This window comes from Fundulus heteroclitus, chromosome 18 (assembly GCF_011125445.2).
Source record: "Fundulus heteroclitus isolate FHET01 chromosome 18, MU-UCD_Fhet_4.1, whole genome shotgun sequence".
Classification (NCBI taxonomy): domain Eukaryota; kingdom Metazoa; phylum Chordata; class Actinopteri; order Cyprinodontiformes; family Fundulidae; genus Fundulus; species Fundulus heteroclitus.
This window is the reverse complement of record NC_046378.1, coordinates 35,380,761-35,524,939: the sequence shown is the minus strand read 5'-3', so window position 1 is coordinate 35,524,939 and position 144,179 is coordinate 35,380,761. Positions and strand designations below refer to the sequence as shown.

Here is a 144,179-nt window from a genome sequence, read left to right as displayed (position 1 = left end):
AGCGTGTTTCCTGCATCCGTTCCCCACCTGATCTGAATCAATCCTCATCAACATTCAGTCATTCAGCCCTGCAGAGGCCTGGATGGTAACAAGACATTCATTTGACTCAGGTGTCTTAAAACTTGCAGAAAAGTAACTCTGGATAACTGGACTTGGGCACCCCTGAAATGAAACAAGCTGTATCATTTCTGGACCTTTTTGTGCCATTAAATCTCATTTGCTGAATAGATTGTTACTATTCAACTAAAACCCCTTCAATGTTTCATGTTTTCCACCAGGTGAAGAAAAATTATAAAATGAAAATGCACCTTGTGGAGACATAAACTTCTGGGGGTATCACCTTATTATTGGTCGTCCCACATGCCATCACTCTGACGTGCTCACGTAACACCAGTGTGCGTGCTCTTTCCTTGTTAGTTTCTGCTTGCTGGCTGCGCATGCGCACTTCTAGTGTTAATGTATTAATATCCGGTTAGCTTCAATAATTGACGTTCATTGTAGCTCCACTGCTCTCACTGTATATGTTGAAGATGGCTGAGAGTTGCAAGAAGTGACCCACGTTCAAGTTTATGAGAGTGGATTTGGGATTTTGTTTTCACACAATCCCCCTGAGGAGCGGATGAGCAAGACAATACGCATGAACAGTTATTCAAAACAGAGACTTGGGGAAAATCACAGACTCTCTCTTTAATAGGCGAAGATTCTAGAAAAAAAACCTATGTGGACTATGTTTGGACTGGATATCCAGAGATGATTAAGAATGATGACACAAAGGCAGATTTTGCATGTGCTCACTATGGCTTTCTGCGTTAAATTCAATTAAATTTAATTCAGTTCAGCAGCTCATTAAGTTAATTACCAACACCTGTTCATCTGCCTTCATATCCTGGGCTGCCACAGTCTCATGCTGCTACACTATTGAAAACGTTCTGTGAGTAGATGTCCAGTGTTTATCCTTGCCTACCTGCCAAATCACCGACCTGGTTCTTGTTCTTTGGATTTCCTCGCCTTGCCTTGCCTTGCCCTTGTCAGATACATATTTGGCTTTGTAGTTCTTGGACGTATACCTGGGCTTACCTCAAACACGAACCTTGCTAAACCCCTACATTCACCTGTGATTGCCTACACAGAGTCGCCAGCATATTGCATTTTCCTTAAATAAACCTTTTAAATGCTAACATTGTGTCTGGCTTGCATATCGGCTTCTCTGCATATTCGCACACTACATTCAGTGCTAGAAAAATTAAGAGTGAAGTCTTTTCTTATTGTCTGTTCTTGCTTTGTCTTAAGCTTAATTAATAACTGTCAGTGAAAGATGAACATTTTCAAAGAAAACATGAGCTACATGGGTCACAGTTTTAACTATGATTAAGATCATCTTGTTATGAGTTGTAATGTAGTTCATGTTGATATTATCACCACTTGTTGGTGGAGCATATGTATAAAAGTCTTTATGTTTGACAGAGGAAAAATTTTGTCTGCTTTTTAAAAAAAAAATCAGCTTTAATAAATTCAAAGTGACTTTTGCAACTATTCAATACAATTAAATATAATTAACTACAGAGTAATGCTGAATTCAAGCCTTAAACTGCATGAACTGCATTCACTTAGATGAATGCAGTTCACACCCCTGTTACATGCAGTCCTGTCTGCGCTAGTTTCTGTTGGTTATGTAGATCTTAGAATTATATTGCATCCAAGGGACCGTGCTGTGATTACAAGAAAGATTAATATTGTGGAACTAAAGAGCCAGCAACAAAGTATTTTTCTCCATCTCATGCATTGAAACACCAATATATTTTTCAAACGCAGACATTTTATGGCAAAATGTGGCATTTCAGTGCATTCTAGATGTTGGGTAGGGTTACCAGCAGCTAAACATGAGGCTATGACTTCTCCAAATGTTACTCTGATTGGCTCTTCTTGTATTTCCAACTGGAAAGTCAGAAAGTTCTTCTTCCAAGTTCAAAGAAAATGTACTATTATTGCAGTTTAAAGGATATAGCTACAAGTTTAACCCCTCCAGGCCAGCAGGTGGCATATTCTCGCTGACCCGCTATCAATCCAACCTTCAATAGGGGGTTTTCAGCTGACGTCACGCTCACGTGACTACTCAGCGCGTCCGCCATATTGGGTGGCAGTCGTTTCGCACTGTTGACCTGCATTGTATGACGCCTTAGGCAGTATTGGAAGTGAACAATGGGGAAAATGTGTTTAATGGTTGGTTGCACGGCCCGTGGAGGTGGAGAACAACCCTTTTTCTATCGCCTACCAGCCGTAATAGTGAATCAGTGTGAAAAAACAAAACAGCTGTCTGAACAACGCCGTCACCTATGGCCGACACGGATATCCAGGTCCGATTTGGACGGTGTTAAGCTGGAATACGCCAGAGTCTGCGGTGCTCACTTTGTCACAGGTAATTAACTGTTAAGTATTTAAAACATGTAAGAAGAATATATGAATAATAGGGCTTGGGCGTTATGACTTATTACTTTCCGCGGCTGTCATGTTGACTGCGTCCGCCGCCTCTACTGCCTATTACTACTGCATACTGTACTCCCTCTCTCAGCCGTGTTTTAATTTGATTAATTTCACCTTAACTTGATTTCAACCATGGTAAACCGTTGCTGTATTGTGGGCTGTAACAGCGCAACACATGATCGCCATGGGAAAAACATAGAAACGGATTAATTTTCCACCGCTTTCCTGCCTGGAGGCGCAACCACGGAGAACAACTGTTAGCGATAACAAAGAGTCGTCGGCTCGCTTGGATCGCGGCTGTAAGTCGACCGATCATAACTTTCCACAGTATCCCGATGTCAATGAGAGTGTGTTCTAAACGTTTGAAACACATAGCAGCAAGTTAAAAGTACATTACATTCGCGAGTGGTTGTTAGCGCTAACGGTTAGCATGAGCCAGAGCCCGGCTGAGCGCAGCTTACCTTTGAACGAGTTACAGAGATAAAGAGATCGTCGGCTCGCTTGGATCGCGGCTGTAAGTCGACCGAACATAACTTTCCACAGTATCCCGATGTCAATGAGAGTGTGTTCTAAACGTTTGAAACACATAGCAGCTAGTTAAAAGTACATTACATGCGCGAGTGGTTGTTAGCACTGGCGGTTAGCAGCTACTAAACTAGCATGTACCAGAGCCCGTCCGAGCGCAGCTTACCTTTGAACTAGTTGCTGTGTTCCCACTGTTTGCTGGCTTTATGATCTGCAGCTCCTACCGGCGCCAATACGGTAAATACAACTTAATTTTGCACTGGTCATTGTTCTGCTTAAATAATTAAAGCCGCGAGCGGCGTCGATCGGCCTTGCAGCCAAGCGCCTTCGCGCACCGCCCGCCGCCGGCCGCCAGCCACCGCAGAAGCATGCAACACATTTGCGTCGGATTGTTTACATTTTTACCATCTTATTAAAACTCACCCGTCCACGTATGATGGCGATTTCCTTGATGTACATAACCAGATGTGAACTGGTTGTGAGCCTCTAGACCCTTGTAAGCTCTCATTTCCTCAAGAGTGTGCAGAGGGTTTTCACCGAACACCAGGTAATGCACTATGTCGCCGTGCTCTACATTTGGCCAATCATCTGGATTACGGCTAAACAAGGCACCGTGGAGGGCATACGGGTCCATATGGTCGATCACGGAACATTTCCTCAGATATACGTCCTTATCTGGTCGCTCTAGCCCGCTGGCGTACTTATCCATTCGCGATACGATAATACGTGTACGACAACTAGAGATAAGGAAGTGTGCCACCCAATATGGCGGACCGGAAGTTGGCCAGTGACGTCAGTGAAAACCCCCTATTGTACTGTTTGCCAGGTCCACAGGTTAGCATTAGCAGACATTTAACTTATCGGTGCAGAAGGAAAGATTCACCTTCCGTGTGGCACCAAGTCAGCACCAACACTCAACAACAATCTTTTTTGTTTCAGTTTTTGTCTGCTTGAATCGGAGAAGAAGCCATTTCTCAGCAATATTACAGAGCTACTATGTCCTGGTAATGCATGGGCCTCCATCTCACGTGACTTCAACCTACTATTCCTATTGGTGCAGAATCCTTTCATGTCGACGCTGGCGTCATAACCAGAAGTAAGTATTTTATATATTTTGGACCCGTCAAAATGTATAAAATGTATTTATTTTTTAGTAAAATTAATAATTTTATGCTGCACCAATAATGAAAAAGATGAAGCTATGACCTTTAATCCTTTAATCAAATAAGCTCATCTTTAAGTCAATTTAACCATTTAAGTTCAAATAACAGTATTCTATACAACACAATTTACCAAATGTTTGATGGTAAAACAGTTGCCTGATTGAGGAACCCAACAAATCAACATTGCTGCTTTGCTTCTTTTCAGGCTCCTTTAAACGCAGTGATTTCTATCTCACCTTGGACCAGGATCTCAGGTCACATTTAAGCCATTTAACAAGGAATTAAACCCTTGGATAATCTCCCTGCAGGCCTGTACTGTCACTGATTCAGACCTCATCCGTATCAGTCAAGAGCGGTTGATTGACTCGTTAGTTGCTGCCATGCAAGGCACTTAAATGCTCACTCTGTCATTAATCAAAGCAAGGCTTTCCTTAATGGTGATCAACAGAGTGCAGCAAGCAGTTATCAGAGTGCTTTGATCAAACATCTGCCTGTTCTCTATCACCCGTTTGGCCCCAGGTGACCCCAGGTGACCCCGTGTGGCCCTGGGTGGCCTGGTGGTGCTGGCCCAGTCATGTCAGATGGGGACTGTGTTTTTAAAAAGGTGGATATCTCAGATGTTCCTCCCTCCGCCTGCTTCCCCAGCACATGAAAGCCAACAGAGGGCACGCCAGTCTGATCCCGACCACTTACATGAATTTTTGATCAATGGCCGGTGCCTCTGATGGGCCTTTTCCAACACTGCTGCTCTCACCAGCCTCTCCCCCGCTTACTCCTCCCCTTTCCTCTCACTCTAAAGCTCAGGCGACTCCAAATGTCAGCGAAGTTAGTTTAGCCATTGTACACGGCTGACCGCATCTGAATGGGCGACTTGTCCCCAGGCCAGCCCCCTACAATGGCCTCCTTTCTCAGACGGACTTGTTCTCAGCGTTTTTTTCCCCCTTCACGGGGAAAGGTCTCTGCCTTTGCTCTCACAGCTATTTGGCTCCGCCGAAGATCCTGGAGCTAAAGTGGAGGAGAAGAAGCTCAGGATTGGAAAAAAGAACCTAGATAGAGAGGGAGAAAGCGAAACGTAGGCTGGACAGCCAACAGCGAGGCATTGCAGTGTCTTCTGACAATGATCAATCTGGCTTCCACAGGTGGGAAAAAACCCACTGAAGGGCTGAGAGCTTCACACATGAAGATGGACAAGAAAAAGTGATGCTGAGAAGGAAAAAACCTCGCGCTAAGAAGAAAGTATAACCTCTTTGAAAAATAATGAGGTTTACGTATCAGGATACAAAAGAAACGATCTGGTCTTTACCAGGTTGTCAAATTTATACAATTTATTCAAACCTTGAGTGTACAAAAACATTAAGCAGACTCTTCACTAACACTGTTTATTAAACAAAGATGAAGCCAACGGGGGGGGGAAAAGCTGTGTGTGGAAAAACTACCCACCACTTTTGGACCCACCTTCAGTAGCAACAACTTAAAACAGTAATTTTCTGTATGGCTTTCCCTGACTTCTGTGCGGAGGATGTTTGATTCATTGCGTGACCCAGTTTGGGCCAAGCTCCAGCTGTTTGACTCTAAAACCCGTTACCATATAGAGAAGCTCATGATCAGTTATCATGTATGAGGTGTTTATGCTGATATGCTATGTTTGGTGTTCTCCAAACATGGCAGTGTGCGTCATGGTCCAACATCTCTACTCTGGTCTCGTCTCTCTAAAGGACAATACTCCAGGAGTTCTTCCAAGTTTAAAAATTAATACCAACTTGCAGTGATGACTGTTTTCCTTCTCAGGGAGAGAGATGAGCGAGATGGTGAAGTGGTGGATCTTTGATGGAAGGAGGAGTCCAGGCAACTGATCGAGTCAGAAGCGACACTTCTACATTTTCAGTGGTTATAAAACTGATCATGATCGATTTAAGAAGTCCTAAATTTAGCAACACCTGGCCGCTCAGCTACAAGAAGCCAAAATGAGCTTCCTCTGAAGGGTGGCTGGATTCAACCTTAGAGGCAGGATGAGGAGCTCCGTCATTGGTGGGAAGCTCCAAACAGAGCCACTGCTTCTCCACATCGAAAGGAGTCAGTTGAACTGATTCAGGCATTTGGTCAGGATGCTGGAGGGACTATCCCGTCTGGCCTTGGGTTCCTCCAGGATGAGCTGGAGGAAGTCGCTGGGGAGAGATGTCTGAGTTTCCCTCCTGGAGCTGGTGCCCCCCACGAGCTGATCTGAGATAGACCGAGAAACAAGAGATGGAGGGAAGGATGGATGGATGGATGGGGGGATGGATGGAGGGATAGATGGATGGATAGAGGGATAGATGGATGGACGGACGGATGGATGGAGTGATGGAGGGAGGGAGGGATGGACGGACGGATGGATGGAGGGATGGATGGATGGATGGAGGTAGGGGGGGAGGGATGGATGGAGGGAGGGATGGAGAGAAGGCTGGATGGATGGAGGGAGAGATGGATGGAGGTAGGGAGGGATGGAGGGATAGATGGAGGGAGGGATGGACGGAGGGATGGAGGGAAGGCTGGATGGATGGATGGAGGGATAGATGGATGGAGGGAGGGAGGGTGGGATGGATGGAGGGAGGGATGGATGGAGAGAAGGCTGGATGGATGGAGGGAGGGATAGATGGATGGAGGTAGGGAGGGTGGGATGGATGGATGGAGGGAGGGAGGGATGGAGAGAAGGCTGGATGGATGGAGGGAGGGATAGAAGGATGGAGGTAGGGAGGGTGGGATGGATGGAGGGAGGGAGGGATGGAGAGAAGGCTGGATGGATGGAGGGAGAGATGGATGGAGGGAGGGAGGGAGGGATGGAGAGAAGGCTGGATGGATGGAGGGAGGGATAGATGGATGGAGGTAGGGGGGGAGGGATGGATGGAGGGAGGGATAGATGGATGGAGGTAGGGGGGGAGGGATGGATGGAGGGAGGGAGGGATGGAGAGAACGCTGGATGGAGGGAGGGATGGATGGAGGGATGGATGGAGGGATGGAGGGACGAACAGAGTGATGGATGGACTGATGGATGGATGAAGGGATGGATGGACTGATGGATGGATGGATGTCTGCTTCTCTCTTTCCCACACAGCTTCTATTTTGGGAACATCTAAACGTTTCTTATAAATCACTGAAGTTCAGGATCTGATGGTTTAACTGCAGTTCCTGATATAGACCATAATAATTAGTTTAGTCCGACATGTAAAACCGTTGAGACCGGGTGTACTTTCTTTATATTTTGGAAAAGAGTAACTTTTCAAGAACGTTTTTAAAGAATGTAGTTTTGACACCAGTTTTAAAATAAAACATACAATTTATTGTTTGAAATTAGATAAATATTCACAGAAACACCTAATTCACAGTTTATGAGCTGCTTCCGTGCTTCTTCTTTTAAATGTCTGTTAAGTTAAAGTTTATCCAGCAAACAATGTTTTTGCACTTTTTATGCTAAACGGCGCTGTAAATCGTTTAGTTGATCCCTTTCTGTGCAGAATGCCATAGAGCAGGGATGAGGTTTGCAGATGCTGTTGCGTGTCGTAACGAGCAGGGACTTCTGTTCCAGTGACTTTTGCTCTCTGTACTCCCATGACCCGGAAATCCTTCTCCATCATCCCGCAGGAGCAAAAGAGAAACGAGGCGTCTGGAAACAGAGCCGTGCTCTTCCTAGTATCTCTGGATGGTTCTCATTAACGCAACATCATCACAACGTGCCCCTTTGCTTCCTTTTCTCGTCCTTTTCAAGGTTTCATATCTTGAGGGTCTCTAAATTCTGTCTGTCAGCTCCTTTTCAGGTGCATTATGGGATTTGGATGCTGCTTGAATGGATATATTTCACTGCATGCCTAAAATACTAAATTTACTGACTTAAAGATAAAAGCATAGCACAAAGATTTGCTGTATGTGTTGTTTAGTTAGTTGTTAGGATTTAAAGATGAACTTCATCATTTAATGAATCAATGTTTGTTTATAGATTACTTTTCATGTAGGCAGTTGTAACACGAAGTACTTTACAGAAGATAAAAGCAGAAGAACAGACATTTAAACACCTGAGACACGATAAAACGATCAAATCAAGTAAACAGACAGATGACAATTATTTATAATAAACAATGAAGAATTAAAAGTGTCCTATTTAATAGCAGAAACCTAAACTACCGAGAAACTAATTATGAGTATGGGCTGTGGGTCCATCCACCAGTTTGTACCCAACCTTTTATTAAATACACACCGTGTTGTTTTGTCGCTTCCTAATTTTATTATTTTGTACCTAAAAATTAACCATTCTGTCCCGATGTTCTTAAAACTTTGTGTATCAGCTAATTTCCTTTGCTAATTAGATATTTTGGATGTATTATGTTGATAAGTATTGTGAAAAACTGGTAAAAATGTCACATATAACTTAACTTATTCCATGTTACCTTTAATAGATTTTATCCTAAAACGTGGCTCTGATCCAAAAATGTAGGCCAACCGTCTTCAGCGAAACGTGAGAGATTACAATAATTTATCAAGCGGAGAATAACTGAGCAACATCCTGCCGTCAAATATTGTTTTTGTGGGCTGATGCAAATGTTTTTACAGTAAGACATAAGCAGATTCTTTTCAGTGACTGGCTGTCCAAGCAGGTTGGAAATGTCCCACAAAAAAAAAAAAGATATTAAACTGTATTTAGTCTATTTTATTAAATTAATTCTAATCAGATTTAAATGGGCCAAAGTCTTCATTTGAGTAAAAGTCGCCCTAATTACTATGAAATTAAAGCGAAAGTAAAAAGTGTGCTTATTAAAAGACAAATGTTTTGTGTTGTACCAAACATTCAATTAAACATTCAATTGAAAGATTTTAACTTGTCTATAATAGATTTATTCTAATTAAAAAGTTATTAAAAATCAAAAGTTTCCATCTGCAAAAGCCGCCAGCACTGGTTGGCCAAATCTTTCTTGAAATTCAGTTGGAGGGCCACACAAAAACAGCACAGGAGCCACAAATGGCCCCTGGGAAAAAAAAGGAAACATCCCACGTCAGGTAGAAACTGAAGAGTAGTTCGTGGGAAATGTTTTATAGCGGCTCGATCCGTTCGGTACCCGACTTTTCGGGTACAAAACTGCCAAAATTCAAAAAGAAACGAACTGTTCATGGAGCAGCTACTTTCTGTCCGGTTTATCGTTCTACACCCAAAGTTATCGGCTGTTTTTACATTTACTGCGTGGATTCTAAGTAAACATTAATAGGACAGAAATGCCAGCAATAAAGTCAGAATAGTTTAAAGAAAAAAGGGGACATGCTCAGTAGTACTTTGATCAGCGGACACTCATCTGTTTTAAAGGAGCAATGAAAGATTTGTCACCACTAGGTGAAGCGTGAGACTGTAGACTCAAACTCTCTCTATCGCCTCTGCCATTTTGTGCCTGGCTGTGGGGTTTTATGGCCAGGGAGTGGCTAAGCCCTGAGTGGCAGCTGTTCACGTACACGTACATGCGGCTGGCCCGGCTATGTAAACAAGAGACTGGAGAACAACAAAGAGAGATAATGTGTGATGTTTAGCCATAATCCATCTAAAAAGATACAGTTAGTTCTTCACAAAACCATTTTTTAGTTCTTTCTATCTAAAATAATGAATAAATTAGTTTATAGCTCCTTTAAGTTAAAGGTCCTCTCCAAAAACTCCTGACTGTTTTTCTATACAAAGCCAAATTAAAGGAACAGTAACAAATCAAATGAACCCATTTCAAAGGTTAGTGTCTAGTGGACATGGCTTCTAGCTTGTCTAAACCACATTTTTTATAGTAATTTGAGCATGCTGTTGAAAACACACCTTGGTAAATGGTAAATGGTAAATGGCTTGTACTTGTATAGCGCTTTAACTAGTCTTGACGACCTCCAAAGCACTTCACACTACAGTTCAGTCATTCACCCATTCACACCCTGACGGTGGTGAGCTATGTTAGTAGCCACAGCTGCCTTCTCACCATAAATAGAAAATAATGTCATGGCAAAAACACAATGACAAAATGCATGCTGCTAGCGCAGAGAGCTGAATGGAGGTGTTGTGATTTGTTTCGTTCTGACCAATAAAAACACATTTTATGTTTACTTGCTTGCTTAATTTTATGTGATATATGCTAAATATGCGGAGGTTTGTCCTCCTTGATTAAAAAAGTGTGGGGGAAAAAGCATTAAACTGTGGATTTTGAGAATTTAAAATGTGCATATTTTTTTCTAAAAGTGTTTAGCAGTCAAGAATAGAAGATGAAAGCTGCATGTTGTACCTAACATAGTCCGACTTAAGACCACTTAGATTTGTCTGTATCTCGTTTGAAGGTTCTCCCATTAAAGAAAATGTCCAAAAAGGTGTCCGTCTGCATCAACTACCTGTGCTGGTGGGACTCGCGTGTCAATTACCCTAATCTATCATTCCCCACACACCTGGCCCAATTGACGGGCATGTTCTCTTGTGTTTCCCATTTTGACATGTGGCAGAGAGAGACAGACCTCTCTGTCCTATCAGAGTTACGCCCCAGGGAAACAGGAAGTCAAGAATTACAGATTAAAAGTGCCTTGATGGTGTTCATCGATGACTTTGAACATAAAAATTCTGTTTAATTCCATTTAATGTATTTATATAGCGTCGTTTCACTACAATTACATTCCAATTAGATCCTAATTATAGCAAATGCTGCTACTTGTCACTGATCCTGTTGTGGTGTTTCTAGTCAGGAATCCTAGAGAAGCTTTTATGGGCCAGTCCTGGGATCAGCAAAGAAAAAGCTGTCTCGGCATGAAGTCGAGCACGTTGCTAAAACTGTTTTAATTAACAAATCTGATGTTTGCAGGTCGGGCCTGGGGTGCTGCCATCTACTGAGTAGCTGGAGTTTTAGCAGCAGCGGGGTTAGATGCGTCCACATCTGGAAGGCACGTGGTTGGTGAAGACAGATGCGTGAGGGGTGAGGGGTCATTCTGGCTCTTTAATCCAGATTGAAGATGAAAAGTGAAGAACAACAGACACGAACAAACGTCTGGAGTGGCTCCAGGGGAGAAGGAGCGTCTGATCCGCAGCTATCGGGTCAGGATGTGATCTCGTTCTGTGGAAAAAAGACAGAAAGCCAGTCCAGGTAGCTCAGCTGTGCTGCCCTTTTATGCTCAGTGTATGCACAAATGATTTATCCCCTCTTTCTGTGGACTGTCATCTTTATTTAAATGTACACGGCATGCAGCTTGAGTCCGGCCTTTGTTCCCCTCTGCTCCTCGCTCTGCTCAGACATGTTTCCCTCTCCCTCCCTAAAATTCCCTTCTTTCAGGGAGAGGTCAGCAGGTCAGGGACTTCGACCTGCCCTGGGGGCGACTACGGGACCCCCGCCCTCCCCTCACTCATATCCCTCCTTAAGATATGGGAAGTGCCGGCCCATTTCTTTATTTTGTATACACCTGAGTCCCTTGTTCCATCTCGGATGGTCTGACAGAGTGCATAAAAGAGCCGGCGTATCCAGTTTCCGCCTCTGTTTTGGATCGATAAGCTGCATGGATTCATTGTGAAGGTGGATTGTAAAAACTGGGGAAATTGTAGAAATGTTTAAATCAAAGTTCTGATCTTGCGATAAAAATTACACCCTTGTAAAGAGAAAAGTTTCTTAGATTGATCATTTTATCTTTAGAGAAATAAAGTTACTAAAATCTGGTCCTTCCTTCTCTCTCTCTTTGGCACTACACCTTCATTTCTGGGCAAAAATCTTGAGGGATCCCTCATTTAAAAAAAAATAAATAAAAAATCCACTTCCAAATAGACCAGTTCTTTGGGTTCCACGGCTTTTCTTGGCAATTTCACAGCATTATCACCTAATTCTGATCTGTCAGTCATTCAGACATAGGTGTTACCAGCAGTCTGTTTGTCTAAATCTTAATTGATTATTTCAGTTACACTGCAAAAAGGGAACTAAAAGTAAGTAAAATGTTCTTGAAATAAGTGCATTTGTCCTTGATTTGAGCAGGTAAATAAGATGATCTGCCAATGGAATGAGTATTTTGACCCCTAAAATAAGATAATTAGATATACTTCACTTAAAATAAGATGATTGAAATGAGTTGTTCCTATTTTAAGTGCAAAAATCTTATTCCATTGGCAAATCATCTTATTTACCTGCTCAAATAAGGAGCGAACACAGCATTTTCAATACATTTTTACCTACTTTTGTTCTCTTTTTGCAGTGTAATGAAAAATGTAGCAGATCAAAAAGTTTGACAAATAAAAATTTTATTTTCAGCACCCAAAAAGTTGATTACTAAATATTCCTTTAACTTGTTCTCATTTTGTTATATTACCACAACAAAATTCTTCTTTTACTGGGTTTTTATTTGACAGACCAACACAAAGATGGATAAACTGCAACATGCTTGGCTGTATTTCTAATCCCTGTACCTTTGGTAGAAAAGCGTTCCCCACAGCATGATGCTGCCAACACCATGTTTGACTGTGGGGAAGGTGCGTTCAAGACGATGTGCAGTGTTGGTTTTTGGCAACACAAAGCATTTTGTACGTGGGCCGAAACGTTTAATTTTTGCAACAAAAAACTGACACAATGTTTTTTTAAAACCAAAACAATCATGCACATTTTTTACCTGCTCTACCAAATATGATCATTTTAAATAAATACATTTGTCAGATTTTTGGTAGGAAATGAATGTGTAAATCATTGTAGATCCAAATGTCAAAAACAGGGTTTTGCTCATTTGTCGTATTAAAAGACGCTCGTCCAGTTAGCAAATTATTTTGAAAAATTTAATTTGACTCTTTAACAACAATGAACTTTACTCTTTAAGGTCTAGTAATATAAGAGCGGTATTTGGGTCAGTTGTTCTTTAAAAGCTCTTGCTGTAATTGGCCAGTTTTAATAACTTGAAATCAAAGCAGATTTTAATGCATAAATTATAATAAAGCTATTTACAGGTATAAATCAAGCGGAGCTTTATGGTGACGAAAGTAAAATCTGTTGGGCTGTTTTTGGCCTTAAGACAACAATTCTTTATGCCACACTAGACAGGACACTATAATAAAAAAGATGCTTTGTGTCAAATATGAGTGATTGCTGTATTTCTCAAATAGAAATAGGACAAAAAATGCAGGTGTCTTTTACCGTTTTTTACACTATTGTATTTATTGCAGTGGGACTTGATACTTTATGTGGTTTCCTGGGCCCAAAGTAGCAGCGGTGCTGACTCGGTTCCTCTCTCTCTATCCACGCTCCTCTCTTTGCATTCTTAACAAACCGGACCGCCGATGTGTTGGTAATGCCGCTGGCTCCGTGTCAGGTCCGTGTCTCCATGCGCTGCCCGCAGGGACCCATGAGATCTCGTTCTCACCGTCGAAGGACTGAAGAGTTTCTGGGTGAACTCAGGTTTCAAAGGGCGGACGTGATAAGACTGAGCTCTGAGAATCCCTTTAACTTATTACAATGTGTTTTTCATATTTATTCACAGAGCAACAGATTTGTCCAAAGCTTTGAAACTATTCAAGAAACTAATAAGACAAAAAAAAAAACAGACTCTGTCGGAGCGGAGCTAATGTCCCCGTAAACTTCTGACTTTAGGTGGTTTAGCGGGACGTTATGAGTTGGATATGAGATTCCGCCCCTCAGCTGGTGGCATTCCTTTCTTCCTGAAATGCAATTATCTTTTCCCATTTGACTGTTTTTGTTTTCCCTTATACGCTCATTTCCTGTTTTGAGCCACACTAAAGAATCAGCGAACCCCCCCACTTCTCTCCCTCCTGCAAGTATGAGAGTATATGTGCTGTTTACAGCCCCTGGGGGATACCTGTCCTCCTCAGCGCTCCATTGTGATCGCCGCAGTGACACCAGAATTCCTCAGAGCGGAGGTCCCGACCTCCTCCTGCTGCACCATAAAAGCCCTGACCCCTCACCGCTGCACCTGGGGATGAAGGTCACAAAACTTACACCCGTTGATGAGAAAGCGGAGGAGATGTTGAGAAGGCGGACCAGCAGACAAAGGATTTATTTTACTGTCATTATTTCTTTTAGATATCCCTGATGTGGCTCTGGCCCAGGGTGGCACAGCCAGGGGGGCGGAGAGATGGCAGAAGGCACAACAATGCAAAAAAACAAAACAAAAGTTTTCTCACAATTTCCCTTTTTACGTAGACCTACCATACCACGGCAATTTTATTTATAAAAAACACCCACAGGACCAAAGTGCTATACGCAATCATAAGATACCAAATTATAAATCATGAAGCAATCCCCAACGAACCAGTTCAAAGTTGATCAGAGATTCTTTAAATTTCAATTAGATGTTTGTTGCATTTTATTGTGTTTTTAAGAAAGAAAAAAAATAGTTTTCACGGCTTCTTAAGCCTTAGGATCCTGTTGGATTTCAACAAGCGGGTAAATCTCAGTAAACCGATTGAACAAACCCGGACTAAATCATTATAAAGTGATTATGGATGGTTTAAAGAAGAGCTGTAAGTTGGTCCAATAAACCAAACTGGACTGTATTTTATTATAAGTATGTATGTAACTGAATTATTTAGGATTAAAGCAATATAAATAAATTGAACTGAATTGATTTGCAAAAACATTGATTCTTAAATTCTATCCGCCTAATAGGTAAGTTGTTTTTTATCTCTGTGTTTTTGATGAGTTACACAATAAGAGGGTATTTGTTCGGTTCAGGCTCGTCCAGGAAGCCATACATGCCAGAAGCGCCGTTGCAAACAGAGACATAAAAATAATCGCTTTCTGTTCTCCACCTTCTTCATGTCCTCCTCATCCAGGCCTGGAAAAGCACTCAGAGCCGCATCACGCCGCAGCGACCCCGACGAAGCTGCAGAGCCAAAAACAGACGCTCAATCAAACTATATTTGCTCAAGCAAAAAATTTCACGAACCGTGAAGAACATCATCGGAGGACGTCTCGTTAACACGGCAGCAGATTCATCCACAGCTTTCTAAAACCGATCACACGTCTGGCTGTTATTATAGAAATAAAAAACCCCGGCTCCCTCAGGCGCTGTGGAAGCAGACCTGCGGTAATCGAGCTTCCAGCACCTTAAGCTGCTTTAGTCCATAATTACACAGTTTTGTGTTTTTACTCACATTTAGCCTTGTAACGGTCCAGCCGGTGCCGTAGCGTAACTGCAGAAGGTTATATGTGAATGTAGAGGCGAGGCCACCTTTTTATTTGGACTTCTGAGAACAAGACCAAAGAAATTAGATGTCTGAGAGAAACTTGTACCGACAAGAATCAAGAATCTTTATTGTCATTATCTGGATAATGGAATTTATAATGAAAGTTTCACAAGCTCAGAATGCACATGAATAATGATATAATGTTTCCAGACATCACTCCCTGAGAGCCTTAAAGCGTGCAAATAGTCGTTAGCAGCTAAAGTCAAAAAGTCACATAGACGCTTTTTTTTCTGTTATCTCTCATCAAATTCTCCCCTCAGATACCGTTTTCAGTTTCCTGACATATTTACCACAGGAAATTGATTATTAGCAGAACAAACGCACTTCTGGAATCATGTATTTCAGTTTTCCCTTCTTAAAGATGCATAAAGTGCCTTACTAAAGTATTTATACACTGCAAATTGGTTCTCACAATGATAAAAAAAGCTTTATATTATAAACACTTTATAATTTTAAATCAAGAAATTGTGTCAAGTAAAATTATCTTGCTGCACGGACAGATAATTTCACTTGTTTTTAGTACGCTTTCCCGCTGATTTTGTGCCTTCATCTCGATTTTAGACACCCTTTTCTTGTAGTGTGCTCCTTAAATCTTTCAACTTTTTTTGATGCAGGATTCACACATTTCATTGTATTTTATTTGGCTTTTATTTGATAAGACCAGAAAATTGTGCATAGTGGGTACATGAATTGGAATCAAAGATTTTTATTCAGCCTCCTTTTGCTCTGGCACCCGTAAAAAAATTCCCATCCTTGAGAACGTTAAAGAACAAACAGCATCATGAAGACAGAGGGACACCGCGGACGCGTCCAGGAGGGAAAACGTTATAAAATAATATCCTAAGCGTCTCACAGAGCTCTGTTCAGCCCATCATCTGAAAATGGAACGACTGCAAACCTGCCGAGACATCCACCTAAACCAGCAGGCTGTGAGAGAAGAGCTTTAATTAAAGAAGGAACAAATATACCCAGGGCAACGCTGGAGGAGCTGTAGAGATCCACTGCTCAGGTGGGAGAATTTGTAAACTTGTCCTTTATGGAAAGGTGGCAAGAATACAATTTCTGCAGAAACAGTGTTGCCAAAAATCCTGTAGGAGACACAGAGACCAAGTGGAAGAAGGCGCTCTGCTCAGAGGGCACCAGCTTTGAACTTTTTCGCCTACTTTCAAACGCCAAGTTTAAGAAACTCTGCATATTCATGCACATATTCATTTTATAGTAATAGCTACCTGTATATCATGCTCACAATTCTGCCTATAGTAATAGCCACCTGTACATATATTCATAGTACATGTAAACTCTGTTATAATAATCATCTGTATATTATGCTATTGTACATATCTGTAAAACTCTATTCACAGTAATATCCTCCTGCTATTGCACTTCTGGTTAGACCTAAACTGCATTTCGTTGCCTTGTACCTGATCCTGTGTAATAACAATAAAGTTGAATCTAATCTAAAATCTAATATCATCACCCTGTGTGAAGGCATCTCTTCAGCAGACACATGGAAGCTGGCCAGACTTCATGGGAAAATGGGCGGAGCTAATAAAGGGCAGCGCTGGAGGAAAACGCCCCAGAGGCTCCAAAAGGCGAGACTCTGGGGCACATGTTCAGCATCCAGCAGGACTTACAGCCAGTATCACATAAAATCCCAACAAAAAACTGAAGTTTATCGTCCCAAAGTGGCAAATTAACAACGTCGGTGGATACAATTGATTTAGTCATGACTGTTTGTTCATCATAATGAAAGTTAAAGTTATTAAAGTATGTGGAAAAAAAACATATAAAACCGAACAAATGAATCAGCTGTTGTTCCGGTATTTCCTAAGACAGGCATTTCTTCTCGCACAGATGTTAACCTTTTGTAACTGTTGTTGCATTTGCTATCATAGCAGAATTTATGTCAATATTTAAAGCAAAAGAATAAGAAATAATAAAGTCCTGTGCATCAGAACTGAAAGCAGGGCCGATTCTTTTTCCCCCATCATGGAAGGCGCAGATTATTTGTAAATTGGTTGCTTCGTGATTCCTATTGAATCCAGTTTGCCATTAGTGCGGCTGCCGTCTGGGAAAAAGTATTAATAACTTTTCTTTAAATAAAGATTTGTGTTGCTAAAGGATGACAGAGCCGGATTATACCTCTCAGTTTTTAAACCCCTCTGTTGCAATAATAAGCTTTATGGTTCCAAGAGGAAGCGTTTCCAAACCTTTCTCCTCTCTGGGAACAACTGGGCCGCCTTCTGGTTTTCATCTATAGAGGCAGACATTGTTGTTGTTTGCTTTGCACAAGTCTGAGTCCCCGTGCCAAGATGGCAGCTTGGAGCCTCTGCTGCCGCTCTCTGCTGATTGTCTTCCTGGCAGCAGCAGCGGCCCTCCGAGACGCCCACCTGTCAGTCCCTGTTTGTTTGCTTGTCCTCTGGCCCGCCGGCTGTCGGGCTGAACCACACAACCATCTGCCCTCTGCCTGGCCCCCGTGCCGTCGGGCTGTTATTGCAGTGTAAACCACGGGAACCCCGGTGCTCTGCCACACTTCTGCATTGTAACCGAGACGTGAAAGGAGCTCGATCGGACCTGAGATCGTCCTGAAGGCCACCGGAGGGGGGGCAGACCGGGGCAGTCAGGTCGGAGAGGCCAGAATGAAATTTATAATAATGGTTTTACTTCTTACAGGAAAGACAATCTGTTTATTAATCATTCTTTTGGATAAACTACAGAATTAAATGTGTTTTTAACTCACTTCTACCTGAATAACATGAAAACTGTTCCTCTCTTTCTCCTCCGTTCAGGACCTACAAGCTACACCAACGTAGCATCTCCAGACCTTCTGCGTCACATTAACGCACAGTCTACGGTGTACATAGCTATAGATTCTGTATATATATCTATTTTGTCTGCACCATCAACACCAAGTCAAATTCCTTGTAAGTGCAAACCTACTTGGCAATAAACTTGATTGTGATACTGAGTTCTTTGTTCTCAGTTGTGGGACATAGTTCCATGTGTTTAACCCTGTTGCTCTTATGTCGTCTGCAGCCTCTAACCCGTTTTCTTCCAGAAATATCCTGTATTTAGCTTTGTCCATCTTCCCCATCAACTCTGCTCAGGTTCTAAGTCACTGCTGTAGAAGAGCAATCCCCCAGCATGACGCTGCCACCGCTGTTTTTAAAATCCTTTAAAACACCTGTCACACTGTGGAGACTCCGCCTTTTGTTTCAGGACGGTAGGAAGATATGACGCCATAGCAAAATGAAGCCCAGGCGATGCTTTGTGTATTCCTACACGTTTACCACTGCCATTCATTACAGATTATTGTGAAGACTGATTACCGCAGCAGCCAAAGCTGGAAAACTGCAGCAATAAATCGATTAAAACATTACTGAATCTAACGCTACGTTATGCTCTCTGCACGGATGACGAGTCCTTTAGCTTTTCCCAACAACAGGCTTTATACAATATGGAGATTTTATATCAGTTTAAACATTGCTGACAAGTCCATTTAATAACAACAAACAACTGGAACTGAAAACCTTTAATATTTTCCGTATAATGCAATAGAACAAGTGCAAATCCTATCAATGTTGTTTATTTTTGCTTTTTGAAGGTAATATTTTTAATTCTGAGTATTTCTTTTCTGATAAAATAAGGTAAAAGAAGTACAACCGTAGCCCACCTTTGCATGCAACCCGAGAGGATATAGAAGCAACTTTAACAAATAAGGGTTGCAACACTATTGGGATAAAAGTGCATGCCTGAAACCTTTGATCTCAAAGAAAATCACAAAGGTCAGACTCAAGTTTGACACGAAAGATCCCAGGAAATCTGGAAAAAAAACGTTCTTTGGGCAGAGAAAGATAGAATTTAATTAATATTTAACATGAACTAACAGAATACAGCAATAACAGGAACAAAACCTCATAGTGACTGTAAAACACGGAGGTGGAAGTGTCATGGTTTGTGAAAGCTTTGCAGCAGCAGGATCTGGTCACCTCGAACACAACATGAACTTAACTGAGCATCAGAGGAAAATGTGAGACCAGCTGTAGAAAAGTTAAAGCTGAGGCTGAACAGGAACCCTCAACAAAACAATAACCCCAAATATAGTAGATCCACTAAGGACTGGATGAGAACTAAGAAATAGAAAATAATGCAATTGAGTCAAAGCCCAGAACTTGATCTGATTGTGATAGGGTTGTTTCAAACAGGCTGTACACACATTCAGCCCTCTGACATCCCAGATCTGAATGCGAGGAGTGGAGCCTGGAAGGCGGCTACAAAAAGCATCTCACTTAAGTTACTTTGAGGACAATCCTGGAAACGACCCAGTTAGAGGTTCCAAAAAAACCTCGAGACAGCTTTAGTTCAGAGCATGTTTACGTGTTTAATGGCCCAGTTGAAGTCCAGAACTAAGATTTACAAAAATGCATATTCACAGATGCTCCCATCCAGTCGGGTTTAGCTTGAGGTATTCTGCAAAGAAGAATGGGCGTAAACTTCTGTATCCAGGCGTGCAAAGCCTAAAGGATTTGCAGCTGAAGGCGGGTTAAACATAGCTGAATGCCACACTTCTCAGATCAGACATATTCTTTGCACTGCACCATACTTTGCCATACAAATGCCTTTTTGCACAATTATTTTTGCACATAAACTAAGCATTCTTCTGCACACTGTTCCTGCACACTGTTTTTCTCCTGCATTGTTACATGTGATCAATGCTGCACTTTATAATGTAACGTTGTCTTATTCCACCTGCAATCTCATTACACTGTCGAAAGCTGTATGCAACGAAATTTCGTTTGGTATGCACATACCAAATGACAATAAAGTTGTCTAAGTCTAAGTTTAAGTCTAAGTCATTTTTTTAAAATGACTTAGACTTCCTCACTTAATTTAGTGAGGAAATTAAAACACTGAGTTATAATTTTTCTTCCCGCTCACAGTTGGACATCAAACCCCCCCAAAAATTACACAGAAATGGGGAGATGAGATTTTTATTCTATTAAGTCTCCTCCAACAGCTGGGAAAGTTAAGGAAAGTTACGTCCTGAACCCAGAAAATAGTTTTCAAACGGTCCTGTGATTGAATTACTGCTTCTGAGTAAAAACAGTTTCCTAAGCTTTTTTAACAACGTTTATGTCAGGTTTCTGGTGTCTCTTGGATTGACCGAGAAAATTATTTTTCACTCCAGCAGAAGCAACAAGCTAGGTCCGCCATTTTTAACCTTAAAACTTTCCATCGCCTTCCTTTCGCAAACCCCTCAACTTGTCTCTATTTCTTTTGCAGAGCCCCGCGCTCCTCTATCCTCACTTGTCTTTGTTTGGAAACATCTTTCAATTTCCTGGGTAGCGGCCTTCAAAGGCAGCAGGCGGGAGGGCGCTGGGGTCTGAGCGGGATGCCAGAGGCTCGGTGACAGCTGGGAGGCAGGAGACTCCGGGCCGAGATCAGAGGGTTTGGGTTTCTGACCGCTGCAGACACGCTGTCATCCTCTGAGCCTCTGCTGCTGCTCACACACGCACACACACGCACACACACACACACACACACACACACACACACACACACACACACACACACACACACACACACACACACACACACACACACAAACGTGTCCATGTTGAAATTAAAAAGTGAGGACCGTGTCTTCCATAGACTTTCATTCATTTGGAAGCCTTTCTACATCCTAACACTATCACTAAACTAAACATAATGGACACCTTAGTCCTAAACCTAACCAAAAAAGACAAAATACTTGTACAGTGAGGACTGAGCCTTGACTTCCTTTGACTTCCGTTAATTTTGAACCCTCTCTATGGTCTCACCCTGACTCCAACCCTAAGCTTTACCAGCATAGACATTATATACGTAGATGCCTTGTTGGGCGGGGTCTGCCTATGCTGTGGATGCGTCAGAGCGTCCGCCATGTTGAATGTGGCAAATCTGATACACTTAAACAGTAACAGAGGGACTTTAATCCCAGAATATACTTTATATTCGTAATGTTTTTATTTTTGTAATATTACGAGTTTATTTTCATATCCCTTTGGCTTCATTCTCCTGACTTTATTCTCATAAATAATAAAAATGCCCCCTTAATTCTCATAATATGACATATTTCCCATAATATTACTACTTTTGTCTTTTTTTTTTTTTTACACTATCCTCCTATGACTTTTTTCTCATATTAATAATTTTATCTCTTTAATACTCCCCCCAAAAAGTCTGTTCTTAATCTGTCTCTATACCAGATCTTAAAGGCTCACACGGCTATATGAAATAATGAAGACCACAATGTTTAGATTTAGCCAAGTTATCTTTATATTCATAACACATACATATATAATATATATTGCTCTCTCTCTCTCTTTATATATATATATAATATAAATATATATATATATATATATATATATATATATATATATATATATATATATATATATATATATATATATATATATATATATATACTCATCTTTGTCTGTGGGCGTTTGCATGAAGAAGCTGGACTTTTGTGTTCTGGGAGAAACCTAGTTAGAGCCTGTGTGTGTAATCAACATATAGTAAAAAGTTGAAAACTGTCACGTTTATTGCTGATGCTAAAGACTATTGTATGTATGTATTGTGAAAGAGGAAACTTCCTCCTGCAGCATGTGTGCGGAGATTACAGAAGACGAAATCCGTCTAGATGTAGTCAACAGCATCGGCGCAGACAGAATACTACTGGTGCGTTCCTTTTGCCTTTTGAGGTTGGAGTTCATGAGTCGCAGATTACGTCATCTCCTGCTTTTTGCGTTCCATTTTCCCTTCGTTGGACAGCAGGGGAAAAAACACTCGTAACGTTGTTAAAACAATAACAATGACAATAACGCTGTTCTACGCGGTATTTTGTGCAGACAAACAGCTGAAACATCCCATCCGATGAACACTGAAAGGCAGCACCTGAGAGCTTCTACAAACAAAGTATAAGGTTTTACTCAATGTTGCTGAGAGTAGCTGTCATCATGAATGCCGAAGTTGAGTACCATCCTGTTTTACTGACTTTCCGACTCATAATACCGACTTTAGGGGCCGTTCCAGTTAAAATTTCCAACCTGCAGGTCTTGAATCCCGACTACTGAGGACAAATGGGACGCAATGTAAGATGCTGCAAGTGCTTGAAGTTGTAAACATAGACATGGAAGAAAAATCATATAATCTTCCAGACTGTGTGTCAGTAATGCCACCGCCATGTTGCGAGAGGCAGTTTTGTTGAAACACAAATGTAAAGCTGTACAAATGGAACACAGGCATTTTCCTTCCAATTATCTGACCTAAAATCACACAAAGGTTTCCCTGTTTTAGGTCTGTGAGACAAGCCAAGCCAACTTTATTTATAAGCACTTTAAAAACAGAGCAAATTACCAATGTGCTGAACAGACATCACCAACAAGCTTTAAAAACAGAAATACAAGACGCATAAAAGATGCTATAAAGCGACTCGAACAGATTAAAGCCAATGAAAAAAGATCAGATTTCAGAGCAGATTTAAAAGCACGCAGCGAAGAGAACTGTCTGATGTGCACTGGCATTGAATACCATCAGTTTAGACAATTATACACGATTATAAACAGAGAGGGAACGTCGAGCCTTCACATTGTTCAGGAAGGCGATCGGTTCAGTATCCCAGAAATGTGCAAACTAACCCCAGAAGAAGAGCAAGACGCCGGCTGAAGCTGCTAAGAGAGGGTCCTTATCCACAGTAGACCATCTCCTGTACAGACATGGGCTGAAAGGCCACTCAGAGGGGAAGAAGCCATTGTCAAAATCCAACATAAAAAGCCAGATTACTGTTTGCAAACACAGGACGGACACCTTCATCTTCGTAGAAAAAGTCATCGCTACATTTTGACAAAAAAGCCAAATCTGACAATGTTATATCAACAATGGAAACTGACCTTAATCGTTGAGCCAATTTAGTCACAAAGTGGCTTAAAGACATCTGTAGGCAAAGCTGAAAAGGTGCGGTAGCAATGAGGCATGAAACCCAAAGTGTAAATGTCTCTGTTATTCCAGAAAGAAGCCCAAAGCAAATCTCCAACCAAAGCTGACTGACAATGACGACGTGGTCAAAGTGCTGACTGGTCATGTCTACGGGCCCAGACTCCTTCCTCCTAGAACATGGACTCAGGTCAAATGATCTAGAATGACTTGATTGATGCTTTTCAAAGAGTATGTCAGCCAATCGCTTTCCCGTGTGGGATGGTCTGAAGAAGGTCCCGGCGGTTCAATCATCTAAAACGCTGCTGAATTTTCAATGAAAGCCTCCATCGGCACGCCCACGCGGGGCCTAAACCTCCTCAGGAGCACCTGTCCCAGACTCCGCGCCCTTCATCGCGCCGCCAAAAGGTCTTCTGAGGCTGCGGGGGCCACTTGCAACCTCGAGCTGTTATTCCCAGCTGATGATGTAAGTGTTGAGGGAAGAGTGAAAATAATCTTATTCAATTTACATAATGTGTTGACTTTGGAAGCGAAACCGTTCTGCTTGGAAGGACCGCAGAACCTTCTCTCTGGCAGCGCTCTCGCTCAACACATTTTAGTGATTAATGACCTCAAACAGACTTGAAACATCTGTCCCGCGTTCCCATCCAACTGTGTTTGGCCGCTGCATGTGGCTCGCCGGCTTTAAAAGTGGGTTCGGTTCGTCTGCCGTGCCGAGGCTTCAAAGCCGGACCAGGTATCGGCAGAATGCTCCGCGGAGCGTTTGGAGGCTTTGGAACCACATTAAGACAGAATCTCTGCACTGTGTGGCTAAAAATACACACCAGTGGGTACAGGGATGCCCGGCCGTTCTACCACTGCCGTGACGTGACATCACCAAGCTCCTGTTTGCACATGTGCAACTGAGCCAGGATAAACCCAGGATTTGTATGGAGAGGCTCTCCTGGTCTCAGAAACCAGCGCGTTGACTGCCCTCCTGTTCCCAGTGCATCTCACGGTCTCAAGGGAAGATGCGCAGGAGTGGTGCAGGGAAGCCTGAAGTTACGAATGAAAGAGAGAGACGGAGGGGAGTAGAGCTAAAGAGGAAGGAAGGAAGAAAAAAGTAGGTGAGTGAAACGGGGAGAGGGACAGAGAAGGAGAGGGAGGGGGGAATGGTCTTTGTTAAGGCCTCCACATCTGGCTTCTATTAGGTTGTGGGGGCCGCTAAAATAATGTTTTTCACCCGACAAGCCTCTCTGTGCTATAAATTACCCAGCAGCCACTGTGCCTTCCTGACTGAAACCCTTTCAGAGGGCCAGTTTTTGTTTCTCAGGCGGTCCGCTCAGCCCCAGCTCCCCACCCCGCCGTCGTCGCAGCTCCACCGTGCTTCCTGTCTGGTTTCCAAGCTTTACTGTTCTCATATTTTGGATTATTTACGTGCGTGTAGGTCAGAAGGCTGAGTTGCGACAGCAGTAAAGCAGAGAGAGACGCGGCGGCGTGACTGTTTAACAAGGTCCCCCTGGCTTGACTTAGCAAACGAATTATGCTGCAGAATAATCACAAACATCCAACAGGCTCTGATGTACAATTCAAAACAATTCAATTTCATTTATATGGCGCCAATTGACAACACATGTCATCTCAAGGCTCTTTCCAAAGTCAAATTCATCAGATTATACAGGTTGGTCAGAAAGTTTCCTCTCTAAGGAAACCCAGCAGGTTGCATCAAGTCTCTCCAAGCAGCATTCACTCCTCCTGAAAGAGCGTAGAGCCACAGTGGACAGTCGTCTGCATTGTTGATGGCTTTGCAGCAATCCCTCATACTGAGCATGCATGAAGCGACAGTGGAGAGGAAAACTCCCCTTTAACGGGGAGGAGAACCTCCAGCAGAACCAGAACCAGGCTCAGTGTGAACGCTCATCTGCCTCCACCCACTGGGGCTTAGAGAAGACAGAGCAGAGACACAGAAAGCACAGAAGCTCACATTGACCCAGGAGTACTTTCTATGTTAGATGGTAAAAGCGGATGATCTGTCTTCCCTGGATTATGTCACAGCTAACAGAACACCAGACCAGGTGTACCTTCTATGAAGAGAAAAAGAGAGCGAACAAAAAGTTAAAAGCTGAAATAACAAAATCAAAGCTTTTGGCCACAATAACCATGGAGGAAGCTGCAAAGGATGAGATCTTCCTCCCAAGAGAAGTACAGGGTTGGCAGTATCATGTTGCAGGATGGACTGATGCACTTTACAGAAAAGATACGACCACGAGGAAAGACCATGGACTGGATGCATCGAAGAGACATATTGAGACATTAAAACCTGAGGACAAAGGGGTCTTCTAGATGGACAATGAACCTAAGCATGCCACCAAAGTAGTTACAAAGCATCTAAAGGTCAATAAAGTCAGCATTTTGGAGAGACCCTGATCTCAGTCACACAGAACAGGTTTGTTAGCAGAGTTTTAGTTACCTGAAACAGAAAAGGTTTGGGTATTATATATTCAGAGACAGAGAAAATGCATTTGTGAGCTGTTCAGATTTTACTTATTTATTTATCTTACCACCACGCACAGCTAGGAGGACGTTAAAGAAGGCAAACAAATCTGCAAAAAGCCCTTTTGGAGAGCACAGTTGTTAATTTAGTATATTCCTATTTCAGCAAAGGAAAAATCACTTTGACTCCAAGTTTGGACTTATTGCTTTCATCATTTTACATCCACAGGAGGATAAATAAGAAACTGAAGACAAGAGAAACACCTCAGTTAAATCATGCAGCATTAACAGACTTTAAACGTCACCGCTGGCATCAGCTCGTGCTGTTTTTTCACCCCCTTCAGTCTGTTCCTGTTCAGTCTGATCATTACCAGGGGTGAAGCAGAGTTCAGTGTGCAAAAAGCGCATAAAATTAGTGCAGGTATGGAGCTGGAGCCATGAGGTCTAAGGGCCACTGAGAGGGCCAAAGCAGGGCCTTGCAAAGGAGGGGGGGGGACGTTGAGAGGAAGGGGCTGTGGGGTGGCGGGTCAGTGCTTCCTCCCCAGTAAGACCAATTAAATGAATGAGAAGTGACAGCGAGGGGATGAAAGGGAGATGCCTGACTGATGTGCAAATTCAAGAAGTAACATTGACCTTACCAAACTTGATTTTGCAGCCATTAACCAGCTGCTTAATGAAGGCTGGGGGCTCCACATTGAGGCGGAGGCTTCCCCAGGTGATCCCCCTACTAAGGGGCACATCTGCTCTCAAACCAGAGCCCATTAGGCTGCGGTAGCCTTTTTCTGAAACACCAGAAGAGTCAACCACAAACACCTCTGTCCCAAATAAAATAAAATAAAAATAACTATGTTAAAAGGCCTCCTGAGAGACTTTTGGTTGCGGTTATGCTGATTATCTTTGGGTTGTCAGCATCTCACCAGGTGTAGACAGGAGGCAGACGATGAGATGAATTTAAATGACCGCGTGAGGATTAAGAGGAAAAACCATCTGAGATCACATACAATAAGATAAAACTGTACGTTTTAAACATGTTGCTCTGAAGTTTGGGTCCTACGCGAGCCCGCCTCCAGCTCTTGATACATTTCTGGCCATGCAAGGAGTTGGTCCCATGACAGCACTAAGTTCACAATGTCATAATTTATTATAAGTGAGCACTAAACTTTAATGCGGGAACAAGTTTTGTGGAAAACAACCTCAGAAATAAAGTCTTGGAGAATCTCTCAGGGTTTTGTGCAGCATAAGATCAACAGTTTGCTCTCATGTTGCCATTTGAAACGGCATGGTGTTTGTTAGTGAGAGCCTTGTGCAAGAAACAACAGACGATAGTTTAAAGGGGCCCAGTCACATATTTTAACCAAAAGAAGAATACACAGAAACATCTGTATTCATCTGCAAATGAAACAATATGCACCAAAAAGTTCATGCTGATAGTCTTTACTCAGTCCTATCAGAAATAACTAACTTTAAAATGTCCTGTCTGGCAGTGTAGCATTAATAATTGCTTTCTTAATGCCAAAAAGAGTCCAAATAATTTAACTTTCACAAGTGGAGCCTTGCTGCTTTCTCCACAGGGCTCCGCTTGATTTATATGTGCAAGAAGCTTTATTAGATTTTATGCTGGGACTATTTCATCTTCAGTGGACACAAAAAATGGAAAGGTAGAAGAGAAAAGAAAAGAAGAGAAAAAGATGAGACGAAATGCTAAAAGGGAGAAAAGGTGAAAAAAAAAACAGAAGAGGGGAAAAGGACAAGAACAAGATAACATTCTGGGAGTCTGCTCCTACACCTGCAAAGAGAGATACAAAATGGACAGCAAAACAAACCGATAAAGTATTACAGGTACAAACAAACAACACCTTGATACCATCACTGAAGAATACACAGTATTAATTAATATGAAATGTATAAAGTGACAGCTAAGCTAATAATAGGGGTCTTCTGTGTAGAAGAGTCTGTAATCGGGTTTGTGAGAGTGCACTTGTGTATGTAAGGTTTATCCATGAGAAAAATGCTCAATAGTGGTTGTGAGAAGCCAAAGACCACCCCCATCCCCCCCCCCCCCCCCCATCCCCGAGCACTGAGGCAGACACCAGGGGAACCAGAACCCCAGACGCCCAAAAAAGCCCCCCGAGCAAAGGTGCCAAAGTGGGACAAACATAGGGAAGCTGACGATGACGACCATTGATGCTGCTGAGAGCTGTAAGTCCATCCTGCAATGCGTGTGTAATATCGTACTTCTGGACTTGTTGTAAATACACATAAAAGCCTTTGATTTACCAACAAATAGGGAGGAAAATGTAAAACTAACAGGACACGATGATTTAATCAGTCCCAGTAGTTCTGCCGTAGAAATTTGTAATGTCATATATTATGTGACTGGGCCCCTTTAAAAGACTGAAATGACAGAGAAGGAGAAAGTTTCTGCTTGGGATCAGGTGAGGTGAGTGATCATTGCAAGGAAATAATATTTAGATTATGCGATGAGTTTTTGAGTTCTGACGGAGGCTTTCTGTTGACGGCCATGGGTAAGATCCAGGGGAGAAGGTGAGTTTATCCTCAGGAGTTGATGTTGGCAAAGCTGGGTGTGTGTGGAACAAACTCTGACGATGTTTGTTTGCTTGTTCCAGCAGGAAACGAGGAAGCGGGTGGCGGAGCCATGGATTGTTGGAGGGCGGACAGGCAGCTGAGTGATGGTTGGTACGTGGTGGGGTCCCGGCAGCAGATCCAGGAAGGAGCGACGAGAAGACTTTCCAGAAGGACGAGGTGAGACCACCACGGAGTTCCGGGCAGCGAGGAGGCATAGGACGGGAAAGCAGAGAGAGTGACGCAGACAAGAGCCATGCTTCTTTCTGGAAGAGGAACACCTACGAGGTAAGAAAAGCATCATAAGAGCAACAATGTAGTACAGATGCCCAAAGATCACTATCTGAGTGAGAAATATCTGGCTTCTGCCTCAGGGAGACCAATCGTCCTGATAGTCCTCCTAACTGGCCTGAATCAGCAATCAGCTCCAGCTGGGCGGACACACCTGCAATCAGAGGAAGGGAAGCACACACATACACACACACACACACACACACACAAACACACACACACACACACACACACACACACACACACACACACACACACACACACACACACACACACACAGCATCATGCCGCCTCCACCGTGTTTCATAGGAATGGTTGTTTCAGGAAAGTTGCTTTCCCTCTCAAATACAGTTTTCCTTGTTGTGCGAAACACTCAGTTTTGAACTCATCGTGATCTGACTAGCTTCTTCCAATAGTTTGCTGTGTTCCCTGTTTGGTTTGGTGAGAAACTGCAAACAGAACGTGCTATGACTTTCTTTCAACAACGGCCTTCTTGAGGCAAACGTTTCTTTCTTACCATGATGGCATCCTCTGCTGGGTCCAAAATAAGGGCAGTGCCAATGATTAGATTCTCCAACATAGATAGATAGATAGATAGATAGATAGATAGATAGATAGATAGATAGATAGATAGATAGATAGATAGATAGATAGATAGATAGATAGATAGATAGATAGATATCTTTATTGTCAGTTTGTATGCACAAAGTGCGTACAGAACGAAATTTCGTTTGCATACAGTTTGAAAAAAATCACTCTAGAAATCACTCTAAAAATCACAGTAGATTGCACTATTTTCCAGGTTAAAGATGCAGCAGCGATTTAGGTAAACAGTTGAAATGAAAAACAATGTAACAAAGTAGACAATGCAGGGAAAATAGACAGTGTGCTATTCATGTGCGGTACAGAGTCCATTTGTGGCTTCATCAGTTCAGCAGCATGAAGCATAAGTGCAAATGTGTAAATGTGCAGTTATGCGAGTGTGGTGCAGTGTCCATTTTGGGTTTCAGCATTCTGAAGCAACCTGAGCTGGGGATCTCAACAACTCCTCCACAGTCACCATGAGTCTCTTGGCTCCTTAATTAGTTAATTAATGAGCTCCCTGCCTGGCCTCATTTTAGCTGGACAGCCATCTTCACAAGTTGCTTGCTCTTCATGATGCAGTTTGCTCTCTAAAGCTCCCTCAAAAACCTCCAATGCCTCCAGAGAACGGTCTGACTCACACAGAGATTTAATTTTACTCAGTTGGGCTCTATTTGTCCAGCTTCTGAAGGCAGTCAGTGGCAGAGGACTTTTAACGCGGTAATGGATGTTGAAAACAAAATGCACTGCAACGCAATACGATCTGCAAAGAAACTAAAAGCTTGGCATGTGTTTTCTTCTGCTTCACAGTTATGCAGCAGCTTGTGTTGGTCTTTATCTAAAACCTTGGTTAAAAAAACAAACAGACTTTGAAGTTTGTGGTTAACGTTCAACGTAGCTTCGATAAAAACAAAGTAAATGCTTTGACAGGCTAGTCCACCTGAAAGCCGGAAGTCTCCAGATGTTCCACCAGGTCGCTTTGACTTGTTTATTTCTATAGATCCGTTTGTCAAAGTGAACTTCAGATATCCTGAGGTGAGCGGCTCAAAGAAGTGAACCTGTGGACACATTTCAGCACATTGTGTAATCCTAGCTGGTCACGGCCTGTTGTCTGAGCCGAGGGGATGTCGTCCCTCTGCGGGCACCGATGCCCTCTGTCTTTTCTCCCCCGTCTGTCTGTGTCTCTATTACCCCATCCCATAATTACCTTCTGAACTCCTGCCAGATGTTGAAAGAGAGCCGTGTCGTCAGCCTTTTTCAGATGGGCCGACCGGCTCTCCCAGAGCCATCTGCTCCGGTCTGAGAAACTGTTCTCCGACTCTTAACTTTACCAGCAGTGATTTATTACCGTACATATCTGCGGCGTCCTTATCTGGCACTGGAAAAACAGACGTTGCTTTGGCTATCTGCTATCAGGACGCCTGCGTATCCTCAGGCTGCCAGAGTTTATCTCAGCTTACAGCGGGAATGTCTAGATAACGGATGGGGAACGAGATAGACAGTTTGGATTCTGAGCTATCGCCAAAAAATGCCGGCACAGGATCATCCCGTTTTATCCAGTCAAAAACGACACAACCTGTCATAGACAAGCACAGACAGATGTGCCGTTTATGCCCGTAACTCTGGAGCCCGGGTTGCTTTTCTGTCATGACCTATCAGATCATTTGAATGGAGGCTGGGTGTGTGGGTGAACACGAGCAGGGAAAGCTACTCCTCCATGCAGGGGTCTAAGATATCAAAGCCCGAGGGCTGAAGGAGGGTGGAGGCACAGGGAGGTTTCCCTAGGTGGTGTTGGGGGGGGGAGCTTTTGTCTCGAGGCCTCCGCCAGGACGCCATGAAAAGATCACCGAACAGACGGATTCGTCGCGGCTCCGGGCTCTCTCCCCTCTGATTGGCTGTGGCCGGCGGGCAGATGTTGGAGCTACAGCAGGGGGTTCGGACGATCCCAGCTCTCTCTCTCTCTCTCTCTCTCTCTCTCTCTCTCTCTCTCTCTCTCTCTCTCTCTCTCTCTCTCTCTCTCTCTCCCTCCAACACAACCTGCTGGAGCCGGGGACCCGCGGGGCTCCCAAACGGCACGACGCTCGCTCGCTTGAGTGACTCTCAAAGACAGAAGACGAACATTTACCACTTCGTCTTCCCCGCATCAAAGATGAACATAAACGCTTCGCCCCGAAGCGAGGCTGCAGCTGAATTTTTATTATGCGCGTTAACTGACCCTGTGTGGAGCCACTTGAGGGTCCCATTGACGGGCTAAAACATGTTGTCGCGGGGGTCACGGCTCTGCGCCGTCCCTGAAAACAGATTACAACGTCACACGGAGCCGCTGCCTCTAATCTCCGATTTTTCAACATGCATATAGTTTTGATGTAGAAGTAGTTCCAAAATACAGTATCATGAGAAGATTTAAACTACCTGAAATATCATTATAAGATAGGATAAGATAAAATGGCTTTATTGATCTCACATTGGAGAAATTCACATATATATATATATATATATATATATATATATATACAGTGTGTCCTTGTTATACCATTGATCAAAAGGAGTAGGTAAGAAAAAGAAAAAAATTAAATACAAAAAGAAATAAGGCAGAGGATGTCTTATGTACATTCACGGTGACGTATACGCGTGTGTAATGACATATATTTGATTGTAGCACCAGCAGAAGTCACTTCTTTCAGGATTATTGCACAGAGTATTAAATAGAATTGCACATTAGTTATTGCATGTTTGTTCTTACAGTTACAGTTATGTGTATTAAATAGAATTGCACATTCGTTATTGCATGCCGGTTATTACAGTTGCAGTTCTACATTATATTTTCCACGGAACAAAAACTGCTTACAGTCCTTTAAGGGGGTCTTGATCAGTAGTTGTCTAGGTTTTACTGGATGTCCAGATTTATCGTTTTATAGTTGGCCTGTTTTAATTTAGACCAGACAAATATGATAAAAATATTATTTTATTTTTTTAGAACATAGGTGCTGTCCAGGTTTAGCCTAAACAGACATAGGAAATCTGGGTTGATTTGCCCATTTCATGAATCCCAAACACTTTGGTAACATATTTAAGGGGCTTTCCGACTATTCTGGAGGTGAAAACCGTCATTTGGTTTGGTTCCCTTTAACATTGCACTTTGGAAAAACACCAAAGTGACTGGAAAACATCAAACATTTACAACATCTGCTCATTTGGAGCGCTTCGACAAGTAGCTGTCCATTATGAGGTTGGTACATGATGTGGAAACGGCCAGGATCCCCAGGACTTTGATTATTTAGTGCTAGGCTCCTTGGTGTCCTGCAGTTCTGTTTAGGTTTTGCACATTTTGGTATTTGTTAATCTACAGATTCTAGTTCTACTTGTTAACTTTCTGTTCTTGTAGATGTCAGGTTATTCGCGTTCAGTTTTATTTCTATTTTCTGCCTGCCCAGTCCTAGTTCAGTTAGGTTATTCCCTCATGCCTGGTCGTTCGTCATGCTTCCCTGTTAGACTCTGTTTTCCTCCTGACCCTGCCAGTTCATTAGTTCCCCTCTCTCCTCGCCTGTGTTAATTGTCACCTGTTGTGCCTTTTGTCCCCTCCTCCTCCGGCGGTCACACACACGGCGTTTTCAGGCGACACGATTGTCTGTAAATCCTAAGTATGAGACGTTACTTCCTCTTGTTGGTGGGCAGGATAGTTCAGTTTCATTGCCACAGCTGAGGCGTTGAGTCTGTTTAAAACTAACTCAGACTCAGCTCAGTGTGGCTCCAAAAGATCTCCAGAGCGATTTGTTTGACAGGTACACGCTCTAAACGACGCACTCTTTCAGTTTTGTGTTGCATTGTGGGATACTGTGAAGAAAACAAACTAATAAAACAATGTCAACCCTTAAGAAAAAGTAGTTTATTGAGGTGTGCTAGGCGCATGCTTACTTCATACTTAACATGAGGCAGTGTACTTGAAGTTTACTTTTTATAAACTACGTTTCATGTACAATAGTATAGTGGAGTATACTTGACTTATACTGAAAAGTATCAACAGAAATCTAAGACTAAGTACATGAATACTAAGATTTAAGCTTACATTTAAGTATATTTAATAAAATTCAAGTATACTAATGCATCTTTTTCCAAAAACATAACCCGCCCCCATGCAACTTTTGATTCTTGTTCTTAAAATCCTTCTGTATAGTAGATATTTTCCTGAAATGGTACCCAGAAATGCAGCGAATCTGGTGTGTCTGGATTTGGAGACTGGACAGCAGAACCTCTGGTCTGACCTCCATGAAGCAACTGCGCTGCGGCTTTTTTTTTCCAACCAGTGTTTTTCCTGCTAAAAACAGGAACACAAGCAGCATCTTCACGTTAGAGCAAGAATTTCCTTTGCTTTTGTTCTCAACCTCTCCAGCAGAATGCTTCTGAATCCAGCTGTACGTACTAGCGGGCCGCTAACTAACATGATTCCAGCCAGGTGAAGATGTTCTGCTGACACGGTGGATATATGAGTTAAACCCTGATACAGTAATGGAGCTAGTGGAGAACATCACCGTGTAAAGCGCAGTTGGACAACATGGTGGCAGAGTGGAGGACACGTTTGGTGAGTATAGGGTATAAATCAATGCCTTCAAGAGTTTTATTCAGTACAGTACGATCTTTCTGTGAGAATAATTTCAGATTGAATTTTCCCCAACGTATTGCCTTCAATTTAAACGTCAGCTTCCTATCTATACTTTTCCAATGTTTTTTTTTTTAATACGATAGGCCACATATTCAGTTTACACCTGTATAAACAGATCTGTTCGTATTTCCTCTGTATTTTCCTGTTTCTTGAATTTTCCTGACTTAGCAGTTGCATTTTCTTGCAATCTTTAAAAAAGGATCTTTTTGTTGCAAAGGTTTAAACCTCGATAGGGGCATAAAATGTAAAACTCCTTCTGCGAAACGCCCTCGACATCTTTGAAAGGAGAAAGGAACTTCCTGCCTGACCAGATTACTTTTAAGATCCAGGTCCATCACCTGGAATCTCAAGGACTTTGCTTTTATGTTTTATCAAAGCAGCTTTCAGCAGAAAAAAAACTATTTAAACCCGATCAAACTTTACAATTAGTACCAAATTTTCTTTTAGGAGATATAAAACAAACAAAAATATGTTAAAGGTCGATAGCAGCTTTTGGCTGGGTTGTGTTTTATCGCTTGTACGGCTAACTGGCAGAGATTAAAGGAAAAAGGATGTCTCAAGGCTAATGCTCCTGACCTAACCTCTCTTTGAGTGAACTAATTAGTGTGATTAGGGCAGAGATTACTCCTCTGCGTGTCGTGGAGTGGTCCTGTCTCCCGTCTCGGTAGCCCTGTTGCTCTTTATCCCTATCTGTAGCTGGGCTGCGGCGACAGATAAGACTACGGCACGTACATAGTGGTCTCGTGATGCAGACTCGAACCAGGCAGGAATCGTAATGCCTCTGCTTTGCATCAACAGACTGATGCTTGCTGAGGGGTCTGGCCCCCTTTTGCAAGCCCTTTCTGGGTGAGTTCAAGAGGCAGATACGTTATCTGGAAAATCTGCAGGCTCCTGGGTTGGAGAACAGTTCCCATATTGTCCCCTGCATGGCGAAGCCAGAGAATAAACCCTCTTTTCTGTCCAATTAAGCTGCAACAAGTCTAGGACAAACTTTGACAAACCTGCAGATTAAATCGTTCCTTTCAGATCCGCAGTCACAGTTTAGGTCGGAGCTCATGAATAAGAACCCCGATCGTCTGAATGTGCGCCCAGTTATTGCACAACAGAAATCGCAAGGAGTCGGAAAGCCAGCACGGCCTTTTATGAATTAAACATCAAGAGAATCACGGATCAATACACGTCGTTTGCATTTTTCTCTCGCAGAAGCAAAACAGATGTGGGGCTATCGTGATGGGAAAGCTTTTATTGACAGTATGGCTCGCCGAACTGAAATCATTACAGCCTGAACTTGGAGCAACGCCGTCAGAAATGAGGAGCAGCCGTTTGGCTCCCAGCGACTGGAGCCGGAGCGTCCGGCAGAGGTGCCCTCTGAGGTCGATGCCTTCAAGCTCCTCTTTTACATTATGCTGCACATTTTCTCCTGCAGTGATTTAAAGCAGGAGGTGCTCACAAAAAAAAAAAAGAAAAGAAAAGAAAATAAGAACAGGAATTTTAGAGAGTAAAATAAATTGTTGTCAGAGCTGAAGCTGCGGCGGGTCAAAGGGCACCGCTTCACAAAAAAACAGACAGCAGTCGTCTTATCGAGTGAAGATCAGCCTGCTGTGGCTCTGAAGTGTCTTTGAAGCGCGGCGCTCCCAAAGGTTCAGCATGGCGTGACTCGAGCCGAACGGGCTGAGGAGGGCTGTGAAACGGGGCGTTCTGGTTGTGCTTATTAGATGCCGGGTTTGTTATTGGAGAGATAACAAACCCAGGGGAAGGCGAAAGAGTGGAACTGTCCGCCTTCTCTAACTAACGCTCTGCGCACCGGGCCTCCACCCTGCTTACGGACCACTGAGGTCTGAGCCAGTAACGCACATCTGTGCCTTATTTTAATACTGTTCAGTTTTGCTCCGGTATGTGCAGAGGGCAACAAACAAACCCCAGTTCCACCGGGTTCCCACATCCACCCCTTTGCTTTGCACCCGCACCCCCCCCCCCCCCCCACTGTCTGGAAACCCATATGGACTCACATAGGCATGCATCGCGGAGAATGCAAAGGTACTGATCTTATATTGAAGCTGCATTCCTGTCTCGCCCCCACGGGGTACATGACAGGGCTTTACTTAAAAGAAAAAAGGCAGGCGAGGGGAGACTTCAAGTCTGAAGAGGATATTGGAAAAATACATTGGAAGAAGTCGCCTGTGGCAATTTCTTTCACTTTCAGGAACAATTTTGTACCTTTCCTTCAGAGGGGAGCGGGCGTTCAGATGAGAGGGGGAAGGAAAAACAGGAGGGTTAATGTAATGAAAACCAACTGGCAGGCCGTCACTATCTATCTATCCCGGTCCAGGGGTGCATTGACACGGAGTGGAAAAACAGGCCCTCTGCTAATCCAGTCAAGACCGCACTTCTCTGTTCCTTCACTCTCCTCTTGGTCTCTCTCCATCTATTTTTATTCCAACAGAGAAAACGTTTCTAAAACTGAGCCGATGATTTTTACAAAACAAGAGGCATTTGATGTGAGGATTGCTGAGGTTCTCTGTGGGCGACCTCCACAATGTTTTGCCGGTATAGCTTTCTTCAAACATGAGCGATCCCGTTGCTCCCTGCAAAACCGTTCATATCCCTTTGCCTTTTCCACGTTTTGTCACATTACTTCCATAAACATGGACGTGTTTTATTGAGATTTTATGTGTGATTGTTAACAAGAAGGAACATCTTATTACCCCTGAGTCAAAACTGTTTAGGAACACCTTTCCCTGCGGTTACAGCTGCAAGTCGCTCGGGGTGCGTCTCCATCAGCTCTGCAGATCAGTTTTTAGCCCATTTTTCTTTGCAAAATAGCTCAAGCTCAGAAAGAGGCCGTCTGAGAACATCAGTCTTCCGGTATTTCTACAGATGGATCAAATAGGATTTAGGCCTGGACTTTGACTAGGCCATTCTAACGTATGAATATGCGTTGATAATCATCCATTTCCCTGTCAGCTTCATTTCATCTCATCTGACCTTTTTTCGCATGTTTGCTGGGTCCGTTTCATGGCTTGTGGCAAACAGCATTTCTTATGCCATTCTTTAAACAATGCTTTCTTTGAGAGACGAGGTGTGGTGGACTCCATTCCCAGGTGTGACACTGTCTTTTAAGAGCCGTGATTGGTTGATAATATAATAAAATTATACCGATTATACTGGATTAAAAAATCTGTGACATGGTGATGAAACTTAATTAAATTAAATAATTGTCACACAGCATCAAAATGTCTGAAAGCACCTTATTTACATTCCCATCATTGTTTTGATTTACTTACTGTTATGTTTACTCGGCCTGTCAGCATTTTTATTGGGATAGCCTGCTTGTATAAAACAACTGTACATAGTTGTTCTAATGGTCAATAACCCTCAACTAAAACAATTATAGTGTCAGTAAAGAGGACTGTGCATTCTTCAATGTTATAATTTTACAAAAAAACTACTTTTTGTTCCAAATTCACATAAATCATGAACACCCCTGACTGAATGCATTCATGCATAACAATGTTGGAAGTATATGAAGTCAGCGATAAACAAAATAACTATTTCTAACCATTTCTTCTGCTTTGGCGCTTGAAAGGGTGCCAAAACAACCGCGTTGCATTGTGGGATACATGGGCATCAGGAAACATGCTTCTGTTTGTTTACATATCCTTCAACCTCAACACTGTGTTTGTTTTCTGGTTTTAAACAGTTAAAACATGTTTCAAATGTGCTGTGTCATTAACTGTCACACTCGTTCATACGATCGCTTTGGGAAAAATAACGATGGATTGAGATTTTAAAGTCTACCTGCATTGAATCAAAGTCAAGGAGCTCGGATCTCTGAACTAACAAATAGATGCAGAATGAACTCTTGATAACAGCCGTGAGACAACCAAACCTTACTTTTAACGGCATACCTCGATATATCTGCCTTTAGGTCATTATCAGACTTGTAGTTTGAATCAAAGCTTGTTGTGCTGTTTAACACGGAGATTTTAGCTGAGGGCTAGCGTTAGCCTAGCCAGCTGAGGCTAGCATAAAAGGTAGGAGTAAAGGAGAGCCTTTATTTCCTCCACACTTTGTCAGGATTTTGGGTTTTTTGTTTCATGTTTGGACTATTCTGGACTGATTATGTTCCATTGCTCTCAGCCACCTGTCAGCATCCAATCAGCTCAGTCCCCTACCAGCTACCAATCAGCACCAGATCAGCTCCACCTGCTGCAACTAATTAGTACAAACTCTGATCACCTGGGACTTTCTCTACTTTTACCTGCCTCACTCGTTCCACTCCCTGCCAGAACATCTCGTCTTGTTTCTCCATCTCCATGTGGTTGTTTGCTCCAGTGGCTTTCCTTCGTTTTTCCTGGGGCCCGTCCTGCCCCTGCCCTCGCTAGTTTGCTTGTGCACCGCCTGGAAAGAAGGATTCCTGTTGGATACTGCCATTCACCACGCTCACGCTGGGAACACGTTGGCGACTTCACATCAGGTTCTGCCTATAGCTCCTGTACAGTTCAGATTCTGCCTACAGCTTCAAACAAAGTCTGGTTCTGCTTACCACTCTGGGTCAGTCTGGTTCTTCCTGTATTCATCTGTCCAAGTCATCCACTGTCTGCTCACCGATACATATCAGCCTCAGCATCATCTGGTCATTCTTCTGTCATCTGCCACCTTATTAATAAACTTTTGAACGTAACTCTGTGTTTGGCTTTAACACCGGGTTCACCACATATATTAGCATTACACACATATGAGATTAATTTAGACATTACATCATAAATTCACCCATAGGTATAAGGTGATCAGCTAGCTTTCTGTCCGGCACTCTGGGGACATGCAGAACAGAGCGATAACCAGATGCCGCTGCTGGAGCGACACCACAGCGTTGTTTTGGACACATGATTAAGTTTCTATGTTGTTGTAAAGTTTGGTAATGAGAGATAAGGAATTCATTTATGCATCACAAATCAGGATCAGTAAAAATTAGGAAATTATAAAGGTAAATATGGTGTGGATTACTCAAGATAGCACAGGAGGATTGAGGTGATTGAATGCTACACCATGTCTTCATAACTGCTGATCATTGCATAGTTCTTGAAGGAAGAGTGGTTTGTTGTTCCTTGAGCCTCACCATACCGGAGCTTGATTTAGATGTAGGTTAAAGTAGGTTCTGTAGATGTTTGCTGAGGTTTATTTTCAAAACTTGGACTGCTCAAAAATAACGCCTTATTAATATAACCTACTCAATGTATTTTTTGACAGTAGCTGTCAATTTTAGGCTAATGTTCAATTTAGGCTTACTGCTTTTTAGCTTACAGATTGTTTGCCTAAGCACCGTTAAGTTGAACTAACATTGTTATTTTGCTTCTGATACGGCTCTAGTCCATTGATTAAAACTTGAGAATTTCCTTAAAAAGTCGCTCTGTCTACCCATAATAACTGATTTTTGATACTTGCTTGAGATTTACAGAGATGCTGATTTAAACTTCCTGAAGGTCTTGTGGTCCAGTCTGTCAAAGGTACCAAAAGTTGGTTCAATGACCATGGTATTGTTGGGGCTTGATTGACCAGCAAACTGTCCTGACCTGAGCCCCAGAGACAATCTATTAAGAATTGTTGAGATGAAGATGAGAGACACCAGACCCACAACGGTGCAGATTAACTAAAGGCCGCTATTAAAGCCACCTGGGCTTCTGTTACACCTCAGCAGATCCACAGACTGATCACCTCCATGCCACGCCGCATTGATGCAGTAATTCATGCAAAAGGAGCCCCGATCGAGTTCAATATTTTTCAGAAGCCTGGCATCTCCTTTTTATTGATCCTATGTAGTATTCTAATTGCCTGAATGTTTGGTGTTTTTATTATCTGTAAGCCACAATCATCAAAATGACAAGAAAGTTAAATATTTCAGATATTTCACTCTGTTGGTGATGAATCTACGCAACTGTATTTTTAGCAGTATAAGGTTCTTTTTATGTTACTATAAGCTGCTGAAATTCCCATATATAGTCTGCTATTATAGTCAGAAAGTGAAAATCTAGGCTGAAACATGTCTAAATTATAGTAGCAACATTTTTAATTGACGACGCACTGCAAAAGGGGAACCAAAATTTGTTTTTTTCCCCTTGATTTGAGCAGCTAAATAAGACTATTGGCTAATGGAATAAGTATTTTTACCCCAACAATAAGATAAATAAATATCTTGCACTTGAAATGAGATGATGGAGATGAGTTGTTCTTATTTTAAGTGCAAAAATCGTATTCCATTGGCAAATAGTCTTATTTAGCTGCTCAGATCAAGGACAAAACATTAATTTCAAGAACATTTTACTCACTTTTAGTTCCCTTTTTGCAGTGTGCTTTGAGATCAATAGAACCTTTAATGCAACAGTTTCATAAAATGTTGATGTCATCATGGACATTAGGTGATGGTTGCTTCAGCTTAGCTGATTTAAGAGACAACATCTGCACTTTTAATTCAGCTGAATGGAGTTTAGTTCCTATGCTCCACTTATCTGGAACAAACTTCCAGAAAATTGTAAAGGTGCGGAAAGCCTGAGTTCCTTTAAATCAAGATTAAAAACACATTGGTTTAAGATTGCCTTCTACTGTTCTAGTTAACTGAATCACCACTTTTTTGTTCTTTTTTCTACCTACATTTTATTCCTACTTGCTTTTATTCTGTTTTATTTTGCTGTATTTTAATCATGTAAAGCACTTTGCATTGTCTTTGTACTGAATTGTGCTGTATAAATAAATTTGCCTTGCCTTGCCTTGCCTTGCCTTGCCTTGCCTAGCTGTTCCCATGATGTTTTTAGTAAAAAAAATTTAAAGAAAAAGCTGAAAGCACAAAATGGGGTGGAGTAACTGATCTGGCCCTTTGGGTTATGGTTAGCCTTTCTCAGCTTGAAATAGTCAAAATTTAGTTTGCAGCATCTGTTCATTCCCAAACAGAACGATGTTCGGGTTCACCATTATATAATAGTTAACCAGTCTCCTCTGATTAGTTCCTAATCACCGTTTATTTAACAAAGCAGATTTTGTGGCAGTGCTCCTAAATGTTATCCATGAAAGCGTCATTACAAACACAACCCTTTAGTTACCTAAAGCCAACACACTCCTCTCATTAGCCAGTTGAGTCTGACAGCTAGGGAGAGCCTTTCGGTCTCACCACATTTATTATTGGCTGCCTCAATGAGCAGTTTGGACCGTCACCTTCAAGCTGTGATTTACAGCTTTTTTAGCCGAGATCAGAGGCCCTGGCTCGTTGCCACGGCTGTGAAACTGGCAGCCCTTGCTGACACTTTGGGCTGGCCTGGCCAGTCTCGGGACACAGCTGGGCCCAACATGGTGAAAGGTGTGAAGACGTCGGCTTTAATGAGCTGATGGGAGAGGCGGATTACAGAGAGGACTGTGAGCGATGGGGCAGGGGCCTTGAAGGCATCGATGTCCGTTCACCAGATCCAAACGGAAACGGTTACCTCCATTAATTTAGAATCTGAGAAAGTGCATCAAAACTAAAATTGGTCAGTTAAAGAAAAACTGACTAAATTTGACTTAAAATTAGAGCACAACTAGTAAAAAACACATTTGTTTAAAGGGCAGGGTAGTAAAATAATGTGAGAGCTGTTTGTTTGCGAAACATTTACATTATTTAAGATGATTATTTTGCTGTGAAAAAGTATTTGTACCCTTGCAGATTTCGTCTGGGATTGCTTTTTTCCCCCCCACACTAGTTTTCAGATCATCAAACTAATTTTAACAAAGGAGCAAGATAAACTAATTAAACATAAAAAAAGCCGTTTTTATTTCATGATTTAATTTATTTATATATGGAGAGGTTTTATAACGGGGCAAAGTGTGAGCACGGAAGTCTTGAGATGTTCCGATCTTTTTTTTAACCTGTTTTACAGGCTGTGTCCCAGTAAGAGGGACTAGAACACGTTGTTCGTGCTCACACACGAACAACGCATCAAAAAATGCATCAAAAAATGCATCAGATCTCATGTGATGAACACATTATTTGATTGATCTCATCTTTATGAAGGCTGAGTTCAATGGGGTACCGCGCGCGAGCTATTTTTAGAAACACAACGTCACGATGACGTCACATCACGTGGTACGCAGTAGGGCATACTCCGGAAACCCGCCGCTGTTTTGCTGTAAAATAGACGTGCGTTAGCCTAGGTTTTACTCGGTAAACGACTGCTTTTTCCAAATCTAAGACCATGGTTTTTAAACATTGTTGCTATGGAACGTGCAACAGCGACTCGAGTTACGCTGATCGGCCGCATATGAAGGATGTTTTCTTCAAGACTGCCAAGGAGAAATGTGTGCGCTGGGTTCACCGATGTGGTCGGCCTACACAACAGTTCAACCCGGAAAAAGTTACCAAATTCACGTACATATGTAGCAAGCATTTTGTCGGAGGAAAGGGCCCAACCGAAGAACATCCTGACCCAATTCCAGCGACATCAAGTCAAGGTAAGAGTATTTTGGTGGCCGACATGTTAATAAAGTAGCGCCTGCTACCATGACAGCATATAGGCTATCATGGTAGCAGGCGCTAACATGATAGCCTGCTACCAGGATAGCTTACTCAAAAACATTTCAAATGAGACAAACATTAAACATATACCCATTCCTGGACGGTGATTGCAAACAACAACAAAAAAAAAAAAACGGCCGACGCTGCCATGATCGCCGCGCAGGAAAAAAAAAACAAAGCTTACCGTTCATCATCTCGGCCAGTTTTCCAGTCTTTTTAAGCCCTCGAACCTCAAGCCATCGTTTGAGCTGAAGGTTGGTGTGTTCTTCGACAGTTCGACCAGTAAACCGTGCGCCTGGAACATCGTCTTGGGAAAGTTTAACGGCTGTAAAGTCGGTCATATCGCTGGTCCTGTTGCGCTTGTAATAGCTGGGTTATCCGTGCGTTCTCTCCTGTATGCCCTACCTAAGCGGCAAAAGGGGCGTTGCTCTTGAGACGGTGACGTCACGTGCGCGGTACCCCATTCCTCCTGTCCTCGTTCTGACCAGTAGAATGAGAAAAACGCATTTCTAGAACCTGCTTTACAACATGAAGTAGGCTGAAAGATCCCAGAAAGCAAAACACAGTGTCCTGATCTAAAGAAACCATGAAAGAGTACTAATCCTCTTCAGGAGTGACTGTCCACCAACTTTTCATCTGTCTTGACGATCCCGCACGAGTTTTGGGAACATTTTCTGTGGGCCAACTGGTTCTTTGAATGGAAGTGGTTATTTGGCCCAGTTTCATGTATACACTTTGGGTTTGGATGCGCAAAGTGAAAGGCAGCACCGGAATGTTAACTGAGACATCATCCATGAGGTTTTATTGCACTCAAAGATGTTTAAAAGGGACAAGGTCGCTTATTAGCATGAAAAGACATCCAAAAAAAGGTCGGTTTGAATGGAAGAGAACATCTTCCATGACCCTGACCCTTGTTGGGTCAGGGTCATGTTAGCCACGCTCCTCTGCTGCCCCCGACCCTGCAAACAGATCCGCTCTGAGCACCTGGGACGACCCATTAGTCACTATCAAACCACTTTAGAAAGTCAGTAAGATATACACCTGCAGGGGCAGCTGGTGCCCTGATCTGCCTCTCCACCCTTAACTCCCGTAGCGTCAATCCACCCTGAGAGCTGTCGTTCTTTCACTTGATTTATCCCGCCTACTTTGGTTTCCTTCCTTTCTAACAGTCAAAACATATGTCCTGTACCTCAGGTAATCTGAGCTGTTCATAAGTTTTCTTTATTGTCTTCTTTAAAGTCTGAAATGTATTCGCACTGAGATTACTGTGCCTTCGGGAAAGCCGAGACGAGGGTGTTATGATTTTGTGAGCGTCTGATTTTGAGGCATACCTGTGGATGTCTTTTACGGCATCGCCTGAAACACTCTGCTTCCTCATGTGACATCAAAGGAAAATAAAAGAATTCAACTAGTGCTGAGGCTCATTTGGGCCCGTCTCATGCAGCACGGCCCGTCTCATTCATCCGATTCGATGATTTGGAGCCTGTTTTGTTTTGCGAAATGTGCTCATCAGCTCCAGACAAAAAGCAAAAAGATTGCTGGCTGAAGATCTTGTTTTCTCTAAAATAAAAATGGGCTGAAAAGCCACTCTGGGAGAGAAAAACATGCACTTAAAAAAACACCTAAAAAGCCAGATGACAGTTTTCAAATGCACACAGAAACAATGACTTCAGATTTGAGAGAAATAAAAAAAAGAAAAGTAAATTAAAAAAATAAATGTTTGGCCTTGATGATCATTGTCAACAGTGCAGGGATGATGGAAGCATCAGGCTGTAGGTCTTTTGCTGCCCGTCTAAACATAGACAGCATCATGGGGAGAGGATGTTAGCGGAAAATGTTGAAGCAACACATGAAGATAGTAGTTGGGATGTTAAAGCTTCAAAATGGAGAATCACGCTTAGCATAGCCCCAAATTAAACACAAACCGACTGCAGAGCCAGTATGTTGGAACAGAAATCACAAAGCCCTGATCTCAGGCTTATAGAAAACCTTTAACAAATTTCTGTCCATACAGTGTGCATATCTACAGTATATATATATATATATATATATATATATATATATATATATATATATATATATATATATATATATATATATATATATATAGGCATCCACATTCTCAGGATGAATAAATCAATGAATTAATTAAGTTTTCATTTTTGAACATATAAACAACAAATCATGTGGAAATGCAGGATTGTAGCCGACTTTGCTTGAAATTTGAACTAAAATGTTTTTTTTTTACCTGTGAAATTCATTCATTTGTCAAAAAGGAAAATGGTGTTTGATGTTTGTTAATGCCCATTGGTAACCATTAAATCAGAAATAAATTATTACAGAGATACATTTCAAGCATCATACCTACATCATGGTAAGCGTATCTCTAAGAAGTGACCGGAGTTTATTGAGTTCCTCCGACAAAATAATGGAGGATATCAAAAAACTGATGCTGTACTAACCAGAGAAACACACATGCCATTAAGTATAAATATGACTCAAATAAGAAATAAATGTTTTATTCTGCCGTTCTGATTAGCAGACCACAAAGCACTGCCACATACGGTGGCCCTGAGGTGCAAAGCGCTACAACATTTAGGAAAGCGCTACAACATTAACGAAAGCACTCCAACAATAACGAAAGCGCTGCAACATTTAGGAAAGCGCTGCAACATTAACAAACCGGAAGAGGTACGTCCCAGTGGGAGACCTAAGAAATCGCTGATTGGACTACAGCTCGTTTTTACTTTTGAACCGAAAGTTATTCTGGCTTTACTGTGTTTTTAAAAACCATGAATGTTCTCGGTGATCCAAACCGTAAAATGCAGTCTAAAACGCCACTTAGTCTGTTTATAAGTTTCGCTTTTATTAATTATGCTTTTTTTTTTTTTTTACTACGTGCGCTGTGTTTCTGTACCTCAACGCTCTGGTCTGCTCCTCTCCCCTCCCTCCCCTCGGACCCAGGGGCTTTTATCAGCGGCAGCCTTATCACTACGTTTAATGTCTCTCCACTCCTACCAAAATGTGGGGGGGGTTGTTGGGCGTCTTTACGCATGATCCGCAGCTGCTCTATTTTACCCTGGTGCGCTGCGCGCGAGGGATAACAGTGGGGGAAAAGCATAAATAAAGACTGTATAGGGCTCATTTAGAGGGAAGAGAATGAATATTGGGTCTGAACTGAAGCTCCGATGTTACAAGCTTGTTGAAATGACCCTTAAAAGTGCACACCTAAATTATATGTAACGTAATTTTGCGCACCTGAATTCAAGCCAAGGCAGCACGCCCACCGAAGCGCCACTGGTTCTGTGTCGTTAAAAAGAAAATAGCATGAAACACAGCTACGGACTCTCCTATTGATTTTAATTAGGACATATTGGTAGGAGTGGAGAGACATTAAACGTAGTGATAAGGCTGCCGCTGATAAAAGCCCCTGGGTCCGAGGGGAGGGAGGGGAGAGGAGCAGACCAGAGCGTTGAGGTACAGAAACACAGCGCACGTAGTAAAAAAAAAAAAGCATAATTAATAAAAGCGAAACTTATAAACAGACTAAGTGGCGTTTTATACTGCATCTTACGGTTTGGATAACCGAGAACATTCATAGTTTTTAAAAACACATTAAAGCCAGAATAACTTTCGGTTCAAAAGTAAAAACGAGCTGTAGTCCAATCAGCGATTTCTTAGGTCTCCCACTGGGACGTACCTCTTCCGGTTTGTTAATGTTGTAGCGCTTTCCTAAATGTTGCAGCGCTTTCGTTATTGTTGGAGTGCTTTCGTTAATGTTGAAGTGATTTTGTTAATGTTGTAATATTTTTGTTAATGTTGGAGTGCTTTCCTTAAAGTTGGAGTGCTTTCCTTATTGTTGTAGCGCTTTCATTAATGTTGGAGTGCTTTCCTTAAAGTTGTAGCACTTTGCACCTCAGGGCCACCGTAGCCACAGCTTTATCAACCTTAACAAACTCTCATCGACTTTACAAAAGAAGGCACTGAACTATTACATAGTTTCAGCCATGAGTTAAGTTTTGTCCACCAAATGTAACTTGAAACAGGAGACTTTTCAGCTCCCACTGGCGCTGTCTACCCAGCCTTCCCCGAGGGAATCACAGATTTATGAAGCCTGGAGCCATGAGGAGACCTGTGGGATGGAGCAGATTGTTCACGGATCTAGCCTGACACTCTGGCATGATGGGGAGAAAAAACCAGGAGGTGGGTTTCTGGAGATGATATAAGTGAGAGGAAAGGGGGAAAAAAATAGAGATCCTTTTGAACATGTCAGAATCTCCAATCACAATCTCTGGTGAAGAATGTAGGATTTTACTAAACGTAACATATATCTTCTCTTTCCATTCCATCTGACTAGATGCTAGTGATAAAAATGCCACCAAAACATTTGTAATAGCAGACTATAAGCAATCTTTGAGCGCGGCCATTATTAACTGAGCTGGAAGTGATGTACAAACTGCACCAAGGAGAGAGTAAACGGAAATACATACTGCACATGAGCAGCAGGAGTTAAAACAAGGAAGTGGCTAACGGGTATTAGCATCTCCCAGCAAAGCAGTGAAGAAAGATCCAAGATAAAAATATATGATTCCAAGAGAGAAAAGACTGGAATATAACTGGGAATATAGTATCACTGTTGGTGTACACTGAAGCGGACGCTAAACCTGCTGAAGCTCAGATGTGACGCAGAGTTGACTGACGTGAGTAAATGTTCTGATATAAGGCTCTTAAAGTTGCTCTAGATTGGTTTATTTAGTTAATAATGGTTGGTCTTCTATCACGCCGAGCTTCCGCTTTACTGCGAGGCATTGCAGAGGGTCAGGCTCGGTCCCGCATTATTTACAAGTAATTTATTAATTAAGCAAACCGGCATTTTGATAGTTCTACGATACTGCCACTAGATGGCGCCTCTTCTGTTTATATTTGTTAATCAAGCCCGAGAGCAAGTTATCTTCGACTCAAAAAGGACCATCAAAACACTTTCAAGATGGCTTGGTGCAAGTAACCTTATTTTATCATGGTCAAATAGTTTTTGGTCTTTTTTTTATAAGCATATAACGTGGCTATATACCTTTAACGGTAAAGTGGACGATTTTTCCAGAAATGTAAGTAAGAAACGACTAAGTGCCTTTCTGAATAACTGCGCAAGCACACGACTAACCTGCTGCTCTTCCTCTCCTCAAGGGAATCGCATGAAAAAAATCCCAACACACACTCTGGTCTTATTTCTGTTTTCTGAGCCCTTCCTCTTCTTCATCCTGACCCTAGTTTGACCCGCACTTGACAGTCCTGCTTGACATCTAGTCCTGATCTGGGCCGAATTTCAGGTCAAATTCGGATTGGGCTTTGGCTCGAGCATGAAATCTATATTCTATTCCTTGGTCTGATGCGGTTAGTACGTCACGATTACGAACATTCTCAGGTGATTTGAATGACAAAGTTAATTATTTGGATGCCAAGATGGCAGCACCCGTGGAAAGCACAGAAAGGGTAAAAAAAGAAGAAAAAAAGACATGTTTACTCTGCATACGTGCGCATTGGTACAAAATTAGTAGCGATAATACTTCACAGAACTGAAACTTTAAATAACTTTAGCACATTAGGTGATTAGCATTGTTAGCATGGCTAGCATTGCTGAAACAGCTGTCCCTGTGTGCATTCTCTCCAGAATGTAGCCTCCTAGCTTAACTCTTAGGTTTCCAAAAGGCTGTAAAGATTTCTAAAAGCAGCATTTTCTTACATACAGACACTGAAATCTCCGTTCAAGCTTCCTATTATCCACTGAAAGTCTTGCTCTCTCTTGCAGCCTAAATACACCACGGACATGTCTCAATATACTCTGAAATGAGGATAACACAGTTCTTTTTTGTGTAGCTTTTTAAATTTATGTGCTCCATCTGACTTTATTTTTAAACACTACTCACTCGTAACTTAGCTAATTTTGCTTCTTGTTTTTCCATTAACATATTCGCCAATGGACACTGTTGACATCTCGACCTGGTTGCGCTTCACGGATCAGAAAAAGACGAGGGTTTTGAGTTTCCAAGCTAAAGGTTGGCCAAATATATTCAACAGCCGATCTCACAGTGCATCTTAAGAAACAAACAGCTATTACCCATTGATCTATTAAACAGACATAGTGTTCATTGTTTGTCTTCCTTAGTGCATTAAATGTTGCATTTTAAACCTGTTCTGTGTGAATTCAGCCACTCTGGGGTCCTGGCCCACTCCAGCAGGCAGCTCTAAACAGTCACAAAGATTGCTAATACTGTGTAAAAAATGTAAATCAATACTTAAGTCATAAGATAAAGGTGCAGTCAATGTCGGACGAGACAGTAAGAGAACTGAAAGCAGTTGATCCTCTATCCTGTCCTTCTGTTAATACCAGCTTCTTTATCTCCGACCAAATCCCTGAAAACAAACAAGCAGGATGGCATGCTGAAATATGCCGCGGAGATTACGCCCCAAGCCTGGGATGATACAGAACAGCTTTGTTCCTGGATCATTTTAGCACCTGTGGGAATGCCTGTCATTTCCAGAGGCCACAATAAGATAAGTTTAAACATTCAAACATTTTGGGCATGCGCTCAGCTTCAAGCTGACAAATGTGATCTTAAAAATCCGCTCTGAGGAATGCACGCTGACAGCTTTCTGCCCTTGTCTGAGACAGAGGCAACGTGATGGATGGTGTGTTCTTATTGACATTGCCAGCTGGAGGATGTTTGTGTGTTTGAGCATTCCCACGTATTATGATGTGTTCTTGAATACAAATAAGTCGGGGGTTTTTTTGTGTGTAGATGAACGGGATGAGTTCACTGCTTTTTGAGTGTGTTTTGGCAGCCTCTTAGCAGCCTTGTGATGCACAGATTTTGCAACAGATTTTTTACTGGTTATGCCATTTTTCAGTGTGTGAACGAGAAAATAGCAACTCTCAAAGTATACTGTCATAGGTCAAAAAATGGCCTGAGAATAAAGTATTTGGGCCCTTAAACATGTTTGCTTTCAAACTCCAACCAACTGGTAGTATTTCTAAAACCACATCAGTTACAGACAAATGACTTTTCTTAACCTGTTGTCATTGCTCCACCCTCCATAAAATTAGGTTAGAGAAACTCCGTAGCTAAATTTCAATTTCCCCTTAGCGTGATAAAGTATTTTTTCCAATTTGAAAACTCTCTGTTAAAATCCTCACTTCAACCCACAGTGGGGCAATTTTGCATAAAACACCACCCATTTGAAGAGAGTCATCCCTGCTTTATTTAAATACCTTAGATTTGAGACACTTTATCAGGAGGGGTTTTATTTACTGAAAAAGAAATGTCTCATCAATATAATTTGGTCTTGCATGAAATACTCTTTTTTTACCTTTTGACCAGAGGAGAAAACATTGAAGGTGCAGTTGCACAGATGCAGTGGAAGACTTCCTGGATAGCCTGGTTAATTAGCTCTTTGTGTTTTGCTGAATAATCATACTTGCTGTCTGAAAGCCCTGAAAACAAAACATCAGGGAGTGATCACTGCACTCTGCCTGAGAAGAAACGAGCTGTTCGCCGCATTCAGGCTCAGCTTAAGTGTGTGCAGGTTATATGACCAGGCGGGGTGGGAGTGAAAGAGAGTGTGGTGACCTGGAACAGCTTCATGACTCCAGTCTGAGGGCTTTAAAAATCCACACGCCGGGGCTCTTGATTGAACCTCCCAGCTCACCCTGCGTAACTACAGAAAAGGCCGCCCCAATGGGAAAGTGATTGTTTATTTAACAACTGTTATATGGAATACCTAGGGACAGGAAGTCCTTAAAACAGCAGAAGTTTCTATTTATATTGGCCCTTGTGGAAGTAAACATGCTCACGGCCCCTCCTCCTTGCTGCAGACACCCTGCCGTTGAGGAATGCACTCATTCACAAGCTGGTGGCCATCTTGGAAGTTTGCCTCCTGCTTCCTGTTTCCATGGCTACACTCCAGTGCCACGGGAGACGATAAGGACTCGGAGGCTTAATCCTCTTCATCTGGCTCATTTTCTACATCGCTTCATGCCACTTGGAGTGAACTGGAAAAGCCAGTTAGCCGCAACTTCACAGACTGAATCAAACGGGAAGAAACGCAGCTACGGGCTAGAAAACATGTTATCACGGCCGCAGTGACTGTGTAATGACTGAAGTTATGCTCGGGTCCGGTGAAGTTAAGGTGAAGTGGTAATCTGCGGCGTGAATCAAAAGGTCACAACAAGCCTCTGGGAATGAAGGAAACACTGGAGTTAAAGAGAAAAGGATGTTTTTTTTTATCTTACTCCACTTTTCCTCACCACCAAGTCACAAATACTGTATAAGGGTGCCATAACAAATCTGAACAATTTCAAAATGACTTTAAAAGATTTTATAGGTCTGTGACGGGATTTAGTTCATGACTTCTTGACCCCTGCATTGAGCAAGATTATAAAACAATAAAGTGTCATTCAAGATAGTGTAATTAATAATACATGTTGTTCTTGACTTAGATCTACTCTATTAAGGATTTCATTAAACAAAAGAGACACAAAAATAACAAAGATATTGTAATGATTCAACTCTATAATTACAAAACATTGTATGACTATTGAACTGAATAGTAAAAAAAAGGTTCCATGGTCTAATCTATACTTTAGTCTGAGAGGGCAGTTCCACAAAATCAAGATCAAGATTCATCATGATAGAAAATTGTACATTTCCATTTATTGTTTTAGTGATCAACCAAAATGTATTAGAGATGTGAAACTTTACTTGTTGCAAAGAACTATTTGCATGCTCTTTAGCTTTCTAAGGAGCTTCATGATTTGATTATGAATTGTTTACAGTCTCTTAGATCCTAAGGTACGCTTGCACACACCTAAGCTACTTCATAAGGTTGCCGTACTATCATGCAAATTGCATATTATATATCATATAGTTCTGTAAATAGTCTGATGTTCTTCATCCATTGTTAAGATATTATAAATAATTGTGCAATATTTACTCTGGCATTTATTTTTTTACTTTTAATTTTGCCGTTTCTGATCAAGCTTATCTTCAGCTGCTGTAGAACAAAATTTAGATTAGATTATCTTGATTTATCACTACTATAAACCATGTGTAACACTGTGTCTTTGCTAGGGTATTATTTTATCTTTCCTCGGCATGCATTTGGAGGTGGTGCGGCGTAGACATTCAATTCAATTCAATTTTATTTATATAGCACCAATTCCAGAAACGTGTCATCTCAAGGCACTTTGCAAAGTCAAATTCAATCAGATTATACAGACAGAGCGACAGTGGAAAGAGAAACTCCCCATTAACGGGAAGGAAAAAACCTCCAGCAGAACTGGGCCCAGTATGAACGGTCATCTGCATCGACCGACTGTGTCTACATAGCGTAGAGTGTAGACAGCATACATTTTCTGGACATTCACATCTCCTATGACCTCTCCTAGACTGTGAACACCTCTCACTGGGTAAAAAAGGGCCCTTCTTTCTCAGGAAGCTGAAAAGGACTGGACTTTCGACTCAGGTGCTCGTAAACTTTTATAGAGCTACAATAGGAAGCATCTTGTGTCTCATCATAACTGCGTGGTATGGAAGCTGCACAGCACAGGAGTGAATGGACCTAGCACAGGTGGCTCCTGCGCTCCAGACACCGTGAACTACCGGAAATATCACCCCCACCCTCTATGTACACACATACTCTGTGAGAAGGAGACGAAGACGAACAAACTAGGTGTCTTTACTGGGAGGACAGAGTAGTTGTTGGACTAAACTGCCCTGTTTCTTACATAACGGCAAAAAACAATCACTTTTATTTTAAATTAACTTACATGTCCTTCAGAAAGCCTTCAACCTCTGCATCCATTTTGAATCACCGCTCCATCGGGAATTGTCTCCACTCCACCTGGTAATAGCTAGACTCTCATTTTCTCCCGGTTATTACATGTTTTTCTTTTCTTGGTTACTCTCTCTTCCCTTTTGCTGGGCAAAGAGTATGGAAGGTCTTCCATTTCAACAGAAAGTGGCAAACAGAATGATCTACGGTCATCTTTGCTTGTTCATTCTCCTCCACCACCGACAGCCCATCTTCATATAGGAGACAGATAGGGAAAACGCATATGGCTTCCAGGTTTGTCCCCTATGGGCTACTATAATCAAAAACGGCGACGCAAGATGGCATCTTCCATTGGGTACAGCACCACCTATGTATTTATCAGCTACTCATTCTAAGTTATGAGAACGGTTTCATTTGTAATACAATTATTATTAAACTTTGGCATAATATGTATTTATGAAAGCGATACTTGATTTTTGCTAATAAAAAAGCCAAATTAGTTACACACTGTTCCTTCTCTGCCAGCAGGGGGCAATAGCTGTCACAGTTTTGGGACAGCTTCTTTCCCAAAGCTGTAAAGGCAATTGCCCCTTGCAGCGATTCAATAAAGCAACAGCCCAGTCCATGGTCTGTTACATGTTAACAAACACACTGCTGGTAATGCCTATTTGCATACTTTAGTTTCTCAAGGAATGTCTGGTTAGACGTCCACTGATGCAGATTGCACAGTTCTGTACTTCAAAGGTTTAAAATCATTGTATGGTATTTACCATAGGCCTGAGTGTATCAACGATGGAGTGTTTGGGTAATTAATATCATGTAACAGCACAGTAATCTTTATTGATTGTAAAAGGACTGCTATCTGACTTGTTGGCTCGGATATGAGTCTTATTAGACCCTAAAGACTATTTACACGCTATAAGCGTTTCAGGAAGTGTTGTTGGTAAGTGCAATCAATTGATTTCATGGAGAAAAAACATGTGGAAACATGTTGTCTTGTTGTGTCTGCCTGTTATATGTAATCTGTGTGCATCCTGAGCCGGTGTCTGGCTCATCAAAAATGTAATTATGTTAACATATAATGACAATCAGGATTCTTGTTGTCGGTGCATTCAAGTTGAACATTATGTCTTGATTTGTGTCTATAAAAATAAAATGTAGAAAAATTGAAACAAAATAAAACATGGGAAATAGAAACTAAAAGCAAATATTAATTATTTTAAAAACAGTCAGACTACAAACTTAAACTGATGATGTCTTAACCTTGATTTAAAGGAACTCAGACATTCAGCACTTTTACAGTTTTCTGGAAGTTTGTTCTAGATAAGTGGAGCATAGGAACTAAATGCTGCTTCTCCATGTCTGGTTCTGGTTCTGGTTCTAGGTATGCAGAGAAGGCTGCAGCCAGAAGACCTGAGTGGTCTGGAGGGTTGATACACTGATAACAAGTCTGTGATGTATTTAGGTGCTAAGCCATTCATTGATTTATAGACTAACAGAAGTATTTTAAAGTCTATTCTCTGAGATACAAGGAGCCAATGGAAGGACTTTAGTACTGGGGTGATGTGCTCTACGTTCTTAGTCTTAGTGAGGACGCGGGCAGCAGCGTTCTGGATCAGCTGCAGCTGTCTGATCCACTTTTTAGGCAGACCTGTGAAAACACCGTTGCAGTAATCAATTCTACTAAAGATGCTGAGACATTAGTCATTTAATCCTGGAAATGTCCTTCAGGTGATAGAAGGCCAACTTTGTAATTGTCTTTAGATGATTTCGGAGGTTTAGGTCAGAGTCCATCACTACACCCAGATTTCAGGCCTGATTGGTGGTTGCTAGCTGAAGAAACTGAAGCTGTGCGCTAACTTTTGATCTCTCCTTTATTTGTCCAAAAATTATTACTTCAGTTTTGTTTTTATTCAGTTAAAGAAAATTTTGGCACATCCGTGCATATATTTCCTCTAAGCATTTACTCAGCACTTGAATAGGTTCATAGTCACCTGGTGACATGGTGATGTAGAGCTGTGTGTCATCTGCATAGCTATGGTAACTGATTTTGTTGTTTTTTTATTAGCTGAGCTAGAGTGAGCATGTGGATATTGAAAAAGGAGGGGGCCCAAGATGGACCCTTAGGGAACCCCACATGTGATTCTTGTCGACTCTGATGTAAAGTTACTGAGCAGACAGCCATGCACACACCCAGAGCTACTGGCAATTTAGAGAGATTAATTAACCGAACAATCATGTTTGTGGACTCTGGGAGGATGCTGAAATCCTGGGACCAGCACATGCAAAGGGAGAACATGCAGAAAGAACAATAGTCTGGTATTTGAACCAAGGACCTTCTAGCTGCGAGGCAATAGTGCTACTAGCTGTGCCTCTGGGTAAGAGTAACTGGGTAAAAATGAATTATTTTTAGATTGTGACAAGTCTTTGCTCTTAGGATAAACCTGGTTTGGAGTACTTTTTAAATTAAGCACAATTGTGCTGTTTGTTTTTATAAATAAAGTATTTTTCATCAACAAAGTATGTCTCAAGCATTTTCAACAGAGACGCCTTATTGGCTGCGAGACTGATGTGAAGATGGTCAGAGGACGTGCCGGGTCGCCGCGCAGTCAAGACAGACTCGGATTGATCTACTGTATGCGGAAAAGCTCTGGGAGACGTGTGAATAAGTGAGACGTTACAGACTGATGGAATTCCCAGAGAGCCAACAACGGACAACGTGATGCAGAAAACAGATGGAGAGGGGCGCCTTCACCCTTGTCTTTTACACATCCGTGAAGACACACAAATGTTGGCGCACGCTGAAACGTACACAGACTCACACAGGGAGACACACACCTGTCTCAATCAGGAGATATATGAGCCTCTGGGGGGAAATTTGTTTAACCTCTCCTGTAAAATAATGTGATTTTTCTCACCCTCATATATATTTCTTCACCTGAACAAAGTTTTACATCGCCTATGAAAACATACACAGCACCCTTCACATTTATGAGCAGCCCTTGGGAAGATGTAACAAGCCCTAAAATAAATGAATCATTTACTGCGGTGGAATAACTTCACATTGGAAGGAAACTCTCCAAACATCATGTGAACTACAATTACTGACACACATACCAGTAATAAGCAACAACCTGCTTATGCCCGACGGACGGTACAGAACTCTCCGCAATCTCTCAATATTGTCCAGTCCTGGATCCTCACTCATGTCTTCTCCTCAGTTTACCACCGGTTTAGGATTTAGGTCTAAGGAATGTGTCAGGATAGGGAAAAGGTAGATTTTGCATCTGGTGACGGGCTTTTGAGTTGATGTGGATCATTACCCTGTTGAAAGACACAGTGATGACCCAAATTCAGTTTTCTGAAAGATGTCACCAAACGTCTATCAAAAATGTCCTGGTATTTCAAAGAATTCATGCTGCAATGCGCTCTAGCAAGATCCCCAAATCAAACAGGGTTTTTCGTGCTCGTTGAAAAAGAGCTCGGTGTGTATGTCGCAACTCTCAGAATCCTAGGGGTCACACATTTGTCCCAATGCTACAAAATCAATTCAACTACTGGTGAAATGCTGCCTCGAAGGCCCAATAATCATGACACTTACTCTCAGTCAATGCCATGCAGACACTCGGTCTGCACTGATAAAGATTCAGTTATCTTGGGATGCTTTAAAATCAAACCAGTGATGTGACCTTCATCTGATTAATGCAGCTATTGATTATCTGGCCACCAGGGGGCACTAATAAAGCATTGAGCTATCATTGCCAGATAGTTGATTAATCTTAAAATATGGGCGAAATAACCATTGAAGCGATTGACGTCACAGCGAAAGTAGCTTAATCTTACAGATTGTTGGTCCCAATGCATGGACACTATTTAGAATGGGAGCATGTGCGTAACACCAGTGCAATGCCACGTTTCTAACTACGCTTACACACATGACAGGACAACAGCTTTAGTCTCAACTGATCAAAGCACAAGGTTCCAGTTAAAGTTTAGGAAGTGTGAAACTGAACTCAGTTAGGCTTGTGATGGTTGGACATAAGGGGCTTTTTCTCTGAATGCCTTCCAAACCAGTTGGCATGTAAAAAAGGGTCTTATGGTTGTTATAGAGACTTGGCGACCACACCGTCAAACTCTTTGCTACCACTCTGTGACAGTAAGCTATGCAGAGTATTTTACCTCAATGACCGTCCTCTTTCCTGAGCATAGAGGCTAGACGGACGTGGGTTCTGCTCCGGCAAACGTTTTTCACAGTTCCACTTGTGTTAAAGTTTTAAAATATTGCTCTGACTGAGGATTTGAGCAGGTTAAAGTAGGTGGTAAATGTATTGTGGCCATTTTCCAACTTATGAAGTTCCACACACATATTCTATACTTAAGGTAAGATAGGCTTTATCAGAATCAGAATCAGACATAATTTAATTATCCCAGGGGGAAATTACTTAATTACTTATTTACTTGGGTGATTACTTATTGATCTCACATTAGAGAAATTCACATGTCACATCGGCTCAGTAATCAGTTATCAGAAGAAGAAGGTGCCAAAGTAGGACAAGGTGCATCCGTTATATACAGTGTGTCCTCGTTTATACTGTGAATCAAAAAGAAGTAGATAGGAAAATAAGAATAAAAATACAAAAAAAAAAACTTTTGGTATGTTCCTGTGTTTTTCCCATTTTGAAGAGCGGCTGAAACAGAGGGGCTTCTGTGTCATATTACCTTGTTAATTTACATTTATTTATATAATTTTTCTTTGGGAGAAGCAACAAGTATGGCACTTTTCATTTTATTCATTGCTTAGAATGAGAATAAATGCAGTGAAATTTAAGGCTGGATTTTAGCAAATATTTTATTGGGAGAATTTCCTGTTGCCATGAAAATCGAGTTTAACGCATTTTACACACCTTTACCTGGAGGCGTGATTATTGTGGACATCTGTTTGTTTTCATGTTAATCATTCTAAAAGTTCCTTTTTCATCACGATTCACCCTACAAATTTTCAGAATGATTAGAATCTGAGACAATGAGAGTTTAGCTGTGGTATTTTGTCCCATTTGGATGATCAATGGCTCAGAGAGAAGGGTGTTTTTTGTGTTATCTAAAAGTGTCTTTTAATAGCACGGGCGAGTCAAACGTCACTCGGACTCCTGCTGTCAGAGTCAACAGACGGAGCTCTGCCTCTCAGGTCATAAACATTCTGGTGACGGTGGTCACAGGCTTATTATCCTCACACCCGGGGACAACAAGCCGAATGTCCCAACTTCAAACAATCCCACAGAGCACAAATCCCTTGTTAGCACGACTCCTCAATCAGACAGCCAGGTGGAGAAAGTCAGTATTTTAGTGTAAACTGCTTGTGCCTTCCAGCCAGACGTCAACATGTAATCTCATATTGGCTAAATGTGTTGCAATCTGTTTGATCAGGACGGAGGAAATGTCGGAAACAAGGCCCGTATCAGTCAAATGTAGGCCAGGGGTTAGCGCTGCTTTTGTGTGCCGAATGTTTCTGCTGCCATCCGAAGCTGCTGTGGCTCAGCGCTTCGGATAAGTGAGCTCGTACCCCAGGGGGCCAGAGACAGCCGGACTCTGAGTGGATGAGAAGAGTCTGTGCTGTCAGCTCTGGCTCCCAGCGTGGCCTTTCTCCCCTCCCGTCCCCACGGAGCCCCTCCGTTGGCCCTTTGTGTGCGGACCGTGCTCCCTGCGGACTCGTCACTCTCTCCAGCCTTTCACATGCGACTGTGTCCAATCACCCCGCACTCCCTCCTCCTCTGGATCTGGATCTGGAGCCTCTGTCTCCGTCTCCAATCAGCTGCTGACCCTTTGGAAGAGGGGACATATTAAATAACTCTGGTAAGAAGATGGGGGTTTAGCTCACGTGGAAAAACACATACCTCAAAGAAAGTTACCAAGAGACAACGGATTACCTAAACATGTCATTTACGTAAAACAAATACAGCTCTGGCTGGATGTTTAGAGTCCTTGTCCTGCTGGACGTCGGACTTCGTCCACAGTCTATATTCTTCTACAGCCTCTTATTCCAGGACTGCCCAATATTTAACCCTGACCACCTCCCATCAACCCCTTTCCCTGTCCCTACTGAAGAAAAGCACCCCCACAGCATGATGCTGCCACCACCATGTGTCACCATGGGCTTGCTGTGTCCCGGACGGAGCTGTTTTAGTTTTCCACCACACGTATTGTTTTGCATGTACAGTATGTCAGAAAATAAAAATTTGGTCTCTGCCTGCATACCTATAGGTGCCGATTCATACACACATGGAGGGGAAGTGATTTCAATAATTTGACTGAATTCTGACAAAATGGAAAAGCAAAGCTGCTGCACAGTGACGCAGTGGGTAGCACTGTTGCCAAGAGGGTCCTTGGTTCAAATCCAACCCTGGGTCTTTCTGCATGGAGTTTGCATGTTCTCCCTGTGCATGCATGGGTTCTCTCCGGGTACTCCGGCTTCCTCCAAAAACACGACTGTTAGGTTAATTGACCTCTCTAAATTCTCCTTAGGTGTGAGTGTGTGCGTGAATGGTTGTTTGTGCTGTTTGTCTCTGTATTGTCACTGGCGACCTGTCCAGGGTGAACCCCGCCTCTCGCCCATTGACAGCTGAACATGGGAACCAGCAACCCCTCAAGACCCCAGCAGGGATAAGCGTGTTAGAAAATGGATGGATGGAAAAGCAAAGCTGATCGATCCTCTTCCAGAGAAATATCTACTCTGTCTCTGCTGTGCCTAAACTTTGCAGGTTTCTTGACTTTGACCTTGACCACCCGAAGACCCCCATCTTCCTCCGACCTTTAACAGGTCTATGGAGCTGTGTGAGGTTCCCTCATGTTTCAAACACTTCACCATTATCCCAGTCCCCAAGAAATACACCATCACAGGGTTGAACAATTAATAAGAAGAGTAATAATCCTGATTTGTCATTGCAACACACAACGTTCAACGCCCTGGGAGCATTCTGGAGCTAAGGGTCTTGCTCAGGGACCCAGAGTGGCAATCTATGTGATTTAAACCCAGAACCTTGCAGCCTCTCTAATCACTTTTCCCCTTGACGTCTGTGGTCATGAAATCCTTTGAGTGACTGGTGTTAAAGCATCAAAAGGAGGCCCCCTGCTGGGGCCCCTGCTGTTTGCTTAACAGGCAAACAGGTCAGCAGTTGATGCGGTCAACATGGGAATACACTTCTTCCTGCACCACCTTGACTATCCAGGGACCTGAGCCGGTCTACACGCAATAGACACTGTTCGGGAGAACACCCAGCAGATACTGCACTTCCTGAGCTGCAGCAGGAAGTGCAGTATCTGCTGGGCGTTCCACCCTTTCACAGGAGCTGCTCTCCAGCTTCAATACCGCCATTATTCAGTGTGTCTTGTGCACATCCATCATTGTGTGGTTTGGCTCCTCCACAAAACAGGACCGGCGGCCCAACCTGCAACCAACGTTTATGCAGAGATGGTAATCTGGGCTGATTGTCCAGTCAGGACTTGCAGGTTTAATGGTCAGGACAAAAAGGGAGCTAACATCTCAGCAGACCCCACACATCCTGGACACAAACGGTTTAGACTTTTACCTTTAGGTCAGAACTACAAAGTGCTATTTGCATAAATCAGCTGCAACAGAGACAGCTTCCTTCCCCAAGGCTGTCACTATGGTGAATCCCATGCATACTAGACCATGTTTTCTTCTTTTCTGCTTGCTTTGTTTACCTTTTCTACATTTACATTTAATATTTAAATGCCTTAATTGAGAACAAAGAGGAACCAGAGCTGAAGTCCTTCTTTGTGTGCACTAACTTGGCGAACAAAGCTGATTCTGAGTAAGTCCCATCTCTGGCGGACAGCCCAACACCTTGCATGAGACACATCCGTCAGACGGTGAGCTGCACCTGCTGCCTGCAGCAGGGTGGGCCCGCTGCCGCCACCAGGCAACCGCTGGAACACATAAGCACTTCTTCAGAGCTGATTATGCTGTTTACCCGTGCCCATACGCACAACAGATGACTGTTTGACTCCGACTGCTCCCGCTCTCCTGCGTTTATGAGCAGGCGTCTCTCCAAGTCCGGGAGAAGGTTTGCAGAACATTCAGGCTGTCTAAACAGCCTGAGTATTTTTTAAGAAACACGGCTTGTTTTGTTGAGCTGTTTCTCTGAAAGGAACAGATTATTCCACATTGAATGAAAATGCCATCTATCTGTGATGCAGTGTTGGCAACTATATGGTCTTAAACAGAATGTTTCAGCTGTACAGAAGTCTCGAGTCATATAATTTATTTCATTTTATATCATATTCTTCAGGCTTTCGAAAAATTTTGTTATTTTTTTCAGATTTGAGCCCCTATTTTACACCTTTTACTTATTTTACTAATTATGACCAGATTTAAATTAGTTTTTTTTTTTTAAAATCTGGTGTCCTACTGAACTTTGACTTATGAGTTATTCCAAACAAATCAGCCTTAAACAAACAAACCAGTATTATGCTTAAACAAGAGGCGAATTGGCAAAGAACCCATTTCAAATCTTTTTTTTTTTTTCATTTTAAATCAGTGCTCATTATGCTCCTTGTGGTCCTGTTCAAGGACTGGACTGAATCTGAGAGCTCTGAACAAAATCCAAACAGTTTAGAGGACTATTGATCAAGATAGTCTGTTTTGACAATGCAGACGACTGTCCACTGTGGCTCTACGCTCTTTAAGGAGGAGTGAATGCTGCTTGGAGAGACTTGATGCAACCTGCTGGGTTTCCTTAGAGAGGAAACTTTCTGACCAACCTGTCTGCAGTGTTTGAATAAATTTGACTTTGCAAAGTGCCGTGAGATGACATGTGTTGTGAATTTGTGCTATATAAATATAATTTAATTGAATTAACACAATAAATAAAAATATCTGTTAAGCCAAAGAAAAAAAAAGCCTGATAAAATAAAATAAAATGTAAAAAAAGAGAGATAATTATGCTCAACGTCCTCTTATTGTGTAAAGGAGCTTTCAATAATTATCCCTTACAGCTAAATGACTTAATGAAAAAGTGCACAATAATAACATATAAGGTAACTTAAAACTTTTCAAAACAGAACATGCAAACATAAATCTAAATTGTTTGTAAAGATGGAAAATAAGAGAGAGTAAGTGAGAATAAACAAAACAGAAGTATCATTTATATTATTTTCCCGTGAGCAGCTTTATGATTTGAACTTTGAACTTTTTTTTTTGTCAGACGTGCTTAAAAACAATCTTTGGAACATTGGGACGTTTCAGACGGATCATTTTAAAGACGCTTAGGTGACTCCCTAACGATGTCCACACGTGTGCTCTGCGCAGAGGGGGGAAGGAGGAAGTTATTTTCTCGTTAGATTGTAAAACTTGTTAATGCACAGCTCCCTCCCCTCCCCTCCCCTCCCCTCCCTCCTCTCCCTGCCTGCGCCCTCCCCTCTCCAGGAGCCGTGCCGAGCTGCGGGGCTGGGACATTCCTGGTTTGACGAGCAGCCCGGCCGCTGCCATGATTTGCTGAGCAACTCGACACTGACTGCCTTCAAAGATGCGTGTGTGGAAGAGGCAGCAGTAGAGACGCGGACGCAGAGCTGGAGGAACCGCGCTAACGGGACACAAACCACCGGGAGCGGACTCCAAACTCCAGTCCGGACCAGACGGGGAAGTTGGCGCACCGTGGCCCCCGAAGCCTACGCGGCTACGGCTCTTAAAAAACACACACAGACAACAACAAAAAAACACTAAAACTTTCCAACTCTGAGAGTCTCCTCGCACTTTGAGCCCGTTTCTAATGGAGGGCCCCGCACTGATTTGGGATCAGAATAATGCGTTTTGCTCCGGCTGCTGAGGGACCCGACGCGTCGCAGCTTTCGCCCTCCTGGAAGAGAGGTAAGGGAAGCCGGAGGGGTGGTGGGGGGGTTCCGGGGGAACGGCTCGGTGTGCGCACCGGAGCCAGGCGAGCTTGGTGCGGGAATAACAAAAGAAAGGTGACGCTGAAAGGCGCAGTGATTGCCGTGTTTGGATAACTCCGGTGAGCGGGGGCGCTCCTGCGCGGCTCTCGCTGTATGAAGCCACGGAGCGCGTTATAGACTCTGCCTCTGAATGCGTGCATTATGCTCCGAGCTGGGCTGATTTACTGCGTTCTACCTGCGCCAAGGCAGTGTTTGCAAGAAGTTTGCATCTAGAAAAAAATAAAATAAAGAATCTGAAATCATTCATCTTAGAAAGGGGGAATAAAAATTCTAAAATGTTTATGAAGGAGTCACCCAAACTCAAGGTTAGATCAAAAGTGGACATGATCTGATCATGGTAAGATGACTAAGATAATCTTACTATTTTTTCCCCGCAGGATTAAAAGATATTTGTTTTTGTTTTGCCCATACAGGATGAGAAAGGCTGATTGGTGTTCCTCCAAGTTTAGGCGCTCTGAATGTTCATGTTTCTGTGAACCAAACAGAGGATTCTGTTTTCTAATGAGCAAAGCAAATGTGTAGAAGCGGCCTTTTAGCCATCTGACTGGCAGTGCATAGCAGCAGCTGAGGAGGGTTGGGGTGTTTTTCGATGTACCACGCAGACAGGGAAGACTCTACAGCCTCTGGCATCTCATTAGAAGGACTTGGAACAATATAACAGAAATCTCTCGCAGCTTTGAACCCGTAGGCTTTTCTCAAACTCCGGTATTCCTTGAAATAGGCACCAGGCTCATGCCTGATTTACATGAAGGTTGCAAGACTGATCTTGTCTTGCTTTAAAAACAAATCAGAAAAGTTAAAATTTGGACTGTCGCTAATGGGTTCCAGGATGCAGCTCATCGCTGCTGTCTCTGGGATGACTTGGACACAAACAAGCCCATGCAGTGCTGGAGGTTCACCTTACACCCCCAGTTAAAAGCAGGTTCCCTGCTTTTTGTGGAAAGATCAAAGGGCATCTATTTCAAAAAGACAAATATGCCGACCCCCCCAACATGTTAGTTACCTTTTTATAATGGATCACAATAGTCTTGTTTCACAAAAGCTGGTTTGAAGGGTGCAAATTTTAGTGTGCCAAGTAGTGACCAACTTCAATGAAGACGTCATCGTTTGCTGAGCAACAATGTGTACTTGAAGAGATCATCAAAGGAAAGGAGCAAAGAACTAGAAAAAGCTCATAAAGAGAGAACAAAAAGTCTCTAAAACTTTAAATTTTTAGGCCAGAAAAGTATTTCTTGATTTTTAAAGGTTATTCCAACTGCAACTAAGTAGATGCTTTATTTGGCTGTTTTTTTTTTACTTGAATTGTCCAAATTTAAAAGAAAGAATTCGTGAAAAATCTTCCTGTGAATGATTTCCTGGATTCCATGTCAGTTTCTCGGTCTCCTGCTAACATTTATCGCCACGTGCAGCAGGTTTTGTCCCGTACTGCTGGTATTTGGAGGAAATTCTCATAAAGATGGACTCTCCAAGAAGTTATCAGAACAAAGTCTAGAATCTCTGTGTCTCTGTGTCTCTCTCTCCTATGCATGACATGCAGTCAGTGGGATGCACATGGCTGCCCTCAGATAAAAACCCTCCCCAAGTTCAAACACTTGTGCTTGCATTGTTGCATTGGGTGGGGGACGAGAAGACACTTCCAACGCTTTTAGGAACTCTTCAGTGTCTCCTGATGTTGCTTTTGACCAATGTAGAGAGTCTCGCTCTTTGGGCTCAGTGTTTTTTTTTTGTTTTGTTTTTTTCGTATTTGCACTAGTTTGCGTGTTTTAGTCCCTCTCCTTCAGTCTGTCTTTAGTTTAGCTGAACTGTCTTGAACATTTTGCTAAATTACCGAGCATTCAAATATAAAGCTTTTGCAGTAGAATCAAGAATCAATCAAACCCCAATCAAGAATTAAGAATCAAGAGCTTTTATTGTCAATATGACATGATATTAGACAGCAGCTCAGAATTCACATATGAAATACAGACACAACTAAAAAAAAACTCATATAAAAAACAAAAAATGAGCACTCTTAGGGAAGACCTTCAAAAATGCAAAAATATGCTATTTAAAAAAGCTAAATTTAAAGTTTTGTTGTACTGCAGTGCACCTCAGCAATATTGCGGTTTATCATAAAATAAAGAGATAACAGCTCAAATTCATCCTAAAATCAACCTTATATAAAACCCAGCAGACCAGCTAGTTGAGTATTTTTAGTATAAGAGACCACATTGTTTCCTCTACAACACCTCTAAGTTTTGGTGGTGCTGATTGAATTATATTCTTTCAAAAACTTGTTTATGAAGCGTGTTTTCCTTTTTTTTTAGAGTTGGGGAGGGTGGGGGGGGGGGATTAATAAACCATTAGTGGCCCCGGCTCTTATCAGACAAACCCGCACAAAGCACAGCCGCGCCATTAAGAGGGCCTGAATAATCTTTGAGCTATTAGGGCGCTCGTTAATGATAAACACATGTTGCTGTAGGAAAACTATGTTAAGTGGGCAATTTGAATGTAAGCATGTGTAATGATACCAGCCCCTGCTCTCATAATGGCTCTCTTGATTTTTCCCTTTTTTCCTGATGCGACGTTCTGTTCGCACAGCCACATGCGCACCAGCAACGGCAAATGATGACTGAACACTAACAGCCGAGGCTAGGTCTCATTAAAGGTAAATAACAAAACAGGAAGTGATGTCATGTGTGAGTCGTAACACTAGTTCTGGCTTTAGACTGAGGCTGCCTTTTGTGGGACTGATATTATTAGTTTATGTCAGAAAAGAGATTTATTTTATCATCTGAAAATATATTTTTTTGGCCAAAAAGGTGTTTTTTGGATAATAAGATTGTTAGATTTTCATTTTTCACAGTAAAAAGCATATGGTTCCTCCCCCCTTTTATCTTCAGTGATAGATTATTGGATGAAGAACAGGTGGAAGTGGAAAAGGGCGTGCCTGTAAGCCAAATCCATGCCCTATGGGTCTAATAATACATCCTGCTCATGAGACCAGAAAAGGTTTAAGCAAACATTTATTGGGGAAAACTCATAGTTACTGTTTTTTGGATTCACATGTAGAGTGAACGTTTCACAGATCATAATATATTTATTTATTTCCATCCAAGTTTGAGCAGTCTAAATACTGCATTTTTAAAGCCGGTTCTATTGTCAACAAAGAATATATTCTAAGGCAAATAGAATGAAGATTTAATGTATCTCAGTTCAGTGCATAATTACAGAGTCCGGGTTTGGCCAGTATAGGTGTTTTATCTTTTAATCTAGAGATGAATAAATGCAGTTCAGACTCTTTAAAAAGGATAAAATAACCCTTTTGTGTTGTGCTGCTAAGGACCTATGGATTAGATGCTATACAGATAAATATTCTAACAGCAATTACAAACTTTTTTTTGACCAGATATCTAAAATATTGGCCCACAAACAATCTGAATGTTTTTATGGACTTTTCCACTATTAATCTGTCCGGGTCTAGCCTGCTAAACTAATGAGAAGTCTTTAAGAGCCAACTCTGTCATCACAATAATGCATCTTAAGAAGCTTTCTTTCTTGCTTGAACGTTATTAAGTGATAGCTACTGAAAACGCTTGTACACGTCGCAATATTAGAACTTTGTAAATCAAGTATGAACCTAATTTTGAGTAATTTAGAGTCTCTAAACGTCTGAGCTAACCTTAAACTGATTAAAACTTCAAAATAGCTCTTTAGGTTTGAGATGAATCTTCGACACAGATGCTAACCATTAGCCGCTAACAGCTAGCTAGTCATGATGTGCTTACATTGCATACGATTTGCATCTTTTTCTACTCTACTGTGCATTGACATGAAAATGTATTTCTGTATATAAATGGGGTCTGTTTCTTGTGTAAAGTGCCTTGAGATGACATCTGTTGTGAATTGATGCTATAAGCTACGGACAAACTAAAGTGAACCAAAATGTGTGTTTTCCAGTCAATAGACTTATCTAGCTCAAGTTTAATCAAATTATTTAGGATTTTGAACTGAAAGTTATTAAATGAGTTCCAGACTCAGAGCTGAAATGGCCCCATTAAGCCTGTTACGTACGCGGAGAACCGATAAATTAGTTTTTGTTCTCAAGGCAGCAAGAACAAGGTCAAAGTTTGTTTTGGCTCGACTATCCTTGCTTCACGAGAAACTCGGTTGCCAAGCTCGTAGAAAGTCTTGTCCGCTGTAGCATACGTCACGCTGTATGACTGTGGAAATTTGGCAAACACAACACCACAATGGCAGAGAGGGCAGTTTTTGAATTGATGAAGGAAGAGAAAGAGAACAACATTTTTAAAGCGGAAGAGAATTGTTAAAGAAATTTGGAAAATCAAGTAAACAGGTGACATGTTGAACTGCTCAACATCACCAGAGTTGAACAGGGCGAATACCGTGTCTTAGTTTGAAAGATGCACCGGATTGGATGACCAAATGCATTTTTCATATACTTCCAGTTGTTTTGACAAAGTTGTATTTAGTTGTTCAAATAAATGAAAAAGGGAATTCACATTTCCAGCTTAACCATACTCATCTAAATCCTGACCAATCACACAACCGTTGTCTGACCACCTGCAACAACAAAACATCTGCCCAGACGTTGTTGAGCACAAGCAGAGCAAACTCTTAAAGTAGGACTGCAAAATAAATTTCTCGCTTTTTGCAGCTTTTAGCAATTCTGTCAACACAACCGCAACATTCAAGAACTACCCTCCGGTCTCACGTAAAAAATAAGGATCCCCAACATGTATAAAGGGTTTCAATCTTAATCCACACACCTGTATACCTGGAGCTGAGCATGCTAGCTGTAGTTATTTGCATAGTGCTTTGAGAGACAGACTTCACTTATATAATATTGTGATGTTTTAATATTGCGTGGGCTTGTTCCACTCTTGGTGAGCACACTGAGCTTTATATTGCATTTAATCTTCTCAGTTTTTAGTGTTTTCACGGTTAATGAATGGAGAAAGACTTATTTGAGGTGGAAATCACTGAGTCTGATGATTTTTCTTACTTTTTTAAGCAATTAGGCGAATCGTGGTCTTCATCTCAAAGTGAATGGGTGTGAATTTGCTTCTTTATTTCATTATGATGTCAAATGCTAAACGTTTGAAAACGACCAGTGTTTTAGGCACCTACGTTTTTTTCCTTTTATAGAGACGTGTGCATCAAAGCATGTGTCCCTAACCTTCTATCTTATTTTTTATTACATTTACCAAAAAAGTGCATCAAAGTAGATCCTGTTGGGTTGATGCGTTTATCGATAAAAAATGTTAGAGGTTCTTGGTTTTGATTTCTTTAGTTAATAAGAGTGAAGAAAATAGATTTGTCAGGATTTGATCTGCAGATCAGGACTTTTTTTTTTTTTTTTTTTTTTTTACTTCGATGTCTGGTCATGTTGTTGCATCTCTAGTTTTCCATCCTCTTCCCAGCATTTTTACTGCTGGAATAAAGTCAGTCATCTCCACGGACCTCTCTGCTAGCGACCGTTTTCAGCTCTCGTACAACAAAGAGGAATTTAGAGGCTTGTTTTATGGCTGACGTTTGACCTTCCAAGGCAGCCATTCCCAAACCAAAAAACCTGGCTTGTTTTGAACTCCTGACACCTCTCATTGCTCAGAGATTGAGTCATGCTGCAAGAGTTTCTAACGCCGGCTTTCATTCCGCAAGCTTCGGCTCCTATTTGTCAGGGCTACATGTGAACCTGAGGGCCGTTTTAGACGGACAGAGGGGCGCCTCGGGCAGCGGGCCAGCGAGCCGGCTGGTGCTGATTGACAACACCCAGCAGCCATGAGCAGGGGGTCGCTGGGAAAGATGTTTTGGTGAGGGCGCCCTGCAGACTTTACTTTCCACCGTCGGTTTCCTTCTCTAAATGCATTTTAACACAAACTGTGAGTGTTAGGTTGAAGCAGTCGCGAGGGGGGGGAAAGCAGTAGCTGAATGTGCCACTCCTGTTTATGTGATTCTGTCGCACTTCTTATCACCTCTGAAGTCGCTGTGTGATTATTTTAACTACATCACACGTATTTCTCTAAGTGGGACCCACTCTTCCCCTCCCCCCCCCCGTCCATCCCCGTCCATGTCCCGCTGACTCTTTTTGCACGTTACTCCGTCAGGTTTTTTTATACACGCCGTGTCCGACCCCTTCTGAAGTGTCGGAGGTGAGCAGACCGCGGCTCGGCGTGCGTCCACCGGACGGGCGGATCGGGTTTCTGAAAGTTCGGAGCCGCGAAGGACCTGAAACCGGATAATGACTTTCGAGCGATTGGAGAAATGAAATGAGAAACATCGGGCCATAATTGTTAAGACAAACAAACAGTTTTTTGGAGCAGCAGAACCAGATGTGGGAGGCAGCCACTGAAAGGCATTCCGGCTTCTTCTCTGAAAGATGGGTCGGTTTCTGTTAATGTAATGGGAATACAGGCTCCGACGTCATGTATACGCGTCTGTGTCCTCAGTATGATAAGGGAAGGTAAACCAGTACCACACACATGGCTGCTAGGAGGAAGAATAAACTCTGCAGGCAGCTTCAGATAATGGAAATGCATCAGGAACAGCTCGACGCAGTGGGGATGTGCTTTCTTTTACTGTAAGAAACATTACAACTGTGGTAAAAAATAATGCACGTTTTCTTTTCAATCTGTTGCTTTAATGCATCAGGACAGAATGAAACTTATCTGATCTTTCTAAAAGTATTTACATGTAATCCAAACTCTAGAAACACGCTGTAGGACTCTTAATTGTCAATATTTACTGAACAAAGATGAAGCCAAAATGAGGAAAAAAAACCTGGCTGCAGAGTTTTTAACTACAATCAGCTGCTTTTAATTAATTGATCATCATCTGGGTGACATTATATAAAAGCAACAACATTGTTTTTTTTTTTTTTTTTTTTTTTTTTTTTTTGCTAGTCTGGAAAGTGCAGGTGTGTGTTAGCACAACGCCAAACCAGAAATACGTTACACTGCAAAAACAGAACTAAAAAGAAGTAACATTTTCTTTAAATGACTGTATTTGCCCTTGATTTGAGCAGGTAAATAAGATGATTTGCCAATAGAATAAGATTTTTCCACTTAAAATTGGAACAATTCATCTGCCTCATTTTATTTCAAGTGCAGGATGTCTAATAATCTTATTTTAGAGGCAAAGATACTCATTCCATTCGCAGATAATCTTATATACTGGCTCAAATCAAGGACGAATAGACTAACTTTAAGAACATTTTACTTGTTTTTAGATCCGTTTTTGCAGTGTAGCTATGACCTCAATGAAACAACTGCTGTTATAAGGTCATTTTAAGAACTATTTCAAGTCCATTATTGTACCGTGAGAAAGGTTTATTCCTGAGTGATGTGCAGAGCTGCGTCTGTGTGGACCACAGTCTGGGACAATGCCTGCTTTGGTCTCACCTTTGGACAGAGGACACTGTCCACGTTCTACTGTCACATTTGAGTCCACCTGACGCTAGAGTTTGACCCAGACTGGGCAATCAACAGGACAGTGATCCAAATCCCAGCAGCAGATTGCCAACAGAATGGCTTAAAGGTGTTGCAATGGCCTAGTCAAAGTCCAGACGTCAACATTGCCGAACCGCTGTGGTGGGACTCGAAGAGCCGAGTAGAAACAAACATTAGTGATGTTTGCAAAATGATGTGAGAGACTGATAAAGCCCTTTAGGAAATACTTCGAGCTATCGGTGCTAAATGTGGTTCTTAAAATCTAACTCACCAAGGGGTGTACTTAGATTTTCCACACGTCCAGCTCCCATCTTGGCTCCATCTTTGTTTAGTAAGTAAAAGTCTTTTTTTCAACGCGTGGAGTTAGATTAACATAATTTTGGAAGCTGGTAAAGACCAGATTGTTTTTTTATTATGTCATGATACGGCAAAACCCCAAGAACCAAAGGAGGATTACTTCCTTTTACCCGGGCCTTAATGCAGGTCAGCTCTTATGCCCAATGTTGCCAGCTTGTAATCGTCAAAGAGAGGACTGATGACAGCCATTGTTCTGCAGCTTCTCCTGGTGTCGTTCTCCCCACCAGGAAGGAGGACGCCTGGCGCTGAACTCGTGAACCGAAAGCCCTGCTGACGAAGAAGATGTGAAGGTTTTTTTTTTTCTTTCTGGCGCATTCTTTGCCCTTTCCTGTTTGCAGGATTCATTTCTGTTTCCCTTCCTGTAAGCGACCCCGCGCGCTCGGCCCGCCTCGGTCCGTCACCTCAGCGCCGAGGCCCCCAGGAGTCCGCCCTCCTTCGGAAAAAGCCGCGAGCCACCGCAGCTCTCTCTCTGCTCCCACAAAACGCTCCAAGCCCTATCTGATGCGGGTTTTCTGCAGGGGCAGGAATGCCTGCGCTGTTTTAGAAGCCGGCGCACACATCGGCGAGCCTATATTAAGGCAAAAGTAGTGGCCGGCACTCCCCTCTCAGCTGACAAACAGGCTTCTTGTTTGAAGGGCTGTTTTTCTCCTAGATCAGAGCGTGAGGCAGCGTGGAGACTGCTGCTGCCTGCCTGCCTGCCTCTGGGCCTGTGGTTGCGGGTGCCATTTTGGGCCTTCCCTCCACCAACATGTGGCCCTTCAGGGAGCAGCAGAAACCCCTATTTATAAAAGATATTTAAAGTGAGCAGACAAATTTAATTCAGCCTGGTTCTGGGTGTTGTGGGAGCCGATACTGCTGCCTGCTGGATGAAACCGACGGGCATCGCCGTCGCGCGGCAGCTAACGCGTTTTATCCTTTTCGCTCCGTCCTCTTGTTTTTCACGCGGCCGGGTTCTCCCAGAAATCTCGTCTCGCATCTGAAGCCAGCAGCGGCAGTGCTGGAAGGAGTTCCTCCACGTTCTGAGGGGCCAGATGTGCAGATTTATCGCCCCGTGAGTTTGTTTTGCGATCGCCGCACAACAAGCGAAATGTGCTACAAATAGAGACGGATAAACATTTAGACAGCCTAAATAAAGCGTTCACACTCTCTGTGTGTAGGGGCCAGTATTTATCTTGAGGTCCTCAGGCTTGTAAGACAGCTGGTTTGTTTGCAAAAGATTTGTGGATTTGGTGAAGAAGACTAATTATATTTTAACTTTTTTTTTTTTTTTTTTTTGCATGTTTGTTTTGGCTGGGCCGTCTACTTGTGGGGGTTCAGGTTTTCGCAGGCGAGACTTTCTGTCACATAAATCCTCCCCTCCGTGGATCTACGGCCATTGCTTTATCATACTTTCAGACTCCATTCATCACACCGAGGAATGAAAAGTGTTTTCTTTCTCACGCCTCTCAGGCAACAAACACAAAGGCAAAACAGCGCCAAAGAGTTTTTCTTTATATCTGCGTGACTTTTGGACCCTCAGCACTTCTTGGATGTTTATTTATTTATTTGCTGCACATGTCTAAAATGCTTTATTTAATGCAGGACATACTGAGGTTGCTAACTACTCCCCTAGTGGCCATTTGTTTTTGTTTTTTTTTGTCAAAATTTTTAAGTTTATGTTGGTGAGGGAAAAATATAAAGTGGACAAAAAGTAGATTTCTTCTGTTTCAGGTGTTTGGTCACACAAATGTTTCAGGTCGTTTTGATACTATAAATTAATGTTACAAAACACAGTTTTGAAATGATTTAATTTATTGATGGAAGAAATCTGTCTTAACCAGTCTGGCCTTATTTGGAAAAGTAAAACCTAATAATTGGTTATACATCACTAGGTGGTCAAGAACTGCAGTCTGGGGTTTGCAATTAATCATTTAAATCGCTGTGGAGCAATTTTGGCCCACTTTAATTTACAGAATTGTCTAAATTCAGCCACATAAGAGTTTTTCTATGTATAAAAGGTTCATCAGATTTGGGTTTGCTTTACTTCAGCATCTTTGACTAAGCTCTTCCAAAATGTTCATTTTGGGCAGTATGTTTCTTAGCAAATCAGACGTGGACTTTCGCGGTGTCCAGCTGCGTAATGCAGATCTTAAGTTCACAAACAGTTGGCAGACTTTTTCCTGATTTTGTGTCTCCATAGATAAAGCCAAGTCCTCCAGGTTCTGTAGTAAGCAGCCTCAGTTCATCACACCACCACCACCGTGTTGGCTGGCTGTGTTCTGATCTTTGTCTGTAATGTTAGCTTAGTGCCTGACGTGAAGGGACTCGCACTCTCCAGAATATTCTGTTTTGGTCTCGTACGTTCTCAGAAAAGGTTGTCAAACGTCTCAGGAACCATCAAAATAGTTATGGTCAAATTGAGCCAGGCCTTTGTGTTCTTTTTTTGGTCAGTCTTGGGTATTTAAAAAATCAAATTTGCCTAACAAGTCTTCCATGGATGCAATTTTTACCCCGTCTCATTGATGAATCGTGAACGCTGATCTTAACTCGGGCAACTGAGTCTCTGCACTGCTTTCATTTATTTTGTTTGACCAACCGTCTCTTGGGAAGATTCACCACTGTTTCTTATTTTGTTCTTTTGACAACATTGATCCTAAATGCGAACTTTAAGAGGGATCGACATCAGTGGCTTTTTCCATCTGGTCCTGAATGACGTGTTGCTTTTTCAGATCCCCTGGCCTACTTCGTGTTGTCAGACAGGTCCTATTTACAAGCGTAGGTGCACCTTCCCAACGGGTGGAAATACTTTCTCCACATCAGACCAGGCTGGTTTGGGTAGCTTTTCAGAATCAGAATGAGCTGTATTGCCTAGTAGTAGTAGTGGTGACGAGGTGCTACACACAGACAAACATACAGCTGACATAAGTAAATGAAAAAATATTTAATATGGAATAAAGAAAACAAAGTTACCCCGCCTCTCGCCCATTAACAGCTGGCGATAGACACCAGCACCCCTCGCGACCCCACAAGGGATAGACGTGTTAGAAAATGGATGGATGGAAAACAAAGTTGTATAAGAAGAATAGATAAGAAGAAGAATACAACTATTTTCAGAGGAAGAACCCTTTTCACCCTTTAATAACCAAAATCATCTCTTGAAAAGTGCTTTTTACTTGGGTAAATTCGTGGCAGTTTGTCACTAAGCAGATCCAAGAAGTTTCCTAACTTGTAACCGAGACGCAGTCATTTTGGGTTTAATGTAAATCTCACGTTCCAACTTCAGAGATAATAAAAGTAGTTATCAGCATAAATCATTGTGTGTGTGTGTTTTAGCCAAAGCATCACATTTAATGGGGTACCACGCACGTGACGTCACCGTCTCAAGAGCAACGCCCCTTTTGCCGCTTAGGTAGGGCACAGAGGTAGAGAACGCCCGTAGCAGCCAGTTATTACACGCGCAACAGAACCAGCGATATGACCGACTTTGCAGCCATTAAACTTTCCCAAGACGCACGGTTTACTGGTCGCACTGTCGAAGAACACACCAACCTTCAGCTCAAACGATGGCTTAAGTGTCGAGGGCTTAAAAAAAACGGAAAACGGGCCGAGTTGATCGAACGGTAAGCTTTGTTTTGTTTTTTCTGCGCGGCGGTCATGCCGTCGTCGGCCGTTTTTTTTGTTTGTAATCACCGTCCAGGAATCGGTATTTGTTTAATGTTTGTCTTATTTGAAATGTTTTTGAGTAAGCTATCCTGGTAGCAGGCTATCATGTTAGCGCCTGCTACCATGATAGCTATCATGGTAGCAGGCGCTTCATTATTAACATGTCGGCCACCAAAATACTCTTACCTGTCCACTACTTGATGTCGCTGGAATTGGGTCAGGATGTTCTTCGGTTGGGCCCTTTCCTCCGACAAAATGCTTGCTACATATGTAGGCCGACCGCCCCGGTGTACCCAGCACACACATTTCTCCTTGGTACTCTTGAATTTCGGGAAAGTAATGAAGAAAACATCCTTCATATGCGGCCGATCAGCGTACCTCGAGTCGCTGTTGCACGTTCCATAGCAACAATGTTTAAAAACCATGGTTTTAGATTTGGAAAAAGCAGTCGTTTACCGAGTAAAACCAAGGGTAACGCACGTCTCTTTTACAGCGAAACAGCGGCGGGTTTCCGGAGTTTGCCCTACTGCGTACCACGTGATGTGACGTCATCGTGACGTTACATTTCTAAAAATAGCTCGCTCGCGGTTCCCCATTGGCCTTGCATTGATGCCAACATTTTTTATTTTTTTTCCACCCAGCCAAACCAAGTACCACCAGTGGGACCGGTACCACAGTTTAAGACCCTTGGACTTGATGTGTTTTAGTTTTGCTGTCTTTTTTTGGGGGGTTGGGAAGCCAGGGACCCGTCTGGAGGAAGCTGAACAGAACTTGTTGTCGTGGCCACGAGCTGGGATGTAATCCAGGAGAGCTGGGAGGGCTGGACGTTAGGGCAGCTGGATCAGATCTCCGTATGCCCGCACAGCTCCGTCAGTCCTCCCCGCCCCAGAGAGGTTGGACATTGTTGAGAGACTCGCTCGTATTCCCACCCCTGCATCACATCAGCGTGTTTTCCCATCATCTCTCTAATCAGGACTGATATTGCGGAATGTGACTCTGTGGCTTCCTGCCCCGGCTGCACAACTCCCGTCCCTCTTCCTGGGATGAATGAGGCTCTTGGCACATGTGAGAGATCAGTGTTGGAACAGACCCTGCGGAAAAGAAGGGCCGTCTTGTGCATTCCTGCTATCCATCAGAATTACCTTTTTCGTCTGAGTTAATGTCCCCCCACCCCGTGGGCTGAAAGGCCTGTGAAATCAACTGGAAGGGCCCAGAGAGCCCAGACAATGGCCGAGGGTTGTTAGTTACATGCGCTTTGCGAAAGGTCTCGAGGTGGCCTTGTATGGCGGTGATACTCGGAGATCTGTTTCCAGTGTCCGAGGGTGCTATTGAGTTTCCACCCTGTGGTTAATCCCGCTGTTCAGGACCTTGGGAAACAACCGTGCCTCCTCTACCCTCCTGTTGCTCCCCCTCACAGATTCCCAGGAAAAACAAGACGTTTCGGAACAATCACCAATTAAGATGGGGTTTTTACATACTGTACCATTCAGTCTCCACTCTCTTTCCCCTCTGTCGCGATCTCTCTGCCCCCTCCTCCCTTTCTCTGTGCTCCCAGCTCTCCTGCTCGGTCTCCTTGGCCAACATGCCTCAGGGCGGAATTAGCGCCGTCTCCCAGGTCCCGGCCCTGGCACTCGGGGAGAGTCGGGCTTTGGGTGAACAGAGGCGTTGTTGGGAGGAGGTGGGGGTGTGTGTGTCCTTCGTAAACAGGGCTTTGTGGGATGTGACTGTCTGATCCCCGAGGGCCTCTCCTTTCATTCCTCTGCTGGTCTGATCCCACTCCACGGCATTGGAAGTTGGGACTTTGGCACCAGTGGGCTCTGCGACCGTCTTGGCCTCTCAGTCACCCTCCACCTCCAGGACCGCTTCTGTGTCTCGAGATGAAAACTGAATACTTGCCTCGCTTGTCTTTTGCGATCACACTCGGTTGAAGCGTTTATCCAGGAGACCTGGGCCAGGTTATTACAGCACTGCAAAAACAAATCTAAAAATAAGTCAAATGTTCTTTAAGTTGGTGTATTTATCCTTGATTTGAGCAAGTAAATACGATTATCTGCCAATGGAACGAGTATTTTGACCCCTAAAATAAGATAATTAGACATCCTGCACTTGAAATAAGACGACGGAGATGAATTGTTCCTATTTTAAGTGCAAAAATCTTATTCCATTGGCAAATCATCTTTTTTACCAGCTCAAATCAAGGACAAATACTCTAATTTTAAGAACATTTTACTTATTTCTAGTTCTGTTTTTGCAGTGAGGAAATGTAATGTTCGTATGAGGCATCACCTTCTGCACATGTGTATGGTGAGGAAGTGCAGTAGGTTTACCGCCTTGTAGACGAATGCTGATATGAATTGTTTTCCGGTTTGTGGATTTCATCAGTCTTCAACCAACAGTCAGGAATTTAATGCAATTATTTGACAGTAAACATAATCATAATAAGCCAATCAGAAGCTCTCAGATCCTGTGACTCGAACCCCTTATTTCTTCCATTTTCCAAGAAGCACAGGTTTCTTTTAAGACAGTCTAGATAAGTTGTTCTCCAGACTTTTTGATGTTGTTTTTTTGGGGCATTTTAGCCACTTGTTGTTTATTTTTAGTCCAGTATCTGTGAGCAGATGCTGCTAAACACAAAGGATGAATTGGAGGTTTGTTAACTCATAACCAAAAACTGGAATCTGGAAACTTTTATAACAACAATCTGCTCAGCCGACACTAAGGCCTCGTCCAGACGTAGCCGGGTATCTGGGAAAACGGATACATTTTTACGCGGTTATGCCTTTCATCCACATGTAAACGGCGTTTTACGTCCCTAAAAAAACGAATGACCCCAAAAACTTCAGCCAATGTGGAGATTTATAAAAACTTCATCTTTGAGTCTGTGTGTGTACATAAGAAGACGGCGTTTTAGGGTCTAATAAATGCTAAACTGGACAAATGTACTAACTTACGGCATCGCTGGGCGTTTTTTTCCAACTCTGCACCGCACAGCATTTCCTGATTACGCCTCGGCTTCAAGACTTCAAAGTAAAAGCCTAAATGGAACATTATAAACATTACAAAGCTTTGCTTGTTGTTTTTTACAATCCCAGCTGTGCTGATACGTTGAGGTGCAAATGAGAAAAAGCGTTTCAGCTTTTTTTACAGGCACATTGCTCTTCAACATCGCTTTTATTTTGAAGGACCCTGACTGCCCTCTATGCATCTGGCATGTTTAAAACAACAGTCAATGGTGAATTTACATGGGTTTGTGTTTCTAAAAACAATTCTGTATGTGTGGTGTTGTTTGTTTTTTTTAAATGGTGTGGGATAGATATTTGTTTTAATAAATTATAAATACGTGTGTACAAGGCATAAGTTTTCCAAGCACTACCAAATGATGGGCATTTTAAAACCGGGTTTTTCATGGGACAAAATGAAAGGAAACATTATTATTTATTGTGACTGCATGTTTGATTGGATGTAATTTAATTGTGCATTTTATGCATACTTAAAAGTAATGTTGCAACATTTTATGGGCCCAATTCACCTCAAAATCCAATATGGCTGCCACCCTTTAAGAAGGACGAGTCGGTCTTATCAATGAGCACAACAATGTTTAAAGATGTGAAGTTCTGAGTACCTCTGAATGCAGACAGAGTACCACCAGTACATACAGTTTAGGAACCATGGTACTTTGTCACAAAGGTACAACTTAACCCGTTTCTTTCACATGGAAATTGGGATTTTACTCCAGCAAGGCGATTCTCAAACAGTTGGGTGAAAACCTGGCAAATATTACTTTATCAACTAATTCAGCTGATGGATGTTTATTTTAAAGAGACAACCTTTAAGGTGCAGTTCATGTTTTCCGTCCTACACTGTTTAATTTCTTCTTCCCCGCTTTCCTCCCAGTTATTTAGCACAAATGACACAACATACCGCGGAGTTCAGGAACTGGGATGAAAATGAGGGGAAATCTTGCCAAATATCAAGAAAAAATCTTGAAAGACCTTAAAAAGGCCTGGAGAATTACTGATTAAGACACCTTTTTTCCCCTTGGAAATAAAGTGCTATGAATCTAACAGCATGAGAAAATAACAAGAAATCACTAAACTGTAAAAAGAAAAGTCTACTGTAATCTATTTGCTCTAACACTTTTTTAATTTTCACTCGTATATGTAAGAAAAACACAGAATGAGCATCTTCTCACTACGTAGATCTGTTTGCTGCTCTGTGGTTTGTAGCTGGAGGCTGATGTTGAGTATTTGGTTGGTTGAACCAGACATGTTGCTTGTAGCCTGTCAGCAGGTCTTATAGTGATGTTGGTGATCGTTTTTATTTCACAAGATGTTTTTCAAAACCTAAAATATTTCCCCAAAAAAACAAAACTAATTTTGTCCTTATTTATACCACCTTATGTTTATCCTTTTTTACTTCATCACCGTCATCAGAATCAGAATCAAGTTTAAACGCCAAGTAGGTTTGCACTTACAAGGAATTTGACTTGGTGTTGATGGTGCAGACAAAAAATAGGAATACAGTAAAATAAGAAGTAAAAGGTTATATACACGGAAGCTGTATACACTCAAAAAAACCTCCTTCGTCTTCCTCCCATTCCTGTCCTTCATTCCTTATCTTATCCTTTGTCCCTTTCTTCCTTCTTTCCTTTTCTCTCATTTCTCTCTTCTCTTTCTTTTTAGTGTCCTTCCCTTTCTAATATCCTCCTGCCCTGCATCCTTGCTGCCTTGTTTCCTAGTTCTCTCTTGCTTTCTACCTTCTCTCCTTCCCTTTTTGTCCTTCCTTTCTTTCCCAGGTTCTCCCTCCTTCCGGTTTCTTGTTCTTACAGGTTACATTTCTAAATTATCTCAGCTGTAGAAACAAGCGTCACAAATATCCAGTGAACTTTAGCTTTTTTTTTTTTTTATATTTTAAGGTGAGCACAAACGGCCGGGAATGTGGAAGGAATCCTGTCACTGTCGGTGCTAATGCAGTAACCCCGAATATCCAAACGCTGTTTTTCTTTTTTTAAGTAAGAGACCAACTGGAGACTAAAGCCTGGAGAAGATTAGAGGAGAGCTTTTAGGTTTTAGTACACAGTGCTTTTCATTAATTCACTGTCCAAGTCTTGGAAGCGAACGAGAAAAATGCGTCTGAAAAACCTGGTGTGATACAACCAGTTGTATTTTGTGTACTGCAGCTGCTCCAGTATAAAGAACAGGGACAGCCTAGCGTGTATTATGGATCATCCAAAGCCCCTGAATGTGGTCTTTCTACTTGCCTCTTATAGTAAAACAAAAATGACCCGTCTATCTCCCCCTAATTCCCTCGCCTCTTTCCAAGTCATGTCGTCGTTCTAACCCCTTCTTCTCCTCCCTCCCCCTTTGTCCCATTTTTTTTTTTTTTTTTTTTATAAAGTCTCGGTCTTTAACCAGACAGCGGTGGGCCTGACCAGAATCTTCATGTCTCAACTCATTAGTCTGCTCCCTGGCTCCGGGGTCGGCTCCGCAGATTCTCCCAGATAGATCCGAGGGGCCCGTAATGGTCCCTTCCATCGGCGGAGGTCCTTCCCATGTCTCTGGGCCAAGCTGCAGCGCCGTAAGACGTGGACGCCATTAACCGTCTCCTCTACCACCGAGCCAAATAAAAAAGAAAAGAGAGGAGAAAGGAGTTGGGCTGTGGCTGTGAATGTTTCACCTCTTTATACCCCCCCCCCCCCCCATTGCCTCCCATCACTCAGGTTTGAATCATCTGCCTCTCCTCTCAGTTTTCCGTCTGTCTCGTTGTGTGCAAGTCTGTTGTTGGCCCTCTGTGTGGAAAGGAGGAATGCGCGCGCGGCGGCTCCTCCGTCGGTGAGGTGTGGGGCGAGTGCAGACAGGTTTGGGGTATAGCATGTGAATCAGCTCCAGCGCACAGGTCAGATTAGACCATCCTACCAGAAAAGACTTGCTCCGTCTCTTCCGCCCCACTGATCCTCTTCCTCTGACGTCTCTGTTTTAATTTCTGCTTGTTGGAGGATACTTCTTAATGCTTTTTTTTTGGAATATGATACCGGTTGCCAGCGCCCTCTGGATCGGTGTTGGTTATTAAATTTGAGCGCGTCGTCTCTCTGTTTGCCTTCATTCGTCTGTGCAGAAGCGAAGAGGCCGGGCCCCCTGCTCCAGTCAGCAGCACCAAGTCCTGACCTGTTCCTCCTCTGCCCTCCACCTCTTTGATGCTTCGCCGCGTTGCTTTTGTCCCTGTTTACCCAATATGACAGGGATGTGGGTCTGCCCCACATGCTGGGGGCAAATGGGGGTTTTAAGTAGTTCCTGCGGGGTGGGAAAGGTAAAAAAAAAAAAAAAAAAAAAAAAAAGTGCAGGTGCTACCCACCTCAGAACTCGGATCCGTTTCCCTTCCCTCGGGGATCCAGTCATTGTGTTTGTTTTCTCTCGTCATCACCAGGGATCCCGCTTGTCCTGCATCGGCCCGAGATTGTTCTGGGTTCCTGTGTTTTGAGTTTGGGATGACTTCCTTGATGAACAACTAAAGGTGTTGCATCTCAGCAACATTTTCTAAACCTTTAAACCAGGTGTCAGTCAGACATTTCCGAAACACACGAGTCAAACCCGCACGCCCAGAATATTGGAACTTTACCGCTTGAACTCGCTGACATCCACTTCAGTTATAAGGCCCATTCATACCTCACGTAAAAGACGGATACGTGTGGAGTGTTTCATACGTTCTAACCGTCGATTTCGTCCGTATTTTGACACGAAAATTGGGAGCTTACGATTACGGACGAAACGGATCAATACGGAGCAATACTACCGGAAACGGTGGGGATGCTATTGAGTTTGTAGTACAAAATGTCAACAAAGAAGGTTGTAATTCTGGGCTTTAAACAATGTTGAGATTCAAGGAATGACTTGCGGAGCTTTTCCGCAACTACCCACACATATGATGTGTTGTGTCCAGGGCACATGGACAAACAAAAAGTTTAGTTACGGAGCAAATACAACCAAATCACGTCTTGGACCGTCGCCATGTTTGATCAGTGACGAATCATTGGCACCCAGCACTGCCACCTAGAGGAAATATTGGTTATTGCGCACCTCAACGGACGAAGGTATGAAGGAGTCAACAGATAGAACGTACGGACAGAAATACGGACGTGTAGGCCAAACGTAGGGTATGAATGGGTCTATACTCTCTTAATTATCGCAGAAACGGTGTACACAATATGCATACAGCAAAAAAAACCTGATTAGACTCCATTAAATGTTAATTTTTCAGGTAGCATGCATTCAGATACTCTATGCCTGTAATGTTATTGGTGACACTTGGTGTTTTAAGGCAGCATTGAAGGTTTTAGATGGCAAGGTGGTCACATCATTAAAAAAAATGAGGTGTTTTGGTCGCTGTGTGAACATTTTAAATAAAACAAAACAAAACAATTAATTTATCACAACTTAAACCAATGTTATCGTATGGTTTGCCTGTAGCGTGCAGCCCTACTGGAGATGCACTAAATGTTGGACTGCTTATTTCCGATGTCCAGCTCTGGTAAAGCTTTGGCTTGCTGATACCGTTCTTAGCCAATAAAGATCTCTCTTTAACAGCTATGATCAATTTGTTCTAAATTAACAATAAAAAGCAAAAACAGCCCTTTAGTTTAGCTTCAGATTAGAAGCTAGGAACCAGAAATGAAGACAGTATCTTAGCACTCTGGCAAAAAAAACCTGCTGTATTTGCTTTAGCAAATAAAAAATACACCCATTAGAGTCTGTAAGTAGTTAACAAGCTTCTAACACACTTTGGCATATCATACTTTTTATGATACTTATAAAGGATGAAGGGTAGCCGAGTGATACAATAACCATCAACATCTAATTATCACTACAGTAGAAGTGGTGTTAGCGGAAGATAAAACCGAAAATGTGTCTGCTCTGCGTTGTCTAACATCCAGTCGGTTGTGGCAGATGGCCGTTCGCACTCTGCTAGAGACTTTTCCCGTTAAATAGGAGTTTTCCTCTCCACTGTCGCTACATGCATGCTCAGTATGAGGGATTGCTGCAAAGTCTACAAGAATCTAGCTAGCTGTCCATTGGGGCTTCACGCTCACCCAGGAGGAGCGAAAGCTGCAAGTCAGTGACTGGATGCCGTCTGCGGGGTTTGCTGGGATATAAAACTGTTAACCAACTTTAATAAACCGAACTGGAGTGCCTTGTTTGATAACTTGCGTCAACAGAAATGGAAATACTTGACTTGGATTCTGTTTGACTTTTTGCTTTGTGGCATTTGTTGTGAATTGGTGCTCTAAGGATAAAACTGAGGCACGGCTGAGCAGTGATTTGGTCGACTCTGCGCTACCGTTTATCTTCCCAGGTAGAAGCAGGAGTTTGCCTTTTCGGTGCAGCTACTGTTGCCTTCACAGGGACGAGTCTCTGTGACAAAAAGAAATGCTCGCGGTGTCTGTCTCTGCCGAGCAGAGAATGGTGGCGGATGTCACAGGAAGAGCCGCGCAGATAAGGGCCAGGAATGATGCCCCTTTGTTTCCTCGTCGCGGCAGATCGATGGACCAGATAAGGCAGCTGTGTGTGTTTACACAAGGGCATCCAGTTGGAACTTCACGGCCCAACGGACGTACGAGCTGAGACGGGAGGTAAAAACCAAAAGGAGAGACGGCGCGGCAGATACCGAATCGTCTCCGGTGTCTCGTTGTACCTTGTGCCAATGTGCCCATGCTTGGCTGTGCATTGTTACGGCTCTGTTGTTATTATTGTAATTATATATCATTATTCCGGCAGAGGCAGAAAGATAGTTTCCAATGCTGACATGGGGGGGGGGGGCAGTGTGCAGGGCCTGTCGCAACCTGCGAGATGGAGAAACGCCAGCCCGTGTGATGTGGGTTGATGTGCCTGACTGAGCATGCTTGCATCTAAACCTGAGCTTGAAATGCAAAGAGCATACATCCTGAGGTGTAATCCTAAACCCTAAAATCAAATTTCCACATTCTGAGTCAGTGATGATGGGTCTCTGGTATATACGGTGGAATGTGTATCCATTATTAAAGGCTCTTTAGGACGTTTCGATGGCTTTTTTAAGTAAAATGTTCTGTAATGCTTGGAAATGCACCAATTGACAATTTGTAAGTGATCGGCCTATCTTTTGTTTATATAAATATTTTGCCTCCCGATGCAAATTTTCACAGATTCAGGTGTCTCTCTAGGAGTTTGGGTTAGTATTTTTTAGTAAACGGTATTCACATTTTTCTGTTGAAAGAAGAGCTGACGTCCCACCGTGTGCGTGAAAGAACCGTCGCTTTAAAATCCTGTTTTACTCTTTTTTAAAACCAAGATTTTGAATTAGAAGCAGGGGTTGAAAGCTCAAACCTATAAAACAGAGCAACTTGGATGCACTCCCTCTATCCTTCTTGTTATCTACTGAAAGTCTTGCTCTCTCCCAGTCTCTTAGAGCCTGAGTTAGGGCTGGACGATATGGCAAAACTTAAATCATGATATATTTCTTAATTTTAGTCAATACACTATGATTACATTATCGATATAAACAAAATAAATGCCTCAGAACGACCCACAACAAATGCGTTTACAAACTTATGACAGTTATTTTGCCATGTTTATAAAACTCCTCCCAATATAATATTTTAGAAATAGTTGCTTTAAAAAAAATAAAACACATAAAACTGAAAAGCATTGGTCAGTGAAAAATTCTTTAATCATACACTGCAATGTATATTGAGATATAAAAATAAGAATTCCTTTATAGTCCTGCAATGGGGAAATTCGGGTATGACGGTTACACACAATTATAGCAATGAGGGGGAAAAAAAGAGGAGAAGGGGGGGGGGGGAAGCATACTGGTCTAATCTAAAGACACACCAAGAGTAGAAGATAAGGGTAAATACCAGAGTGAATACTGAACAAAGGAAAAAAAACTCCAGCCTATTTACATAAAATAGTACTTTGTTATATTTACATAACTCATATTGATGTCGATGCTTATCAACAAATTACAAATATATATTTTAAGTGCAGCCCTGGCCCCAGATGCAGAATAACACTGAATTCAAACTCAACCCTTTATTCAACCAACTTTTTACCAAAACTGCAAGTTTTAGAAAAAAGGAAAAAAGAACGCCTGCTCTCTGAACTCTTTGAAGGGGGCGGAGCTTGATGACGGAGCGTTGCTGGGTCTGCATTCTGATTGGTTGGGAGGATGCAATGACTGTAGTATTAACCTACATGATGGGCTAGAATGCAAAAGGAAGGAAAACTGCTATTCTATTGAACTTTTTATCAACCTTTTTTTTCCTATCATCGATATACGTCTGTCGATCAATATATATTATTGGATTATCGTCCAGCCCTACTCCTTAGAGCATCCGGCAGTCTCTCTCTAGAAGAGCTCTGCAGCAGCTCCATGCATGGGGTGGGAGACATTGTCCATCAGTGATGTGATTGTGCTTCCAGTCCTTCTGTCTCCCACCACCTGCACTGGGTCCAAAAGGGCATCCTGGGACGGAGGTAGCTCTCCTGGATATTCTCCTGGGTCAGTGAGGTGGGACTGCGCCTCCGAAGTCCACAATACAAGATATACAAGACATATTGGAAATGTCATGTCACCTTTTATTGAATAAAGTTATGTTGCGATATATATTGACATTGAATTATTGTCCTCCCCTGCTCTGAATTTACCGCAGCATGTTGAAAATGCCGTTTCTCCTCAAATAGCTACTTGCATCTGGATCTGGACCCAAAATGAGGTCTGAGCAGGGCAAGCGGCAATAGAGACGGGTTATGTTTTAGATGCTGACCTTAATCCGAAACTGAGTCTCTTTGCAGAAACCAATGCCATTTAGGTCCATTTCCTATAAAAGGAAACCAGTTGATTGCATCAAAGTCCCGACAAGCAGCATTCACTCCTGGGGAAGCGTAGAGCCACAGGGAGAGTCGTCTGCATTGTTTATGGCTTTGCAGCAATCCCTCATACTGAGCAAGCGTACATATCCATCCATTTCCACACTAGATGCCTATTTTTTACAGGCCATGATGCAAAAGCTTGCAGAAAATGGCGGGTAACTTGTAAGGAAAATGCAATAAGAAGACAACACACTTTCTATTTTTCATCCTGACCGGCTGTTCGTAGATCATGATAAAAATTGGTAACATTTGGCAGATTTTGGTGCATCTCTCACGCCGCGCGCGTGTTTAAACGGAGAGAAAAGGCTGGTTTGTGATTGAAACAGTAAGAAGCGGGGGTGACCCGGGGCCACCAGACACCCGCTGCTTCGTCCTCTCGCTCTGCTCTTCCCTGACCCCCGACCTCGGAGTGAGAGGGGGGGCGTGAGCCAGAAGCTGGAAGAGTTTATTATTTCCTGCCTCTTCTCTCCTCCTCCGGCTTCTCCTCTCTGTCAGGACGCCCTCTGAGAGCGCGATGAAGAGACGGAGGCTGAATTGGGGCGTAGCAGCGAGGGGTTATATCCCCAACACACCAGATGACCTCAATAAGGCGGGAGTTTTGACATCTGAGCTCATTAGCATTATAATTCAGCTGTGCCGGCTGGGTAAATAGTTTGACATCTCGCTCCTGGCGTCTGCAAGAATTCATAGTGGGGGGAAAAAAAAAAAAAAGTATTTCTACGTGTAGCTTTCGAAGCAAAATGCAGAAAGTAAATTAGTGTTGGTAAAGTTGTTTCTTTTAACCCCATACATTACAGTCCTGCCACTTAATTACAGTTTGTTATATTGCAAATGCATTTAATTATTAGCTGACTTCCCCTCAATCATGCAACCAAGGGCCAAATAGCTGAAAATGAGCTGTGACTATCCCTGCTGCAGGCTTGAGAAGGAGGCTAAGCAAACTGACCCGTTCGATTGTTGGCTGTTTGAAACAACGTCTTCACTTGAAGAATACGGGTTAGAAACCTGTTCACCTTCTGCCATCCCACCCAGGCGCCCTGCTTTTTCTCTCATCTGACCCACCCTTCAGCCCGGGTTGGCCCTTCCGCTAATGTCGCCGAGGCACCAGCGTGAATATCACAGCTGGACGGCCATTGTCTCTCCAGCCTCGGGCTCCAGGCCTGGTTACCAACCCAGGTCCACGAGATCAAAGCCTGTCCGGGATTATTCTCCGAAGGAGAAGGAGGAGGAGGCGCTGCATTCAGAGGACGGGGGGGGGCTCTGGGGCTGAAAAGGATGGAGGAATGTTCCTAATTACGCGTCCTCCACTCCTTCCTTTTGGCTCTTCTCTCGTATCCCCTTGTGTCTGGGCTGCACTTCAGGCTACGGTGAACCTGTGAGGAGGCAATCCGGTGTGAAGATGGTGGGAGGAGGAGGAGATCAAGGATCGTCTTGCGGGATTAATTAGGAAGCTGATATATGTCCGTGCCTTCCTCTGAATCCCTCCTCTGATTTCTGTGTTGGTTTCCGTTGTGGTGCGACGCTGACGTGTTTCTCTCTCTCTGTGTGTTTCAGGTTTTCTAAGCGGGCGAGGGCACAGGCTCCAGGCAACACGGCCCCTGGCAGGGCTCAAAGGCCGCCATGGACAGTGGCCTAAGGGTCCTCCTGTCCACCGCGCTGTGTCTCAGCCAGTTGCTGATTATCAGCTGCTCATGTAAGTTCCTCCACCATTCGCCTTAAATGCACTGGCGGTACGTCCGGTGGTTAAAACCAAGAGAGGTCCCTCGATTGCTTCTGTCTAGGCCTGTCATGATCACTGAGCTATATTCTACACTGGAGTGCTAATCGCCCGCTGTTAGAACGAGTCGCTTTGAAGCCACCAGCCGCCATATTGGTACTCCCTATTTTCCCCCAGTAACTAGGGAATATGTGCGCTACAGCATCGAATGACGAGGATTTTCTCATGTTCAGGGGGGGCTTAAAACTTTTAAAATGTCAAATGCCATATACTTTTATTTTATGTTCTAAAACTATCAAGTACTGAGAAAGTCATGTGCTGAAATATTTAGCATTTTATTCATTTAAATATATATTTATAACATTTATAAATATATAAATAACAATATATAAAAACATATATTTACATATACGTATACATATACATATACCCCTATATATATATATATATATATATATATATATATATATATATATATATATATATATATATATATATATATATATATATATATATATATATACCCATATATATATATATGAATAACATATATTTTATGAATAACATATAACAATATTTTAGCACATCATTTCCTAGTAGTTGATAGTGTTAGTACATCCACTGACTGTAGAATTACCTATGAAACGTTTTCACACAGCCAGAAAACTGCTTGTTGTTGCAACCAAATCCTATGAGATTCTGGGAGAGTAGGGAGTAGCAAGATGGCGGCCAGTGACTTAAATTTTTCGGCAAAATCAGCACTCCAGTGTATTATATAGCTCAGTGGTCACGATGAACAATAAATCAGTTAATCGCACATGGTTAATTAAGCTAAGATCGATAATTTGCGTATGCATGCTTGCTTTTTTTCCCTCTCCTCTCTCTGAGACGGGATAAGAAAAGGTTTCAGTGCGGAGCCTCAGCGTATGCTCACCCCTTCCTTCTCCTTTACTCAGAGTAGAGGAGTTAAATCTTGTGTCAGGTAGACACATGCTCATAGTGACGCTAGTTTGAAAAGAAAACTGAACTGTTGTCAAAGCCGAACACGACGCTACAATGTGGGAGTTTTATGGATTTAAGCCAAATGAAAACAGCAAACTGCCTAATCTGTCTGAGGGTATACTCGCCTTATTGTGCCGTTATCATATTAGTTTGAAAAAGGTCTCCGAATGACAATGTTATGATTTATCGTGATAATTTTTTTTAAATTACCGTCTAGCCGAATTTGTTATCGTGACAGGCCTCGTTCTGACTGAGGCTCAGTAGGTCAGGTACTGAAAAAGGAAGAGTCTTTTTCCTCTATATGACTCAAAACTGAGAACCGCCGCTGTTTTGAGGCACTTTGTTGGGTTTTAATGTAAATTATATTTATGTAGTACTTTTCTAGTCATACTGACCCCTCAAATCCCTTTACACTGGACCCACAATAGCCCAATCGCACTCAATAACGTGCATATTTATATATTTTCTAATTCCATGATTGGATGAAATCAGAACAGCTACAGTATATTTCTGTATTTCACCAGAATGCCTCCAGGTTACTGAGCTGCTTCTGTCCTTCTTTTCAAGTCTCCTCCAGATCCCTGGATGGACAGAAGCCTTGTAGAAATAAAATGTATCAAAAGATTTATCTTCCTAATGCAAATGAGATTTTAGCCCCTTTTAGCATCTTCCCTGTTTGTTTGCCGCACCCCAGTGATAAAAGGGCGACAGACACCAGGGAAGAAACTTTTCCTTCAAAGCTTTAATTATTGACAGATTGCAACCTTGTCCACAGCATAACCCCTGAATTTAAAAGGTTTTGCTCTGTTAGATCATTTGTTATATCATAACTGTATGAATCAGCTGCTATTAAAGCTGTTAAAAAGTAAATTTAACCCAAAGTGCTCATTGAATAAAGTTTTTGAACTAATAGTTTTTCAGTTTAAACGCTCTATGTATAATAATTCAAACATTTAAAACCTATCTTTGAAGAGGAAATGAAGTCTGCGAAAAATGTATGGATAATTGCCACTGAGCTATATAATACACTGGAGTGCTGATTTTGCCGAAAAATTTAAGTCACTGGCCGCCATCTTGCTACTCCCTACTCTCACAGAATCCCATAGGATTTGGTTGCAACAACAAGCAGTTTTCTGGCTGTGTGAAAACGTTTCACAGGTAATTCTACAGTCAGTGGATGTACTAACACTATCAACTACTAGGAAATTAGGTGCTGAAATATTTTACATGTTATTCACATTAAATATATATATATATATATATATATATATATATATATATATATATATATATATATATATATATATATATATATGTATATATATGTATATATATATGTATATGTGTATATATATATATATATATATATATAAGTATGTGTATATGTATATATGTGTATATATATGTATACATATATGTAAATATATGTTCTTGTATATTGTTATTTATATATTTATAAATGTTATATATATATATATATATATATATATTTAAATAAATGCAAAATATTTCAGCACGACTTTCTCATTACTTGATAGTTTTAGAACATAATATAAAACTATATGGCATTTGACATTTTAAAAGTTTTAAGCTCCCCCTGAACATGAGAAAATCCTCGTTATTCGATGCTGTAGCGCACATATTCCTTAGTTACTGGGGGGAAATAGGGAGTACCAATATGGCGGCCGGTGGCTTCAAAGCGACTCGTTCTAACAGCCGGCTATTAGCACTCCAGTGTATAATATAGCTCAGTGATAATTGCACAAAACCCTTGAATTTAAATGGATTGTGCTTGTAGTTTTATTTTGAAATAACTCTGAAATTCACGCACTGAGCAATCAGATGATCCCCATCTCTGGACCCGTTTCTCTTGTCTTGTCTTCTCTGCAGCTCCGTATCCCTCGTTCCGCTCTGAGCCAACCTCCGTGGTTCAGAGTCCAGGTTCTGTGGTCCGTCTGCAGTGCTCGGTGAGCCCCCCGTCGGCGGCGGTCTCCTGGCGCTTCCGGGGCCTTCCCCTGGACCCGAGCGCTCTCCCTGCGGTGGAGCTCAGCCGGGGCTCCCTCGTCATCTCCAGCCTTTCGCCCGACCACGCCGGCGTCTATCAGTGTGCGGCACGCGTGGGGCACGGGCCGGTCGTCGCCAGCCGCCTGGCCCGCGTGGCTTTAGCAGGTACGGATCCAGAGAATCCCCCCCTTCCTCTGCACACTTCACTTCAAAGAGCGTTGATGGGAGGAAGCGGCCTTGAGAAGAGGAAGTCTATATTTCAGAGTGTTGAACGCGCAGAAAGGACGCCTATCTTTGGCTGCCTGCTGCTGAGTGGCGGAGGGGAAGGAAGCAGTTGGAGTTTTTAGTCGGGCAGCCTTCCAGATGCCTCTGGACTGCTATCCTTAATGAGCCTTGGGCTTTCCTGTGTGGAAGCATGTTATGTTCCTGCTGCGACGCTGCTTTCTCTTGGCCTCCACGTTAAGTGCTTGACCCCCGATCTGAAGCCGCATCAGGCCCCAATTGAATCCCTCTCTGCAACAATAAACAAAGCCGGCGATCCAACACAAACAGCTCAGTTCGAGTAGCGCAGCTCGCGCTTGCTTGATCCGCCGCCTACTTTCCGTGTTCCTCACAGTGAGCGAGCGTTTTTTTTTTTTTTTTCTCTCCCTCTGTTCACGCAGGAATATCAGAGTACGAGGCCGGCCGTCGGCGGTCGTTGTCGGCGCAGGAAGGCAGCACGGTCGTCATAGAGTGTCCTCTGCCGCGCAGCACTCCTCCGGCTCGACCCAGACTCAGATTCAGAGGCGACTGGATCGAAGAGTCGAGAGGTTTGTTTAAAACCGAGCAAACACTGGGCAGTACAGCTTCAATAATGATTTAAAGTTCATAATCCTGACAAAGACACTCGTGATGCAGATACGTTTATCTCAGTCTGAAATGTTTACAATAGTACAATTAAATGGCAGCTATGAAAAACCCAATTATAATGCACATAGTTATTCACGGTTTACTTCTGTTTCAATTTAAATTGGGACTGTTTCACAACAGGTGTCCTCTCATGGCCACTGTACCAAACAAGGAGTTTTATTTCAGTTTGTATTCAGTAAAATAGATTCATATTTGGACCAGATTCAGTTTAAATCAATCAGGTTGGATCGTTGCATTCAGATTCTGTCCAATTACATCCATGGTGCCGTACAGTCAAAATCCAGTTGAACGCTCAGAAGACAAAGGCACACGTACAATATTGCTGTGTTTGCTATTTTATGCTGTTCAGCAAAGAAACAAGTTCCTCTTCTTCTTCTGTGGTTCTTTTTAGGGACATTTGATAACTGAGCATGTCAGAGTGGTTCTATTCTGATATAAACGCACGTTATCATCAGATTAATTTATAGTGTGGCCAAATAAACGGTACTATCCGATTATTTTTTTTTTTGTGTTTTAATCCAAATACATTTCGATCTGATGGTGAAATGTTGTGCAGGTAAACATAACACGTTGGCTTTGCAGCAGTACTGGCACCTGAGTAAGCACGTGGAGACAGTGGAGAGGAACTGTTCTCTTCAAACAGGAAAATATCATCAACAGACAGAAATGAGTCACAGGAAAAAAGCATAATCATGAGACCAGGGCTGCTTTCTGTGGTAAATTAAAACAGTTGTCAAGTTACCACCGCAATGTCTCTGTTTGTGGCTCTGTCCAGGAAAGAGACACAGGTAAGCACAGAAGCATTGAATGAGGTGTTAAAAAAAAACTAAGAGAACATAAAGTTAATAGCAGCGATAGTCGGTTAATGACTCTGTCCGCCTTATAGGGGCAAAAAAACAAGAGGAACGACGTTAATTATGGCAAAAGAAGGTATAAACCTTCTGGAAAGAGACAGCGCTAAGCAACATTAAGCAAGGGGCACTTTCTATAGAAAGGAGAAACAATGTTAATAGCAGAGGCGTCCCTGTCAACGACTCTAACCAGGAAAAATATACAGCTTTAATCAGGTGTACTTTCTAGGAAAAAAATTTAGTTTTTTAAATAACTTGCAAACATTCTGTCTTATAACATATCAAAATCTAAAATATATGCATGTTAAACACCAGTTATCAAAGGACATAAAAGTTTATTGTGCATCATGTACAAAAAAACAAAGATAAATTCTCCTTGTTTGTTTATTTTTGTTACATAAACCCCATTAAGCTGTTAAAGGTTGCGACTGAAGCTGCTCTTTTCTCTCTTTTTCAGATAACTATTTATTGCTTCCGTCTGGCAACCTGCAGATTGTGTCGGTGTCCGCCGAGCACCAGGGCATGTATAAATGCGGTGCAGTGAACCCCGTTACTGGGGAAGCTGTGCTTCGCTCTCATGGCGTGAAGCTGTCAGTCAAACGTGAGTAAGACGAGTTCGGGGGGGGCAGATTTTCTTCTCTGCTGCTTTTTGTTACCATCTACTGATGTGGTTCGTTACATGTTTGGATCCAGACCCCTCCTCCTCCTCCTCCTCCGCCTCGGTCCGGATAGTTTACCCCACCGCTCCGGTGACGGTTTCCATGCAGCATTCGCAGCCGCTGACGTTGGAGTGCGTTGTGTCTGGGAGTCCTGCACCTGCAGCCAAGTGGTTTAAGAACGGCAAGGAGGTCACAACGGGGCCTTCCCACCAGAGGCAGCACAACAACCTGGCTTTTGTTCGGCTGGCGCGGGGCGATGAGGGACGGTACAGCTGCCGGGTTGAGACCGAGCGGCGGACTGTGATCAGCCCTAATTACACCGTGACTGTTCTCGGTAAGAACAACATAAATAAACACAAGACTTCCTGCTGCACGTGATGATTCTCACCGCGTTAACGTTTCTCTAACTCAGAGCCCGCCTCCATCGTCGCGGGCCCCGGTGACCAGCTCGTCCCTCTGGGCTCCTCTGCCCGTTTCACCTGCTCAGCGAGAGGGAACCCCTCCCCCAACGTCACCTGGCTGTTCAACGGCGAGCCGCTAGCTCAGTCACGACGCTTCCAAATATCCGGGTCCTCGCTCCTGATTGCCGACGTGGCGGCGCAGGACGAAGGCGTGTACCAGTGCCTGCTTGACAACGGGATCGGCTCTGCACAGTCACATGGGACGCTCGCCATACGGTCAGGTATGAAGGCATCAGCTGATCTTAAACTGCTTCTCTATGCGGAGCAGACAAAGATCTCATAGTCTGGTGACTTACAGCTTTTCCTTCCAAGTAATTAACGTCAGAATCATGTTTTCAATACCTGGAAGATTGAAGCTTTTGTCTTAAAACTGATGGTCCAACTGAGCTGATCTGTGTGACAGAGTACCACCACTGGTATTGGTAGGACCTTGGTAGTAGATGTTTACCTGAAGGTTGATGCATCTCTGAGGTAAAGTGTTGGATCTTGACTGGATAATTCTTCCATGAATCTGCCACGAATTTTAGGTGCAGTTCAAACTGCCCTTTGTACCTGTCATGGTCGGGTGAAAGGACTGGGCTGACAAATTATAAAAAAGCAACCAAAGACAAACTTTAAATGGCATCTGGAACCTGGAGAACTGTTTATTGGCGACACTTTAAAAGGTTACAAAGGCTGACTCACTGTAAGCCAACCCTAAAGAAATCTCAGGTGCTTTAAAGCTTTTCACCATACTGTAAATACGTTCAAATGAAAGCTGAAATGGTGTTATGTGGTAAACAATAAAGGAATCATCTTACTGGCTTAATTGGCATCATCACAAAGTTTCAAAAATCGTTTTCAATCCAATTCAATTTTATTTATAAGGGGCCAATTCACAACACATATAATCTCAAGGCTCTTTACAAAGTCAGACTCCATCAGATCCTCCAGGTTGGTCAGAAAGTTTCCTCTCTAAGGAAACCCAGCAGGTTGCATCAAGTCTCTCCAAGCAGCATTCACTCCTCCTGAAAGAGCGTAGAGCCACAGTGGACAGTCGTCTGCATTGTTGATGGCTTTGCAGCAATCCCTCATACTGAGCATGCATGAAGCGACAGTGGAGAGGAAAACTCCCCTTTAACAGGGAGGAGAACCTCCAGCAGAACCAGAACCAGGCTCAGTGTGAACGCTCATCTGCCTCGACCCACTGGGGCTTAGAGAAGACAGAGCAGAGACACAGAAAGCACAGAAGCTCACATTGACCCAGGAGTACTTTCTATGTTAGATGGTAATAGAGGATGATCTGCCTCCCCTGATGATGTCACAGCTAACAGAACATCAGACCAGGAGTACCTTCTATGAAGAGAAAAATGACAGAGCATAAAGTTAAAAGTAGAAATAATGACCAATAATGCAAATTGGAGAGCAGTAGGAGAACTCAGCAGAGTGAGAAAAACAGATATTTTATGTTTGTTGTTTGACGCTGTAAACTGTCAGAAAGGAAAAGGGCTTCAGTGTTTTGCAGGAGGAATAAATTGTTATTTGTTTTATGTGATCAACAGGTTGGATTAATGGGCTAAAAGGATTAATTAAGTTAAAATGGGGTAAACAGCAACTCCCCGTACATGGAGGGAAGGGTAAGAGAGCGTTTTTTGTTTTTTTTGTCAGGACTAAAGATGTTCTGAAACGTCCAGAAACGCCACTGCGTCCTTGTAAGTGTGTGTTGGTCGGGGTTAAGGCATCTGACCAGATGGGATCTCTGTGGTCCTGCACATACAGTATCTGCAGGGTGTCCTTGCCCTGCAAGTGGGACTGTGTGTTTCTGTGAGTGAGAAGGTGGGGAGGGGGGCAAGGCCAAGGCCGCCCTCCTCCTGAGCCTGGAGCTGAGCGTGAGAGTGAGCTTTGTGCGCACCGTCGGGGATAAGCCCCGGACGCTGGAATGTAAGGAGTAGTCGTGGAGGGTTATGACGAGGAGCAGACCACCCAGCTGTCAACATCGTACACAACTGCCTTTTATTTATGAGCACATCACAACCCTCCTCCTCCTCCTCCTCCTGAGCCTCCTATCCTCTTCCCCTCCCCTGACTGCGGCGTGCCAGGGCCCCACTCCTTCACTCGGCCCGCTATCTGCGGCGTGATTAATGCCCAGACACGGCGAGTTCAAATCAGACAGGATCAAGCGGCTTCGCTGCTTCCCCTCCACAAACCGCACCGGGAAGAGTTGAGCTCAGCCTCTGCAGACCACCTTTATACACAAAACCTGGGGCTGATAATCGGGAGATGTAGTAAACACTCTGTGGTCAGTGGCCCGGTACTAGGCACAGAGATTATCCAGCCCGTCATGTTCAGAGTAAATAGTTATGGTAATGCATCGGCAGAAATAATCTGTTATTTCTTGAGTTTTGTGTGAATGTTTTCCATCACCAGGAAATACTTTCCAGTGACGCATAAAGTGTTTTAATATGACGGATCTAGCAGCCCTATCTGCTAGGACTACTACTAGAAAGGAGTTTGGTTGATTATCAGTGGAAAAACAATTTTCCTGTGACTATTGTTTTTTTTTTTTTTTCTGTTCAGTTTTTTTACAAACGAGCCTTTTCTTCTTGGATTTTCTGTCCAAAACTACAACAGCATTCAGTTTTTTTTTTTATATTTGCCGCTTTAAACGATCACTCAGTATTTCTATTACGAGCAGCGGTGACATGAGTGAGAGAGCGCCGCCGCTGCTATACAGGGCTTTACTGTATGTTTGAAAATTACGGCTGAGTTTACATTTTAAGTCATCCTTAGCATCCAATACTAGCGATTAGCATGGCTAGTTTAGCTAACTACTAAAACCACAGTCTCTTTGAGATGATTAAAATCTGAGATTTCCAACACTTCCAGCTCATATTTCATCAGAAAAGGTTGAAAGGTCAAAAGGGTTAAGCAGAGCAACTTTGCCATTGTCCGTTTAGCCTTCCTGTTATGTGCTGAAAGTCCTGCTCTCTCTCACTTTGTCACAGCCTGATTGAACTGCAGATGTGTGTCTGTACTCCGGGATGGGCAGTTATTATCTATAAACGTAGAAAAACGAAATATTGCCTTTGCTATTATGATTAACTGTGATAGCGACCGCTTTTATTGTTATAGCAGTTAATATTAAGATATAATGACAAAACTTTATATCCACATTGCTCATCCCTAGTCTCGGCATGATATAGAAACAGGGGTCTCCAACCCGAGTCCTCCAGAGCCGCTAACCTGCAACTTTTAGATGCTTTCCTGCTTCAAATGACAATGTCATCACTAGGCCTCTGCAGAGTTCGACGAGGATGTAATTCAGCCTTTTGACCCTAGAGACCATTAATATAGCTTCCTTTACACTTGGTAACAAATTCCACAGCAAAAGGAGCGATGCTGCAACTTTGTGGTGCTTAGGCAAGATGTGTTCACTGATTGGACACTTTTTAATGGTCTGCCTATTGCTGGAGGAAGATTCCTTGAATATGTTTACTCTTGGCATATATTAAAACAGAAAGACATCTGACCGGAGGATGCAAAAATAATCCTGAAATGTAAAACAAAAAGCTGTACCAGTCCAACTTGGTGAACAACAATAACAAAACAGCTGCTAAGGATCTGGATAGAAATAAATAAATGCTAAGAAGCAGGGAGTAAAGCACAGATTTAACGTTTAGCTCATTCTGTAATCCTCTGGGATTTACCATCACATCCACTTCCAGGTGGCTATCCCTAATGGCTTCCTCCTTTTTTTTTTTCTGGTAAGAAGCAGGCAGGGCATGTCTCTCCAGGACGCATCCTGCCTCTCTCCGTGGGATTGCATTGGAGTGGCAGGCCCGGTCGTGGTTTCTGCACTAAATGAGGGAAAGCATGGACAGAAGAGAAGCTGGATGTGGGGCTGCTGAGGTCTGATTCTCTCCGGTATTTTAATGGCCGGTGTGTGGAATGTGCGGCAGCTGGCCCTGTTCGGGGATAAGGGCTAGTGTTACCCGCTTCAGGCCTGTTTGTTTTACAAAGTGGACCGGTGCGTGCAGCAGCAGCAGCTCGTTACAGAACCTCCAGCCTTGAAATGTGGAAAACCTCACTCTTCTTTCAGTTTGGGTCTTCAGCTCTGATGCTGTTTAACCTCGGTGGGCAAATCTACCCAACTCGTGTCGGCTGTGATAAGTCTCCCCAACTGGACCTGAGTTGATGTAGTTCTGCAGAGTTCATTGTTTTTAACTCTTAAAATATGGCTCCAAATGTAAACTTTCCAACACTGCTTGAGCTTTGCAAACTTCTCTGTTAAACACCCCAGCAGAACAGGACATGTTCTTGTATTGCATAATTACAATAAACAGACAGATTCAGTTCTCTGCAAGACCTGAAAAAAATTACTGTGGGATTATTTTTGCTTTAGTTTATATTGTTTTCCAACAACGTTAAAATCCTCTGAATGAAACTTCAGAATCTAATGTGTAAAGTTCAATAGTTGGAGCACAAACTGGGGGTCTGATGCCAAAAATGCCGAAAATCAAAAGCCAATGTCGGCATTGTGGTAGCTACAGACAATAAGGCTCGATTATTCAAGCGGCTAAACATTAATATTTTGCACTACAATGTCTGTAAAAGTAAGGAACTTTCAATAAAATGTAGGAATCTAGAAAAATCCACAAGAAAAGTTGGCCATGGCTGGACGTCGGTATTAGGTCGGGCTTGTGACTGGATCTGATTATTTCCATACCTATAAATTAAAGGCAAATGTCAATCTTCAGTTTCAGTGTACCACAATACAGTTTATCTAACCCCGCTCTTCCTGTAGTTCAAATGTAAAATGCTTCCCCTTTAGAAAATGTAAACATTTTAGGGGGGTTTTTCACGCATGGTTAGGTTTTGCCAAATATCCTAATTTAAAATTTCAATTGAATTTTTTTTTAGTTAAGTTTCTATCGAAGACAATATGACTGTGATGATTATTATTGTCACATTTTTATGATGTTCTGTCCTTTTTAAAGTTTGTTTTTGGTTTATACACGTGAGATTAGGGCCCCTTCCTCTGAGCAAAACACTGCAAATCACCAAGAAATCTGCTTCTGAGATGAAAAGAGGATAAAATCAAATCTTAATGCTTCTTGCGTTTGTCTTTTCTAAATCCTAAGAACTTTAAAACCAACTCTTTGCTAAAAGTGGCTACACATTTCGGGGTTTAGACCTTAACTTTCTGTACATTTCTCTGTGTCTATAAAGGAGAAAATCAACTCTATCTTTTAAATTGACCCCAGAGACTTTTGCATCTGATTGATCTGAGGTCCTGTCTTCCTTGAGATATATTTGAAAAAAAAAAATTTTCTTTCCCAGGTCCACAGCCAGGATCCACTGCCGGAGTTCTTGAGGCTTCACCGTCGCTTCATCCAATTCAAAGCGACGAGAGCTTCCTGACCGAAGACGACGACCCATTTAACCCACCGGCCGACAGGAGCGGCGACCGTCCCACTCCGGAGGCTCCGATCATCATCAGCCCGCCGCAGACCCACAAGCCGGACATCTACGACCTGGAGTGGAGGGCGGGTCGCGACGGAGGCAGTACCATCAGCGCTTATTTCGTTAAATACCGCAAGGTGAGAACACTTCTATTACTGACTATAAGGCGCACTTAAAATCCTTAAATTTTCTCAAAAATTGATAGTGCGCCTTATATGTGATTAAAGTTGTTCTTACTGACAGATTTTATGTGGTACAATGCGTCAAAAGTCTGTTAAAATGTGTAAATACGACGTTGGTTAGCAACAAAGCCGCTCCAATCAATGGATATTCGGAGCATTACGGTACTCTGTGTCACTACCTGATAGGACCCCTGAGCTGTCTACAAGACTGCCTGACTGTAATGTCTAAACTAGAAGTGCATTCATGCAAGACAGCCTGCATCCGGAGTAAACCAATTAAGTTAATTCAATATAAAATGTAAGTTTATTTTGGCCTTATGTTAGAAACGGGGCAGTGTAGTCCAACTACTCTGTCCTCCCGGCAGAGACGGAGAGCTCTTCCTTTCAGGAGAGAACGGTGTTAAGGAGGAGAAAAACACCGCATGCGTTCAAAAGTGCAGCAAAGCAGCATACGTGCGTCCTACGCTTAGGTTAGCTTTTTATTTTAATCAGTCAATAAATGCACACCAGAAGCATAACGCCACACCACGGCTAAATTAGATTGAAGTTCTAATTAAAGACGCATATATGCTCCTGTTTGGTAGGAAATAAACGGGAAAACATCCTCTGTCAAAGTTCACTTCCGGAAGGATCCCAGAATAAGAATCGTTAAAAAATAAAGCGACATGGATGATGTAGTTGTGACAAGCTAACAAACTAAAATATGCGATTTCTAACCATATATGGTCACGACACGGCCTTTTAGGAGATCAAAACAGGATATATTACTGATAATTTGTCTTTCTTTAATTACTTACCCGAGATCAAAGTTGTTCTCTCCGCAGAATCGCGCAGCTGTGGAGCGTACTTTGCTGCATCTGGTGTAAATTAACGCTCTCAATAACACGCCCGTCAACCGCACCGCTTACATTACGCGGCCAGGGTATTTCCTCCTTAAGGTGACCAGATCTGATTTCTCAAATGAAAACTGGGGACGTCTCTGATTGTGTTAAGAGCAGAATCTCTGCCTGGGGGTTGGTTTGTTTTGTCTGAACTGCAACGCCGACGGGGGGCGGGGAAGGTGCGTTCGGCAAAGCTCTACTACACTGCAAAAAACGACCTAAAAATAAGTAAAATGTTCTTAAAATTTGGGTTTTTCTCCTTGATTTGAGCAGGTAAATAATATTATCTGCCAATGGAACAAGTATTTTGACCCCTAAAATAAGATAATTAGACATCCTGCACTTGAAATAAGATGATGGAGATGAGTTGTTCCTATTTTAAGTGCAAAAATCTTATTCCATTGGCAGGTAGTCTTATTTACCTGCTCAAATCAAGGACAGATACACTCATTTTAAGAAAATTTAGCTTATTTTTAGCTGCGTTTTTGCAGTGTACGTCGGGAAAGCGGCAGGACCGGGTAAATGCCTCTTGTTGCGCTAAATTACTCCATCATGATGCGCTGAAATCGGGGACATTTCCGGGGACTGTTTTTGCTGGGGACATCTGGACACCCTACCAGAGGGGCGGAGTGATATTACACACTTGGGAAGAAAATGTAACGCGCTTTATATATGTGGACAAACACACACAGACACGTTAATTCACTGTGCGCCTTATAGTCTGAAAAATACGGTACTGTATTTCTTCCTTCTGTTTTCACCGTTGTTTCACTGACCAAAGTGAATTAATGATGTAAGGACTGTGTGGTTAGTTGTTTCCCCCTTTTTTAAAAGAACTATTTTCTTCAGTAATCATCATACTCACAGTATAAAACAGCAGCAGAAGCAATAAACACCGCACTGGCAGCAAGACTCAGACTTGGAAGTTGGAAATTGTGACACAAATCTCTCCGGCATTGTTTCTGAGCTTAGGAAGAAAAAGAAAGGGGGAAAAAAAAAACTCTGAACTGAAAGGGTAAATCCTCTCCGTCGCTTAAAGGCCTCTGTGTGTTTCCTGCACCAGGTTGACGACATGGGAACGGTGGTGGGAAGCTGGCACACGGTCCGAGTCCCCGGCAGCGAGAAAACCCTGCGGCTGTCGGAGCTGGAGCCGTCCAGCCTCTACGAGGTCCTGATGGTGGCTCGAAGCTCGGCGGGCGAGGGCCAGCCCGCCATGCTGACGTTCAGAACTGGGAAAGGTAGGTCCAGCAAAGCAAAACAGCCGTTTTATTTATTCATTCTCTGAACTGAAGTGGTTTATGTCAGGTCAATAATAGGGAAAATTCATCAATCAAGACACATAAATACAAGAATAGGGACTCATGCTTTATTCAACACTTGGCCAGAAACTTTTGAAGCATTCACTAAACCACATAATTGACCTTATTAATGACCAGGACCATTAAAAAAGCCTTAAATCTCTTATTTTTTTTGTTGTTTGCATGGCTAGGTTTTCTGTTTATGCATGAGAATCCTCTGCATATCAAAAGTTGTCATTCTGCACAACTTTATTAAAGCAAAATTAATGTTTTTTCTTATTTTTTTACTGGGCATGGGTCACCAGAAGATTCTCAACATATGTGGATTTTATTTTCTTCCAAAAACTAAGAGCATACATTTTCAATTTAACAGCAGGATTCCTTATTTGCACTCTCGCATGCTCTCTCTTAAAACTTCACTCTCGCAGTCAAAATAATCTTGTTTTCTTACAAATGTGCTCTGCTCATGTTTTTAACTTATGTCTTTTGATTTAATGTGTCTTCTGCAAAAATATCTTTGGCTCTTGTTTGATTGTTGCATTGTGTGCTTAATCTTCCTCTGCCGGGGATGAAACCTGCGTCCTCTGAGATCTACTGCTTGCACATTTTCTTTGTTCTCTCTCGGGACAAATCGGTAACTCTGGCTGGCTCCAGCCTAAGGAATCATAGCACGATTTAGACATCAATATGTTTTATATCGGGTAAGCACCAGTTGTTAATGGAGCCGATATCTGTGAGAAGAGAAGGTTCTACCCAAAAGAAATAAATATATAAAGCACGCCCTCTCAAAAGAAAAAGAAGATATTTGTGCCAGAAACACTGAATGTGCAGAAACTTAGGTTTGAGGGACAGCTAAGGATATTTGTTGGAAAGAATATAAATAATATCTAAGAGCAACAATATGGATTACTCATAAATTACTCTAGTTACTCTCATATTACCTCTTAGTTTATCAGCAAATGATAACATTGAGTTTTACAACACTACGTAGTTGCTAAACCTGTAAACGGTTTGCTGAGGTGGTGGCGAGACGGCGGTGCTACGCATTTCCTAAGCTAACTACCGTTAGCTTAGGAAATGGTAGTTTCAGAGAAGCTGCTGCTCCTAAAACCCCTTTACTTTACTGGGTTGTCAAATATTGTGAAAGTGGTCTGAAAAGTTGCTACATACAGCAACAAAATCACACTCTCACAGTCTAAAAAAGATTTTATTAGCCTTTTTAGCTGTTAGCGCTGTTAGCATAACTGTAGCATTGATTGCTCAAAAGTCCAGGCTAGCAAGATAAAACAATTTCTGAGTCGTAGTTAGCATGATATGTTAAGTGGGGCACAAAAACTCAACACACCACAGGTAGTTAGCATAGTGTTGCTGGGAAAACATATCTTATCATCTTCTCTAGTGCTCCAAAGTTTTCTTGTGAGCTTTTACTAGTATTTAATTCTTTTAATGCAAAAATGAGTCTGAAGTACAGAGTGCAGCAAAGTGCTATCCATGCCCAAGCTTCTGTAGCAGGCACCATCTGTAATGTTTAAACGTACATGAAAACTATAATCATCGATTTGAACGGGTTGCAATGTTTGAAATAACTCAGCAAATTGCTTTTTTTTATGTGCACATCAAATTTTGGTCTGTTAGCTTAAAATTAAAAGTAAAATTTCTGCTTGCTGTAGGTTATAACTTCAGCTGTTTGATTGCTTGAAGTCTTTCAAAGAACATTGTTTGTGAAAATAAATAAAAAAGGGTTACTTCATAGCAACAGTAACCTGTTACGGGGCAGCAAAACACTGGATTTCACACCCTTGATCCCAATAAACATGCACTGTTGTGCTTGAAAAGTGGCACAGACAGTTCAAAGAGGGGTCAGTACTTTAATATTCAGGGCATCGCATTCGTTTCATCACATTTAAACCCACCTTGTTTTTTTTGTTGTTTTTTTTTGTTTTTGTTTTTTTTTCAAAATCCAAATACATAGCAAGGTACCGTATTTTTCGGACCATAATATGCACCAGATTATAAGGTGCACTAAATATTCTTCCCAAGTGTGTAATATCACAGTGTACCGTAATGCTCTGAATATCCATTGAGCGGAGCGGCTTCGTTGCTAACCAAAGTCGTATTTACACATTTTAACAGATTTCTGAGCGCATTGTACCACATACAATTGGTCAGTAAGCACAACTTTAATCACATATAAGACACACCGGATTATAAGGCGCAAAATCAATCTTTGGAAAATGTAAGGAATTTACGTGCCCCATATAGTCCGAAAAATACAGTAGGCTTTAAATCTGCTGCTGGTTCTTGCTGCTGCTACTGTTGTCTTATTCCCGGCTTTTTCCTTACTATTTGTTTTCCAGAGAAGACCACCTCTCCCAGTAATAAAAATCCCTCCAAGCCCTCCATCGTCCCAGTTCCACCCAAGCTTCCAGAGGACAGGCCCACGAAGACGATCTACGGAGTTGTCCTGCACGACAGGGGTAGGTGTGCACCAGATGGCTAACTGTCTGCAGATTTTCTGTCATTCTGACTGGAAGAAAGCGACCGGGGTCTCAGAAAGCTAGTTGCACTCGTCTCGGGGCTTAATGTTTAAGAGAAAGAGACGTCTGCTTTATTTCTGCGTGCATGGAAGCCCAAACAGTAAAGCTGCAGCTGACAGCATGTAGCGGCTCTTTGGAAGAGAAATGCTGTAAGCAGAAACTCTGTCAGGGTCACATTGTACGCATGTTTTACTCACGCTGCTACCAAGCTTTCGTTGCTCGAGGGCTCGTCTCTTTCTTCAGCTAACCCTCTTCTCTTTCCATCCCTTCTGGCTTCTATCTCTGTGACTAAGAGCCCCGATAGTGAGTATACCTCCTCCGAAGCTTCTCTGTGACCGCTTCTGTCCATGTGAACATCTTTGCATGTATCTGCGTACGCGGAGAAAAGACAAATCTGTGTCCTGAGCGACTCCTAGCCTAAAATGTCCAGTTTGTTTCCATCGCAGTCCCCGAGGCTCCCGACCGTCCGACCATCTCCATGGCCACTGACAGCTCGGTGTACGTGGCGTGGATCCCGCGGGCCAACGGCGGCTCGCCGATCACGGCGTTCCGCGTGGAGTACAGGCGCGGCCGCAGCCTGGAGTGGCACGTGGCGGCGGATAATATCTCACCTCTGAAGCTCTCTGTGGAAATCCGGAATCTGGAGCCCGGTGAGTTTTCTCAGCAGCAACATCTATGTCCGCCAGATCTTCTTCTACAATCAACACTTCTAAGCTTTGGCGTCCTCGTTTTTTTTCCGTCCGCCAGGTTCCACCTACAAGTTTCGGGTTCTGGCCTCAAACACGTACGGCGACAGTCTCCCCAGCTTTCCCTCCAAGCCCTACCAGGTGCCACCGGCTAGCCCCCGCAAGGCCGACCGTCCGGTGGTCGGACCTCACATCATAGCAACGGACGCCATCAGCGACACACAGATCATGCTGCGCTGGACGGTGAGTTGAACAAACCGGACACTTTCATTTAAAACCTTACATTAGATTAGATTCAACTTTATTGTCATTACACAGGTACAGGTACAAGGCAACGAAATGCAGTTTAGGTCTAACCAGAAGTGCAATAGCAGCAAGTGCAGCATAAACAATGGTTCCATATGTACAGGAAATGGATTATTACTGAATAAATATGGAAATGTATACTATTATAGACAGAATTTTACTGATGGATTTGTCCTATGAGTATACTATATAGCTAACTAGTATTGTGAACTAGATTTACAGCTGGATATGTACCAAATATAGTATACAGGTGGGTATTACTATAGATAGAGTAATACCTTAACATGTCTTGGTGTGGAATTTCTTTTTTCTGTCCCTCTTATGGGTTTAGTGGCTATCTGAGTACGCTGTTACGTTTGCCAGCGTGTACATTTTATAAAACGTTTGAGAAATGATGACAGAAAGGATTTGGAGATACGCCGAATATTAAGAAATACGCCTGCTTGTCTGCTGTTTAGAGAACTAGAAAACATGGAGCTATAACGTGTTGAAACGTTACACCCCCATGTTGACCAATTTATTTGAAGAAAAACAGTTGACTATGACACAGAAAAATGTCTCTGTGGTTCATTCTGTGCTTGCATTAGTGAAAAAAATAAATATTGAGTTCCCAAATACTAATAAAGAGACATGGGGAGCCGATGGACGAAATAAAACACTCTGCGCCACCCATATCCTCTATTCTTGTATTTCTGGCATATTTCAAAACCAGATCAATGGAAAACTGTTGCTTTGCAGACATAAGCGTTATATAAAGCATTACAACAAACTTGGTACCTGAAAACAAACCCTGTACAGTTGTTTCTTGGCTCTCCGGAAAACGTCTTCCACTCTAAACGAAACGGCTTTAAACGCCTGATATCCAAACCCAAATGTTTTACTCACATTTACATAAACCCATGTGAAGACAAAAACAGACATACTTTTTCCATTATTATCAGTGTGGAGGTGTCTGAGATCATCAAAGTTGAGCTTTTTATTTCTCCTCCTTTTGTGTTTGAGGCGTCCTTATCAGATAGAAAAAAAAAAAAAACAAGCTACAAATCTGTGCATAAGGCGTTTCATTATGACCACGTCTGTCTGAAACTCTGCTCCGCAGTTTGCACATTCGGTTTAGCGCTCATCAGTTTGTAGAACGGTGCTCAAAGGCACAAAGTCTTAGATCCTAACTGAGACTTCACTGGGATGTTTAATTAAAAAGATTATTATATTTTATACGTGCAGAACTAGTTCTGGTGTCCAGATTAGGGAGTAACTCTTTCCAAGTTCACGTGTGAATCAGCAATTAGTTGAAGTTTCTTCCAGTGACTAAATGAGACATTCAAAAGTTGTTAGTTTGAATCCCAACCTTAACTGTTTCAACAAGGTGCCCTAACTCACATTTTTATTTTTTACATCGCTAAGCAATAGAAATGCAGCGATCAGAGTTTTGTGAGCTTAGATTTTGATGCTGGTTTTGGGTTTTAAATTCAAATTTTTTTCACACTAGGAATTTTAAGTTTAACTCTCTTTTAAATGTTTAAGTTTGAATGTCAGAGTGAAATGGCTAATTTTATGTTATCTTCACTTATTTGCAACTTCCACACTGAAAAGTGTCCTTGTTAGAACTTATACATATCTCATTACCAAAGGGTAAAAACAAAAAACACATTTTTAGTTTTTAACAATCTCTATTCAGGGCATAATTATTTTGGCCAATAGACAGTTGTTCTGTTTATCTCTTTTTAAAATACAAAATACATTTACTCTACCTCCACATTTCATTCAAAATTAGATAAATACTGTTATTAATTATTACTAAATATTCTATCAAATAAATAAATGTCTCCATGAATTGAAATGAAACATAAAAAAATTCAAAATTTAATTTAATAATGGAATTGTATTTTGTGACACATTTATTTAAACCTACTGGGACTTTTATGTTTTTTTTAGTCCATTTTTATATCATGGTGTATTTATTTGATGTTCTTGTATTCAAATGAGGGTCCAGGGGTTTTCTGAAAAATAACAGAAAACCCCTGGTTTTAAAGTAGCTTTAAATAAGTGTCCCAAAATAAAATTTCATTATGAAATAAATAAATAAATAAATCTTGAAATAAATAAATACATCTTTAAGTAAATACACATTGAATAAAATAAACAAACCTAAACATTGTAGCAAATAAATACATATTTATTTTTGAATGGAACGGCTCTCCATAACCTCAACCCTGATTGGATAAAAGTTATCAGAGCCCTTTTTTACCAAATACGGCCAGAAGCCGAACAAACAAACCGGTGACGTCGTTCGTCTCTTCAAAAGCGATATGGGGGCCAAAATTAATGTAATGCAGCAAAGAGGCAAAGTATTTAAACAACAGTTTAATATATTTTGGCTCTGATGGATGGCTTCTCTTAGTATGAAAACGTTCACAGAGACGTCACCGAAACGGTGTGTTATGCAGCAGCTATACCTGTTTGTCGCAGCTACAACCCAGACCGTTCAGCCAGCAGCTCTGCTGATCAAGGAGGAAACATCCGTCTCTGTTCGAGCCACTGATGGATTCAGAAAGCTCCCCTCGTTTTCTGCACTTAACTCCAGCCAGCCTCATTATTTCCCCGCTCTTGGGGCAGACGGTGCAATCACCATCTGCTGATATCGAGGCGCGCCATTAGCTGCAGGAGAAAAAAAAAAAAAAACGGCCTCGCTTTGGGTTTGTAATTGCCCGCTGATTTCACAAATCTGTTTTTTTTTTTTTTTTTCCCCTTCCAGTACGACCCCTCGAGTAACAACAACACTCCGATCCAAGGCTTCTACATCTACTACAGACCCACGGACAGCGACAACGACAGCGACTACAAGAGAGACGTGGTGGAAGGTGAGAGAAGCGGGGAGTTCAGGCCGTTTGCTGCAGATTGAGTTCACGAGCTGTTTGTCGACAGCCTCGCCCCGCCGTGGATGTAACCTCACCGTGGGCAGATAAACTGGGAGTGCAACAGATACTGGGGGTAGTGAAAGAGGGGACGTCTCTGTCCCCCCCCCCCCTTTGATTTATAGGAACAGGGTGTCTTCTGAGGTCTGCTTTTAATATATGGCTGCCAGCTAATAGTGCCGAGCTGTAACCGAAGCCCGTCCAGAGGAAAGGGGCTCAGGTTGCTCCCTGGAAGAGTTGAGCCGGGTACAGGAAAGGGAAGGAGAGGCGTCTGATACGACTCTGAGTGTTTGGCTTTCCGTGTAGTCATCAGTGTTGGGGACAAACCTGCCGCGTGGCTGGGCTCCGAAATACAAAATCAGCTCAGAGTGTCAGTCAGTCGGACACGTAACGAATTATATCAATCACAGGACACAAACTGCTGCAACATTTAAATCCTTTAAAGCCTGATACGGGCAATTGTGAGCAAACTTCACATTTCTAAAAGAGAAAACCTTTTTGGTTGCTTTAATTTATCTTTTTTTTTTATTAAAACGTTCAGGGCTTGCTTTGAAATTTTCTTTGCATTGTAATTGATACGTTAGACCCAAAAATACGATGATACCTCATGTTTTCTGCGTTTTTATATAGGCTGTGTAAAACTTAGTCATTCATATGTTGTAAATTGTGTGTTCAGAAAAATACTGAGTTTGTTCAAAAGGTAGAAGTCCCAGAACGTTTTGTATCAAAAGTTTTACATTTGAAGTTTCAGGGTTAAAGGATTTTTTTTCAGTAGAACAAAAATCATGCTGGGTGATGTGTTAGGAATTAAAGGATGCCGCCTCATTTCATGAAAATGAAATGATGTAATCCCTTTTTTCTGGGTAATCCAAAGTCACACAAAATAGGGAAACTGAAAACCTGATGCTTCAGGCTGGTCCGATTTGCTCGGCTGTTATTGCAGCAGCTCCAAATGGTCTTCAGGAGGTTCGATACAATTATTGATACATAGCTCAGCTTGATTTGACTCCAATATCGATATTTATTACTTTCAAATTAATGCTCAAAGTCATTCAATCAACAAAACCAACCAAATATCATATTTCTGTTCAATTTATTGAACACTGATATATTAACAGCAAAATAAAGTGCATTTGGTTCAATGCATTTAACGTATCACAGAAACCAAAAATGTGCCCAAATGTCTGATTTTGGGGAAGAAAGTGCTTCTAAAATCCTGTCGGCCGTCCCGCAAATTCGTCTCACTGGCACTTCCTCGCTGGGAACAGTGATGACGCGCGGTGATACCGCCCCCTAGGGGTTGGGAGGTATATCAACATTGAAAGCCAGAATATCGATATTAAATCGTTTTTAAAAACATCAATATTAATCTTTGTATTGGTTTTTGTATTGGATGGAGACCTTACGCTCCTTCGCCTTCAGTATGCCAATCTGCTGCTTGACTGCAGGGTAGACCCACCTGGGGCTGGGCAACATATCCAGACTTGTCTTCAGCAAACTGTTTGCAGGCTTTCCTGTGCATCATCTTCAGAAGAGGCTTCCTACTGGTGACGACAGCCTAATGCAGTGTTCAGTTAATATAAAAACCTAACGATGAGCTACTTGGGAGGGAGACCTCTATGGCTGAGAAGGCAGACGGTGTAGGAATAGCCTGCAGGTATAGAGGGAGGAGCAGTGCAGTAGCCAGGGTTGGAAAATACAGGGTAGGAGCTGGAGAAGGTTTAAGTTTTAAATGACTTAAATACACGGTGGCTGAGTTTGTTGGTGAGTTTCCTGCAAACTCAATAAACCTCATCTTGGCTGCAAGTAAAGTCCCCACTTTGTACCTACATAAAAAAAAAGCCAGGCTGTTAGTGTAACTTTAGCAAATGATGCAGATGTGTTGAATCTGCGGCAGTTTCATATATGCACAAGAAAAAAACTCAAGTTTCATACATTTTAGCAGAAACTTTCTGCAAAACGATACAACAGATACAGCTTAAATTTGCTTTATATCTTTCTCTCTTTAAAAAAAATTTAATTTAGGATAAAACACGGGTCTGAATGCCCCTTATGAAGGTACATAAATATCATTAGGACTCCTGTGTGCCAAAGCACGCGTTCAGGCAGCGGCGGCACGTGTCCAGAGGGTCACTGTGCGCCGCTCGGACCATAAACAGCAGCTTATTTCAGCCTCATTTGTTGGAAATGTAGCGTTTCCACGTGGGGGAGGCATGTTGTCTTGAGTGTGATTCCACAGCGCGTCGCGGTGTGACAGTGTGCGGTTGTGCAGCCGTGGGGAATGCAGGCAGTGGGAATACTGGAGGCCAGCCAGAGCAAACATGAAGCGGCCATATATGGAGCTGGAACCAGAGGAGAACGACCGTCTGGGTCCGGCTCGCTCTGCTGTTGTGGCTGTGAACAGGGCCCGGGCTGAAAGTGAGACGAAGAGCGGCTAAAGACCGAGGAAAAACTCTTGATTAACAAATTCTGGCTCCTTGGAGGGAAAATATACAGGAACCTATCTGCGGTTTAAACCTCTGCTGCACAGGAAAGGCTTCCTTCAGAGCCCGGAAACCCCCCAAACAATAATTTCACTATTTTTCAGGCCTGAAGTCTGAAAAGAGGAAATATGGAAAAATATTTGTTTCCAGACTTTTGTTCCTTCCTTCTTTCCATTTTTCATTTCTTACTCAATTTATTCCTTCCCTCCTTGCGTCCTTCCTTCCTTTGTGTCTTTCTACCTTTCCTTCATCTCCTTGTGTCCTTCCTTTGTTTCCTTGTGTTTGTCTATCTACCCATCCTTCCTTCATTCCTTCTTTACTCTCCACATGTCTTTCCTTTTATCCCTTGTCTCCTTGTCTCCTTCCTTCAACTCCTTGTACCTTTCCTTCCTTCTGTCCTTCGTCTCTTTTCTTCATTGATTCATTCCTTCCTTCATCTCTTTCTGTCTTTCCTTCATTTTCTTGTGTCCTTCTTTTGTTTCCTTGTGTCTATCCATCCGTCCGTCCTCCATTGCTTGTATCCTTCCTTCCTTCCTTCCTTCCTTCCTTCCTTCCTCTCTTTCTGTCTTTTCCTCATCTCCTTGTATAAATCCTTCCTTCCTTCCGTTCGTTCGTTCCTTCCTTCCTTCCTTTCTTCCTTCCTTCATCTTTCTGTCGTTCCCTTATCTCCTTGTATCTATCCTTCCTTCCTTCCTTCCTTCCTCCCTCCCTTCTTTCATCTTTCTGTCGTTCCCTTATCTCCTTGTATCTATCCTTCCTTCCTTCCTTCATCTCTTTCTGTCTTTCCCTCATCTCCTTGTAAATATCCTTCCTTCCTTCCTTCCTTCCTTCCTTCCTTCCTTCCTTCCTTCCTTCCTTCCTTCCTTCCTTCCTTCCTTCCTTCCTTCCTTCCTTCCTTCCTTCCTTCCTTCCTTCCTTCCTTCCTTCCTTCCTTCCTTCATCTCTTTCTGTCTTTCCCTCATCTCCTTGTATATATCCTTCCTTCCTTCCTTCCTTCCTTCCTTCCTTCCTTCCTTCATCTCTTTCTGTCTTTCCTCATCTCCTTGTATAGAGCCTCCTTCTCCTTCCTTCCTTCCTTCCTTCCTTCCTTCCGTTCCTTCCTTCCTTCCTTCCTTCCTTCCTTCCTTCCTTCATCTCTTTCTGTCTGTCCACTCATCTCATCCTTGTATAAATCCTTCCTTCCTTCGGTCGTCGTTCGTCTCGTTCCTTCCTTTCCTTTTCTTCCTCCTTCCTTCATCTTTCTGATTCTGGTCCTTCCCATTAGATCCTCCTTGTATCGATCTCTATCCTTCCTTCCGTCCTTCCCTTCCGTCCTGCCTTCCTTCTTAACCTTTCCTTCCTTCCTTCCTTCCTTCCTTCCTTCCTTCCTTCCTTCCTTCCTTCCTTCCTTCCTTCATCTCTTTTCCTTCCTTCATCTCCTTGTGTCCTTCCTTTGTTTCCTTGTCTGTCCACCCGTCCGTCCTTCATTTCCTTGTATCCTTCCTTCCTTCCTTCCTTCCTTCCTTCCTTCCTTCCTTCCTTCCTTCCTTCCTTCCTTCCTTCCTTCCTTCCTTCCTTCTCTCTTCCAGGTTCCATATTTAAAGTCTGAGCACTAGAATTATCCACCATAATTCATACATTTATGTTTAAAATGGGTCTGAAAGGATTATAACCGCAGTAAATTTGTTCCTGGGTCAGTCTGGGATCTTTAAATTAAACCACGTGTAGAAACCATGACTGTCGATTCGCCTGTAACTGTCACCCCCGTCACTTATGCGGCTGCTGTAGGTGTGAAGACCTGGCACATGATTGGCCGCCTGCAGCCAGAGACCTCGTACGACATCAAGATGCAGTGCTTCAACGGCGGCGGGGAGAGCGACTACAGCAACGTCATGATCTGCGAGACCAGAGGTAAGAGCGAAAGCAGCCGAGCGCGTAGCGTCAGCCAAAGGCTTCGGCTCCACAGCTGACCGACCCTCCTCTCCGCCGCAGCTCGTCAGTCCCCGGGCTCGCCCAGTCAGCAGCCGTTCACGCCGCCTGGTCCGCACGCTCCGGACCCTCCGAGCCCACCCGGGGGGCTGCTGTACCGCATCGTGGGCTGCGTGCTGGGCGTGATGGTTCTCATCCTGCTCTCCTTCATCGCCATGTGTCTGTGGAGGAACCGGCAGCAGAGCAACATGAACAGTGAGACTTTATGCTTTTTTTTTTTTTTTTTTTTTTTTTTTTAAATCAAAAATCTGTGTCCACACAACAATGGGCTCATTTCTTTTAATAATGGTTGGCTCCACAGCGGCTCGTGACTCATGTTCCAGGCGTTCATTCCCAGTGCGTGCGCGGATCCCGAGGTGCTTGCAAAAATCCTGGCTTATGTTTGGGTCGGCTCGCTCCTTGACCGTTTGGATGTGGAAATAGCTGTGGCTTTAAAAGCTGCGGAGGAAATTTTAAAGTCTTTCTGAAGCACGCTTCCCACCATTTGTTGGGCCTCCTCAGGTCGAATGCTGGGTTATTTACCGGAAAAAACGCAAACTGTGTGCGCTACGTTTGAATAGACAAACTAGGAACCTAATTTTAAGATAATTATTTGTAAACCGTGGTTTTGGTCTGTTTGTGCACTGCAAAAAGAGAACTAAAGGTAATTAAAATGTTCTTGAAATTAGTGTATTTTTCCTTGATTTGAGCAGCTAAATAAGACTTTTTTGCCAATGGAATAAGAGCTTTGCACTTAAAATAAGAACATTTCATCTCCATCATCTTATTTCAAGTGCATGCTATCTAATTGATCTTATTTTAGGGGTAAAAATACTCATTCCACTGGTAAATAGTCTTGTTTAGCTGCTCAAATTGAGGGAAATTTAAGAATTTTAAGAAAATTTTACTTACTTTTAGTTCCCTTTTTGCAGTGTGTTAATGATTAATCAGATCACACTGCAAAAAGGGAACTATAAATTTGTAAAATATTCTTGAAATTAGTGCATCTGTCCTTGATTTGAGCAGACAAGTTGAAATGATCTGACACCATCTTATTTCAAACATAATTATATCTAATTATCTTATTTTAGGAGTCAAAATACTAATTTCTTTGGCCGATAATCCTATTTACTGGCTCAAATTAAGGGCAAATACAGTAATTTCTAGAATTTTTTACTTACTTTTAGTTCCCTTTTTGCAGGGCATATTCTTTGGGTTGCATAGAATGATTTTTTTATTTATTTTTTTTGCTGGTGCACAAGTCGGTGGTGAGACCAGTAATGTCGTCTGGTTTAGAGACGGAAGGCAGAGCTGGAGGTAGCAGAGATGAAGACGCTGAGGTTCTGTTCGTTAGAGACAAGGATGGAGAGGATCAGCAATTAAGTTCATGAGGGGAACAGATCATGGAGATGAAGCCAGAGAGGCCAGACTGAGATGGTTTGAACACGTACAGAGGAGGGGTAGTGAGTACATTGGTAGGAGGATGCTGGAACAGCCAGGCAGGAGGCCTAGAGGAAGACCAAAGAGGAGATTTACAGATGGAGTTAAGGAGGACATAAAGGTGTGATTAGTGAATTTCTCCATTGTGAGATCAATAAAGACTATCTTATCTTATGAGAGAAGATGCAGAAGATGGTTAGATGGAGACAGACTCGCTGTGGCCACCACTGAAAGGGGCTGCAGGAAGAAGAGCTAACAGAAGAGCTACATTAGCATCCTTTTGTCTGCAAACTGTTAGCAGCCTCCGTTAAGCTGTTGATAAGACGTAGATGTAAGGTACCCTCATAAATCTCAACATGCACGTACTGACTTGATTATCTAATAGATTTTCTCTTTAGAGTTTCCGACTTAAATGGAGGATATTATGGTGCAGCTGTTAGCATCTTACCTGTGAAACAAGAGCATTCCCAGTGAGCTCAGTTTGGAGAATCGGGGCTAAATTCTCTCAGAGGAGACAAGTAAAAGCTGCGAAGAGCAGGAGACGCATTAGAGCTGATTTCCAATAACCAAAACAACTCTGAAATTAAACATTTTAGTGCAGATTTTTGCAACTTCTCTGCCTGCCAAGCGTGGGTACACTTCATAGGCTGTGTTCTCCGGCCAAATGAAAATAGAAGGAAATGTTTGTGCGATGTGAGATGAATTTGCCTTTTAGTTGGTCCTGTTAGAACTAGCTGCTAACTCAACTCCGCGATTAGAAATCCTCTCTGATTCTCCGAGCCGAGATCGCTCTGACTGCTGTCTGCGTCAGGCCAGATATTGACCAGTTAAAGCTGCTCTCACCAACGCTCCTTTAAAGACTTATAGACTATTCCTTCGTGGTTACTGACATCTGCAAATGATGGTGTTAAACTGTATAGAGCTCCTCCTGGTGGCAGAACTTGATACTGCAGTAAAAATATTTTCCTCATCTACACCAGGGGTCGGCAATCTTTCCAACTCTGAGAGCCAATTTTGCTCTTGGTCCAGCTAAGCAAAATTTGTTCAGAGCCACAAAAAGCGCCATGAAACAAATATTTTCTTATTTTAATCTGCAGGAAATTTAAGATTTGTAAATTTAAGAACAATTTTCTGTTTTTATATGATTTTAAATAAAGGAAATCCTCTAACCTTTTGATAAAAGGAATTAATATTTTTTTAATCAATGCAATATTGTAGTTTTATAGAAAATTTATCTCAAATAACATATAGTTTGCAACCAAAGGAAGAGAAAATTACTTCATGAAAAGAATAATCCGTACACAAAGTTTTATGCATATATTGCATTACCTTGGAAAAACTGTTAAAACAAGTATTTTTAGTATCGTTACATCCTTAAAACTTGCTCAGTTCTTGAATATTTTTGGCCAAAGTTATTAAATGTGGCTCCGGAGCCACAGGTTGCAGATTTACACTTAATCCTTTTTTTTTTTTTTTTTTTAAGCCACTAAGAATTAATTATGAACGTAACAATGATTGATTAATTACATTCAAATCACATTTAGTAACAATAACGCATTGCAACATTCCACACACCCTTTTTTTAACTGAAATAAACACAACAAAAGTGTAATTTTAAGATTTGTTTTTTAACTTTTAAAGAGGCTAAGCTCTGTCTTTATGCCCCGCCACGCAGAGTATGACCCTCCTGGGTACCTGTACCAGCCGGCCGACCTGAACGGCCACGTGTTGGAGTACACCACGCTGACAGCCGGCGGAGGACGCATGAACGGAGGCGTCCACGGGGGCTACGGCGGCCAGATGTTACCTCAAGGATGTCATCACCTCCACCACAAACTCCCCAACGGCCTGGCGCTGCTCAACGGCTCCAGCGGCTACATCTCACCCGGCCACCCTCACGGCCACGAAGGCCCGCTCCCCCACGGCACGCACGACTGCGAGCACTCGCACCCTCACCACCACCTAAATGTGAGTCTTCTGCTGCAAGTGGCGGCTCTAGAGCAAATTTACCAGGGGGGGGGGGCAGGTTAGGGCCAGTGTTTTATCATGGGGGCAAAGAACAAAATATTTAAAACAGGCCAAAATTTACTCATGTAATATATTAAGTTGGCCACTGAGCCAAAAATCCACTTGTGGCTCTGGAACTGCAGGTTGCACACCTTTAAACTGTGATTCTGTGTTAATATTGCTGAAGCTGAAAGTGAAACACAGTAATTTAAAAATTGTTCTATTAAAAATGTCAAGGTTAAAAAAATTAAATGGGCCCAATGGACCAACCAGTTATGGCTCCTGACCAGTTTTGCAGGGGCACTGACCCCTCTTGGCCCCTGTCTAGAACCGCCCATGTTCTCCTGCAAACTATAACTAGATTTATTTGTTGTTGCTGCTGTTGTTTGATGTGACTAAATGCGATGTTTGTGTTGCCTTGTAAGGGTGGAAGCATGTACACAGCTCTCCCGCAGAAAGAGACGTCTGATTGTATGAGCTGCCAGAACCTCTGCAACAACAACAGGTGGGAGAAAATGTTCATCTGATCCAGCACTCTTGCTTCTCCTTTTGTCTCTTCGTGGCATTGGCGGTTTTTGCTCTTCTGCTAAACGTCCACCTTATATGCAGGCCCTTACAGAATATCTTCCTTGATATTTTGTCACGTCACGGCCAACAAGTTCAGTGCATTCTACTCTGAATTTATGTGCCAGGCCAACACCCAAGTGGAGCAACTTTAAAATAATTTCTTCGATGAGAAATCTGAAAAGTGTGCCGTGCTTTTCTTTCAACGACATGTTAAGCTATTAAATAAAATCCAGTGCCTTTAGAGGTTTGTCAGAGACACACTTATCATATGTCCAGATCTTTTATTTGAGACGCCTCAACAAAAATAGCCACCAAATATATAATAGCATCCTACATTTTCAATTTCAGGGGTTCCGCCTGGATTACTTTTCAATCTAAACATGTGTAGCTTCTTCACTGCTAGTCGTGTGGACACCAAACCTGCCGCAGATGTAACCAAAGATGTTGTAGTTACAATTTATTGTGTTTATTTCCTTCTTTTCAGCAAACGTAAGAAATCTTGCATGTAAACATCTGTTGCTGTTTTTTTTTTTTAGGTGAAATTTATTTTTTGGGCATTTAAATCTCATTTACTCAGGCCCAGAATAATTTACTGATAATATTTTCCAATCCAAATGTTAGTTGATAACAGAATTAGCAGTTTAAGTATTGTACAAGTTGAGAAATGCCTTATAAAGTATGAGTATGCATTTTTTGGAAACTAGACCCTCAGGCTTAACAGCTCTTGAATAATTTAGTTCTGATTAAAAGTTTACACCCAAACACCCCATCCTTGCTGCAAAATATAGCGGTGGCAGCTTAATACTGTGTCGAAGCTTCTCTCCAGGACGGACAGGGAAGCTGGTAAAAGCTGATGCAAAGATTTACAGAGCTTTTATTCTTCAGGGAAACCTGTTAGAGGTTGGTAAAGTCTTCAGACGGGAGTTGAGGTTGATCTTTCAAGAGGAAAGCCGCTCCAAACGGACAGCCAGAGCTACAGCAGAATGGTTTAAAGCAAAGCGTTGGAATGGCCCAGTCAAAGTCCAGACCTACATCGAATAATCTGTTGAAGAAGGTTAATATTCAAAGACTGGAGGCTGAGACTGTGGTGATGACAAAGCCAAAAAGACCTGCAGCAGTCATTTTTTTTTTTTTTTTTTGCAAGGGGATCAACGTCAAAAGTATTTACAGGGCGGCACACCGCACTTTTCAGATTTTATTTGTAAATAATTTAAAGACGTGCATCCTTTTCCTTCCACTTCACAACCATGCACTTCTTTATGTTGGCCTGTAGCGATAAACCTCCATATTGTTCAGTTACGGTTTCAGGAGAAAATAATCTTTAAGTGTTTATGCAGTGAATGGTGCACAAAAAAAAAGTGGATCTTTCAAGTGAAACTCCATGTGAGACATTCCTCACATTTTATAAGATGCAGCTGACAGCAAGTTCTTATGAGGCCCAAACAGAGACACACACACACACACACACACACACACACACACACACACACACACACACACACACACACACACACACACACATGCACAGATGCAGCTTTGGCCTCCTGCTTGTCTTGTTTATGTATTTAAGGGTCCCCAGCATCACAGTTTACTCTGTGTGCATCCAGCCAGCAGACCTAATGAGCTCCGTGTTTATTTACCCCCGGCTGCTGAGGAAGGGGGGGGGGGGGGTGTCGCAGTCCCGCCGTGTAGCGATGGAGCGGTGTTGGGTTTGGGGAAACTTTTTGGTAAGCTCTCTGCGTGCGGCGTTCAGCTTTAAAACCACAACGTCAGAGTCTGTCCCTGCAGCCGCTTCACAGTTTTTCCTGCTTTGTTTCTGCCCGTCATAAAGCTTTACTGTTGACGGATTAAACTCGCGCCACGTCTTTATTAATCCCCGTCTCTCTCCCCGTCTCTTTCTGACCAGATGCTACAATAAGAGCAACGGCGGCCTGCCTTTAATGCACCGCGCGGCGCCCTGCCAGCAGGACGGGCTGGAGATGGTTCCTCTGGGCCAGGTTTCCCCGCAGTGCCGCGGCTCGGACCCGGAGGCCGACGCCGGCTTCCAGCCGCATGACGGGAACGGGGAGTCCTCGCCCTCCCAGCATTCCTGCTGTCTGATCCGAAGCAGTGGAAACTCTCCAGGGGATAGCACCGGTGACTGAGACGCTTCTCGTTTCCACGCGTGTTTTGTGGCCCGTCTGGGGCTCAGATTATTGCGGAAAGTTGCTTTGAATCGTTATTTTATGAAGCAAGATGTAAAAACAGCATATTTTAATGTTTCAACTGAAGGACCTGGATGATTAAGCTTTTATTCAACAGATTTGTATCTTTAAAAGCAAGACAATGAGTCACTCTACTGCTGTAAATCAAGTAATTTTTTTTTTGTCCGGAGAATATTGCGCGCTGCAGGCGTACAGTTATTATCAGAGCGCTCCAGCTGCTTTAAGGCATCTTGTGTTACGCTTGCAGTATCAGATTAGCTTTAGCTGTTTCTTCTCCTCGTTGCCTCCAAACGGATGTCCTGACGCCTGCAGTGGCAGACGCTCAGTTTGTAGCCTGGGCGGCATTTTGTCAATACTTTGCAGATCCACCTTCAGGTTTTCTACCACACTGCAAAAAGGGAACTAAAAGTATGTAAAATCCTCTTGAAATGAGTGTATTTTTTCATTTATTTGAGCTGGTAAATCAGACTATTTGCCAATGGAATAAGCTTTTCGCACTTAAGATAAGAACAATTCACCTCCCTCATCTTATTTCAAGTGCAGAATGTCTAATTATCTTATTTTAGGGATAGAAATTCTCATTCCATTGGCAAATAGTCTTATTTAGCTGTTCAAATCAAGGAAAAATATACTAATTTCAAGAAAATGTTGCTTACTTTTAGTTCCCTTTTTGCAGTGCAGCTTCAGTGTTTCTTCCAGCTTTGCACATCCACAGAGGGACATTTTTGCAGTTCAAGGTCAGGTTGACTTCAAAACATCTTGAAACCATCCGTTTTACAAACTTTAATTCTGCTCCTACCTTTGACTAGGCCATTCTCACACACGAATATGCTTTTATATATACAGTAAATTTCTATTCCTGCTGTTGGCTGTACGATTAGGGTTGTTGGCCTGCTGGAAGGTGAACCCAACAGGTCGTCTTCCAGGATTGCCCTGTTTTTACTTCCATCCATCTCCACATCAACGGCTGACCGGCTTCCTCGTCTCCACAGCACCATACTGCCACCACCGTATTTCACAATAGGGACGATGTGTTCTGAATTACTCAGTTATCCACCACACGCCACTTTGTGTTTGTGATTTCACACGTCCGCTGTGTCCCCGTCGAGGTTTGCGGCTAGCTTTAATCAGGACTTCTTATGGCTTTCTTCTTGCCGCTCTTCCATGGAGGCCGGATCTGTGGAGTGCATCGCTAACCATCGTTTTTACCTGAGCGGTGGCTTTCTGCAGCCTCTCCAGAGTTACCACGGGCCTTTTTGGCTGCTTCTCTAAATTTTTCTCCTTTTACTTTCGTCCTGACTCGTCTGCAGCGTTCCTCAGTCTTCAGGAGGATTTTTGTTCATTAATGTTCTCTACAAGGCTGCAACAGAACTGCTATACATACTTAAATTAATCACACACGTGACCCTCGATCTTAATTATGGACGTTAGAATAAAGGCGCCCGAAAATAACTTTACATCACAGCTTTTGGATTTTTATTTGGAGACATCTTGAAGTCTATGCTTTATTTTCCTTCTACACCAAACTTTTTGTCAGGTGGGCCGAAATTGTCATGTCAGAGGAACTCGGGGTGGCCAAAAAGTGATGATGTTGATTTTCTACTTGCTCTCAAAAATCTGATAATTTTAAATAAACAAATTAGTCAGGTTTTTAGGAAATGACTAAGTAAATCATTGTAGATCCACAGGTAAAAAGGGGTTTTTCTTATGTGTCATCAACTTTGCAAAATCATGTTTAATGATTTAATTTGACTCGTTCATAATTAATAAATATCATTATTAATAATAATAATAATAATGACTTTTTGGTCTAGCAATGTAAGAACAGGATTTGTTCCTAGAGAACACTTGCTGTCTTGCTGTTAATTTTAATAAATTAATTTAAAGCCTATTTTAATAAACCAAAGTCTGCATTTGAATAATAAAATGTCATAGCTCATTTTTATTATGTAATTAAAGAGAATGTGTGGTCATTAAAAGATTAACACATTCTGTTATACATGATATTTTCAAAGTAAGATTTTAACTTTTTTGTAATAATTTTTGCCCTTATTAAAAAGAAAAAATTCCATCTGCATCAGCCACCTGTGCCTGTGGATCAAATCTTTCTTGAAATGTGTTTCGGGGGCCACAAACGGCCCCCGGGCCAAACTTTAGACAGGCCTGTTCTACATCATAATTACCACTTGGTGGTAGTTTGTAACAAAATTCAACATTGAAGTTTATTTTGAAGGCATTCTGAGAAAGTTCCAGGGGTGTAAATCCTTTTGTCTTCGCAGCGTCAGCGTTTCTCATGGTTTCAGACAAACTAAATTACGCCGTGGGCTTTTTCCTTGCTGCTAACCGTCTCATCTCTCTTTCTCTCCGTCCTCTTTGCAGCTGAGGAGGAGCCGGAGGACAGCGCGGGGACGGAGGACCGCGTGGTGTCCTGGGACGGGCTCTGCCTGCCGGACCTGGACTGCGACGAGAAGCCCGTCTGGATCTCCAGCAGCAGCCTGGTGGGGGAGCTGATCCAGGCGGGGCCGCAGGAGGCCTGAGCACAACCCGCACCCCCGGTGGGGACACCCGGGGCGGAGGGGAGCGGAGGGGGACGGCCGTGGACGACGGTCAGAGACACTGCTTGTTACGGTGAAACGGACCCAGAGCCGGTGGACTGAGACGAGCCGGGGGGGGGGACGTCAGAAACAAAAGAGATAAACTCTTCATCCCACTGGAGGGATAACTCATTAAAACATCAAGAACTCTTTAGATGACTTATTTATTTTTTGTAGTAGTAAAATATTATTTCATATGAATGTATCTGTTTAAAAGAAAAAAGTTTGCCTTTTATATTATTTATGCCCTTCGGATGAGAAATACTTTTTATTTTTGTCGTTTTGTCCCGTTGTTGTCCCACTCCGGCGTGGAGGTTAGCGACTGTCTGTGTAAAGTTTTGTAATAATATAAAAAGACGATATGGGAGACAAACGGCCGTCCTCTCAGCATGTTCTTTCTTCCGTCCGTATTTCTGGCCGGCCCTTGAAGCGGCTCGGCGACGGGCCGTTCCGCTGCAGCGACCCCTGAACGCCGGGAACACTCCCCGCACTGTTCGGATCGCGCCGGCTGCTCCGTGCTTCATTGGACACTCGATAGCTCATCACTTTCCACCAAACGCACGGCTGCTTGGAGAGCGCCGTTGACCTTTATGGCCCCAATCTGTAGGAGAAGTGAAGCGGTCTGCGTTGACAGTGAACCCCCGACGTACGAGCTGCCCTCTGATACTAATCTGTGGATGTTACAGGATGTAAAACGTGTTCACGCAGCAAAACAGCAACAGGAGGAGGAAAAAGATTTGCAGCCAATGAAGTATGTCGATTTTAGACGTGAACTACTGATGTTTTTGGTCCTGAAGTGACAGATGGGAGATTTGCAGATTGTGTAGAAAGAACTGGGTTTCATGGAGCGAGTCCAATCCACTGAGCTATATAATACACTGGAGTGCTAATCACCGTCTTTTTGAACGAGTCGCTGTGAAGCCACCAGCCGCCATATTGGTACTCCCTATTTCCCCCCAGTAACTAGGGAATATGTGCGCTACAGCATCGAATAACGAGGCTTTTCTCATGTTCAGGTGGGGCTAAAGACTTTTAAAATGTCAAATGCCATATACTTTTATGTTATGTTCTAAAAATATCAAGTACCTAGAAAGTCATGTGCTGAAATATTTTGCATTTTATTCATTTAAATATATATGTTTAACATTTATAAATATATAAATAACAATATACAAAAACATATATTTACATATATGTATACATATCTATACATATATACATATACACATACTTATATATACATATATGTATATTTAATATGAATAACATGTAAAATATTTCAGCACCTAATTTCCTAGTAGTTGATAGTGTTAGTACATCCACTGACTGTAGAATTACCTGTGAAACGTTTTCACACAGCCAGAAAACTGCTTGTTGTTGCAACCAAATCCTGTGGGATTCTGTGAGAGTAGGGAGTAGCAAGATGGCGGCCAGTGACTTCATTTTTTCGGCAAAATCAGCACTCCAGTGTATTATATAGCTCAGTGGTCCAATCAGGTCGTTTTGTGGTTCAAAATGGCTGTTTGTGAAGAATGAGGGTCACAATTTTGTACAGAATCATGGAGCTTTTTGATATGGGATATTTGGGCAGTCGCCCAGGGCGCCACCAGAAAGGGGCGCACCAAAACAAGATGCTGAATGTTCAGTTTATTTTTAAATGCACATTCAGAGAGAGCTTACCGAGCAGCTGAAGCTTAACATGAGTACCACGTATTTTTCTGGTATGTTGCAGCCGTATTGAAAACTTCACATACCGCAGATGACCAACAGAAGGGTGGCGTATGTCTCAGGTCCTGTTTCCATTTTTTGCTCGTTTCTTAGACATTACTTTCTCACGTTTTGTTTATCCACTTTCCAATTTTTTTAAAGCGTGACTTGTTCGAACTGTTAGGTACACGAACTAACAAGAAAAGGCTAGAAGAAGCAGAAACAAAGGGACTTTCAGGGAGAATGGAGACCTGTTGATCAAGACTCCATTAACATGTTTAAATACATTCTGAAAGTTTTGCACATTTCTAGTATTCATAAAATTCCCAAAAGTTAGCTTTTTTTCAAAACTCCTAATATTATTGGGAGAGAAAGTTATGCAGCGTGAATTACATGAGCTCATACCCTGTGATATGTGTAATTTTCACCAGTAAACTTCTCCAAGAGCTTTCAAGAAAACCCTGAGAGTGTTAAACAGCAAAGAGCCTCAAGATCCGCTTTAGAAGAAGGTCTGACTTCTAGGAAGAAAAACTAGAAGGAAAGACTAAAGAGAGCCGACGACTTTTAACAGTAAAATAGCATTTTGAAGTCGGCTTTGTTTAAAAGTTCAAAACTCTAAATGTTGAGAACATTTACATGAAAAATGTGAAATTCACATAGTAGCCAAAGAAGTCTCTATTTCAAGTTCAGTGTCTTGAACTCAGAGATTTAGAGCAGATTCATTGGGAAAGCAGGTTGTTCCCTGCTTTCAGTTTGGATGTGCAGTCCTGCTTTTTTTAAATATAGTTTTTGTGTATATTGAAAACAAATCCATACGACTAAAGTCAATATTTGCTTAAAAGATCGTTAACTGAACACACCGCCCCCACTGTCAGACAAGGTGGAGGCAGCATGATGGTATGGGGATCTTCAACCACATGGAGAGAATATCTGGACAGAGTTTATGAGGAGTATGAATGGAGAAGACATTTACAACGTGACAAACAGATAAATTGAGAGCATGCTTTGTAATTTGAGCGACCTAAAACACAAACTAGAGTTTCTGCAGAAATGCTCAGTGCAGTGTGTGGGGGGAAAAAAATGCTTCTGCTAACATGAGAAGAAACAGGTTTCCCAACCCTGCTTTAACAGCCCGATCCCAGTGTTTTCCTCAGCTGATCGGAGCTGCAGCGCGTTGATGAGAGGCTTCACTGACGACGACGACGATTGCGGTTCAGGCTCTCCGAACGCTTGGTGCCTGTCTGGCTAAGTTCTCTGCCAGATACTAAGGGCCCCGGCTCGCCTGGCATCATGGTGCATGCGATATATATTCCTGGGTTGAATCTGTGCCGAGGCGTGGCTCTGCCTCTTCCGGCTGTTATTTTCAGATCTGATGGTGGCAGTAGTGCCAGAGAGACTGGCAGAAAACGCTCCTTTTCTTTCCCAGGAACAGGCCGGCTCAGTTCTCAGCCCCGTTTTTTTTGGGTTTTTTTGTTAAGGCTTCAAACAAAAAAAAACAAGAAGTAATGGTCCAGATAACTGGCTTCTCTCTGCAAAGTCTTACATTTGCTTTCAACTTTCATTTTACTTCAGTGCAGGCTCTTTCTGTTCTCTGGAATAAAGAGGAACAAAACAATGGGGTCAGAAATGAAGCCAGAAATGAAAGAATAATGGTCCAGCGAAGGGAGGAGAGGGGATGCTGACAGATGCAACCCGGCTTGATGAGACTGAGATAAGGGCTGAGGTTGTCTCCAAACGAGCTTCTTCATCTCCCACGTCTGTCAGTCGGCACTCTGCTTCAGCCCTGCCCTGCACCCCTCCACCCACGCGGCTACACCCCTTCATTAAGGAGCCCATGGGAACAAGAAAGCTCATTGTCCAGCCTGGAATTTTACCCCCTTTTGCCGCATATCCGACCTGTTAACGCCAGTCCGCCCACCATTCTCTTCCTTCCCAGCACACCCTGAATGAATGAAACCCCATGAATTGGGCAGTGTGTCAGTAGCTTTCTCAAATCAGCCTAGGGCTTCTTTTTTTTTCTTCCTTAAGACGTCCCAAAGCACAAGAGAACCATGTTGTGGTTGCATGAAAGCCAACCGTACTGCCATTATGTAGGCTTATGTATGTATATATATATATATATATATATATATATATATATATATATATTATATATATATATATATATATAATATAATGTACAGACTGAGTGATAAAAAGTATGCATTAAGGTATCACCTGTAAAGGGGCAGCTAAGTACCTCAGGATATCGTTACAAACTTCATGTATTTAAGTATTCAATTCAATTTATTTATATAGCACCAATTCGTGAAACATGTCATCTCAAGGCTCTTTCCAAAGTCAAATTCATTCAGATTATGCAGATTGGTCAGAAGGTTTCCTCTCTAAGGAAACCCAGCAGGTTGCATCAAGTCTCTCCAAGCAGCATTCACTCCTCCTGAAAGAGCGTAGAGCCACAGTGGACAGTCGTCTGCATTGTTGATGGCTTTGCAGCAATCCCTCATACTGAGCATGCATGAAGCGACAGTGGAGAGGAAAACTCCCCTTTAACAGGGAGGAAAACCTCCAGCAGAACCAGAACCAGGCTCAGTGGGAACGCTCATCTGCCTCGACCAGTAGTTTAATTCAGAAAGCGAGTGACATACTGCAAGCCTTTATTTCTAGAAATTCTGCTGATTACTGGTTTACAGCTAAAAGGCCAACATTAAGTGTTTGAGACCACTAAGACCAATAAAAAAAAAAAAGATTTGTGTTGTACAGAAAGGTTTTGTTATGGCCCGCACAATCAAGGGGAAGACAGTCATTGAGCTCTGAAAGTTACCAGTTCATACGGGATGTATCCTAACATAACAATGGAAAAGTGAGTGGAAGGAAAAACTGTAGACAAAGGTGACCAAGCAATCTTGAGACGATTGCAGGTAAAACTCATTCAAACGGGGAGAACGTGGGATGGTCCTTGTGACTCCAAAGCAAGAGCTGAGGTCATTCTTGGCTAATGGTCCAGCTTTTCCCCAGTGTGGGTTGGATTTGTCAGGACTGCCCTTGGTCCCCCATCCTGTATAGCCTTCATGTATCAGGGATTATTCTAGGAGGGATTGGTATTTTTTTTTTGAGAACCTCTTGTTGATGATGTGGTTCTGTTAGCATCTTCAAGCCATTACCTTCAGCGTTGATTGGAGTAATTTCCACCCGAGTGAGAATCAGCTCCTCTTAAGTCACAGCGCATGGTTCTCAAAGGGAAAAGAAAGTGGTTTTCTTCTCTCTGAATATATCTCGAGACGCACAACTATCTCTGTGCCACGTTCACAAGCAATAGTAGGATGGAACGAGTGTGTCTGTGGGTTGGACTACGGCGAAGTCTTGTTTTTTTTCCCCTTCAGGCCTTTTGATCTCCTAAAATGAGCAGAAGACCTTCATCTGTGGAGCGATGTCAAGAGAAAAGGTGAGAGACACAAAAGCCAACAGTGGCATAGCTGAAGGCCACTGCTGAAGCAACCTCAGGTTTCTTAACACCTCAGCAGAGACACTGGCTGATCACCTCCATGGCGTCCTGCAGGAACGCAGCAATTTATGCAAAAGGAGCCTCTGCCAAGTACTGGGAGCATTTACCGTACCGTATGTGGGAGCAGCTTCCAGTGACTTCATGAAACTCTTCAAATATAAATACATTTACAGAGGTGCACCTGTAGAAGGCATTTTGTCTCTATAGACGGGTACAGCTCTGTGAAAAACAAAATATATCTACGTCTAGTAGTATTATTTTTATTCACTCAACACAAACAACAGCAACAGAATGTTTATTTAAGACACTAATTGCTCAAGAAAACATTTGCTTTATGTGCAAAGGCTTCAGCCGGTACAGATTATCTGAAAGAGACCCAAAAATTATTCAAGAGGCGGTTTGTGGCCTCCAGCAATCTCTTGATCACTGGAGAGCTACTGGTCAGAGCTGCTACGGTTCATAGATGCACTGAAGGTTACAAAAGGCAGTCTAATGAAGTCAAACACATCAAAACAACACAGTGGTTATTAGGAAGGAAAAAAAAAAAAGACTAATGACCTGTGTGTGCATGGAAAACAAGAGTCTTGTCTAATGAAGCCACCATCCAGGTGGTTTCAATAGTCAGCACTGGAAAGGCTTTGAAACTGAAACCACAACCTGCATGTCTACATGGCTGCAGGAGACAATAGCGCAGTCTCCACTGATCAAAGCGCGTCAGTCTGCATTAGGTTTCAGTCAGGAGGACGTTTAGCACAAGTCGTCTTTAACTTTGCAGAACCAGACTCATGTTTTCCATCGTTTAACTGCTGTCAGCAGCTGTGTAGACCTTCAGGAGAGAAACAGAGGAGCGCATTCAGAGAATAGTTCAGACGGTCACTTTAAAGCAAAACTTGGTAGCTTGTCACCGACTCTGCTATAAACGGCTGTGACACGCTTCTACAGTCAACGCTGTTAATCAGGTGTGTGAGCATTGTGGGCGGGGCTTGGGACGCATTGTATCACCGCTGCCAGATGCTAACCTCGACTCTCGCCAGATGGATTTCGTTCCACAGAACTCCACAGATACATATGGGATCGCTCCACTGGAGATTTATTTCAGAAGGAGGGTCCTTATCATAAATCCTTGCATATGATTGGATAAACCAGCTGTCCGTTATCTTTTCTGATGTGCTATTCAGCCACTCACATCGAAACCAACCCGTGACGCTGACGAGAGCGACTCAGCGAAAACCAAAGCAGAACAGCCGCCATGATGGATATAGCACGATGTCGGTAAATGACCGATGTCGTCTGTGCATGGAAAATCTGTTAATAAAAGGCTGCATTATGCACAGGGACAACACTGATGAAATAGCAGCATCAATATCACTGCTTGAAGCCAAACAGTCGCTTCTCTGATATGTCACATTTACAAAAATCCCATCCGGCGATCCTGATTGGCTCGTCCATTTTATGTGGTATTGAGACCCCTCCCAATGGCAGCGATTCCAGATGGATGTGTGGAGCTTGGTGGAACTACATCCATCTGGCGATAGTAAAGGTAGCAAGATGCCACCAAAGCCTTAAACATGTGCAATTACTAGTCATGGGGCTGGAAGTATACCAACTAAATGTCTATTTAAAGGAGCACAGAGTAAGTTCAAGGATTTCTGCAGACGTCTGCCCCCTCTGGCGTCAAGTGGAAATTACACCTGTGTTGTGCACAAACATAGGAAAAGAGGGAAAAGCATCTGCCGCTGCGACTGTACAGAACTTTTCTTTAGAGTCGTAATTTTTTCTGAGGTAAGAAGTATTGACGTTATCCCCTGTGTTCTCTTGCCATTGCATCGATTACAGCGGAGACTCAACAAAGTAGCAGGTGAACAGGAGCGTGCAGTGCGTCAAGAGCACGGCCAGAGGATTCAGTCCAAATCACTATGTCATAAACTGACTAATCCAGCCTACAGAAGCAACGGTGGTAAATAGAAGATAACTGATTTCACTCGTCAGGCAATTGTAAGGGCATAAAAAAATAAAACAAATAATGTTTATCTTCAAAACTTGCACAATGCATCTTTAAAAGGCAGGATGGCATTAACGTTTGTCTCAATTTTTACACAAGCTATGTTCCTACATTGAGGACATTAACAAAGCAAAGCCTGAAGGCATCGAAAATAAATAGTTTGATTCAAAAGACGGATTTATCAGCAATTTTAAGCTAATCGACATTCTGGTTGCAAACGAACAGATTTATACAAAGAGTCAAAGTTTTTTTTTGTCATCTGTTTTTTTTTTTTTAGGCAAGGATGGAAGTTTATCACACAATTTACTACGCAGCCCACCAGACTATAGGTGTTACATACTTAAGCTATTTTAGGGCAGTCGCAGTTTTCTCTGTGGGGGCAGTTTTGTGTCTTGCATCGGATTTGGCATTGTTCTGTATGATGTGTTCAAAATGACGCTGGAGTCACTTTCTGTATAATTAATTTTTAGAAATCCTGTATTTTGTTATTCTGAAACCAAAATAATTAGCTGCATGTTTAATGGTTTTTCTCTAACAATTACTGCACAGTTACATGGAGTTTAAATGGGAGCTGCTGAAGGTCTGCAGCAGGGGTGTCCAAACTTTTAATAACCAACAAAATTCACAAGATTTTAATTAAACAGGGAAATTAGTCAGATTTCAACAGAAAAGGGCTCTGTTACCCATCGTTGATACGAAACACAAAAAGGGTCTGGTAGGTTTTCCCGGTAAGAAGGAAAAACTTTTTTTGTGTGTTTTTTTAGGAACAACAGGTTATTGGTCACTCTTGCTTTATTTAGGCAAATGTATCAATTCTTTTACATGTAAATCTGCATCAACCTCCTCAGCTGGCAACGCAAATTTAAACCATTCAATTGTAGTCAAGGGCCCCATAAAGTCATTTCAAGGGCTGCAGAGGGCCCCCGGGCCGCACTTTGGACAACCCTGGTCTATGGGATCTATAATAAGTCAAAAATACAGTAAGAAAAAAAAAATGTAAGCCTAAAATTTGACATCTACTTCCAAACCATATTTCTAATTCTGTTTTTTCTTGCTTTTTTTTTTTTTATAATTAACGGCAGATAAGCTTGTGGATTAATTTTTAAAAGCGTAGAAAATTGTGAAAATATGTTTTTGCTCTAGGTGTTTGTGAAGTTGAAAACACTTCAGTTCTTGGTTTTCCACCTTTACAAACCGCCCAGTCTGCACTAAGGGGGCAGGCGGACTGCTCGTCACTAATGGGTGAAAGTTCAGGTTGAGACCTCTGCAGTCTCCTCACAAGGTGCACGACAAGACGACCAGGTTTTGCAGTAAAGAGACTGGGGGAAGCTGATTATTCCTCGTCTACTTCCAGTCGGGTGAAGTAAAAGGTGATCCTGGCGCCTTCGTCTGCGTCGTACAGAGCCTGGCAGGTGTACATCCCGGCTGCGTCGCTCTGCAGCTGCTCTATGACCAACGCGGAGCTGTTAGCCTGCAGCGTGACGCCGCCCAGGCTGCTGGCCTGGGACTGCACCTTGGGGCCCTGACCGTAGTTGTGCGCCACCGCCACGTTGTTGTCAGTGCCGGGTTTGGTGAAGCCCCAGATGTAGATGGCGGGCATAACGGAGCCGCAGTCCAAGGTGACGGAGCCTCCTACGGTCGCGGTGACGTTGGAGCGAATGTATTCCACCTCCTCGGGGTCAAATATCTCCAAACCTGCGGGACAAGGTGACTGGAGTCGATTACTGTAATTACCAACAAAGAAAGACGCGACAACAGCCTCGGGATTGACAGGTTTATTCACCTGTGTGTTCCAGGACAAACAACAGGTACTTAAACACACTTTTTAGCCTCTGTAATCCTTGATGGATCAAATTTTATGACTCTCCCCTGGCTTCACTCAGCAGCCTGACGGAATAATAATACCAATCAGGGGAAAACAACTACCTGCCACAGCTTGTCTCCACCTGAACCTCTTTGTTAAAGCACAATGAGTCTTTACCTTGTAGAGGAAGTGCCAGGCAGCAGAGGAGGAAGCAGACGTATGGAGTCATCCTCGGACTCTGTGTGGTGCCACGGCTGGAAATCTCAAATCCGGAGCGCCGATAGCGTGTCCCCCTTTCTGGTCCAGACCGCTGTTCACCCTGAGAGCGACTGACTGTGGCTGGAGCACCGACAGGGAGAAATTCTGTCAAACTGCACTTTAAATTATTCAGCGGCGTTTCCACCTCCTCGCTGTCGCTCCGTTTGGCCCCTTCTCTCCGCTCAGAACCCGGGCGACCGGCTGAAACTGAGGGGGGGAACGTATCGGGTGTCAGGATGGATGCCACTGCTTCATCTATTATTGAAGATGCTGGCTGACGGGAGCCTTTTTAGAAATTCCATCACTTCCAAGAAGATTAAAAAACAAAGAGCAGGCGAGGTCAGGACCTCTGGGTTGCCCAGAAACACACACAGGTTGTTCTCAACCAAAGGGAAACGTATGAAAACAAAACACAAGCCACGGTGAGGGCTGAAGACAAGAGCATCACAACTCGCAGGAGCTCAAATCCAAGGTCAGGGGATGCAGAACTGAGGTCTGCTCAATTTATCATTAGTTTTTCTAAATTGTCTAAATTGGCTTGCAAACTTAAAACCTCTTGGAACCACAAAACTTGTATGTACTTTATCCCCATTTTATACGATATACTAAAACCAAGTAAAGTAAAATAACTGTGGGGGTGACAGAAAAGGACACGTAGACTAGAATCTGAAAAGTGTGGCATGCATTTAGATTCAGCAACCCTAAGGCAACACATTGCAGAACTGCTTTCAGAGGCATTTACAGCTGCAGGTTTGGAGGCATCTGCAGGTTTGGAGGCATTATTTTAATTTTTATTTTTTTCACCAGCTTTGCAAATCTAGGGACGAAAACTTTTGGAAAGTAGTTCAGACTCAACTGGATTGGATCAGAAGCAGTTTTCAGGTTTTGCTAGAGTTTCTCAATTAGGCTTAGGGCTGGACTTTGACTAGGCCGTGGTAAAACACCTAAATATACTTTGATCTGAACTATTTCGTGTATCTCCGGTTTTATGTTTACGGTCGGCGAGCCACCGCCCCAGTTTCAAGTCCTTTAGAACCTCTAACAGCTATTTTTTCTTTAGCTCGGTCCATCTTCCCACCATTTCTGACCAGCCTCCGTGGCGAAGGTGTCGTTTTGGTCTGATCTGACTGGAGCGCCTTCTCCATGGTACATGTAGCCGTGTGGTCCATGTAAAACTGTAAGCAGGACCTTCTTTTGTGGTTTTCTTCTGACAATGGCTTTCTTCCTGCCACTTTTCTATAATCTTCAGTAATCCTCCAACCTGAGCAGTAGACCTGCAGATCCTTCAGAAATACCGCAGACCTCTTGACTGCTGTTCTGGTGAATGCTTCCCCTGCCCAGTGTTGGTTGGAGGTCTCAGTTTAAATACAATGCCACAGTTTATTTTTTATTTTTGATTGACTGATCAAAGCTCTGTGAGGTGTTCAAAGATAGGGAAGTCGTTTTTTAACTTAATTTAGTTCAGTTTATTTGTATATCGGTGAATCTTTCTTTCTGTATTGCTTCATGGACAACTGTTAAGTTTAAACAAATACTGAACACTGTGACAATTATGGCCTTCGCTGATTTGCAATGCACATGCCGGGCCTTTAACAGCATTAAATAGCTTAAAAGACACTAAAACAGTATAGCAAAATTTATCATACATAAAATTCCGCATGTCATCTTAAGGCACTTTACAAAGTCAACTTGTACTTTCCCATTTGGATTATGCATCTGTTGTTTGGTCAAACTCAAGCGAAACTACACGAGTTGCTCAAAATAAGGCGCCACACATTGTTTTGGGTTGTCCGAACTAAATTAATGTAATGACAATATGTGAGAGTTTGACTTGGTTAGCAGTCTTCTTAGTAACAGTTATCAGGAATGTTATTGTTACAAAAATACTTGAAACTATTTATTATAAACTGCCTTTTTTCTCAGATACTCACAATTATGGGACACGTCAGACTAGTGAAACAGGGTGTGAGTTTCATCGCTGCAGAAGTAATCAAAAACAGACTGCTTTTTTCTTTTGTTTGTTTTTTTGGTTGCATTGAATCCATCACCTGGATTTATTGACATCAGAGAACAATAAAAGACGCTTTCAAAAGAGATTAAAACTACTGATAAGTGTGAAATACTTGTGAGCAGCAGCTATAACTTAAATTTTAGTGTGTGATGCATGTTTTTACGGTAATTTCTGAAGTTGAAATTTCAGAATTTTGTGATGTATTGTTTAGGACTGTGGCTACCTCGTCATATTAGTGGATCAATAGTAAAATTCTGAATATTTGGGTTTAATTTAGGACCTTAGCACTTCAATTTGAATCAACAGTGACAATTTTTATTTTGTATTATATGTATATATCTGATTTATTATTATTAATATAATTTTGTTTCACACTGTGCTTTTATGGTCTGTTGTCTATGTAGGTGTGTGTGTGTGTGTGTGTGTGGGACTGTCTAAATAATTTTATAAAAGAATATTTGTAATGAAAATGAGGGGAGACTCCAGGCAGAGTAGCTCCTGCATCCAGTCAGCAGCTGATGACGCTCACAATCAAATCAAATCAAAATAAATTCAATCAAATCCTCCAGGTTGGTCAGAAAGTTTCCTCTCTAAGGAAACCCAGCAGGTTGCATCAAGTCTCTCCAAGCAGCATTCACTCCTCCTGAAAGAGCGTAGAGCCACAGTGGACAGTCGTCTGCATTGTTGATGGCTTTGCAGCAATCCCTCATACTGAGCATGCATGTGGCGACAGTGGAGAGGAAAACTCCCCTTTAAACAGGAGGAAACTGCTTTAAATTTCTCGAGAAACCTGATAATTGAGCAGTCTGCTGTGTTCCTTGGTCTTCCTGATGCTGTTTGCTCACTGATGTTCTCTAACAAACCTCTGAGGCCCTCATAGAACAGCTGGACTGATAGTGAGATTAAATTACAGAGAGCACTGGATTTTATTTAAGGGCATCAGACATCTAATCTCTCTGGCTGAGTCATCTGAAACCCTAAAAAATGCATTAAAGTTTGCTGTTGAGATGACATAATGTTCAAAGGGTTTGCCAGGAATCATGGTTTGTTATTCCTTGGACTTTGTCTGATTTTACGGTCCCTTTATGCCTTCCAAGCATAATCTAACCATTAATCTGGATTCTCTAAAAGTCCGACAGAAATGTGATGTGGCTTAAAACTTTTGCACAGAAGTGGATCCGCATGGAAAACTGTGCACCAGATGTGTAAAAGCTCAGTCCTCTCTCACATTCAGTGGAAAAATCTTGTGCGGGTTTTGGGGCCTGCAGGCTGCACCGTGAGAGGCCGAGGCTCAGCGCTGCCGCCGCGCACACAGTCCATAAACCCACGCTTACACTGGAGGCAACCCCAGACTGACGAGAACCCTCTAATTAGTAACAGCTCTAAATGTAGCTTGTTTTTTTTTTTTTTCCTTCGCTGAATCAGAGGAAAGGGCTAAATTTAGGATTCTGCTGGAGGACAAACAGATGTGTTAAAAACTGCCGAATAAGACAACATTAAGGGTGAAATGATGTGTCGAATGAAAAGATTATTTCCTGATAAAAACAGCCAGGAAGTGTTTAGCTTTAAAATAAAACAGTTTCAGCGTTTTCATTAAGACAACACACTATGAGGATGTCATGTGATACGGAGCTCCGGTCAGTTTGCGTCGTCCCACTAATTTCAATAGTCAATCAACACAGCACCAAAAACAAGTTTGTAAGGAATTAAACCGTCTTGTGTGATTTTTAACTTGATTTTTTTTTTTTGAAATCTCAACTTCTGATGTGAAAATGTATGGATATATTCTTTAATCTGTTAGGAAAAACAATGGTTTGTAGTAAGCTGAGCTCTCTGCTTTGTTTTGTTTAGTGGCTTTGCGTCATAATCCTTAGATTTAAGAGGAGCCTCTAGATGCTGCTGGTGAAATGTACGTAATTCACTAGTCAACAGCAAGTATGACCACATCTGTAACAGAGATGTTTGCTATCTGGGAGCAAGCAGGCGTGGGTTTTAAGACAACAGCAAAGAGGAAATACACCAGCAGCAATCCCAGAGAAGCAATTACTGCTGCCCATCAATCTGGGAAGGGTTAGGCCATTTCTAAATGATGTGAAGTCCATCATTCTGCAGTGATTCTCAAGTGGAGTCAGGTAAAGAAACTTGGTAATGGTGAAGTTCACCATTGAGTCAGAGGATGCAATCCTCTAAACCAGGGGGTCACCAACGATCCTGTTCCAGAGAAGAAGCACAACCCACCAGTGAGCTGAATCTATTCTGTCACTCTTTGTGTTTATTCACTCATTAGCATTTATGTAAATTTAAAAATGACGATATCTTTAACAAAGCATGCTAAATGTGTTTGTTTTACATAACGTTAAGGTGAACTCACCTTAAGGTCAGTACTGGTAGCCCTTTGTATGACACAACACCAAAGAAGCAACTCTCAGTTTAAAAAAAAAGGTTGGTGACCCCTCCTGTAAACATTGCAAAATCAAAGATCTGCTTCTCAAACTCCACAGGCTCCAGGTATCATGTCAATTGTCAGAGCTAACAACCATTAAAAAAAAAGGCTGAACAAGTAGCTATAGTCGTTTTCAAGTGTTGCCAGGAGATAGCCTTGTTTACTGAAAAAAGATTAAGGCAGTAACTTAAGGTTGTAAAGTCGTATCTAAATGAATGACTAGCTGAATATGAACCCTGTGTCAAGGAAGAAAATCTGTCTGACGGCTAAAGGTCATCTGAAACTCATCAGCTATCAGCGTAGCGGTAATAATACAGCTATTAAGGTGTTATAATTGCCCAGTCAAAGTCTGGACCTGACTGAAAAGCTGTGGGAGCGCTTTAAGAGAGCTGTGCATAAAACTAACGTCTGCAAACCTCGATGGACAGAGAGTTATTTCTGCTACAGGTGGCTCTACAGTCTCCTGAATCACGGGGCGGAGTAAGATTTCCTCACTACTGTTAGAACTTCTTGGCCCGTTTACATTACACTTATTTAACCGAGCCGAGACCAATCCGAGTTCGGTAACTGAGATAACTCTTGTGTGTAAACGGTCAGCAGACTGAACTGGACCGCGCTAACTGCAGACCAGTTCCTGAGCAGGTCTCGGCCTGGGTTTTTTTTTCTGGCCCGGTTTTCTGATAAAGAGCGCATGAGCAGACCGCGTCATCCCCTTACAGTCAGCTGACTGTCCGCGTTTTTTCTGTGTTGTGTCTGGCTGCACGTCCCGATTCACACTCCATTCAGACAAATTTCAGACATTCATAATAATACTAGCTTCCTTACCGTGCCACACGGTTTCCAGAGATGATTCTGCTTAGCAGTGTGATGAACCTCAGTGTCTGTCGTTTGTTTCCTGCGTCTGTAAATCCTTATTAGACGTTTGTTTGTCTTATCCACGTCCCAAAAGCCGACTCTGTCTAACCATAACTTCCTGAATGTTACGGGCGCCGGCGTTTTGTTTTGCTGCTTCCGCCTTCAGTCCCAGAGAGCGGTAGTACCGCAGATCATCACTAGGAGGCGAGGAGCAACCAAGGAACCGGGATAGTGTGGTGTGTAAACGGTCGTCTTGGCTCGGTTAACTGATCCAAGCTCAGACTGGTCTCGGCTCGGCTCGGTTAAAAAAGTGTAGTGTAAACGGGCCTCATGAGTGCTCATATCCTACTTTTGTCTGGTTGCATGGATTGAATCGGTAAATATGTGTTGAAACTGATTTCATAACGGCAAACCAGTTTCCGCATCTAGAGAAAACGGACAAAACCCACAAAGAAAAATGACGTCCACTTGTTGTAATAGAGCCTAGGTCACAAGATGTTGCTGCAGATTACCCAAACTTTGAAGAGGACATCTGAGCCATAGATCCTAAAGTCTCTCTGCTTCACACTGCAGCCTCATAAATATGACAAACTGCAAAACAAGCACGATGCGTCGTGAACGGGTCCAGAAAGGACGGTTCTGCTGGATGACGGCGCTGACCACATTCTTGTCTGGTGAAGCACATCCCCCTCTGAAGCTCTGCAGTCCTGCCACATCTGCTGGCTGGCCGCCTGGTCCCCGTTCTGGAGGAGAAAGGCTGGAAAATGTGAGCTGTTTGAGAAACAGAATGGTGGGACAAAAGTGGGAAGTCTCTTCTCTTATCTGGAGCGCTTTTGGTCCGGTTAAAGCCTTCAAGGTTCCACGCTCCGCTCGGCAGATCCGGTCCGGGCTGAGCTCCGGGGCGGTTTCGTCTTCGTCCTTGGCAGCGGATGAGAGAGCAGAATCGGACCCACATAGGCCCGCAGAGATCTGCGTTCCACATTGCTGCCACCCCCGACGTGCGCCACCCGCCCAGCCTGCCAGCTCTTGGCAGGACCAGGTTTTTATAAGCGAGAGAAGCTGGCAGAACAGGTGGGTGCTCTGAGCGGGCCTTGTGATTAAATCAGTCATTATGGCGCTGGCTTTGTTGAGAGCAGGACTAACCTCTCATTTCAGGGGACCACCAGTATTGGAATGTGTTGCTAAAGTCTAACAGAAGATGATTCAGGCTGTGGATGAGGGGAATAATCTGCGCTGGCTTTACGCTGAGGATGTGTGTTTCCACTTACAGTCTAACGAGACTCTGGTTTCGCTCCGTTTTTCTCTCTCTCTCCGACAGCAACTGCCGTCTGACCTCTTTGTTTTTCTTTCTCATGAGAATGGGTTGGCCGTTCTCCAGTAATGTGGACTTCCTCTGGCTTTAAAGACTTAATTCAGCTGCAGAGGGAAGGACCACACATTGAGCAGGTGAAGGCCGCGTTGCGCTGCTGCGCAGGCTAGCACCTCGCATCCTGGCCAGCCTTCCTGAACGTCGGTCGGGCAAACAGCCGTGCAGAAGTTTGCTCTTGTAAGAAAAAAAAAAAAAAACTTAGAAGCATCCCTCCAGCAGCCCCCTCAACCCCGCCTCACCGTGTCGGCCTTGTCTGCAGAGGGCTCCTCGCGGGGCCTCCGTCTGAATCGCAGCGGAGCAAGCCCACAGCTGACTGGCCTTGGGACAAGGGAGGCAGGAAGGGGCCTCCTTCCTTAACTGAGCCCCAGGAGTACGCACGAGCACAAAATGTTGTTCAGGAGATATCTTACCTATAACTTCTGAACTGCAGAAAGGCATTTGTGTTTTCTCAGTGGGGTCTCTGGGTCAGGCTTGAAAAGAAACAAAATGCAGACCTGCGAGACGTACAGTGCCACTGCAAAAAGGGAACTAAAAGTAAGTAAGATTTTCTTGAAATTAGTATATTTCCCTTGATTTGAGCAGCTAAACAATATTATCTGCCAATGGAAAGAGCATTTTACCTCTAAAATAAGATAATTAGATATCCTGCACTTGACATAAGCTGATGGAGATGAATTGTTCTTATTTTAAGTGCAAAAATCTCATTCCAATGGCAAATAGTCTTATTTAAGATAAGATAAGACAAGATAGGGCTTTATTCACTGCAAAAACAGATCTAAAAATAAGCAAAATGTTCTTAAACATACTGTTTTTGTCCTTGATCTGAGCAGGTAAATATGATCATTTGCCAATTGAATGAGTATTTTGACCCCTAAATTAAGAAATAAGATGATGGAGATGAATTGTTCCTATTTTAAGTGCACAAATATTATTCTATTGGCAGATCATCTTATTTACCAGCTCAAATCAAGGAAAGAGACACTAATTTTAAGAAAATTTTACTCATTTTTAGTTCTGTTTTTGCAGTGTTGATCTCACATTGGAGAAATTTACTTGTCACACATTGGCTTAATAAACAAAAAGAAGGTGCCAAAAGGAGGAGATGTGCATATTTTACCTCCTCAAATCAAGGGAAAATACTCATTTCAAGAAAATGTTATGTACATTTAGTTCCCTTTTTGCAGTGATGGGTATAGACAACGGATGTTCTGCCTCAACAAACTCCAAATGAGTTAAACAAAAGGTAAACAAAGCCGCTGAGATGGTTTTATTTTACAACCAACTATGACATTTTTCCCAAACTTGAGAAATTATAAAACAAGTCAATCTATCCGACCTCGTTTCTTCACGGTCACACTAAGTAAATCCTGAAACAACCGGGTCGATCTATTTATGAAAGAAAGGTTTGAATCCACATCGTTGAGCATCTGACTGGAGTTTTTTTTGGTTCAAGCGTGGCTCACAGCGGGCCAGCTTGGGTATTTAAAAACCACAGGGCAACACATGGTCTGGCTCCTTCCCCCTCTGGTGAAAATGAGAGCAGGTCCATGTCAGGCAGCGTTTGTGTAGTCCTGGCTGAGCGGACCTGGAAAGAGCCAGATGAGGATCGGGCTTTAAGCACCACAGAGGCCTTCTGCAAACAACATGTGGAAAGGCTTTGGTGGCTAATGTAGCGTGGAGTATTTATATACTGAGCAAAGACTTGACCACTGTCCGTCAGGATCCAGGCAGCAGATACGCCGCGTTCAGCTCCGACCTCTGCAACGATTTGCTCAGGAGCGCCTCGTTCCGGACAAGTCCGCTGCCTCCCCCGTCCTTCAGCCTTCCTCCCAGCGGGACGTTCAGGCTGCTCCTGGTTCAGCTGTTGACCGTACAGTAGCTCACACCAACGATCCTCTTAGAGCAGGTGGTCTGTCATAGGCCTCTTTGTTTTTCACATGGCAGCTGAAACGTGCAATAATCCCGCACTCTCACCCCCTCTCTGGTGTAATCCCTTTGATGAGAATCAGATTAGAGAGACAGAGTCAGGAAGGCAGAAGGAGTATTTATTTTTGTGGTTTTACTTTTGTGTTCCTAAATTTCTTTATTTTTCTAACAGATTTTATTCTCACAAGTGGAGCATTATCACTTTATTATGATTTATGTAAGGAATAATTCATGTTATGTGGACACTACATTGAAAAAGTAGATAAGGAGACAGAAATGATAAGAAAAAAAAGAAAAGGTGAAAGAAGAGGAGACAGAAGAGAGAGATTGACAAAACTTCATCAGTCTGCTTCATAACCTGCAAAGAGAGATGTAAAAAGAACAGCACAATCAACCGATTGTGAGAACTGCAGATACAATACAGCAACACCTTGATACCATCACTGAAGTATATACAGTATTAATCAATACGAAATGTATAAAGTGGTAGCTGAAGATAAGAATTGTTGAGTATGTAAGTAACCGGATCAAAGCAGGTGTTTATGAGAGTGCGCTTGTGTGTATGTAAGGTTTATCCATGGAAAAAAATGCTCAACAGTGGTATAGATAGATAGATAGATAGATAGATAGATAGATAGATAGATAGATAGATAGATAGATAGATAGATAGATAGATAGATAGATAGATAGATAGATAGATATAAAGTCAGCCAGGTGGCCGCACTGGGCAAACACACTTCCCAAGAAGCTTATGTGTGCAAAATAATCGTTAGTCTGTGACTTGTACCAAATTCCTAAAGTCTGATATCAGTTTTTTGAACCGTATGAATTACTGTGCAGTTGCATTAATTAATCCCTCATAGCTCCTTCGATGATACATTTGCAACTGCAGTAAGAGACGTTTCTTTTACTTCTTCTGATTTATCTGTTAAATGTTTTAGAGCCACAAAAAATCGATTATATAATAATTATACTCTACCTTCTAAGGTAATACAACATGCACCCAACCATACCTGCTTGGGTCGGTGCCTATCTCCAGCGATCATTGAGTGAGAGGCGGGGTACGAGTCCCCCGTCCATCACAGGGCAACACCGAGACACACAGGACAAACGAGCATTCACGCACACTCTGAAAAGTGAGGGCAATTTAGAGAAACCTAGTAAATTGAAAGTCATATTCTTGCACTGGAGGAAGAAGCACCCAGTTAGAACATGCAAGCTCTATGCAGAAAGACCCTCCCCCCGGACTGGAACAGCAGTGCTACTAACTGGAAACTGTAGAGCAACATGCAGTTTTTCAAATAATGATTTCAGGTATTAATGAAAAATATGTGAAATATCCCAGTGTAGAAATATAACGCCCCCAAACCCACCACCAGCCTTATGAAATCATAAATTAACTCCACATTTCACAAGCTACACTCATTCCTTATTAACAACAGGCTTATAGAGGAGATCACTTTAACAAAATCTGACAATAAGAAGTAGGTAAGAAATATTTTAAAAAGCAACACATCATGCCCCAATCGTAAAAACAGACAAGAAACAAAGTCAATGAAACATATCGCTCTGGAAGGAGTTACAAAGTCATTTCTGGGGCTTCTGGACTGTGAGAGTCATTAGTTAGAAATGCAGCAAACATGGAACAGTGGTGATTGTTCGCTACCAAAAGTACTCCAGGAGCGCATCGATGATTTATCCAGGAGGTCACAAAAGAACCCAAAAAAGCATCTAGACTGCTGCAGGAGACAAGAAACAGAAGGGGAATGAAAATGTCATCCATTCCAGGAACAACATCTCTGCTCACAAAAGTTTTTACATTTGCCAAAAAAACAAAACTTCTTAAAGATCCCAGAAACCTGTGGGAAAATATGGGACTGGCATGACGAAAGCAGAACTTTCTTTGGAAGGTGTGTGTCCTGTTATACGGAAGCCCTGAAAGGCAAATGAGAAAACGACTTTTTATTTAGCTGTTATAATTGTGACATAAAAAAAATAAACTAATAAATGTATATAATAATCATTGAAGCATTCATATTTAAATTGTTGCCACAATATTTCTTACACCCATGTCTAAGTTAAGTTATGATAAGCAATTACTGACAGCAAGTTTTAAGGTTATTTGGGAAATACAGTCTTCTCTTAAGAAAGAGCAGTCATGATGTTGTCATCCTACAAATATCCTGGATCACCATTGTAATTAAGTCTATATTGCTCATAAATATACAAGGTCGATAAGATAATAACACACATACCATGGCCAACAAATACAATTTTTTACACCTTCACTGTATCTTATTTTATTTTGCAAAAATCTTATTTAGAAATTAGGACATTGATTCTTGGAAACCAGGCGTCTGGTTTTCAATCAGTCCATTTGAAGAATAAAGCCATCAGTGAACGTCTTTGGTTTTACTTCAACTTGTAACTCAAGCACGGCAGTGGCAGCATGATGATCTGGGGTTGCTTGGCTACTTCAGGATGTGTACAAGTTGCTGTAGCTGACTGAACTCTGAATAGGGATCCCTACCAGAAAATCCTGGAGTAAAAATGTCCAACAGCGTCAGTTTGTGATCCTTAACTCGAGCGTACTTTGGCTATGTAGCAAGACAGGGATCCGGTAGCACTCCACTCACTAAATGTAACTCCAAAACTGCATTTTGTATTAACTCAGGTTATCTTGTTTGGTTGTTTGATCTGAAACAATCAAACTGTGACAAAGAAGCAACAAAAAGAAAATAAAAAGAAATCTTCGCTATGCTGTAATAATATTTTTAGTCTGGATAGAATTAAGTAACAATTCAATTAAATTAAATTAAATTTTATTTATATAGCGCCAATTCATGGAACATCTCAAGACACTTTCCAAAGACAAATTCAATCAGATTATACAGATTGGATCAGATTATATAGATTGGTCAAAAGGTTTCCTCTCTAAGGAAACCCAGCAGGTTGCATCAAGTCTCTCCAAGCAGCATTCACTCCTCCTGAAAGAGCGTAGAGCCACAGTGGACAGTCGTCTGCATTGTTGATGGCTTTGCAGCAATCCCTCATACTGAGCATGCATGAAGCGACAGTGGAAAGGAAAACAACATTTATAGCAATAAGCAAATCAATTTAAATATTTATGTTAAGGCCTGAATTGTAATCTGATGAAAATTTACAATATAGTTGACTTTAAGTTTTGACTGCTCAGTAATACGTGGAACTGAAAAGAACATCTGCAAGTTTGTGGAGTTTAACACAAAAAAAGTTTTAAAAACCAGAAACTATTGAATGCTTTCAAAAAGGACTCAGTCAATTTCCATCAGAGATCACAAGTAAAACTTAGCGTTAACTGAATTTTATCTCTACAGACAGTCGACTAATTTGGTTGTCACTGTCACCCTTGTTTTCTTAGTCAAGCTTTTAATGCTACGGCGTCTGACGATCGCTTTCTGTTATTATCCAATTTATCACCAAATTGGCAACAGCAGGCCCAGACAGCGCTGCGAGATGTTGACAAGCTAAATGTTGAGATGTTTCCATTAAACCAGAAATCAACTTAAAAAAGAAATGGCTTCCATTATGTTGGTGAAATTACTGTTTAGTTTTCCCCGTGGCGTAATGGGAACGTCCAACGTGGTTTAACTCTGTTGTGTTCCTGGGATAATAACACATTCTGTGTGAGATTTACAAGCACGCTTCTGAGCTGTCCAATTGGAAAAATACATAACGCTGGCTGGTTAGTAGTTCAGTCAAATTACGGCTGTAGGAAAAGTCTGATGATACAACAGTTTGGTCCCGTTCCCATGAGGTCTGAAATGGCTCATGAGATGTTGATGTAAAACATTTAAGAATAAAGTGATTCTTAAAGTTTAATCATCCAGTTCATACCAGATCAATTCCCTGTTTGTTCCTGTTTACCATCGAGATCAACTTTTCCTGAGCATAAAGTTTCACTGTGTGTCTTCTTCCAGACGTCTTCAGTGTGGCCTCAGGTCCTTCTTGCATTTTACTCCGTGTTTGAAGTGACAGCGCTGGAATCCGCAGTTGTTTTGAAACTGTTCCAAGAGACATTCCTGGGTGTGTGGCGAAGGCTTGGGAAAATGATCCTCTTTGTGAGATCTGCACTGAGCTCATTGGATTGCCCCGTTTCAAACCGTGTTGGTCTGTCAAAAGGGTTCTGTCAGACAAACCGTTTATGTTGGCAACCAAAAGCTACCAGCTGTGAGGAGGCCGAAACGGACTGAAGTTAAATCTTTGACTATTAAGAACCACAGAATATCCAATTGAATTATACTTTGCATCAAATTAATTTCTCTGGTAAAATCATACGTCACACAATCAATCTGGACAGAAAAACAAAACAAAAACAAAACAAAAAAAAACATAGCTAACATAAATAAATTCTCTACACGTCCGAATAAAACAAACGAATAAAACAAAACAACGTTTGATTAACTAACCAGCATGAATCATGCTAGAAAACACATTTCACCTAAAACCAGAATTGCCTTGAAAATTGGTGTCTTAAGCAAAATACAGCCATAATTAATGAATTACAATAGTAACTGAAACAGTGAAACACATTTCAAAGATCAAATACACACAGACTGATGTTTTCTAGCCTCTTTTCACTGTTTATGATTTTCCTGCTTACAGCTAATGGAATATGACAATATTTAAGATTAGAATATCAAACATAAAATAATTAGGATAAAATAATTCATAAAATAACTATTTTAATATAGAAATGTTAGCTAAATTGATCGCTTAATAGCTGCCTAATTTTTGTTTTATTTTCATAAGGTATTTTTCCACAATCTGACTAATTAGCCAAATAAAAATGCTGAATCTAATTTTTTGAATATGACAGGGGGCAATTGTTAAAGCTTTACCGCTAACTTTTTAGCGTTCAAAAAAAGCTATAGCTCTTCCCCTGGTTTTTAATTTTATTTAGTTTTATTTTGTCTTATCAACAGTTCATATCCTATTGTTCAGCGTAATGTCATATTAAATATTTAATACAGAACAAACTGAATTTTTAAGGTTCAGTGGAAGCTGTGGGTTGAGCTAATCTTTTTGAGCCTCAGTGGAAACTAGCGCTACAGGTAGCTACAGCTAACACAGCTAACACGGCTAACAATAAAAAGCTGCAGAAATACTTGGACCTTAACATTATATATGAAATGGTGCAGACCTTAATATGTGCTTTTTGTCTTGTTTTATGTTAAAACTTTACATACAACTGATTTACTGGTTACATTTAAGCTAGCAGCTGTTAAAACAGCTAGCTTTCCAGTCTTCTAATCACATTATTTGCAGATCAAAAGGTTTACGTTTGTTTTTCTTTAAAATTTCCAAACTTTATTTTACTGGAAAAGGTTCCCTTATTGCACTCTTAGTTCCTTTTTTAAAAACCAGATTACTCAAAAAAATGCTTTTATTTATTATAAGGGACAAGAAAGACAAAAATTGTATTTCATCAACTTTGTTTAAACTATGCTTTTCTGTTTATTTTGTTTAAGTGAGGTAATGGCAACTTTTGTGCAGATCGATGTTTTAGATCATTGGCATTTTGTTCATGCGTCTGATGCGGTATGTGGAGAGAGGACAAAAGGAAATCATCACAAATGTATGACTTGAAAGGACACAGTGATATTGCACAAGCATGTTTTCCACAGGGTTAAACCACAGCCACTGTCACCGGGGTGCAGAACATCCATTCACACTTACATTGGCCACAGAAACAAACACAAAGATAAACAACAAATGATGCACAGCTATGGGATCCAGTTCTCAAAAAGAGACACACATCTGCTGCAGGCTGTGTTTCACTCATGTTGGTTTCTCCATTTGCTGCGTGGTTTTTGCAAGGTAAAGACATTAAAGCATTAGATTTTTTTTTTTTTTTTTTTTTTTTTTTTTTCAAAAACAAGCTTGAACCCCTGAGTGCTTTTTCCCATCTGGAAGCAGTAGAGGGCTTGTCTAAAAGATAAAAATGATATGAACCGCTGCTGGCAACTCAAATGTCCAGTCTGGGATCAATTACATAGACAGGACTGAAAGAAAGAGGAGGAAGTACAGATTCTATATCATGGCTCGGTTCTAACACAGGCATATAGACCACATACACCCACGCGCACAAAAAAAAAAAAAACTGCTGTGTGATCCGCTGCTTGTGCACACAGTTCCTAGTGTCTGGTTAAGGACTGGCTGGGACCGCATGCTGCCACATTCCCACCCCACTCGCACACTGCATTTAACAAGCGACTGATGGCAGTTCCAGATGAGGCCGCTGTCAGCCAGCTGCTCCGAAGGGATTTCTGCAAGGATCAATAGGATAAACCGGTTGTCTATTTCACAGGTCAGCGCAGTTTTACGCTGCAGCGAAGCCTTTGCACAACCCTGGATTATTTAATGTCAAGGATTACGTCCCAATCCTGGTTTTTGGTATCTGCATTTTTCCAACATTTCTACAAGATCGTTCCTGCACCGCTAAGCACATCTGTCTTGCAGTCGCAACGAAATGCATTGTGGGACGCTTAAGGCATAGAAGGAGGAGGGTCACACTGGAATGAATATGAATAACACAAAGTAAAAACAGACAGGC

General features: G+C 42.3%; 1 protein-coding gene across 2 annotated transcripts; it reads left to right on the top strand.

The window, feature by feature from the left end:
- The first annotated feature begins 61,749 nt into the window (after positions 1–61,749).
- Positions 61,750–120,084, top strand: cdon (cell adhesion associated, oncogene regulated). 2 transcript variants are annotated; one of them, XM_036149626.1, is made up of 19 exons: positions 61,750–62,184; positions 86,170–86,308; positions 89,225–89,503; positions 90,001–90,147; positions 91,556–91,699; positions 91,792–92,091; positions 92,170–92,439; positions 97,538–97,797; positions 99,787–99,961; positions 102,379–102,498; positions 103,005–103,208; positions 103,306–103,487; positions 106,306–106,411; positions 110,716–110,838; positions 110,920–111,111; positions 114,011–114,303; positions 114,768–114,847; positions 116,816–117,045; positions 119,493–120,084. In XM_036149626.1, exons 2-19 carry the CDS (start codon positions 86,236–86,238, stop codon positions 119,648–119,650), a joined length of 3,336 nt encoding a protein of 1,111 aa, XP_036005519.1. In that variant the 5' UTR covers positions 61,750–62,184; positions 86,170–86,235; the 3' UTR covers positions 119,651–120,084. The 2 variants fall into 2 exon arrangements, with proteins under 2 accessions (XP_036005519.1, XP_036005520.1); XM_036149627.1 differs by lacking the exon at positions 61,750–62,184 and adding an exon at positions 80,163–80,224.
- Positions 120,085–144,179: the final 24,095 nt, after the last annotated feature.

Excerpts from the sequence above, each read along its gene's own strand:
- cdon (XM_036149626.1), top strand. The coding sequence starts at position 86,236 with ATGGACAGTGGCCTAAGGGTCCTCCTGTCCACCGCGCTGTGTCTCAGC. Across the intron at positions 89,504-90,000 it reads GGCCCGCGTGGCTTTAGCAG|GAATATCAGAGTACGAGGCC; the intron begins GTACGGATCCAG and ends CTGTTCACGCAG. Across the intron at positions 99,962-102,378 it reads GACGTTCAGAACTGGGAAAG|AGAAGACCACCTCTCCCAGT; the intron begins GTAGGTCCAGCA and ends TTTGTTTTCCAG.